This window comes from Aotus nancymaae, unplaced genomic scaffold (genome assembly GCF_030222135.1).
Source record: "Aotus nancymaae isolate 86718 unplaced genomic scaffold, 86718_ANA_hifiasm-v0.15.2.pri h1tg000036l, whole genome shotgun sequence".
Lineage (NCBI taxonomy): Eukaryota > Metazoa > Chordata > Mammalia > Primates > Aotidae > Aotus > Aotus nancymaae.
Genome location: NW_026988450.1, coordinates 38,369,343 through 38,491,238, shown reverse-complemented (window position 1 = coordinate 38,491,238; position 121,896 = coordinate 38,369,343). Strand labels below are relative to the sequence as shown.

At 37.4% G+C, this 121,896-nt stretch overlaps 1 protein-coding gene and 1 long non-coding RNA gene across 3 annotated transcripts; one reads left to right on the top strand and one right to left on the bottom strand.

Moving 5' to 3' along the window:
• Positions 1-4,233: 4,233 nt before the first annotated feature.
• On the bottom strand, positions 4,234-40,232 carry RIPK2 (receptor interacting serine/threonine kinase 2). Of its 2 annotated transcripts, XM_012465089.3 has the most exons (11): positions 39,817-40,232; positions 34,601-34,754; positions 32,080-32,235; positions 24,899-25,056; positions 23,026-23,075; positions 21,988-22,149; positions 14,723-14,808; positions 10,680-10,769; positions 8,198-8,291; positions 6,013-6,174; positions 4,234-5,449 (listed from the first exon to the last, which is right to left on the bottom strand). In XM_012465089.3, exons 1-11 carry the CDS (start codon positions 39,987-39,989, stop codon positions 5,112-5,114), a joined length of 1,623 nt encoding a protein of 540 aa, XP_012320512.1. In that variant the 5' UTR covers positions 39,990-40,232; the 3' UTR covers positions 4,234-5,111. The 2 variants fall into 2 exon arrangements, with proteins under 2 accessions (XP_012320512.1, XP_064240419.1); XM_064384349.1 differs by lacking the exons at positions 34,601-34,754; positions 39,817-40,232 and adding an exon at positions 33,499-33,736.
• A 244-nt stretch (positions 40,233-40,476) lies between these two features.
• On the top strand, positions 40,477-69,850 carry LOC135278025 (uncharacterized). The gene is made up of 2 exons (XR_010345574.1): positions 40,477-41,010; positions 69,286-69,850. It is a non-coding gene; the product is annotated as an uncharacterized LOC135278025 (long non-coding RNA).
• The last annotated feature ends 52,046 nt before the right edge of the window (positions 69,851-121,896 follow it).

Sequence of the window (121,896 nt, the reverse complement as noted above, 5' to 3'; positions counted from 1 at the left end):
TAATGAAACTGATGTTTGTGAGAATGGCTAATCAGGAACGTGTACTGATTTTCTTTCTCTCCCATTTGGCCATATTTTTTTCTTCATAAACTGAGTATTTGAAGGGGCTGAGGGTAGGCAGATTAATGGTAGAGAGAAATAAAAAACAGCCCCCACTGCTTGACACAACTGTGGTGACATCCCAATCTTTCATAGTTATGCAAATTTCTTTAGTATAACTTTCAGCACAATTTAGTCTTGCTTCTTGTATTGATCCTCTTATATCAATTGGCTCAGCTCTACTGCTGACATAATTCAAGCTTTGTTTCCTTCTGAAGTTCTTCCCTAAAGAACTGAGTTGTAGATTCTTTTTTTTTTTGAGACGGAGTCTCGCTCTTGTTACCCAGGCTGGAGTGCAATGGCGCGATCTCGGCTCACCGCAACCTCCGCCTCCTGGGTTCAGGCAATTCTCCTGCCTCAGCCTCCTGAGTAGCTGGGATTACAGGCACGCGCCACCATGCCCAGCTAATTTTTTTTTGTATTAGTAGAGACGGGGTTTCACAATGTTGACCAGGATGGTCTCGATCTCTCGACCTCGTGATCCACCCGCCTCGGCCTCCCAAAGTGCTGGGATTACAGGCTTGAGCCACCGCGCCCGGCGAGTTGTAGATTCTAATCTAATGATCTGATTTTCATGTTTAAGTGAAGCTATCTTTCCAAAATTCAAAGCATGATTAAAATTGTTTTGAGAATTGAAATTGGTTGCAAAACAAAAGTAAAATTTTGTAATCAAACATCAGCTCAGAAACAGTACATCCTGAAGGTGTGTGGCAATCAGACTTCAGGAAAACACATCTGTGAACCTAGAGAGAAATTATTTTATACACAAATATATAGTATTTCTTAAAAGGTCTTGAACTTTATCATGAGTAAAAATCACTTGGAGAATTTATTAAAACAGATTCCTAGACCTCAACCCCCAAGATTGATTCAGTGGGTCTGCATAGGAGCCATGGATTTCTAACATGCTACAGGTGATGCTAAATGTAGCTAGTCTGTGGACTATACTTCTGGGTAGCACGGCCTTAAAATGAACTGCAAGAAATGACATCTTTAGCATTATCTAATACTAGCTAGTTAAAAAATAAATTACTAGGCCCCTTCCTGGAGTGACTGCATTTTAATCTGTCATTTTCTCACTACTTCCATGATTGCTGGCACATTCATGTCCTACCTATATTATAATTTACTTAGTAGTACTTAAATTGTCTTTTTATTTAAATATTATGAAATAAAACTTTAGTATAAACAGAAAACTAGTACTTGTCCTATGTAGAAGTATAATTTTCAAACAGAATGCACTTTAAAAAACCATAAAATTCTTGCTATTGTTTCTGAAGTTCTGAGTCTAAAGCCTGTTCTCATTTTGTTAACAAGAGGGATAAGAAAATGTTAGCACACAAATTGAGATATTCTCCTTTATTTAGTTATAAGACTCAAAAAAGAACTCAGAAGAATGTCCTTTACTATGTGACACAAATGCCATTTAGTGCTGAGCCTACACATGACCTAAAATAATTCCTCTTACTACTAGCTGTGCTTGCACTACATTTTGGGAAATGTGATTTAAAGGAAACATCTCCCCTTTTCTATTTTTCATTACACTATTCATTCAAGAGTTATTCAGAAAGTGCCTACTCTATGCCAGACCCTATTGCATACTAACTAGTCATATTCAGCAAACTCTGTTTCATCTTCCCCTAAATAGCAGTTACTAAATACGGGTTATAATGAAAACCAACTGCTAAGATTTTAACAAATACATGAAGCGATGATGAGAGCTCATTGCAGATTCATCTTGATCCCTGACAACATCTTATCAATGTTATTATTTATGCAGAAAAAGTTTGCAGAGCTGTAATGATGGACGACTACACGTGTGTCTTCCATACAGTAAATTTTGGGAGAAAGTCGCTGTAAGCACATAGCCATAAAGCACATAGACTATGAGTTGTTTTTTTTTTTTTTAATTATACTTTAAGTTCTGGGGTACATGTGCAGATCTTGCAGGAGTGTTACATAGGTATACACATGCTATGGTGGTTTGCTGCCTCCATCCCTTTCACCTACATTAGGTATTCCTCCTGATGTTATCCCTCCCCAACCTCCCCATCGCCCACTATTGCTCCCCTAGCACCTTTGCCAACAGACCCCAGTGTGTGATGTTCCCCTCCCTCTGTCCATGTATTCTCATTGTTCAACACCCACTTATGAGTGAGAACATGCAGTGTTTGGTTTTCTGTTCTTGTGTCAGTTTGCTGAGAATGATGGTTTCCAGATTCATCCATGTCCCTGCAAAGGACATAAACTCATCCTTTTTTATGGCTGCATAGTATTCCATGGTGTATACTTTATCCAGTCTATCTTCGATGGGCATTTGGGTTGGTTCCAAGTCTTTGCTATTATAAACAGTGCCGCAATGAACATACATGTGCATGTGTCTTTATAACAGAACGATTTGTAATCCTTTGGATATATACCCAGTAATGGGATTGCTGGGTCAAATGGTATTTCTATTTCTAGATCCTTGAGGAATCACCACACTGTTTTCCACAATGGTTGAACTAATTTATACTCCCACCAACAGTGTAAATAGCATTCCTATTTCTCTACATTCTCCCCAGCATCCGTTGTCTCCAGATTTTTTAATGATTGCCATTCTAACTGGTGTGAGGTGGTATCTCAATGTGGTTTTGATTTGTGTTTCTCTAATAATCAGTGATGATGAGTATTTTTTCATGTTTGTTGGCTGCATAAATGTCTTCTTTTGAAAAGTGCCTGTTCATATCCTTTGCCCACTTCTTGATGGGGTTGTTTTTTTCTTGTAAATTTGTTTTAGTTCTTTGTAGATTCTGGATATTAGCCCTTTGTCAGATGGGTAGATTGAAAAAATTTTTTCCCATTCTGTTGGTTGCCGGTCCATTCTAATGATAATTTCTTTTGCTGTGCTGTAGCTCTTAAGTTTAATTAGATCCCATTAGTCTATTTTGGCTTTGTTGCCATTGCTTTTGGTGTTTTAGTCATAAAGTCCTTGCCTATGCCTATGTCCTGAATGGTATTGCCTAGGTTTTCTTCTAGAGTTTTTATGTTGTTAGGTTTTATGTTTAAATCTTTAATCTATCTGGAGATCATTTTTGTAGAAAGTGCAAGGGATAGGTCCAGTTTCAGCTTTCTGCACATGGTTAACCAGTTTTCCCAACACCAAGTATTAAACAGGAAATCCTTTCCCCATTGCTCTTGTCAGGTTTGTCAAAAATCAGATGGTTGTAGGTTTGTGGGGTTACTAGTGAGGCCTCTGTTCTGTTCCATTGGTCTATATCTCTGTTTTGGTACCAGTACCATGCTGTTTTGATTACCGTAGCCTTATAGTATAGTTTGAAGTCAGGTAGTGTGATGCTTCCAGCTTCGTTCTTGTTGCTTAGGACTGTCTTGGCTATGTGGGCTCTTTTGTGGTTCCATATGAAGTTTAAAGTGGTTTCTTTCCTGTTCTGTGATGACAATCAATGGTAGCCTGATGGAGATAGCATTGAATCTATAAATTACCTTGGACAGTATGGCCATTTTCATGATATTGAGTCCTCCTAACCTTGAGCATGGAATGTTTTTCCATCTGTTTGTGTCCTATCTTATTTCTTTGAGCAGTGGTTTATAGGACTGTGAGTTTTCAGTTCTTCCCAGTGAATAAAAAAGTAACAGGGCAAAGTTCATTTTATCAATCCAGATATACCTCATCACATCAATATAAAAGTCAACTTGAGGCCATTGATATTCAAAAGACCTTCTTTGTAGACTATGTAGAGAGAAAAGGGAAAGCTTCCAAAAGAAATTTTTTCTATATTATTTCACAAATAAAGTTTATCTTAATGTTTTTTAAAATTTAACAGGTAACTCTTGTGTTAAATTAGTTTTCATTTTTCCCTATTAATTTCCATATTTCTGAAAGGCACAGTAAGAGGTACTACAGGTTAATGTCAAGCTCTAAAATGGAGATTAAAATACTTACATTTCTATTAAATATTTAACTGACTCAATGCCATCTAATTTCTTTCATTCAAACTTGTTTCAGGTTGTGGGTCTGGTGCTTCCTGTTTTCAATGTATCTCACTTTTTGCTGACTTTGCTACACAATTCCAGAAAAGGGCTATTATTTCTTGTAAGTTCCCATATAGTAATATAACCCATTAACCAAAGAAGTGTTCACAGTGTATTTTTATTGTTTGGGCTAAATTTGATATGCGCAAGTTAAGAAAAAAAAGTGCAGGTATTAGGCAGCAAGTAAAATGAGTAGGTTACAGCCATATCTGATCTGGAAGGCTGTACTATTAAATGCAAAAAGCAGGTTGCAATATGATGTGTTATTCTGATAATATAGAGAAAAGATCCTTTCATACTCTAAATATAAGCAGGAAGAATGGAGAATACACATCAGGCTGTTAACTTTAGTTAGCTTCATTGTTGGTGACAGTAGGAAACGTTGAGGTTAAAAATGGGGACAGATAGCCACTATTAAAATATTTATTTATTTTTCTTTATATTGTATTACCTTTGAAATATCTTTATAAAAGGAATTCATAAATAAAACTTTAAAATGTAATCTGAATAATGGAGTTTTAAATTAATAACCCTTTGTAGAGCAATTAAGCCTGGGATTTTAGGGCAGGGATTTTGTACTGTCTCTGGTGGGTAAAGGCTATATACTTCATAAAATCAAATTGCATCTTAGACAAGTAACAAATCACAAAGAACCTGAATGTGAAAATGGCATCCATCAGCAATACATCATACCTTAAGGCACTGTTATGGACAAGAATAATAATTATTACCCTTTAAAAGTAGTTTCTATTAACAAAAGAGACATAAAAATTGAACAACTATGTAACAAAATTCAAACTTTTTACTTGTATTAATTTAAAAAAAAATACTGCATTGTCATGGAAGGAGACTAATATTTACCTGAAGAAGAATCTTTAATAAAGCTTTAATATTCATGGATTTTATATAAAAAAATTTCAAAGCAACAGAGATATAAATACCCTTTTATAAAATGACTTTTTTTCTTGAAAAACACTCATTTATATGCTTTTATTTTGAAGTAAATTTAAAGATGGTGACCTAGAAACCACTAGTATTTCCGGGTAAGGCTGAAGACCCATCTGTTTGTTATCTTTCAACTTTTGTACTATAACTTTGGCAAATTCTTCTCCTTGGATATCAGTAGTGTCTAGTAATTGTCTGACTTTTGAGGTCCTTGTAGGCTTGGTACTAACAAGTTCATAGTCCTCTTTCATGATCAAGTCCCTGGACAGAAGGGCATCTAGTGACTGGTTAAGACAGGCTTCTGTCATTTGGTTCACAATGTCTTCCCTTTTGCTCTGGATCCACTGCTGGGCTATACCAGGCTGCAAACGTTCTGAAAAAGAATAAGGAATGAATAATTAAAAAGGTGAGGACAGATACATAGCAGTGAGTAAAATTCCATGAAAAATTAATAATAAGGCATAAAACCTAATTTTCCAATATGGAACACCAGCATTTAGGGGAATGCTGTTATTTTTCAGGAAACATTAAAAGATTTGGGTTATCTCCCCCTCACTCCCCAGAAAAGGCATTGCTTTTTTATATGGTACAAATCATGGGGCAAAAGCCACTTTATTTTTCAGTTTTTGTTTAAAGTCCATTTTGTTTCGAATATAAAAGATACCTGAAAATTTGTTAAACAAACAAAAATAACTTTACTGTTAATAATATGTTAATACCTCCTCTTAGCACTGCCTCCCTATTTAGATGTTCACAGAATACCATTTGGGCTATGTCATCATTCCCATCTTCTGGGATTTGTTTCCCTACTTAAGAAGGTATGTATTTATCATATTGAAGAAATAAAGGCAAACCACACTGTATGGTAAATAAACTGTACACAGATATGTGAGGTAAATGGCATCGCTTACAAGGTGTTTCACAGTAAATATTTACCTGAGTTTCCTGCAGTTGAGAGTGGATTTATTATTGCTGAAGAGCATGGAATGGTCTTGTGATCACAGAATGTGGCCCTTTGAGATGCAGAAATGGTACTATCCCAACTGTGATTTACTGGACAGTCATGCAGCCTCATAAAAGAAGAGTCTTGAGTTTTTCCTACAAAACACAACATCTTCATTAGAGGCAGAATACTCCTTAGATATTCCTATTGGCTAAAATGTCAACATCTGAGCAGACAGAAGGTAGGCTACTACAACCAGCTAATTTTTGCATTTTTAGTAGAGACGAGATTTCACCATGTTGGCCAGTCTGGTCTCGAACTCCTGACCTCATGTGATCTGCCTGTCTCAGCCTCCCAAAGTTCTGGAATTACAGGCCACCATGCCCAGCCATGAACCTTAGTCTTATATTTTCAAAAGCCCTCTGGACAACACCCCTTTGTGTGCTGCTAGTACCTCAAATTAAAAAAAAAAAATTAGAAGTATAATTATTCATCTTAACTCTAAAACTTGTTTTAACTTATTTTAAATTGAGACAGACTGTTGCTCTGTTGCCCAGGCTGGAGTCAAGTAGCGCTATCTCAGCTCACTGCAACCCCTGCCTCCCGGGTTCAAGGGATTCTTGTGTTTCAGCCTCCTGAGGAGATGGAATTACAGGTGCGTGCCATCATGCCTGGCTAACTTTTTTGCATTTTTAGTAGAGACTGGGTTTTGCCATGTCAGCCAGGCTGGACTTGAATTCCTGACCTCAAGTGATTCACCCACCTGGGCTTCCCAAAGTGCTGGGATTACAGATGTTAGCCACTGAGTGCAGCCTGTCTTAATTAATTTTTATTTCTTTTAATGGCACCAATGTTCTTCCAGTGCCCTGGCTTAACAATTTATTTGGCTTTACCTTTTTCTCTCTTTGCTCCTCCAAGTGAAAACTTACAAAGTCCTATCATCTAGTTGTCTATAGCATCTCACATATCACCCCTCCTTTCTTTCACTCTGGATAAGTTCTTATAATCTCTCTCTGGTACTACAGTAATAGTCTCCTAACTAATCTTCCCATCACAAGTTTCCTTTTCCTTTTAAAATACCTTACATATTCCAGCCAGAATGAATTTTCCTAAAGTAAAAAGTTTTATATGACTCCCTTGCTGAAAAAATTGCAATAGCTGCTTCCTACTCAAGTAAAAAAGTCCAAATAGTTTAGCTGAATGTTAGAATTCCTGATGCTATGACTCCAACCTACTTAGCTCTTACCTTCTTTCATTCATCCTCTTTACTAGCTAAACCAAATTACTCACTGTTCTCTGTATTTTCTTGCTTTTGTGCCTGTATGCTGTTCCATTTGCCTGGAATGCCTACTCTTTGTAACTACAGATCCAGCCTTCAGCCAGAAATCGTTTCATGATGACAGTATGGTATAGTAGAGTGACATGATAGTATTTATCAAAAGTCTTAGATATGCTAGCTACGAGCTATATGATCTAGTGTCCTTAATCTGTAAAATGAGGACATTTCTACGTTGTCGTGAAAGTACTTTGTACAGTGTTCCTCTTCCACTGTGCTACCATAGCTCTAGATCCACATCTCTCTTATATCACTTTCTATCTCATAATAGTTATTTAGAAACATTTCTCCTTTCTTCTAAGAGATTTTTTTGTGGGCATTTTCTGGGAGTGTCTAACATAATACCTTTTAAAATTTATTTTTTGACATGGAGTCTCACTCTGTTGCCCAGGCTGGAGTGCAGTGGTGTGATCTCGGCTCACTGCAACCTCCCTCCTGGGTTTCAGCCATCTTCCCACCTCAGCCTTTGAAGTAGTTGGGACTACAGGCGCCCACAACCAAGCCTGGCTAATTTTCGTATTTTTAGTAGAGATGGGGTTTCACCATGTTGGCCAGTCTGGTCTTGAACTCCTGACTTCAGGTGATCCACCCACCTCGGCCACCCAACATGCTGGGATTATAGGTGTGAGCCACCACGCCTGGCCAAATACAATACCTTAAAACTTAAATGTATTTGTTGACTATCGCACTACTGTTTTCATATCTTTAAACTCTGTCACTTTGAAAAATGAGTTATAAATGCAAATTAAAGTTCCACAGAAATCATGACTGCTTGCTAAAAGTATGATCTTGAAAGAAAATGGAAAATTTGCAAGTTAATAATGATTGGAAAATTTACATACTAGATAAAAAATCATTGTCTTGAGGAGCTGATGGGGACCTTGAAGTTCCAGGGGAACCACTATTTTTATGGGGCTGAGAGGATCCACATGATTCCTAAAGGAAATAGAAAATAAAGGGTTTAGGTTAATTCAAATTATAGAGCTTTAATTTATAAATAGTTCTTGGTTGTGGCTTATCACAAATGAAGATCAAAACTAATTTTTTTTTTTTGAGATAGGATCTCACTCTGTTGCCCAGTCTGGAGTGCTCACTGCAGGCCTGTCCTCCTGAACTCAGGTGGTCCTCCCACCTCAGCCTCCTGAATAGCTGAGATTATAGGTGTACACCACCACACCATGCTAAATTTTGTATTTTTTGTAGAAATGGGGTGTTGCTGGTCTTGAACTCCTGTGTTCAAGTGATCCACACGCCTTGGCCACACAAAGTTCTGGGATTATAGGTGTGAGCCACTGTGCCCAGCTGACAAAACTACTAAAAATTAAACTACAAAATTCAAGAAATACATACATCTATAAAATAAGCAACAAAGATAAACTTATTTTCTTAACACAAATGGGGGGAACAGGGCAATAATGAAACATTTTTTTTTAGTATTTTCTACATGATCTTGGAGGCTCCAGCCAGCAGCTAGAATAGTGAATGAGAAATTTGATATCTGCAAGTCTGGTCTCCTACAGATTTAGAAATGCTTGTTCTCAGCACCTCAGGTTCCTTCTACATGGAAGCATGGGAAACCATAGAAAAAGTAATGGAGAACTTTACTCCTAACTCTGTCATGGAATTACCAGCTAACTTTCAATAAAACTTTCTGGCTCTCAGGTTTTTGGCTGTATTATCTGCAGTATCTATCAAAAACTATGCACAAATGGGCTCAAGGATCAAATGAAATAGTGTATGTCAAGTGATTAAAAAAGCAATGTACTAAGGTTCGTTTTAAAGGTATTACAGGTTGAGTATCCCTTATCTGAAATGCTTGGAACCAGATGTGTTTTGAATTTTGGATTTTTTTCAGATTTGGAATATTTGCATATATATAATGAGATATCTTGGGATGGGACCCAAGTCAAAATATAAAATTCATTTATATTTCATATATACCCTATACACACAGCCTGAAAGTAACTTAATTCAGTATTTTAAAATAATTTTGTGCCTGAAACAAAGTTGTTTTTTTTTTTTTTTTTTTGAGATGGAGTCTTACTCTGTCACCCAGGGTGGACTGCAGTGGCACGATCTTGGCTTGTTCAAGCAATTCTCCTGCCAGCCTCCCAAGTAGCAGGGATCACAGGCATGTGCCACATGCCCAGCTAATTTTTCTATGTTTAGTACAGATAGGGTTTTGTCATGTTGGCCAGGCTGGTGTTAACCTCCTAAGCTCAAGTGATCCACCCACCTTGGCCTCCCAAAGTTTTGGGACTACAGACTTGAGCTACTGCGCCCAGCCCTAAAACAATGTTTTGACTGCGACTCATCATATGAGGTCAGATGTTGCTATGATTTAATACAGTTTGTTTGTCCCTACTAAATCTCACGTTGAAATTTGATCCCCAGTGTGGTGGTGTTGGGAGTTGGGGCTTAATGGGAGGTGTTTGGGTCACGGGGGAAGATCCCTCATGAATACAGCTTGGTGCTATTCTAGAAGTGGTGAATGGATTCTTGAGAGAGCAGGCTGTAAAAAACCTGACCCTCATTTTCACTCTTCTGCATCCTGTCTCACCATATGATTTCTCTGCATAGCTTGCTCCCTTTCCACTTTCCACCATGAGTGCAAGCAGCCTAAAGCCCTCATCAGATGCAGATGCCCAGTCCTGGACTCTCTGGCTACCAGAATTATGAGCCAAATAATCCTCTTTTCTTTATAAATTACGTAGTCTCAGATATTCTGTTACAGCAACATTAAACAGACTAACACCAGTGTGGAATATTCCACTTGTGGCATCACGTTGGTGCTCAGAGTTTCGGATTTCAAATTAGGGATGCTCAATCTATTTACTTTTCTTATTCTGTAAAATGAACATACATATACATTCTTAAAAGAAATTACTAATATGAAATAAATCAGAATGAATGCTACTAAAGAAATCTTTCTTCTTGGGGAGCAATGTTTTCCTCTCATAATTATTATAAGAGGTAAGAACAAAGTAGTATAAATACAGTGTTAAAACTGTAATCATGATTTGCCTGTATACTGCCCTGGGACATCGTTTATTGTACAAAACAATGACAGGGACAGAACTCAATGCCAAACAAAAAAGCAATAATTATGATTAGATGGGATGAATAATGAACTGAGAATCAGTAGAACTGGGTTTCAAGTTGGAGATTGTCATGAGCTACCGAACAAATCCCAAAAGCTTCCTGGGCTTTAGTATTCCTTCTATAAAAGAAGGGCTTAGACCAAATAGTTTTTCATTAGACCAAATGGTTTTTCAAATTCTTCTCACATTTTGAGTTTAATATAAGATTTTTTTTTTTTTTTACCTCCTGTGGACCATGATTTACAGGTATGTTCAGAGATAATTCCATTTTCTTCTTGTCACATAGGTGAATGGCACTTGAAACACTCTGTAACTGGAATGAATACATAAATATATAAATATAAGTATAAATATAAGTATATAAATATAAATATAAGTATTAAATATAAGTATAAATATATACTTTAATTGGAGGTGATTAGGAAATTATAGAAGTAAAATACAATCTACTTAATACATTTTATTATAAAGAGTTGAGAATATAACATGTAACTGAAGGCAGAGTAGAACAAAGGAAATAACTTCAGAAACACAGACTTTGAATCCTGCCTCATATTAATTGGTTACGTTTAGGAAGTTATTGATCTCTCAATGTCTTGGGGCTTCATCCTTAAAATCTAGTAATACCTACATGCTGGATAGTTCTAGAGACTGAGCTAATAAATATGAAATGTCTGGCACAAATTAGGTACTTAATAAATTTTGGGGAGTGTGATTATATGTCTATCTAAAATTATTAAGTATTTGACATATTTTAGGCACTGGCCTGTAAGTACTATTATTTTCATTTTATAGTTAAGAAATTGAGGCTTGGCCTAAGTAAAGGAATGGTGGGGTCATGGAGCCAATCAGATGTGATTTAGATTCCCACATCTGTTTCATGTGGGGCATTAGATTTAATCTCAGTTTACTTATCTGTATACTGGAGATAAAAATGTCTATTTTGAAGGATTACTGTAAGGAAAATGAAAAGTAATGTATGCAAAAATGCCCTAACATTACTTGTAAGCATTCAATAAATGGTAGCTGCTGAGTAGATGATTTCCTTAAATACTATTCTTTTGTATTAATATGGTTAAGTGATTTATTCCTGTCTAAATAAGCCAGGCTTGGATTAGTTTCCATCACCACTCAGTGATTTAAAAACAAACCTATCAATCATTTTCTTCCCCAGACCATCATAATGCCAACTACTCTTCAGAATTTGGAAACTGGTGAATTCTCATTCAGCCATCCATTATTCACACTTACTATGGCCTGCTTCATTTACATGTCTAAGGAACTTCAGGAGGAAATTACTCCTATTCATCTGTGTATATCATGTACCTAGCACAGGGCTTTATACAGAGCAGTTCAATAAACATGTATTAATATATAGTTATATGACCCTTTAAAAATGAAATTTTAGTTTTTTCTGTTATGTAAGGTTTTTCTGTGTTTATAAAATTTTCCAAAGCATTTCTGATAATGCAATATCCTTGAATTAGTAACACTGTTTTTCATAACTTATCAGTTATGATAATTCAAATTACTTGTTCTAGTGAATCTGTCCCTAAGAAGGAATGAAAATTTAAAGAAAAACTAATTTTGTTCAGTGTTTATTAATTATTCAAGATATAGAAACTAATTATCTAGGAAAACAAATTATGGGAGCTGATTCCAAGAGTTGAAAAAATGTAGGAAACTCAAAACAAATTTTCCTAAGTAATCTTTATTTTCAGAATTTTTTTTTCTTAAGAGACAGGGTCTTGCTATGTTGCCCAGGCTGGACTGGAACCCCTGGGCTCAAACGATCCTCCTGCTTCAGCATCCAGAGTAACTGGGACTATCAGCATACACTATCACACCTAGCTCAGAAATTTCTTTATGAAAAATCTTATTTAATTTGCATTCTACTGTTATCCCTGACATTAGCTTATTGTGTGAAGTGTACATAGTGACTAACTTCCTTATACAGTAGTCCCCCTCTTATCCTGGTTTCACTTTCCACAGTTTCCGTTACCCTTGGTCAACTGTGGTTTGAAAATATTACATGTAAAATTCTAGAAATAAACAATTTCTAAGTTTTAAATCAGATGCAGTTCTAAGTGGTATGATGAAATCTTGCACCCTACAGCGCTGTTCCACCCAGGATGTGAATCATCCCTTTGACCAGCATATCCATGCTGTATAAGCTAACACCCAGTTAGTATCAGATCGACTGTCAGGATCACAGTGCTTGTACTCAAGTAACTTTTTTTCTGAGACAGGGTCTCACTCTGTCACCCTGGCTAGAGTGCCAGCTCATTGTAGCCTCTACCTCCTGGGCTCAAGTGATCCCCCTATCTTAGCTCTGAGTAACTAGGACTACAGGCACGTGCCATCCCACCCAGCTATTTTTTTTTTTTTTTTTGTATTTTTTTATAGAGAAGGGGTTTTGCCACATTGCCTAGGCTGGTCAAGTAAATCTTACTACTATTTAAGTCAACTCTTATTACTAATGGCCCAAAGTGCAAGAATAGTGATGCTAGAACATTGTTGAATTGTTCTACTTTATTATTGCTTATTGTTAATGTATTACTCTGCCTATATTATAAATTAAACCTTATCATAGGTATATGTGTATAGAAAAAGTATGTATATATGTATTATAGATATGTATACACAGTGTATACGTATATATGTGTGTGTATATATACATATGTGTATATATATGTATATATATATAGGGTTCTGTACTATCCATGGTTTCAGACATTTACTGGCGTCTTGGAATGTATCTCCCATGGATAACGGAAGACTACTGTACCTTTGTTATCTCATCTATAAAAATCAGATGATATTCTTGCCCTATAAGTATCACAGAATTAATACGAATGTTTTTTAAAAAGAGGAACCCTAAGTGGAAAGAATATGGCAACTTAAAAAAAGTAGCTGAGTGTGGTAGTGCATGCCTGTAGTCTCAAGCCCTATTGGAGACACTGAGGTGGGAGGACTGCTTGAGCCCAGCACTTCGAGGTTGCAATGAGCTATGATCCTGTCACGCACTCCAGCCTGGGCAACAGAGGGAGGCTCTGTTTTTAAAAATTAAAAAATAAGTTTGAATCTGTTAAGGAGTAGAGAAATTGGTATACTCTGGAAAATACTACCTACTCACAAGTGGGGGAGCCAGTGAAAAGTTATTAAAAGAACAAAAACACAGTTCCTCTTTAGTTCCTTCCTTTATGCATTTCCCTTTGAAACCAAGGGTGATGCCACTAGATCCAGCAAGGCACAAGGGGCAAGCAATGTCATTTAGTGATAAAAATTGTAGATTTTGCTTGTTCACACCCCAAGAGTTTGGCTGACTGCTGGTTTTTATATTGTATATTAAGTACAATTTAATGAAACCCACATCTCCTAACAAACCACAGTTTGTTAGGGCAAAGTAAGCATAGTTTAGGACTTGCCCTAACGAACTGTGGTTGCTTTTTAAACAATTTTGGATGGTATTAAAACAACAACAACCCTGCAGTAATACGTCCCTTCAATTGTTCTGACCTATAAGAGTCAGACTGAGTAAATAACACAACTGTCCTAGGTAATTCCTATCAACTGTTACTGCTCCTTTGGTCTAAAAAACATGAAGTGTTTGAGAGGAAAAATAAAAAAAATAAACAACAAACACACTTTGGTCTCAATTATAATAAAAATTCTACAGCTAAACTTGGCAAGGAATCTCAGAAAAAAAGTACATTACATAAAAAGAGAAGTACAAGAACCCAGACATCTATTATTCTGTAGGCATTAGAACTTTTGGAAAATGAACGTACATTAAAAAATAAACAAATGCCTCTAATGGCTCAGTGCATTCAATGTACACAACTGGCTTGGATTACACATTTTTAAATTTACGTCTGATATATACAGGTTCTGGAAATGTCTTTTTAAAAATATTTTAAATAAAGGTAGGGTCCTGCAATATGGCCCAGCTGGTCTCAAACTCCTGCGCTCAAGTGATTTGCCCGCCTTGGCCTTCCAAACTGCTGGGATTACAGGTGTGAGTCACCACGCCTAGTCCTGGAAATGTCTTTAAAATCTGAAGGTGGCCATTTGAATGAAATGGAAAAGCTTTTGGTGACAAAGGAAAAGTAGCATTCATAGTCTCTGGTAAATTTTCTCACTCCAAAACTGTAGCTTATGTCTGTGAAAAGTTTATAATTAAAAACTACACTTAACTAAAAATCTCCATGAGTAATATACAGTTGTTTAAATTTCTAATCTCCAGTATTTCATTTGGCCATTTACCTTTGTTTTCTTTAGCTGAATAACAGCTTCAAGAAAAGTTATCTCTTCAAATGTTCTCAAAACTGGTTCAAGTTCTATTAAACATTCTACATAAGAGAAAAAAAATACAGTTTGAGTTCAGATTGCTTCTAATTATTAAAGTGAAATCTAAAAAATAATCCCTTATAATTACAGTCACCTGTTTTTCGACAAACGTGCTAAGCCAATTCAATGGGGGAAAGAATACGATCCTTTTCAATAAATGATGCTAAAACAGTTGGATATCCACTTGGAAACAGATAAATTTAGATCCATACCTCACACTACACATAACAACTAACTTGAAATAGACCATACACCTAAATGTAAACATAGGAGAAAATCTTCATGACCTGAGGTTAGGCAGAGTTTAGATATGACATCAAAATGAAATCCATTAAAAAAACTGAAAATTAGACTTCAAAAAATTTGAACACTTTTGCACTTCAAGACAGTATTAAGAAAAAATAAAAAGATAAGCTTTAGACCTGCACAATATATTTCTATATCATGTATCTGCTAAAGGGTTTGTATCTACAATATATATAGACTCATGACACTCAATTATAGGAAAATTAGCAAAATTAAAAAAACAAGTAAAAGATTTGAATTTCACTAAAGGGGAGACAAAAATGGCTTCAAGAAGCATGTGAAAAGATGCTTAACATCATAAGAAAATGCACTTTAAAACTGAATGAGTTTAAAACTCCATACTTACTAAAATATAATTAAAAAGACAAAGTAAGAAGTGTTGACAGTGATGTGGAGAAAATGAAACCCTCATACACTGCTGGTGGGAATAAAATAATGCAGCTACTTTGGAAAACAGTTTGGCAGTTTCTTAAAAATGAAAGATAAATTTATCATATAACCCAGCAATTCTACTCATAGATAATTTACCAAGATAAATGAAAACATATGTTCACAGACTTCTATGTGAACTGTCATAGCAGCATTATTCATATAGGCAACAAGTAGAAATAATCAAAATGTTCATCAACTGGCCAGTGGATCAACAAAATGTGATCCATATGATGAAATATTATTCAACAATAAATTACTGGACTATGATTCATGCTGAAACCTGGATGAACCTGAAAAACATTTTGCTAAGTGAAAAAAACCAGATGCAAAAGGACCACACATTATTACCATTTCATTTATATGAAATATCCAGAAAAGGCAAATTTAGAAAGACAGAGAGTAGATTACTGGTTACTTAGGGTTAGTGGTGAGAACAGGCAGTGACTAAATAGATTTGAGGGATTGTGTGTGTGTGTGTGGGTGGTGGTGAGATGGAAATATTTATGGTAATGGTTGCAAACTATAAAATTATTAATACTAAAAAAGTCAATGAATGTACACTGAGAATGGATGAATTTTATGGTAAGTAAATTATACTTTAAGCTTTTGCAAAAAAGAATCTTTATTATATGATTCCTCTCCACTACTGTGTTACTTTGCCACTTAATATGTACATTAGTTGAACAGTTAAATCCATTTTCAGAATGTATATTCTCTAGTCATTTTTTCGACAAAAGTTTACTGATCTTCCTCTTTTCCTTAATTCAGTTAACCTATGTATTTTTTAAAAAATAGGAAAAATATTGCCTGCTTTTAGTTTTTCAAGCTTCTTTTATTTTTTATTACAATTTCTTTTGTTGTGAACTTTTCATTTCTTTTTAGTAGGTTTATCCAAAAATAGGCATCTTGTGCTTACTCTGATAGCTCGAGTTCCCTTTGTAATTTCATGTTCTTCCATTTGGTCATATTGACAGAATTTCTCTATTGAATACACTTAAGCTTTCTCTATTATTGGTTTTTTTGTTCTTCCTTTCTCTTTCAGGTTCGCAGAACCTGCTTTTCACCATTTCAATACACATTAGAGCCTTAATATAAAACTGAAAGACTGTATAGGCAGTAATGTGTTCATAAATCAATGATGGTACCTTCCCACTGAAACTAGGAAGCAGTCATCCTAGGAAAAAAAAGTTGTACTTCCATTTAAAAACAGAGTCCAAAACCTAACAATAACAACAAAAGCAGTAGTATCCCAAAGGCTATAAATGAAGAATGTCTAAGGTAGATAACAGTACTTTGTAAGAAATGTGATAAATTAAATACACACACACACACACACACACACACACACACACACTATTAGATACAAAGCTGAATATGTTTATAGGCAATTTCAGTTAAAGAGAGTTTAAAAATAAATTCTGAGTTCTTATTACTAAAAAAAGCAATGCAATGTATTTTTCATTCAATACTTATATCCATTGTTCATCAGCATTATATTTACAAATCAAAAGTTGCTAAGGTAATGGGTTCACATTTTATTTCTTTTTTTCCAGAGCCACAAGGAAGGGTACGAATCTCTTTTGTCTTCTTTGCCATTTCCAAATAGTAATTTGTTCTTTCTGTGAAAATTCTAGCTTCTCTAGAGTTCATGCCATTAGGCAATACTTACTTCTCTACAAACTTTTGCTTTTCTCCTATATTCATTGAAGATTTTGGCTTCTGGCTTACTGATTTCTCCACCCTGCACTGATCAGTGCTCCACTGAATACCTGAGAGGAACCCTCTGCAAATCTCTGGGGTTCTCCCTCTGTGTACCTTTCTCTTTCTGGTGCAATGTCTATGAAGTCTATCTGCCTTGGTCTACCCACGATGTCATCCCTGTCTCCTTAACCGTGAGTGTCCACTGAGCTCCATCTCATTTTCCTCTCCTTGTGCTGAATCTAGAACTGTCAAGGCAGGAAGTTGGGCAATTGGAAGGCTCACTCCATTTGTTTCCCATCCATCAGAGATTGCCGTTGTTTCCTGATATTTAGTGTCTTAAAAACCACTGTTGCACATATTTTGTCTAGGTTTTTCAGTTGTTTCAGGCAGAAGGGTAACCTGGCCCCTGTTACTCCATCTTGACCAGAAGTGGAGTCACTGGTTTCTCTAAATTAACGGCCCAAACTGGACGCTAAATACCACTTCTCAGCAATTTTATTTTGTTTCCCAAATATATCTACTATTCTATTCTCATAGATAAGTGGTTCTTAAAGTATGGTCCAGGGACCCTGGCGAGGGGTGGTTCCTGAGGGTTCGCGAAGTCAAAACTATATTCAAAATAACAAATACTAAGACATTATTTTCCCTGTTTACTGTCATCTCCACACAAGTATATAGTGTATTTATCCAGAGGCTAAATAAGGTGTGAAAAGATCACTGCTTAAACAGGTAATGGAATGTGTTCTTATATATTCCTACATTTTAAAATCCCTTGGTTTTAATTTGTAATATAATAAATACTAATAGATATGACCCACATATACAAAAGCTCTTTGAGGTCCTCAATAATTCTGAAGATTCTTGAGACCTAAAAGTTTGAGAACTGCTGTCTTACATGATCATCTTGTACTGTTAGAGGAGACACTTAAGTCCTTTTCTTCATGTTTCCAAAGGGAAGATGACATTTCCCATTCCATCCTCAAGAAGAAGTATAGAAGGAATTCTTCCAGCTTTTTTTCTGCCCCTCAGTTATTCCTTCTCACACTTAACTCACTTGTTAATCTTGGAGAAGAACTGAGCATGCTTAACTGGTCCCCTTGCAGTTCTCTCCTTCTTTTAGAAGTCAGCTTGCCTAAAGAATGCATACATTTTCTGCTCCCCTATGAAGAAGCAGGGTGGGGCCTGTGGTGGGCTGGTAAAGCTATCAACTGTAGAAGTAAAATACTAAGCCCATTTGGCTGCAGATCTAAAGGTACATTCTCCAATTAGCTTTATGAGTAATGAAACTGGTATTTTGACCACCATCTATCTTTCTTCCCTGGCTTTTTAAAAATATATTCTGAACTTAGGGAAGGCTGGGTTAAGAGGCATTGTATCTTATCTTCCCCTTTTCAACCTCTTACATCCCATCCTCCATTTTTCCTTTGAGCTGATCACCTGCTCTCACACTACACTAAGAAAACAGAAGCCACGAGAGGGAATTCCCTCAGGGTTCTACTACCAGATCTACAAACTTCTTGCACTTGTATCCATCTCTCCAACCTCATTTCTCTTACAGTAGAAAAAAGTGTCCATATACTCATACAAATGTAAACAGTATCACTTGCACTCTGAATATCATTTCCTCCACCTCTCCAGCATTCTGTTTTTGATACTCTCTCTCAGCTCTTGCACAGATAATCTCTGACTCTCTACTGGATCATTGACCATCATGCACATAAATTCTAATATTATCTCTTATCTCTAGGAATTTTTTTTTTTTTTTTTTTTAAGAAACAGCATCTTGCTTTGTCACCCAGGCTGGAGTGCAAGTGCAGTGGCACAATCATAGCTCACTGCAACCTCAACCTTTTGGGCTAAAGCAATCCTTCTGCCTCAGCCTCCCAAGCAGTTGGGATTATAGGCATTGCACTATGTCTGGCTAATATTTTAATTTTTTTTTTTTTTTTTGGTTGAGACAATGTCTTGCTGTGTTGCCTAGGCTGGTCTCAAACACCAGAACTCAAGTGATCCCTCTGCCTTGGTCTCTCAAAGTGCTGGGATTATAGGCATGGGCCACTGTGCCTGGCCATAGGAATAAATTTTGACCCTATATTATACTTTAGCTATCACTTTATTTTTTTCTGCTTCTATTCAGAGCCAAGCATCTTGCTGGAATTGCCCATACTTGCCTTCACTTCTGTCTATTGTTTTAAATGTACATCAGTCTTTTGTTTTCATATCTTTACTAAAACTCCATTTATTTGGGTTACCAGTGATGACAATGTTGGATAATCCTGCTTATCTCATTTGGCCTCCTGGCAGATTAAACATGTCTGACTATTCCTGTCTTGACTTCCAAGATACAAAGACTATACTCTCTACTGTCCTCTCTTCCTCAATCTTTTTTCCTCTTCCTTCTTCTCAATTTCTAAGTGCTAGAATGCCTCCGAGCTCTACTGTGGGTCCTCTCTTTGCTATCTACATTTCCTTCTTAGGTGAGCCAGTCCAGACTATCAATATGTTAGTGATGTTCAATTTTATATTAGGATCCTGGCCTCTTCCTTGAACAACAGATTCATGTATTGTTGTAGTAGCAGCAGCAGTTGTTATGACTATTTCCACTTGCTGGCTATTATAAATAATGCTGCTATCATTAATCACATACAAGTCTCTGGGTTAACATATGTTTTCATTTCTCTTGGGTTACCTGTTAACAGGATTGCTTGGTTGTATGGTAAATTTATCTTTCATTTTTAAGAAACTGCCAAACTGTTTTCCAAAGCGGCAGCGTAATTTTATATTCCCACCAACAATGTATAAGGATTTTGGTTTTTCTACATCACTGTCAACACTTGTTATTTTCTGTCTATTTATAGCTATTTTTGTGGGTATGAAGTAGTAACTCGTTGCAGTTTTAATTTGCATTTCCAAATGACTAATAATATTAAGCATCATTTTATGTGCTTTTTAGCTTTTGTATATCTCCCTTGGTGAAATTCAAATCTTTTACTCATTTTAAATTGTGCTTTATGTTCTATTATTGAGTTGTCAGCGTTTTTCATATATTCCAGAATCAAGTCCTTTAGTAAATACATATTATGCAAATATGTTCTCCCAGTCTGTGGCTCTGCTTTTCTTATCTTTTTGGAAATGAGGTCTTGCAGTGTTGCCCAGGTTGGAGTGCACTAGCTTTTCAAAGGCATGATCACAGCACACTATTATATATCTTCAAACTTCTGGGCTCAAGTGATCCTCCTGCCTCAGCCTCCTAAGTAACTGGGACTAAAGTTGTGGACACTAAATGCCTGGTTTTCTCTTCTTAATAATACCTTTTGAAGTGCAAAAGTTTCCAGTGTTTTCAAAGTCTAATCATAAATGTTTTAATGAATCCTGTTTGTTTTTGACATCATATTTAAGAATTCTGCCTAACCCTAGGTCATGAAGATTTTCTTCTACATTTACATTTGGATGTCTGAACCATTCTACCTCTGAAATATTATCTTAATTCTGTAACTCTTCTATCCCCAGAATTTCCACCTTAATTAGCAAATTCCTTCTGGGCGCAGTGGCTCATGCCTATAGTCCTAGCACTTTGGGAGGCTGAGGTGGGTGGATTACGAGGTCAGCAGTTCAAGACCAGCCTGACCAAGATGGTCAGGAGTTCAAGACCAAGCCTAATCAAGACGGTGAAACCCCATCTCTACTAAAAATACGAAAATTAGCTGGGGGTGGTGGCAGGCACCTGTAATCCCAACTACTCGGGGGGCTGAGGCAGGAGAATTGCTTGAACTCAGGAGGCAGAGGTTGCAGTGAGCAGAGATTGTGCCACTGCACTCCAACGTGGGTGACACAGTGAGACTCTGTCTCAAGAAAAAAAAAAAAAAAAGAAAAAAGAGAAAAAGAAAATGCCTGAAAGTTTCTTTTCTAGCCTTTTTGCTTCCACTTTGGCTTCCTCCAATCAACTTTCCACACAGCAGTAAACATTTCACCTAAACTTTTATCAGATCATGTCACTTCCCTGCAAAACATACTTTAATGGCTTTCCATTGTACTTGGAATAAAAATCTAACCTTTTTATGATGGCCAACAGCCTCTCTCTTCTCCAATATCATCTAATTCCTTTCCTTGCTCACTATATTCCAGCCACACAGGCTTTCTCACTCTTCCTTGAAAATATAAAATTTTTTCCTCTTCTAGGCTCAGAGCTCTTATGCTTGCTGTTTTGTTTGCCTGAATACTTTTTCTTCAGCATTTGAATGACTGGCTCTTTTTCAAGCTTCAAATCTCAGTTCAAATGTTTGCTCCTAAAAAAGGCCTTTCTTTGCCTCCCTAAATTAAGTCTATTACCTAGCTTATTTCCTTTTAAGACTGTCACAATCTGTATCTTGCTTATTTATGTGTTTTCACTCTGCCTTCTCAACTAGAATGTGAGCTAGCTGCAGGAAGTTTGTCTTGTTTACTACTCTATTCCCAGGGCTCACTCCAGTATGTACACAGCATACAATAGGGATTCAAGACATATTTGATAAATATATGAAGGAAAGTGTTACTCCTATCACATGAGTTCTTTTTGTTAGAAATTCTCAATTCTGCTCTAGAAGGAGTGACTCCAATATAAATACTATGATAGAAGAGGGAAAAGAATTTAAACAACTTCTAGCTAGTCATCTAATTTGCACAATTTTTTAAGGAATATATTATTCACAGTATATTAACTACTTCTGTAATTCAAAGAGTCCAGATTAAAACTATATACTCACTTAAGAAAGATGGTCTTTCATCTGGATTTTGTGCCCATCCACTTTTTATTAGAGAGATCATATGCGCCCGGTGAGGTATATCATATGGCAAACTTTCTTCATTAATAACAGGTCTATGTCCTTGTGACACACTATACATTATCTGCAAAGGATTGGTGACGTCTGTCAAAACAAATGGACTGCATCCATTAGAAATATATTATGATTCAGCATATTACTTACATTCTAAAACTAACTAAAAGAAAATAAGTGAATATTAAAATTTTAGGAATAATTCATTAACCCCTTTTCTGTAAAAGAAATATATATATCCCAAACCATTGCCAGACTTGTCTGATTCCTATAGAAGGAGTTTATATGCTCACCTCATTAATTCTGGGCTTGGCCATGTGACTGGATTTGCTCAACAGAATATTTGTAAAGCAGAGCTGAGCAAAACCTAGCAGAACCAAGAAGGGCTACAGCAACTAATATTTGATGTGAATGAGAAATAAATGCTTTTTTTCTAAGCTACGGAGATTCTGAGATTGTTTTTTGTTACACAACAAGCCGATCTATGCAAACCTCAAAATAAAGAAATAAACAATATTTTCAAGGAATAAAAAGGACAGATTAGTCTTCAGTGTTTGCTGGTCTTTATAGACAGAGTAGGAATTGAATTATCATATAAATAATTTTATAGCTAGAATGGAACTTGGAAATAGTAATTTAAAATTCTTATTATGCAGGTGACAAAAATGAGGACTCAAGAGATTGTGTGACTTGATCACAGAGATAATTACTATCACAATGTGAATTCAAGTCTGGGTTTTTCTGATCTTTAACCCAGTACATTTTCTAATACAGTAGACTCACAACTGGATCCTTAACCCAGTATGCTTTGTAGTATGTGAGGCATTCACAATTGATAAATTATTTTTTTAGTGTGTTTTCCACAAAATGAATAAGCAGATTTAAAATAACATGATTTTTAGATAGTTCTAAGAGTGACCTACTAACATGATGTTATTGAGCATAAAAAAGTCAAAACATACTTACCTTCAAAAGGCTGTTTTCTGGATAACACTTCCCATGTTATAACTGCATAGCTGTTTAACATAAGAACACACATGTTATGCATTTTAAATGACCTCTGCACAATAAACTAAAATAGAACTATTTTTAAAAGCTGACTGTGAAGATACCATTTTTGCAAGTGATAAGGCAGCAAAGAATTACTGTATACAATGAAGATGATGAATGCTCATCTAGTTTTGTTTTGAAAGAAAATCAATTTTAATTAAAAAATTAGGAAATTACTGCAATAAAGCTTAATGTTACATGCAAGATTAACTTTTTGTGGATGATTTAATACTGGGATTAATTCATGAACATCCACATAAGCTATGCCCTTTAATTAAATGATACTATTTTTCATACAGAACAAAGAGCAAGAAAAAAATTCTCATGTAGCTCTATTCTACTGACTTTTTTCTGCTCTCAGCACTCTCTTCTTTGGTAGTGGAAATAATCTACCTACAATTTAACTTCAGTTGTCAATTACAGGGTTAAGCTGCATAGAGTTTATAATTAGAATAAATGGTTAAATGGGATATAGGAATTTTGCCACACCCCAACATTAACCATGCATTCAAAATGGACACATGGAATTTATTGCTACCAACACCTTGTGTTACAGGAAGAGTGAGGAGTACAGAGGGAATTCTTACCCAAATAAAGGAATACTATTTCCTCATTTTTCCCTGACAGAGAGTACTGAAATTGTACATAAAGGCGAAATTCACAAAACGAATGACTAACAGATTTAAATTGGCCTATTTTTATAGAATCAAACCAGCTTTCAAGCATTGTTGGGTAGAACATGACTTTTGCCTTAGGAAGATATTAATACATTTTCTCTTCCCTCAGTACATCATTCAAAATGAATTTTAAAAATCAGAAAACAAAATATAAAAGGACAGTTTTTTACATTCATACAATGTGAATGTAAAAGACACTGTAAGAATTGTTTTATTGCAGCCACTCAAATGGATTGGTTAGCTTTGGATTTAATGAGAAATAACAAAAATTAAAATGCTTTTGAAGAAAAGGAATATGCAATTTAGTTAAATTTATAGTTTTCTGGTAGAGATAGAGCATTTGTTCCTAAAATGATTCATTTTTAACAGGTCATTTATTAAAGATGGCAAAAAACCATTTAAAGAACTATAAAATGTGTTAATAGGAAATTTAGAGTCTCCTTTGGCATTCATTAGTATATTAAAAGAGATAAGCATAACTTATAAATGAGGTGAATGTCCCTATCTCCTAAAACTATATAAATAATCATCTTCCTTTTTTCTGGTTAAATAACCAGTGTCAAAAACAATGTGTTATGCTTATTACTGCAGTATGAGATTGTAAGTAATATGCATGTGAAATATGAAAATATGATCTTCTCAAACCCATCAATTTGTTGAATTAAAAATTCATACACCTACAAATATTAGGGGTTCTTTAAATAGAAACATCCCCAGTATGATTAAGAGGTTGTCTATTTATCTAAAAAGATGTATAGATATGAAAGGCTAAAAGGCTGAACAGGTTGAGAAACTTAATGCTAAAATGTCAGAAACCACTATTTCCCTCTGCCTTTCCAAGTCACATATGACAAAAATCCTTAACTATATTATAAAGTGATAGGAATAAGAAGATACGCTTTAAAATTTCTTAAAGGATGTAAAAATTTCTTAAAGCAAGTCATTAAATTTCTTTAATTTGAAAATCATTAATCACTGTGGCCTCAAGTTTATTTTCACCACAATTATGAGAGAAGAATAAAAATCACCGTTTAAAATGTAGCTTCAAAATTCTGGTGGACTAATTTTGTGTCTGAGACAAGGTTAACTGAGGAAAAGCAACTTTACTTTACCTATATATATCATGCTTGATACTGGCCCTTGATTTTTGCCCAGGTTCATAGTTTTCAGGTGGCATATAGATAATTGTCCCTCCTTCTGGTGCAGATTTGCTACTTCGTGATTGTGAGAGGGACATCATGCGCCATTTTGATAAACCAAAATCTGCAATCTGTAAGGGAAAAAAGCAAATAATTGAATTAAAAATTTTTCTCTTTAAAAAGTCCAAAAGTCAACTATCTTTGTGTATATTCACTGCATTTAGTTATCAATCTGAGAAAATATTATATATTTTAATATTTTATTTCTATGTATTCCACCAACTTCTTACAAAATTAAATTCCATAGTGCTGAGCCAAATAACTCTAGAAGCAATACATACTGACTTCAAGTTTAATATAACATTACAAATTTCAAAAGAGACTAATTTTTGAAAATTAAAGAGAAGCATTTTTTATCTGATATTCTCAATGAGTGAGTACCTTGTACACCTTACTTTTCATGACATATATAGCTTGATACCATGTGCTTTCTATATCTCAAAGAGCTGCTAAGTCTACTCACATCTCATACAATTGTCACTGATCATTTTTTACAATTCTGGTTTATACAGTTGTATTCATAATGCCCTAAAGGTAGCATCCCTCAATTATGAAATAAGCAAAATCTCAATAATATTAAAGATAATTATTATACAATTCTATGCTGATCACTAAAAGAAGTATTTCGTGGAAACAGTATAATTGCACATAAAGCATATTTATGTCCAATACAATGGCTGCCTAAAGAATTATCAGTGACAATATTCTGTGCCTTTGAAATGTCCTTTAGTTATATTTCAATTGTAAATCTTGTGCAGATATTATACAGTATCTTATAACTCTAAATATTTAAAATCTTCCTTATTTATTTTTTTAAAATGTAAGACAAAATATTAAGAACTGAAATAATATTTAATACACAAGGGAGTATGGGAAATCCTTAAAGACATTTAAATTACTTAGAACGTTTTACTGTATACTTTAGAATTCAGCAGAGTGAAATGCACTCCATGCAGCACATCATTTGTTTCCATTGTTTACCACCTACATTTTTTACTGGTTTTAACAAAATACATAATTTTTATTAGCATTTAGATGAATTTGAGATAAAAAAAATGTGACCTCCACCCCAAAAAAGGAGGGGTAGAATAAATGAATCTTTCATTCGTTTGCTATAATAAAAGAGTAAATTTAAGGAAAAAAATAAAAAAAAAATTTAAAACTGAATTCACAGCAAAGGACCAAGTATATGCTATTGATGCATGAAAAAGAAACTAGAGGTCATTAACTATTATTCTGCTTTTGTTTTTTCTATCAAGAATAGTTTCTGGTCTGAGACGAAGAAAAGTCTAAGGAAGTTGGAAATATGCAAGTATCATATATTTCAAGTTATTGAGATAATTTGCAAATATCCCCTTTTGCAAATCAACATTTGCAATCTATAGAAATATATGGAGTATTCTAAAGTACACAACCTAGGAAACTAAGGATAGGTCTGACATAGTTGTAGGAGCCACCCTTAAACTCTGGTGTTTTAGTCCTCCCACACTGCATGAAGTCTCTCTTTTTAAAGGGCCTTAATTTCATTTATAAAGGAGAAGCCCTCATGGCTTAATCATCTCTTAAAGGTCCCATCTCTCTTAATAGTATAATATTGGTAACACCTGAAGTTTACAGGGGACACATTCGAATCATAGCATTCTGCCTGGGGCTCCCCTAAAATTCACATCCTTCTTATATACAAAATATATTCATTCCTGCCCAACAACCCCCAAAAGTCTCAACTTGTTCTAGTGTCAACTTTAAAGCCCAAGTTCAAAGTCTCATCTAAACATCATATAGGTAAGACTCAAGGTACAATTCATCCTGAGGCAAATTCCTTTCTAGTTGTGAGCCTGTGAAATCAAATAAGTGCTTACAAAATAACATGGCAAGACAAGCATAGGATAGGTGTTCCCATTCCAAAAGGAAGAAACAGGAAAGAAAAAAGGAGTAAGAGGTCCTAAGTCAGTCTAAAACCGAACAAACAACATTAAGTCTTAAGGCTTTAGGATAATCTTTGACTCCAGGTACCAGTGTCTGGACACACTGGGGTGGGGTTGAACCCCAAGGCCTTGGGCAGCCCTGCCCCTATGGCTTTGCTGGATGTAGCCCACACTTCATTTCTTATGTATTGAAGTCACATGCTTTGGTTTTCCCAGGCTGGTGCTGCATGCTGGTGGCTCTACAGGTCTGAGGTTCTAGGGACAGCCCTGCGCCCACAGCTCCACTAACCATTGCCTTAGTGGGGTCTCTGTAAAGGATCCACCCTGAAGCAGATCTCTGCCTCGGCCCTGAGCTTTTCCAAGGCACTTTTTAAAATCTAGGTGGAAAAAGCCATGTCTCCACAGCTTTTGCCCTTCGCATGCCTGCATAATTAGCACCACATGGTTGCCATCCAAAGCTTACTGCTCTCTGGAGCAGTGGCATGAGCCACATCTGGGCCAATTTGAATCACAATTGGAATTGCTAAGCAACACACACTCTGGGCCTGTGATAATAAGCACGGCAGCCTTGAATATTTTTGAAATGCCTTTGGGGGTCATTCTCCCACTGTCTTGATGAGTAGCACCTATCTTCCTTCTATCCATGCTAATTTCTTCATCAAACAGTTACTTTGCCATGCTCTTGTTTTCTCTCCTAAAAAGGATTTTTTATTCTTTACATGGTCAGTCTGAGAAATTTCCAAATCTTTACATTCTAATTCCCATTTGATTATAAATTTCACGGTTAAGTCATTTCTACTTCTTCCATTTTACTATAAGCAATTAACAGAAGCCACCCAGGAATCTGAACACTTCGCTGCTTGGAGATTTTTTCAATTCAATAGATGTCGTTCAGCCAAGTTCCTAGCCACTTCACAACAACATGACCTGTTTTCCAGTTTCTAATACCATGTTCTTCCTTTCCATCTGAGACTTTTCGTCAGAATAGTCTTTATCATCCATATGTCCAGGAAGATTCTCTTCATAACCACTCAAGTAATCTCTAAAAGAAGGAAGGTTTCTCTATAGACCCTCTCTTCACTTCTGAGCCTTCATAGAATTGCCCTTAATGCTCCCTTCATGGCAGTCTAGGCTTTCTCTGGCATTCACTTCAAAAACTATTTCAGCCTATAGGCCATTATGCAGTTCTAAAGCTACTTCCACATTTTTAGATGGTTGTTATAGAAACTCCTTACTTTTCTGGTACCAATTTCTGTCTTAGTCCATTTGTGCTGCTATAACAGAATACTGCAGACTGGGTAATTTTCAAAGAAGAGAAATTTGTTTCTCACAGCTCTGGAGGCTGGGAGATTCAAGATCAAGCCACTGACATTTGGTCTGGTAAGGGCCTGCTTGTGGCCTCCTCATGCAGTAGAAGGCAGAAGGGCAAGCTACCTGAAAACTGGATGAAGCTTTTTTTTAAGGGTCTTAATCTCATTCAGGAGGAAGGGAAAAGCCCTCGTGGCCTAATTACCCCTTAAAGGCCCCACCTCTTATACTATCACATTGACAACACCTGAATTTTGGAGGGGGCACGTTCAAACCATAGCAGCTGGCTTAAAAAATTTAAAAACGTTTACAAAAAGGGGTATAAGTATGTAGAAAACGAAAAAGCTGGCAAAAATTCTGAAAAAAGAAACTATCAGAACAGTAGTCAATTTCTGACCTTGTGTGATATATCCCAAGTGCTTGGCACAATGCCTAGCACATAGTAGTTGCTTCATAAACATTTATTAAGTAAAGGAATGACCAATTTCATTTCCTTTTTTGACACTAGTAATACTGTCAAAGAGTAAATGTATAAATGGTTTGTATATTATAAAATATTTTAATGTACTTTAATAAAAACATATTAGATTTCTAAGTTAGTAGGCCTATCTGGTGTATACAGAAGATCAGGAATTCACACATTTGTTCGTTCAGCAAATAATTATTGAATATTTCTATATGGCATGTGCTGGCTATGTGTCAGGTAATGAAGTAGACTAAATTTCTGTCTTCATGGACTTTCATTCTAATTATGGAAGATAGTCAATAAATACATTAATAAAATATATTATGTCACATGGTGAAAAATATGATGGAGAAAGCATAAATCAAGGTAAAAAGAATAGAGAGGAACTAGGTGGGTAGAAGAGAAAGCCACTCTGAAAATGAGGATGAAGAAGATGACTGAGAATAGCTAAGAGCAGTTAAGCAAGGACTTTCATAAAATTTTTAAGGGCAGAACAAAGAAATATGGGCTGTATAATAGCACTTTTAGGAGTATTCCAAACAAACAGAGTAAGTATTCTCCAAAAGCCTGGATTAACAAAAGAACTGATATTGATTCAAAGGAAGGTTCTTAGGGCCATGTGGTACAGCTCTGATTCGAGCTCTGTACTGGCTCATATTTAATCATCACTTAAAGATACAAAAAACTAGCTAATTAAATTTGAGGATCACACAAAACTTGAAGAGAAACTTAAAACCTTTCGATTACAAAAATAACATTCAAATGGTCTTAAGAGACTGAAGCAATTACTCCAATCTAAGAAGATAAAATTTGATCATATCTAGAAAATATTCTATAAGGTACATGATAAGGAGAGGTGGCTTAAGCAATAATATGTGGGAAAAAGAACCTCTGAGGGTTTTTTGTTGACACTAAGCCCAATTTGAACCATGTGATATGACTACCCCTGGAAAGCAGATGAATTATTAAGGAACTGTTAAGTATTTAGGGCCAAGGAAGTGACACTTTCACTAAATTCTGCATTCATCAGACCACACCAAAAATAGTACTGTGTTCCATTCTGAGGATCAAAATTTAAGAGAGATTTAAACAAACAGATGCATTTATATAGCACCAAGGATTAAAATTCATGTAATAAGAAACGACCTGAAGGAACTGAGGGTATTTATCAGAGAGATGGACAAAATGCACTTGTATGTGAGGGGTTGGGAGACAGCTCATTGCAATATTCAAGTATTGAAAGGGCTGTCCTATGGAAGTAACTAAATTGGATTTATTCTATTTATCACAAAAAGTTGAAGTAGGATCAATAGATGGAAGCAACCAGGAAGGAGTTTTGGTTGATCATTTAAGAAAATGTCACAATTATTCAATTAAGGATGTTAGGACTCCCTGTTACAGGATAACTACTTTGGGAGACAGGGATTTTTGTAGTGAGGGCTCCGAGTACTAGGTGACCAAGAAGGTACTTCTATTTGATGGTTCTATAATTGATGCATTAGATTAGTTTCATTTTTTCTTAGCAATACTGAGGCAGCAGCTTGCTTCTCTCTCCCTTCCCCTACCATTTTATTGCAGAGAGAGGAGTGTCTTCAATAAAAATTTTTTTCCTACTTACTTTTTTCTCACATTTTTTGGTTTTAATTTTCCTGTTGTTTCAACTTCTCTATTACTAATTTCTTTGAAAATTGTTTATATTGACCATAATTTTCTGATTACATGTTATTATAAGAAGTTTAGCAAAATGATATATAAAAATATGGTGTGTTACATTTAGTATTACTCAAAAACTTTTAATTTACTTTCAGTTAGATGTAGAATAGCTGTGAAATCACAATAGCCAGTGTCTTCAGCACTTAAGTCTTGCATCTTAAAACAAAAATGAATTGAAGATGGATCACAGATTACATGTATAACATAAAACTATAAAACTTTTAGAAGATAACAAAACAGATCTTCAGTAAGTAGAACTTGGTGAAAAGTGCTTAAAAATGACAGCAAAAGCATGATCCATAAAATAAAAAAAATTGACTTAATTATAACTAAAATTTTTGCTCTCTGAAAGTCCTTGTTAAATGGATGAAAAGATAAACTATAATGGGGAGGGAATATTTGCAAACTACGTATCTGATGAAGAAGTACTATAACAAATACAGAACTCTCAAAACTCAACAGTGAGAAAACCAAGGAATCCCTTTAGAAGATGGGCTTAAGACAGGAAGAGACATTTCACTGAAAACCATATATGGGTGGCAAATTAACATATAAAAAGGTGTTCAATATCATTAGCAGTTAGGAAAATGCAAATTAATACCAAGATGAAATATCACTACGCATCTATTAGAACAGCTAAGCAGAAAACAGTGACAATATCAAATACTGGTGAGGATGTGGAATAGCTGGATCTCTCACACATTGCTGGTGGAATGTAAAATGGTACAGCCACTCTGGAAAATAGTTGGATACTTTCTTTAAAAACTAAACACACCCTTATCATATGACCCAGCATTTGCATTCTTGGACATTTATCACAGAGTAATGAAGACTTATGTTTAATCATAAACCTGTACATCTTTATTCAAAGCAGCTTTATAATAATTAGTCCAATCTGGAAAGAACCAAAATGTTCCTCAAATGGTTAACTGTGATACTTTTATACTGTGGAATACTATTTATCAATAAAAAACAACCATGATACAAGAACAACTTAGATGGATCTCAAGAGCATCATGTGAAGTGAACAAAGCTAATCTCAAAATATCACATACTATGATTCCACTTATATAGCATTTTCAAAATGACAAAATGAAAGAGATAGAAAGCACATTAGCGGCCATGAGGGGTACAGATTATGGTAGGGAGGAAGTGGGTGTGGTAGCATGAGTGGTATCTTTGTGGTGATGTTATGAGTAGTGCTATACCTTGATTGTTGTGGTTACACAAATCTATCCATGTGATAAAGTAATAGTACTATGTACACACATTGTACTAATGCCAAATTCCTGGTCTTGAAATTATACCATTATTATGTGTGACATAACAATGTGGGAAACTAGGTGAAGGAGACATAAAACCTCTTTATTACCTTTGCAACTTCCTATAAATATATAATAATTTAAAAATAAAAAGTAAAAAAAGGTAATCTTGACAATTCAATTAAGAAACATAACAGCTTTGTATTTCGTATCATAATTCTATCTCTGTCTGGGAACAACTTCCTAATTGCAGTAGGAAGAAGAATAGAAGATAGAAATTAGGGGCTATGGAAATTATTATTTATCAGTCCCTATCTCTAAGGACAGATATGAAATTGGCTAGGCCAAAGAAATAATTAAAAAGTATTTTTAAAACTATTAAGGACAAGGAAACAGACAAACTTTTAAAAAAGTAATTACCTTAACATGAAATTCACTGTCCAATAAGATATTCTGAGTTTTCAAGTCATGATGAAGTAAAGGAGGAGTCATATTGTGCAGGTAATTTACACCAAGTGCAATTTCATGCAGGATGCGAAATCTCACCGGCCAAGCAACATCAGGATATTCAATTTTCTTCATATATATGTGAAAAGAAATAAAATGAAATTAGTCCAAATTTCACTAGGTTTCACACTTAGAAAGTTAAATATTCCATGAGGAAATACAGTATAAACTAAGGTAAAAACATATGCTTATTTTTATAAAAGAGCATCAATTTGATAGGGTTTAACATTTTCATGTCTTACTTTCCTCACTTTATAGAGAAAATCATGATAACTTTATAGCACCAATACTTGCTTTTAGTTTATATTGGTCATGCAACTACACGGTTTTGGGTCTTCTTTCTTCAACTAACACAGATCTCAATTATTTTGTGTCTGTACATAGCCAGAGTCATATACTTACACCCACCTCCACCACCCCATTCTATGTCTTAATCAGGTAATTTGAGTGCACACACATACAAAATTACACACAATTTGTTTTTAGGAAATACCAAGCCATTCATTAAAAAATTATATTTTAATTTGTCTATTAATATGAAATCATACATTATTATAACAATCACTGCATAAGTAATAAATTATAATACTGACTAAGCATTATCGTATATTTAATCATATAATTAATATATCTGCATTCCAGGTTATAAAATAAGCCTTTGTTTTGTTTTTATGGAAAGGACAGTCATTTTTGTTTCTAAACCTACACAGTACAGAAACACTTAAAAGGTTATGTTTTATTTTTCATGGTACTCAAATAATATCCATCTGAGCTTTCTTAAAATAAATGTTTTCTGAACATAAAAGTTAATGTAGCTTCCAAGGAGAATGAACGTACTCCGGAAGATCAGGCAATTTGGGAAGATTGACAATGAATCACCAGGCACCATGCCACATTTTTCTAAATGCTATGAAAAAGACTGTTTCTACTGAAAGTACAAAACTGTTCTTGACAAGTTTTTCTGTAAATGCATCAGCTTATAGTTCAGTGATCAATCTGGCAGGGTGGGGAGTAGCTCAAAATATTTTAGATAGTTTAAAATTCATTTTGAGTTTTTTCAATGAATTTTGTGACGTTGGGGAGGGTTCTTCAAGATAAACTCCACCCTAAATAATGCAATATAGGAAACCAAGAGAAACACAAAAGACTAATGCAGAATATTACTTTCTCTGGTATACACAGAGACCTGTCCCCTAGAGAAACTGAATCTTTTAATCTGTAAAAAAGGTAACTTTTTCTGAAAATTATGTATTAAACAGTAACCAGGCCTCTCTGCAGTACAGTGTAATATGGAGGCTTGTGATCACGGAGACAAGGGAGAAAAGTGCTCACCCTTTATTTTATAATTTTTTTCCAGGAGTTAACAATCCCCCTAGAGGAGGCTGTAGAATTTCCAATGAGCTGCAAATTTGGGTGCCAGAGTATCTACTGGAGTGTGAGAAGAAAATATTAGATTTCCACTTATACTCATTTCTCAACAAAAATAAAAGAGAAATTGTGATATATTAATATTTGTATATTGGTTGCTTTGGTAGTTACACAAATCTTACAGTCTGACACCAGTTACTTATTCCATCCTTGTTTCAAATGGTCACAAGTCATGAGTAGAATGTGATGTATTCTGAAACAAAGAGAAGGTACTCTATGACTGACTGACAATGGCACCACTTTCCCTTGGTCACTTACAGCACATTGTGTTACACCATAATTTAGGAGTATCCACTGATTGAATTTTGTAGATTATTACAATTTTAATTAAGCCAACCCTCACAAAATGGACCAAGTGGTTTAAAAAGATTTATTGAAACTACAGACTCATAATATTAATAATGTAAGCTCAAGCAAACACCCTTAATTGAATACATGTATTTTGAGAATGAGGATTCCTGGATTTGTTTACTCATGAAATTCACAGTCAAAGAAAGAGTGAATGGTACCTTGGGAAAAAAGATAAATGGCTCATACCACTGTCTATTATTAGAAAAGCTAATGTATCTGGCATTCAGAGATAATTTATTAACATTTGGCCTGCTAATTCAGAACTTTATGAACTGGCATTAGTAACATTAAATTTGAATTTGAAATTGCTATTAATATAAAATAAAATATCACTTAACAGTGGATTTTACAGTGTACAAAGTTTATCTTTTCCATATCTATCCATGTAATATGCATATAAATACTAGAATTTGTTATAAATGTCAGGAATGGTAACCCAGGCAAAATAATCTAGAGTACAGGGCCTGAATCCACAGTGTTTTAATCAACACAAAAATGTCACAAAAGGTAAACTTTTATCCCTGTAATAGTTTTTCATTTTTCTTCGATTCATCTATATATTCCTAAGTAATCTAATCAAATATAAAATCAAAGGAAAATATAGTTTGAATAATAGAAATTGCGATTATGGCCACTGAAAATGTGTAATACTTACCCTATGTAGGAGTTCATTTAATGATCCATTTGGCATGTATTCAGTAACTATTCCCAAAAATTCAGGCTCATTGCAAATTCCCAAAATTGGAAGAATGTAACTAAATCTAGCTTTGTGTAAAATTTCGGCTTCTCTTAAGACATCCTTTCTTTCACTAAGAAAAGAAAATGCATAATTACTTCAAGTAATACAAAATATACAATTATCATGCCTGTAAGATTAAGCCTGGATTTTTTGATTAATTAGCTATGTAACCTCATGTAAATTATGCAACTTCTCTGCACCTTAGTTTCATCATATTTAAAACAGAAATAATACCTACCCTATATATTCCACAGGTCTGTTTAGAGACCAAAATAACTTCTACAAGCCACTGATAGGTAAAAGTGCTATACACAGGTTATTATTATTGTACTTTTCCTAAGAAAGGGAAAGAACACAGTATTAACTTTATAAAGTTTATGTTAGAATAACTGGTGCTTGAATGAATTACAGGATTATGTTGTATTCAAATGAACATATTTTATTAGAATATTAAATTTTATGGTTGCATACCATGTAAACATCTTCCAAATATCCTGAATATTAAAATATTTAAATGTTATAGATTTAATAGCTGCATACAAGTCAATAATATTTATAAATTATATGCCAGAACTCAGAAAAAGAACACTGAGAACAGGTAAATGTTTAATAATATTAATAAATTGCTGGGGTAACTCTGGCTCCCAGGTTCATTTGCTTATTCATATGTAAAACAAATACATATTTAACTTTTTTTTCCCTATTTTTCTTTGCCACTTAGGCTAGAGTCCAGTGGTGTGATCACAGCTTATTATAGCCTGGAACTCCTGGGTTCAAGCTATCCTCCCACTTTGCGTTCCCAATAGCTAGCCCTACAGGCATGCTACCGTGCTTAGCTTTTTTTTGTAGAGACGAGTTCTCACTATGATGTTGCTCAGGCTGGTTTCAAACTTCTGGGCTCAAGTCATTCTCTAGTTCCAGCCTCCCAACGTGCTGGGATTACAAGTGTCAGCCACCTTGCCTGGCCACATTTAACTTTTATTATGAATAAAGAACTATGGTCAGCATTATGGAGAATATATAGATTAAAAAGATACAGTCTTTGCCTTCAAGTTGCTCAGAAATCTTTTAAGTAAAATAAAAATATAAGTCAGAATGTAAAACATGCTACTAAAAGAGAAAAGGAAACTATGAGGAGTTCAGAAAAAAAGACAGTACATTTGAGGTTAGGGGAGTCATTTACAGAAAAGTAGGATTTTGATCCCAGCTATACCTTAAGAATGCTGTACCTTAAGAATGGACAGAATTTAAACATTGGAGAGAAGGTACCTAAGACAAATGAGGCCTCCCTTGAGGAGGGGATGTGTCTTTCTTTTTAACCTATATATGCCTACCACTTGGAACAGTGTCCTGGACATAGTAATATAGGAGATGTCCAATAGGTAGGTATCAGATGAATTCAAGGATGTTAAAGGGAGGGCTACGTTTGGGAAATTGTGAATTGTTTAATGCAGACCAGGATAGGTAATATGAAAGGAGGGAGGGTGAATAAGACAGGTTAGGGCCATATCTTAGTCTTAAAGCCAGGCTGGGGGGTAAAACTTAATTTAGCAGTCATTAAATTGTGACTAATGGTGTTTTTTGTTTTTGTTTTTTTTTAACACACAAAACACACACTGGAAACTTATTTATTTTTGTGACACACCAGGTCTTGCTGTGTTGCCCAGACTGGCCCTCCCTACTTTGCCTCCTGAGTAGCTGGGACTACAGGGGTGTGCCAATGTTCCTGGTATGACTGAAAGCTTTTGAGTCAGGGAATGACAGTAGAATAAAATTTTAAGATGATTAACTTGGCAACAAGATGTAGGATCAGGAGAAAGTGGGAGAGTTTGAAATTCAGGTGTTAGGGGATTTTAATACCACTTAAGATGTAAACCTAAAACCTAAACATAAAACTACAAAGGTAGCAGTGAAAATGGAAAGACAAATGCTAGGTGAATAGAATGCCCGTGTTGTGGTGACTGACTATAGGGGATTAAAAAAAAAAAATGAAAGAGAATTAGAGATGCCATTATTTTTTTTACCCTGGATGGCTGGATGTGGGTTGCAGCAATGACAGAAATAGAAATGCTTCCAGGAGACGTCTATTAGGTAAGTAATGATGATAAGTTAATTCCTACACCTCCGAAGCTCTGAATGAATGGTTGTTGAAATATGAACAGCAATAGACATTCAGGACTAGACTAAGAGGACTACTTTAAAAACAAACAAAAAAAGCAAAAAAAAAAATCTTAGTCGTTTATTTTTTGAATAGGTCACAAATTTCTATTTCTTAAAATTCAAGAGTAACAAGAAGGCATAAAGTGAAAAGCGTCTCTCATTCTCTCTGTCCTTCAATCACTTAATACTCCAACTACAAGAAAACCAATTATATCAGTTTGTGAGGCCCGTTTTAATTAAATGTCTATTCCCTAAATGGAAATAGGTCTGTATTTGCCCCAAGAGATTTGGGCCAAGAAGACACAGAGGATGACCCTGAAGATTCCTGGATACTAAGAACAATGGAGAGTGGATGCTGCAGAAGTCTCAGTGATACTTTACACACTCTTTCCTCCTCCCATTAAGAGTATGAGGCATTCTTCTTTCCACTGTGATCCTTTTACATGTCAGTCACTTTATATGCACTAGCATTCTACAATCAACCTCTAAATATAGTTTCATTATCTCCACTTTATAAATGAGGGCACTGAGGCTCAGAAAAATTAATACTTTTCTGGTCACACTAATAAATGGCAGGGTTGGCATCAGATTTGAATTACAATCATGGGACCTTAAAGCCTGCATTTTTTCTACCCTGTTGCTTGATCAAAGAACATCATAGTATGAAAGTTCTTGAAGACAGATTTTTGGCAAGATTGAGTGAATGGGAAATTTTTTTAAAAGCCAAAATATTTTAAAAATTGATTTTTACATTTTGAAAATAAAGGTGTAAAGTACAGCTTGTATAGTCACATCACCAAAATTAACTCAAAAATTCAATTAAAAAGTTATGTCATGTACAGGGTATTTGAACAATCAACTGGACTCATTACTTATAAGGGTGGGAAGATTGTTGGGGAAGGTCCACTCATCGGATAGAAGTCAGGTTATAGAGACTGATTCACCAAACATTAAAATAAGAACATGTAACACTGCATAAACTTATTTTTCTTTCAGGTCATCCAAAAAAACAATGCAAACATTGTTCTCCATAGCCGGAGAAACACATGCATTTATTATTCCTATAAGTGAGGAAAGAGACACCAGTGAGTCAACTGCATAGTATCAACTAACACTCAGACTACATAAATACTGCAATGATAAGATCTGAGGTAACAAATTGGAGAAAAGAATGTGATACAGTAATGCCAGAGTGTTTCACTGATCTTATGGCTCCCTTGAAGACAGAATTAATTTCCTACCCAATTCAGTGAAGAATTTTAGACTATGAAAATTGTTCATGAGTATGGGAAGGAAACTCCCTCTTCACTTCTTGGTCTCCAAACCACACAAAGTTGAGATAAATTAAAATCTTGAGAAGCAGCACCCAAAATGGGAGGATCAATTGGCTTTTCAATACCTAATGGGTTCATCAGTGTTACATTTCCATATAGTATTTGCATAACTGGTTCTAACATATATCTGTCCTCTCTAACCACCACCTTTAAAAGTTGACTACAGACACACATACATACTTGCCCAGCACTCGCTCCACAGAATGGAAGGCCCAAAGTAAACAGACACCACACCTTGTATATCACTTAATCTGGATTATGACAGACAAGAAGTGGCCAAATCTGTGCCATTTAGGCCATCTAAGCCTGACAGTGAGAGACAATGAAAAAAAGCCACAGGTAGGTGAAAATCCAGTAACTGGCAAGGCGGAAGCTGAGGAATTTATCTGATACTGCATACTCACAGCTTCTGGCCCATTAGGCATCTGTGATGATGTATTTTCACATTAGATATAGGAGGAGAAGAGAATGTTGCAATCATGGATGTTAACTCACTAAGAGCTGAATGCTGGGCCTAGTAAAATCCCTGTAGGAAGTAAAATACACAAGACTAGTGACCAGACCATTGATTAATACACAGTCACAGGTCATGGCACGCGGTTGAAATGTTTCTCTGAAAACAGAAACTAATGTTAACTGTTCCTTAAAACCCGGACAAACTAATAAGTGAAAGCCATCTACAATTTTTGGCCATTTAACAGTCTTTTGGTTCAATTTATTGTGGCAAAAATAGCACACATTTCCTCTATTACAATCTTCCCTGTTAGAGAAACTGAGAGTGGGACAAACTGAACTGCTAGTATTGAGTATGACATAAAACGCTCCTGACTACACGTTCCTGAATACACATAATACACCACAAACAAAACAAAAACAATAAAAAGGAAAACATCCTAGATTCTAAAGCAGCGCTGTTCAATAAACATATAATGTGAACACCACATACAATTTAAAATTTTCTCATGGCCACATAAAGTAAAAAGAAACACATGAAATAAATTTCAACATCTTATATTTAACCCAAGATACCAAAAATACTATTTCACCATATAATCAATAAACAACTATTAATAAAAATATTATAAGTTTTTTTTATATAAATACTAAGCATTCACACTCTGGTATGTATTTTACACTTAGCTCACATTTCAATTCGGATGGGCACATTTCAAGTGTTCAACAGCTACCTGTGGCTAAGAGCTACCTCTTGGACAGTGCAGCCCTACAGCCCGATTTCAAAAATAAGGAAAAAACAAAGCAAACAAAACCCACACTCACTATATATAAACACACATCAATTTCAATAAACACGGTGTTTAGAGTTAGGCAGATTGCTGATTTTTGGAGTATGAAGAGAGGACGCCTAGGAGCAAGAGGGAAGGAGAGGAAGGGCAACAGAGAGATGCCTGGAGGAACGCAACTGCTGCATCTCCAGAGAAGCCGGTGCCCCCTGCCGTGCCAGAGCGGGAAGGGTTGGTGCTCCCTACCTCCCAAGCTTGAAGGGCTGCCTAGAGGTGACGAGGTGGGGCCGGCCCCAAGCGGTCACTGCCATTTGGGCTCTAGAGTCCGTTTGTTCGGGGGCTTGAGGGGGTGCAGGAGAGTTGGGGGCTGTTCCTGGAAACCCCAGTAGCTGCCTACCTGTCGAGCAGCGGGGTGTGGATGTGCAGGTGCTTCACGGCCACCTGGACGCGCCAGTCTGCGTGACGGGCGGACGACACAGTGCCCGAGGCGCCGCGGCTCAGGTAGCGCAGGTCGGCGAGCTTGTGGTAAGGAATGGTGGGCAGGGCACTGCAGATGGCCTCCCCGTTCATGGTCGCGAGCGCTCAGGCCGGTTCCGGGTGTGCCCCCTGCTCCGGCGGGCTTCCAGGGCTCTCCCGCCACTCTCGGGGGCCCAGATCCGCCCCTGCACAAGCGAAGCCGGCAAGATCTTTACTGCCCCGCGACACTAGGTCACGAGGCCTCCCATTCCCCGGGCGGCCCACGTCAGCCGCTGTTTCTCCGAACAAGAGCGGATTTCTTTTCTGAAGACTGGGGACAACGCCGTAGCGCCGCGGAGAAGCTTCCTCTCTCGCAGCCCCGGCCTTCCTGGGCGCGCGCCGCCGCTCGGTCCGGCCGTCCGAGCTCCTCCCTCCCCAAACTTCGCAGACGACGTCAGCGGCGGACAGCGAGGCGGGGAGAGGGGCCGCCCGCTCGCGGCCCTCCCTCCTGGCTCTCGCCTCGGCCTGCTGTCGGGATCCTCCGTCCGTTGGCGCGGCCGAGGCCGAGGGGCTGGGGCGGGCGGCCGGGAAGTGGGAAAGAGAGCCAGAGGCGCTCCTTTTGTCTTTTCTTCCCATCCCCCAGGTTTGGGAAAGTTTTCTTTTTGGGAAACCCCCTCTCTTCGGCCTGCTGGCGGTGTCGGATTGGTTAGCAGCCCCCATCCCCCATTCCCGAGAGGATTCTCCTACGGTCCACAAGTCTTCCGGAAGTTGCCAAACCCGGGTGGTAGCGGCGTCCGGGTGGGGGCTTTATTAGGCGGCGGGGGGTTCTGCTCTTCGAGCCGGTCCCAACTCTGCGCTTGCGCAGGAAGCGATTTGGGGCGTGTGGTAAATTCCGAGGGCTCCACACTTAAGAGGCTCTACACTCTCCTGTTTAACTGGACTCCAATCTTCGTTTATTTCCAGCCACTTCAGGACTGAGAGGTGGATGATAAACCCTGTCATAGTAGAGCAAGTTCAGGTGTTTAACACCTGTTACATGGAATCTGCCTTTCTCCCTCTTCTTTCTTACTCCCATAAGTTTATATGTACAGAGATTGAAAAATAACCTTGAGAGAGTCCATCCCTCTAACTCCAGGTAAGACTGCAAATAATTCTTTCTTATAAACCTGGGAGGAATGCAGTCGGTGTTTCATGCCAACCAAAAAAGACTGCAAACATTTTTCCATCTTTCTGCCTTAAACACCTTTCTACTTAGATGACTATTTTGTAAGGTATGAGTGCAAATATTATATACAATACCAAGTCTATGCTAGGTGTTTAATGAATTCTAGAGCTTCAGTAATAAGGAATGACTGGAATAGATTTCTGCCTACAGAGAGTTAATGCTTATTGTAGTTTTGCATTACCTGAAATGAGAGTATCAATGTTAGGTTTTACAATAGTGGGAGGTTGTAGACAATAGTGTGTTTCAAATTATCATTTATAATAAAATGTTCAGCACTAAATGTTGGTCTGATACTCTGTGCTTTACTGCTTAATAAGTTTTTTTTGTTTGTTTTGTTTTCCCCTGAGATGGAGTCTTGCTCTGTCACCCAGTCTGGAGTGCAGTGGCACTCTGCTCACTGCAACCTCCGCCTGCCGGGTTCAAGCAATTCTGCCTCAGCCTCCTGAGTAGCTGGGATTACAGGCGCCCACCACCATACCCGGCTAATTTTTGTATTTTTTAGTAGAGACCGGGTTTCACCATGTTGGCCAAGTTAGTCTAGAACTCCTGACCTTGCGATCCGCCCACCTTGGCCTCCCAAAGTGCTGGGGTTATGGGCGTGAGCCACCGCACCCAGCCAGTAAACTTTTTTCTTAAAAACTACTCAGAAGACTTTTCCATTCATTCATTCATTCATCCAGTCAGTTAATTAAAAACCTGAGTCCTAAAAAAAGAGAACAACAACAAAAAATAAACAGGGAAGAAATGATCCAAATAATAATTTTAAAAATTTTGCCAGGACCAAAGGGCAGGGGTCTTCATATTTAAAGGGCCCACTGAATAAAAAGACCTACATTAAAGCACATCATTAAAAAGGTGAGAACACTAAGACTAAAGGAAAGATTCTAAACGTTTTCAGAGGACAAAAATAAAAATTAAGAGTATGGGATTTAGAATGCCATTGGATTTCTTAACAATGTTATTAAGTCATTGTTATCCTAACATACAATGAAGTGAAATTTTTTCAATATTCCAAAGGACAGTAATTTCCAACTTAGAATTCTGTAGTCAAACTATCTGTTAAATATAAGGGCAGAATAAAAACATTTTCACGTATACAAGGATGAAATACTTTCCATTTACTTTTGTTTTTTTGGAAAAAAAAAAAAAAAAAAGCTCCTAGAGAATGTGTTCCAACAAAACATGAGAGTAGGCCAAGAAAAAGAAAGAGGTGGGATCCAGAAAACAAGACCAGGAAATTAAGAAGGGAAACTCCAGGGTGAGAGAAATGTGGGAGAATTGGAGAGCAACCCATTTTCACTGAACAGGGAGATGGCAGACTTCAAGAGAAAACAGTAGTTACAGTAATTGAAATGATAGATTATCTAATTTTGAGTATTTGAGAAATTATAGTGATAGATGTTTGATAGATCTAATGAAATACAGGATAAAGTTGGAGAATGAACTGTAAAAAAATCCCAGTAAAAAAAGGAAACAATTGTTAATTCTATGAAAATTATTTTAGAAGGGAAACAACATTTCTCTAAACTGTTTTGTGGTGGTGAAAAATGCAGAGCTTTTTAGAGCTTTTGAAATGCTAATATACATCTCTAAGAAGGAGAGAGCATGAAGCATAGAACTTCATGGAATTTATTTGTATTGTTAATTACATTACTTTTAAATTTATTTTAAAAAACCATATTCACATGGTTTAAAATTTAAAACAATAAGGACACATAATGCAGTAGAAAAATTAAGTAAAGGACTTAGATCCCTTGAAAAAGAGATGAAAAGGTACTCAACATCATTAATTATCAGGGAACCATGAATTTTAGCTACAGTGCAACACTACTATCCAAATAGTAGAATGAATAAAATTAAAAAGACAGAATATACCAAGTGTGAGTGAGGATTTGGAGCAACAGGAACTCTGCTCATGGGAGTGTTGATTGGTACAAATGTGAGTGAGGATTTGGAGCAACAGGAATACTGCTCATGGTAGTGTTGATTGGTACAATTTTGTAAATTGTATGTCAGTATCTATTACAATTGCAGATATGCAGACCCTGTGATGCAGTAATTCCTTGCTTAGGTATGTGGACATGTGTATGCATCTACTAGAATGTTCATAGCAGTGTTATTTATAATAGTCTCAAACTGGAAATTACCCAAACATTGATAAATAGTAGAATAGATAAATGAATTTTGGCACATTTATGCAATGTAATGTGAAATGGCAATGAAATTAAACAGTGTACAAATATAATGTTGGATGAAAAAAGCCAGATACAGAAGAGTACATATTGCATGGGCCCATTTGTATAAAGTACAAAAATAAAACTAACTTATGCTTATAGAAATCTTCTCTCTAGTAGGGGAGAGGCATTGATTAGAAGGGAATGATGAGGCATTTGGGATAATGGTAATGTTCTATTTTTTTATTCAGGACCTAGGATCTAGGTGCAAGTTGCATAAGTGTATTCAGTTTATGAAAATTCTTGGAGATTACACTCACAAACATTTTTCTGAATACATATTATACTTCAATAAAAAGTTAACTGGCTTAAATATAAAAAACATGCACATGTGTAAACATGCATATATTATATATGCATATATAAATATAGATTTATATAGTCCCTATATTTATTGTCTTTTCATATTTATATATTGTCATATTTCTATATATTTATATATAAATATTTATATATATAATATAATATATATTATAAATATGTATTTATAGATTACATATGCATATTTATACTTAATTATATATATAAAAATATATATCAAATATCTGTCAGTTTTATGTAATTATTATAACGCTGTATACCTGTTCACTTTGCTTGTTTTTTACTTAGTATATTTTGGATATGTTTCCATATAAATGCATAAAAACCTCCCTCATCCTTTTTTATTTTCTAAAGGCTGATGGATATACCACAATTTATCCCCCATTGACAGGCATTTACTTTGTTTCCACACATATGGTGTTATAGATAATGCTGCAATAGTTAATTTTTGCTTATGTCATTTCATACATGTATATCTACATATTCCAGAAGCCAAATTGCTGGATAAAAGAGTATGTTCATTTGTAACTTTGGTTGATGTCATTGAATTGTTCTTCATTGAAGTTATACTAGTTTTCTTTTCCTGTAGATGATGAGAATAGCTATTTCTCCACACACTTACTTTCTTTCCTTTTTTAAAAAAATATTTATATTGGCTTATCTTTTTAGTTTGTATTTGGATTTTAGCAACAGTTCATTTAGAGGAGACACAAAATCTTTTAGTAACAATTTATGATGACAATGTTGACATGTGTATTAATTGTTCTTCCCAATAGTTCTTTTTAGAGCTCTAAAGAGAATTCTAAAAATAATTACTTTGCCTCTCCCAATCTAATGTTTTATTTATTTTTTCACAAAGGTTATTGACTTTATTGAGCACTGTTTTCTTCTTTTTTTAAAACAATTATTTATTATACTTTAAGTTCTGGGGTGCATGTGCAGATCATGCAGATTTGTTACATAGGTATACACGTGCCATGGTGGTGGTTTGCTGTATCCATCACTCCGTCATCTACATTAGGTATTTCTTCTAATGTTATTTCTCCCCAATCTCCCCACCCCCTGCTATTCCTCCCATATCCCCCTACCCCCCAGGTCCCAATGTGTGATATTCCCCTCCCTGTATCCATGTGTTTTCATTGTTCAACACCCACTTATGAGTGAGAACATGCAGTGTTTCTTTTTCTATTCTTGTGTCAATTTGCTGAGAATGATAGTTTTGCAGCTACATCCATGTCCCTGCAAAGGACATGAACTCATCCCTTTTCATGGCTGCATAGTATTCCATGGTGTATATGTGTCACATTTTCTTTATCCAGTCTATAAAGTCTTTGGTTGATTCCAACTCTTTGCTATTGTGAACAGTGCTGCAATAAACATGTGCATGTGTCTTTATAATAGAATGATTTATAATCCTTTGGGTATAGACCCAGTAATGGGATTGCTGGGTCAAATGTTATTTCTATTTCCAGATCCTTGAGGAATCGCCACACTGTCTTCCACAATGGTTGAATTAATTTACACTCCCACCAACAGTGTAAAAGTGTTCCTACTTCTCCACATCCTCTTCAGCATCTATCCTCTCCTGAATTTTAAATGATGACCATTCTAACTGGCGTGAGGTGATATTTCAGTGTGGTTTTGATGTGCACTTCTCTAATAACCAGTGATGATAGCTTTTTTTCATATATTTGTTGGCTGCATAAATGTCTTCTTTTGAAAAGTGTCTGTTCATATCCTTTGCCCACTTTTTGATGGGGTTGTTTGTTTTTATCTTGTAAATTTAAGTTCTCTGTAGATTCTGGATATTAGCCCTTTGTCAGATGGGTAGGTTGCAAAAATTTTTTTCCCATTCTGTTGATTGCCGGTTGACTCTATTGATAGCTTCTTTTGCCGTACAGAAGCTCATAAGTTTAATTAGAACCCATTTGTCTATTTTGGCTTTTGTTGCCATTGCTTTTGGTGTTTTAGTCATGAAGTCGTTGCCCATGCCTATGTCCTGAATGATATTGCCTAGGTTTTCTTCTAGAGTTTTTTATAGTGTTAGGCCTCATGTTTAAATCTTTGATCCATCTATGTTAATTTTTGTATAAGGTATAAGGAAGGGATCCAGTTTCAGCTTTCTACATATGGCTAGCCAGTTTTCCCAACATCATTTATTACATAGGAAATCCTTTCCCCATTGCTTGTTTCTGCCAGGTTTGTCAAAGATCAGATGGTTGTAGTTGTGTGGCATTGCCTCTGAGGCCTCTGTTCTGTTCCATTGGTCTGTATCTCTGTTTGGTATCAGTACCATGCTGTTTTGGTTACTGTAGCCTTGTAATATAGTTTGAAGTCAGGTAGTGTGATACTTCCAGCTTTGTTTTTTTTTTTTTTGCTTAAGATTGTCTTGGCTATGCAGGCTCTTTTTTGGTTCCATATGAAGTTTAAGGTGGTTTTTTTCAATTCTGTGAAGAAAGTCAATGGTAGCTTGATGGGGATAGCATTTAATCTATAAATTACTTTGGGCAGTATGGCCATTTTCATAATATTGATACTTCGTAACCATGAGCATGGAACGTTTTTCCATCTGTTTGTGTCTTCTCTTATTTCCTTGAGCAGTGGTTTGTAGTTCTCCTTAAAGAGGTCCTTCACATACCTTGTTAGTTGTAGTCCTAGGCATTTTATTCTTTTTGTAGCAATTGTTAGTGGGAGTTCACTCATGATTTGGGTCTCTGTCTATTATTGGTATATAGGAATGCTCGTGATTTTTGCACATTGATTCTGTATCCTGAGACTTTGCTGAAGTTGCTTATTAGCTTAAGGAGATTTTGGGCTGAGATGATGGGGTTTTCTAAATATACAATCATGTCATCTGCAAACAGGGACAATTTGACGTCCTCTCTTCCTAGTCTAATACCCTTTATTTCTTTCTCTTGCCTGATGGCCCTAGCCAGAACTTCAATACTGTGTTGAATAGGAGTGGTGAGAGAGGGCGTCCTTGCATCGTGCCAGTTTTCAAAGGGAATGCTTCCAGGTTTTGGCTATTCAGTATGATATTGGCTGTGGGTTTGTCATAAATAGCTCTTGTTATGTTTAGGTACAATCCGTTGATACCTAGTTTATTGAGAGTTTCTAGCATAAAGTGCTGTTGAATTTTTTTGAAGGCCTTCTCTGTATCTATTGAGATAATCATGTGGTTTTTGTCTTTGGTTCTGCTTATGTGATGAATTATGTTTATAGATTTGCGGATGTTGAACCAGCCTTGCATACCTGGGATGAAGCTGACTTGATTGTGATGGATAAGCTTTTTGATGTGCTGTTGGATTCAGTTTGCCAGTATTTTATTGAAGATTTTTGCATCAATGTTGATCATGGATATTGGCCTGAAATTTTCTTTTTTAGTTGCATCTCTGCCAGGTTTTGGTATCAGGATGATGACGGTCTATAAAATGAGTTAGGGAGGTTTTCTTCTTTCTGTATTGTTTGAAACAGTTTCAGAAGGAATGGTAGCAGTTTCTCTTTGTCCCTCTGGTAGAATTTAGCAGTGAACCTGTCTGGTCCTGGACTTTTTTGGTTGGCAGGCTATTAATTGCTGCCTCAACTTCAGACCTTGTTATTGATTTATTCAGGAATTCAACTTCTTCCTGGTTTAGTCTTGGGAGGGCTTAAGTGTCCAGGAATTTATCCATTTCTTCTAGATTTACTGGTTTATTTGTATCGAGGTGTTTGTAGTAATCTCTGATGGAAGTTTGTATTTCTGTGAGATTGGTGGGGATATCTCCTTTATCATTTTTTATTTCATCTATTTGAATCTTCTGTCTTTTCTTTTTTGTTTGACTGGCTAGTGGTCTATCTATTTTGTTCATCTTTTCAAAAAACCAGCTCCTGGATTTATTGATTTTTTGAAGGATTTTTTGTGTCTCTATCTCCTTCAGTTCTGCTTTGATCTTAGTTATTTCTTGCCTTCTGCTAGCTTTTGAATTTGTTTGATGTTGCTTCTCCAGTTCTTTTAATCTTAACATTAGGGTATTGATTTTATATCTTTTCTCACTTCTCTGGTAGGCATTTAGTGCTATAAATTTTCCTCTAGACACTGCTTTAAATGTGTCTCAAAGATTCTGGTACGTTGTGTCTTCGTTTTCATTGGTTTTGAAGAACATCTTTATTTCTTCCTTCATTTCATCATTTGTCCAGTAGTCATTCAGGAGCAGGTTTTTTAGTTTCCATGTAGTTGTGCGGTTTTGAGTAACAGCAGTGCAGTAATAGTGGGAGATTTTACTCACAGCATTAGACAAATCATCTGGACAGAAAATCAACAAAGAAACATTAGACATAAACTATACTCTAGAAAAAAATGAACCCACGAAACATACAGAACATTCTACTCAACAACTGCAGTATATATATTCTTCTTATCAGCACAGGGAGGAACCAAATAAACAAAAGGAAAAATGAAGAAAGAGACATTATAAATGATACCACAGGAATACAAAACGTCATCAGAGACTACTATGAACAACTATATGTTCACAAACTGGAAAACTTAGAGAAAATAGAAATATTCCTGGAAACATACAAGCTTCCACATTTGAACCAGGAAGAAATATAAATCCTGAACAGATGAATAATGTGTTGTGAGACTGGATAAGTAATACAAAATTTCTCAACAAAAAAGAGTACAGTACCAGATGAATTCACAGCCATATTCTGCCAAATATACAAAGAGAAACTGATACCAGTCTTCTGAAACTGTTTCAAAAAAATCGAGGAGGTGAGAATTCTTCCTAATTTATTCTATGAACCCGGTATCATACTGATATCAAAAACATATAAGGACACAACAACAAAAAAGAAAATTACAGATAAATATCCCCGATTAACATAGATGCAAAAATCCTAAGCAAAATACCACCAAGCCAAATCAAACAGCACATCAAAAAGTTAGTACAGCATCATCAAGTGGGTTTTATACCAGGTATGCAAGGATGGTTTACTGTATGTGAACCAATTAATGTGCTTCACCACAAAAACATAATTAAGGAAAAAAACCATATGATCACCTCAATAGATGCAAAAGGCATTTGATAAAATTTATCCACCCTTCGTGATAAAAAGCCTCAACCAATTAGGCACAGAAGGAACAAACCTTAATATAATAAAAGCCATGTATGCCAAACCAATAGCCAATATCATACTGAATGAGGAAAATGAAAGCATTCCCTTTAAGAACTAGAAATAAGACAAGGATTCCCACTTTCACCACTCCTATTCAGCATAATACTGTAAGTAAGCCAGGTAAAGAAATAAAAGCATCCAAATTGGAAAAGAGGAATTCAGTATATCTCTGTTGATGATATGACTTCATATCTAGAAAACCTTCAAGATTCTATTAAAAAAAAAAACAACTTAGATTTGATAAATGAATTCAGTAAAGTTCAGGATACAAAAGAAATGTACAAAAGTCAGTATCATTTCCATATCCTTATAATGATCAAGGTGATAACCAAATAAAAAAGGCAATTTCATTACAATAACTATGAAAAATACAAAATACCTAGGAATATATTTAACCAAAGAAGTGAAAGGTCTCTATAAGGAAAACTACAATATGCTGCTGAAAAAAATTTTTGATGACACAAACAAATGAAAAAACATCCCATGCTTATAGATCAGATAATTACTGTAATTAAAATGACCTTATTGCCTGATATGATTTGGCTGTGTCCCCACCCAAATCTTATCTTGAATTGTAGTTCCCATAATTCCCACCAGTCATGGGAGGGACCCAGTGGGAGTTAATTCAATCATGGGGCAGTTGTCTTCATGCTATTCTCCTGATACTGAGTTCTCACAAGATCTGATGGTTTTATAAGGGGCTTTCCCCTCTTTGCTCTGTACTTCTTGCTGCTGTCATGTGAAGAAGCATGTGTTTGCTTCCCCTTTTGCCATGATTTTAAGTTTCCTGAGGCCTCCCCAGCCCTGTGGAACTGTGAGTCAGTTAAACCTCTTTCCTTTATAAATTAACCAGTCTCAGATACATCTTTATAGCAGCATGAGAATGGACAAATACAGTAAATTGGTCCTGGCAGAGTGGAGTGTTGCTGTAAAAATGTGGATGTGACGTTGCAACTGGGTATCAGGCAGAGGTTGGAACAGTTTGAAGGGCTCAGAAGATGGGAAAATTTGGTACTTCCTAGAGACCTGTTGAATGACTTTGACCAAAATGCTGATAGTGATATGAATAATAAAGTCCAAGCTGAGGTGGTCTCAGATGGAGCTGAGGAATTTGTTGGGAACTGCAATAAAGGTCACCTTTGCTATGCAAAGAGACTGTCATTTAGCCCCTGCCCTAGAGATCTGTGGAACTTTGAACTTGAGAGAGATGATTTAGGATATCTGATGGAAGAAATTTCTAAGCAGTGAAGTGTTCAAGAGGAAGCAGAGAATAAAATTTTGAAATATTTGCAGCCTGATGATGTCGTAGAAAAGAAAAAAATGATTTTCTGAGGAGAAATTCAAACCAGCAGCCGAAATTGGCATAAGTAACTAGGAGTCAAATGCTAATCAGCAAGAAATGGGGAAAATCTCTTTAGGGCATGTCTGAGACCTTCATGGGAGCCCCTCCCATCACAGGCCCAGAAGCCTAGGAAGGAAAATGGTTTCCTGGGTTGGGTCCAGCACCTCCCTTCTGTGTGCAGTCTCAGTATTTGATGCCCTGTATCCCAGCTGCTCCAGCCATGGCTAAAAGGGGACAAGGTACAGCTCGGGCCATAGCTGCAGAGTGGGGAATCTCCAACCCTTGTCAGCTTCACATGGTGTTGAGCTTGTGGGTGCACAGGAGTGAAGACTTGAGGTTTGTGAACCTCACCTAGATTTCAGAAGATGTATAGAAATGCCTAAATGTCCAGGCAGAAGTTTGGGATTATTTGTTTTCTTGTTATTGAGTAGTCAAGTACTCCGTATGTTTTGGATATTGGTCCCTTATCTAACATATGATTTGCAAATATTATCTGCGAATCTGTGTTAGTTGTTTCCTCTGCTGGGCATAAGCTTTTCAATTTGATGTAATCTCATTTGTCTATTTTTGCTTTCATTGCCTGTGCTTTTGGGGTCATATGCAAGAAATGTCTGTCCATTCCAATGTCATGGAGCTTTTCCCATATGTTTTTTACTAGTAGTTTTACAGTTTCAAGTCTTGAATTTAAAAATTTAATTAATTTTGAGTTGATTTTTCTATAAGTGGTGGAAAAGAGTCTATTTTTATTTTTCTGTATATTGATATTCAGTTCTCCTAATACCACTTAAAGAAGACTGTCTTTTCTCCATTGTGCATTCTTAGCATCTTTTTTGGAACTTAATTGATCATAGATATGTGGGTTTACTTTTGGGCTCTCTGTCTTATTCCATTGCTTGATGTGTCTGTTTTAATTTGAGTATCATGCTGTTTTAATTATTATAGTTTGTAATATATTTTAAAATTCAGTAATGTAATCCCTCCAGCTTTGTTTCTTTCCCTCAAGATTACTTTGGCTATTCAGGGTCTTTTGTGGCTCCACATGAATTTTCTGCTTGTTTTTTCTATCTCTGTGAAAAATAGTATTGGAATTTTGATAGGGGTTGCATTGAGTCTGTAAATTGCTTTGTATAGTATGGATATTTTGACAATATTAATTCTTCCAATCTGTGAACACAGGATATTGTTACATTTATTTGTGACATCTTCAGTTTCTTTTCTTTTCTTTTTTAATTGCTTTTTAGGTTTGGGGGTACATGTGAGGAACACGCAAGATTGTTGCATAGGTGCATACGTGGCAGTGTGATTTGCTGCCTTTCTCCCCTTCACCTATATCTGGCATTTCTCCCCATGCTATCTCTCCCCAACTCCCCACCCCCCGCTGTCCCTCCCCTATTTCCCCCCAACAGACCCCAGTGTGTAGTGCTCCCCTCCCTGTGTCCATGTGTTCTCATTGTTCAACACCCGCCTATGAGTGAGAACATGCGGTGTTTGATTTTGTGTTCTTGTGTCAGTTTGCTGAGAATGATGGTTTCCAGGTTCATCCATGTCCCTACAAAGGACGCAAACTCATCGTTTTTGATGGCTGCATAATATTCCATGGTGTATATGTGCCACATTTTCCCCATCCAGTCTATCATCGATGGGCATTTGGGTTGGTTCCAGGTCTTTGCTATTGTAAACTGTGCTGCAGTGAACATTCGTGTGCATGTGTCCTTATAGTAGAACGATTTATAATCCTTTGGATATATACCCAGTAATGGAATTGCTGGGTCAAATGGAATTTCTATTTCTAGGTCCTTGAGGAATCGCCACACTGTCTTCCACAATGGTTGAACTAATTTACACTCCCACCAACAGTGTAAAAGTGTTCCTATTTCTCCACATCCTCTCCAGCATCTGTTGTCTCCAGATTTTTTTAATGATCGCCATTCTAACTGGTGTGAGATGGTATCTCAATGTAGTTTTGATTTGCATTTCTCTAATGACCAGTGATTATGAGCATTTTTTCATATGTTTGTTGACTTCATGTATGTCTTCTTTTGTGAAGTGTCTGTTCATATCCTTCGCCCACTTTTGAATGGGCTTGTTTGTTTTTTTCTTGTAAATCTGTTTTAGTTCTTGGTAAATTCTGGATATCAGCCCTTTGTCAGATGGGTAAGCTGCAAAAATTTTTTCCCATTCTGTTGGTTGCCGATTCACTCTAATGACTGTTTCTTTTGCCGTGCAGAACCTGTGAAGTTTGATTAGGTCCCATTTGTCTATTTTGGCTTTTGTTGCCAATGCTTTTGGTGTCTTGGTCATGAAGTCCTTGCCTACGCCTATGTCCTGAATGGTTTTGCCTAGATTTTCTTCTATGGTTTTTATGGTATTAGGTCTTATGTTTAAATCTTTAATCCATCTGGAGTTAATTTTAGTGTAAGGTGTCAGGAAGGGGTCCAGTTTCTGCTTTCTGCACATGGCTAGCCAGTTTTCCCAACACCGCTTATTAAACAGGGAATCCTTTCCCCATTGCTTGTTTTTGTCAGGTTTGTCAAAGATCGGATGGTTGTAGATATGTTGTGTTGGCTTCGAAGCCTCTGTTCTGTTCCATTGGTCTATATCTCTGTTTTGGTACCAGTACCATGCTGTTTTGATTACTGTAGCCTTGTAGTATAGTTTGATGTCTGGTAGTGTGATGCCTCCCGCTTTGTTCTTTTTGCTTAGAATTCAGTTGGCTATATGGGCTCTCTTTTGGTTCCATATGAAGTTTAAGGTGGTTGTTTCCAGTTCTGTGAAGAAGGTCATTGGTAGCTTGATGGGGATAGCGTTGAATCTGTAAATTACTTTGAGCAGTATGGCCATTTTCACGATATTGGTTCTTCCTAACCATGAACATGGAATGTTTCTCCATCTGTTTGTGTCCTCTCTTATTTTGTTGAGCAGTGGTTTGTAGTTCTCCTTGAAGAGGTCCTTTACGTTCCTTGTTAGTTGTATTCCTAGGTATTTTATTCTCTTTGTAGCAATTGTGAATGGCAGTTCGTTCTTGATTTGGCTCTCTTTAAGTCTGTTATTGGTGTATAGGAATGCTTGTGATTTTTGCACATTGATTTTGTATGCTGAGACTTTGCTGAAGTTGCTTCTCAGTTTCAGGAGATTTTGGGCTGAGACGATGGGGTCTTCTAGATATACAATCATGTCGTCTGCAAATAGAGACAATTTGACTTCCTCCTTTCCTATATGAATAACCTTTATTTCTTTTTCTTGCCTGATTGCTCTGGCTAGAACTTCCAGTACTATATTGAATAGGAGTGGTGAGAGAGGGCATCCTTGTCTAGTGCCAGATTTCAAAGAGAATGCTTCCAGTTTTTGCCCATTCAATATGATATTGGCTGTTGGTTTGTCATAAATAGCTTTTATTATTTTGAGATATGTTCCATCAATACCTAGTTCATTGAGGGTTTTTAGCATAAAGGGCTGTTGAATTTTGTTGAAGGCCTTCTCTGCATCAATTGAGATAATCATGTGGTTTTTGTTTTTGGTTCTGTTTATGTGGTGAATTACGTTTATAGACTTGTGTATGTTGAACCAGCCTTGCATCCCCGGGATGAATCCTACTTGATCAGGGTGGATAAGCTTTTTGATGTGCTGTTGTAATCGGCTTGCCAGTATTTTATTGAAGATTTTTGCATGTATGTTCATCATGGATATTGGCCTGTAGTTTTCTTTTCTTATTGAGTCTCTGCTGGGTTTTGGTATTAGGATGATGTTGGTCTCATAAAATGATTTGGGAAGGATTCCCTCTTTTTGGATTATTTGGAATAGTTTCAGTAGGAATGGTACCAGTTCCTCTTTGTATGTCTGGTAGAATTCGGCTGTGAAACCATCTGGGCCTGGGCTTTTTTTGGGTGGTAGGCTCTTAATTGCTGCCTCGACTTCAGACCTTGTTATTGGTCTATTCAGGGTTTCGACTTCTTCCTGGTTTAGGCATGGGAGGAGGCTACTGTCCAGGAATTTATCCATTTCTTCCAGGTTTTCTAATTTATGTGCATAGAGTTGTTTGTAATAATCTCTGATGATGGTTTGAATTTCTGTGGAATCTGTGGTGATATCCCCTTTATCATTTTTTATTGCATCTATTTGGTTATTCTCTCTTTTCTTTTTTATTAGTCTGGCTAGTGGTCTGTCTATTTTGTTGATCTTTTCAAAAAACCAGCTCCTGGATTTATTGATTTTTTGAAGGGTTTTTCGTGTCTCTATCTCCTTCAGTTCTGCTTTGATCTTAGTTATTTCTTGTCTTCTGCTAGGTTTTGAGTTTTTTTGATCTTGCTCCTCTAGCTCTTTCAATTTTGACGATAGGGTGTCAATTTTAGTTCTCTCCTTTCTTCTCATGTGGGCACTTATTGCTATATATTTTCCTCTAGAGACTGCTTTAAATGTGTCCCAGAGATTCTGGTATGTGGTGTATTCGTTCTCGTTGGTTTCAAAGAACATCTTTATTTCTGCCTTCATTTCATTGTTTATCCAGTCAACATTCAAGAGAAAGTTGTTCAGTTTCCATGAAGCTGTGCAGTTCTGGGTTTGTTTCTGAATTCTGAATTCTAACTTGATTGCACTGTGGTCTGAGAGACTGTTTGTTATGGTTTCCATTCTTTTGTATTTGCTGAGGAGTGATTTACTTCCAATTATGTGGTCAATTTTAAAGTAGGTGTGATGTGGTGCTGATAAGAATGTATATTCTGTGGATTTAGGGTGGAGAGTTCTGTAAATATCTATTAGGTTTGCTTGGTCCAGGTCTGAGTTCATGTCCTGGATATTCTTGTTAATTTTCTGTCTCATCGATCTGTCCAATATTGACAATGGGGTGATAAAGTCTCTCACTATTATTGTGTGGGAGTCTAAGTCTCTTTGTAAGTCATTAAGAACTTGCCTTATGTATCTGGGTGCTCCTGTATTGGGTGCATATATATTTAGGATCGTTAGCTCTTCTTGTTGCATTGATCCTTTTACCATTATGTAATGTCCTTTGTCTCTTTTGATCTTTGTTGCTTTAAAGTCTATTTTATCAGAGATGAGAATTGCAACTCCTGCTTTTTTTTTGCTCTCCATTTGCTTGGTAAATCTTCCTCCATCCCTTTATTTTGAGCCTTTGTGTATCCTTGCATGTGAGATTGGTTTCCTGGATACAGCACACTGATGGGTTTTGGCTTTTTATCCAATTTGCCAGTCTGTGTCTTTTGATTGGGGCATTTAGTCCATTTACGTTTAGGGTTAATATGGTTATGTGTGAATTTGATCCTGCCATTTCGATCCTAGCTGAATTTTTTGCCTGTTAGTTGATGCATATTGTTCGTTGTATTGATGCCCTTTATCATTTGGTATGTTTTTTGAGTGGCTGGTACTGGTTTTTCTTTTCTATGTGTAGTGCCTCTTTCAGGAGCTCTTGTAAAGCAGGCCTGGTGGTGATGAATTCTCTGAGTACTTGCTTGTTCACAAAGGGTTTTATTTTCCCTTCACTTATGAAGCTTAGTTTGGCTGGATATGAAATTCTGGGTTGAATGTTGTTTTCTTTAAGGATGTTGAATATTGGCCCCCATTCTCTTCTGGCTTGTAGGGTTTCTGCTGAGAGATCTGCTGTGAGTCTGGGCTTCCCTTTGTGGGTAACCCGACCTTTCTCTCTGGCTGCCCTTAGCATTTTCTCCTTCATTTCAACCCTGGTGAATCTGACGATTATGTGCCTTGGGGTTGCTCTTCTTGAGGAATATCTTTTTGGTATTCTCTGTATTTCCTGGATTTGAATATTGGCCTGCCTTGCTATGTTGGGGAGGTTTTCCTGGATAATATCCTGAAGAGTATTTTCCAGCTTGGATTCATTCTCTTTGTCACATTCAGGTACAGCTATCAAACGTAGATTAGGTCTTTTCACATAGTCCCATATTTCTTGTTGACTTTGTTCATTCCTTTTTACCCTGTTTTCTCTAATCTTGCCTTCTTATTTTATTTCATTGAGTTGATCTTTGACCTCTGATATCCTTTCTTCTGCTTGGTCAATTCGGCTGTTGAAACTTGTGCATGCTTCGTGAAGTTCTTTTGTTGTGTTTTGCAGCTCCATCAATTCACTTATATTCCTCTCTAAGTTGTCTATTCTTATTAGCATTTCGTCAAGTGTTTTTTCAAGGTTCTTAGTTTCTTTGCATTGGGTTAGAACATGTTCTTTTAGCTCACGGAAGTTTATTACCTACCTTCTGAAGCCTGATTCTGTCATTTCATCACACTCATTCTCCATCCAGTCTTGTTCCCTTGCTGGTGAGGAGTTGTGATCCCTTGTAGGAGGAGAGGTGTTCTGGTTTCGGGTGTTTTCATCCTTTTTGCACTGGTTTCTTCCCATCTTTGTGGATTTATCCACCTGTCATCTTTGTAGTTGCTGACTTTCTGATTGGGTCTCTGAGTGGATATCCTGTTTGTTGATGATGAAGTTATTTCTGTTTCTTAGTTTTCCTTCCAACAATCTGGCGCCTCTGCTGTAGGACTGCTGAGGTCCACTCAAGGCCCCACTTGCCTGGGGTCACCTGCAGCAGCTGCAGAACAGTAAAGGTTGCTACCAGTTTCTTCTTCTGCTTTGTCCCAGAAGGATACCCGCCAAATGTCAGTCTGAGCTCTCCTTTATGAGGTGACTCTTTGGATAAACAGGGGTCAGTGAGCTGCTTGAGGAGACTGTCTGTCCTTTATAGTAGTTCAAGTGCTGAGCTGTGAGCTCTGTTGTTCATTCAGAGATGCTGGGCAGGTACGTTTAAGTCTGCAGCCGCAGAACTCATAAACCCCCTTTCTTTCCCAGGTGTTCTGTCCCAGGAGTTAAGGCTTTATTTATGAGTTTCCGCTGTGCTGCTGCCTTTTTTTTTTTCAGGGCTGCCCTGCTCGGCAAGGAGGCAGCCTAGTCACTGTCTGCCTGCAGAGGCTTCGCTGAGCTGCTGTGGGCTCCGCCCAGCTGCCGTGTGAAGCTCCCTGCAGTCCTGTTTATATGGGTGTAGTTAGAACTGCCTCGGCAATGGTGGCCCGCCTCTGTAATGATGAAGTCTGTGTGTAATGGCGGGTTGCCTTGGCAATGGCAGGCCGCCTCAGCAATGGTGGACTGCCTCTGTAGTGGTGGAGTGCCTCGGTAATGGCGGACACCCCTCCCCCACAGAGCTGGACTGTCCCGGGTTTAGCTGTGCTTGTTGTGAAACTCTCGACCCAGAGCGTTTCCAATTGCTGTTTTTTTGTTTTTGTTTTTGTTTTTGTTTTGTAGGGGTGGGACCAGCCGGGCCTGATCACCTGGCTCCCTGCCTCAGAGCCTTTTGTTTTTTAGTTGAGCGGTTGGCTCTCTCCCAGGTGTTCTGGTCACCTGTTGAAAAAGTGCCAGGATCTTTGTGATTTTCCCCGTGTGGTGACCCACTGCTCCAGCTGACACAGCGGCTCTGAGTTTCATGGTGCTTTTTTGCCTGGGAATCTCCTGGCCTGGCTCCCTGTTTCAGTACCCCCCACTTTTTGTTTTTAATCAGATGAATGAGTGACTGCCTTCCCGGAGCTTCCCGGAGCTCCCCTTGGTGGCTAAGAGGGACCCAGTCCCATTTGCTCTGCACCGGGAACCGCCATGCCGGGGCGCCGGCAAAACAGCTGCGCCAGCCAAAACAGCCGCGCTGGCGACCCGTGGGGCTCCTCCACCTGGGAATCTCCTGGTCTGTGGGCAATAAAAATCTGTCTGGAAATGCGGCGTCCACTCACCCTCTGCCCTTTCACTGGGAGCTGTAATCCTGAGCTGCTCCTAACCAGCCATCTTGGATCTTCCTCCCAGTTTGTTTTCTTGATGCTTTATAGTTCTCAGTGTACAGATTTTTTTAAACTTTTTTTCCCCATAAGTCATTGGGGTACAGGTGGTATTTGGTTACATGAGTACGTTCTTTAGTGGTGATTTGTGGGATTTTGGTGTACCTATCAGCAGGACAGCATACATGGCACCACATTTGCAGTCTTTCATCCCTTGCTCCCCTCTTTCTGTTCCCCCGTCCCCAAATTACATCATTTCATACTTATGCCTTTGTATCCTCATAGCTTAGCTCCCATGTATCAGTGAGAATATATGATGTTTGATTTTTTATTTCTGAGTTGCTTCACTTAGAATAATAGTTTCCACTCTCATTCAGGTCACTGCAAATGCTTTTAACTCATTCCTTTTTTATGGCTGAGTAGTATATCATTGTGTGTGTGTGTATGTGTGTATCACATTTGTATATATCTCATATTTTCTTTATCCACTCGTTGATTGATGGACATTTGGGTTGGTTCCACAATTTTACAACTGTAAATTGTGCTGCTATAAACATGTATGTGCAAGTAGCTTTTTTGAATAATTACTTCTTCCCTCTGGGTAGCTACCCAGTAGTGGGATTACTGGATCAAATGGTAGTTCTACTTTTAGTTCTTTAAGGAGTCTCCAGACTCTTTTCCATAGTGGCTGTATTAGTTTACATTCCTGCCAGCAGTATAGAAGTGTTCCTGGATCACCACATCGACGCCAACATCTACTGTCTTTTGATTATGGCTATTCTTGCAGAAGTAAGGTGGTATTGCATCGTGGTTTTGATTTGCATTTCCCTGATTGTTTAGTGACGTTGAGCATTATTTCATATGTTTGTTGGCCATTTGTATATCTTCTTTTGGGAATTGTCTGTTTACATCCTTAGCCCTCTTTTTGATGGGATTTTTTTTTTCCTTACTGATTTGTTTGAGTTCTTTGTAGATTCTAGGTTTTCTAGTTTATGTGCGTAAAAATGTTCATGGTAGCCTTGAATGATATTTTGTATTTCAGTGGTGTCAGTTGTAATATTTCCTGTTTCATTTCTTAATGAAGTTATTTGGATTTTCTCTCTTCTTTTCTTGGTTAATCTTGCTAATGGTCTATCAATTTTATTTACCTTTTCAAAGAACCAGCTTTTTGTTTCATTTATCTTTTGTATTTTTTATTTGTTTGTTTGTTTCAATTTCCTTTAGTTCTGCTCTGATCTTGGTTATTTCCTTTCTTCTGCTGGGTTCAGATTTGGTTTGTTCTTGTTTCTCTAGTTCCTTGTGGTGTGACCTTAGAATGTCAGTTTATGTTCTTTCTGTCTTTTTAATGTAGGTGTTTATGGGTTTTGAAATTTTCTCCTAGTGCTGCCTTTGCTGTATCCCAGAGGTTTTGGTAGGTTGTGTCATTATTGTCATTAAGTTTGAAGATTTTTTTAATTTCCATCTTGATTTCATTTGTAACCCAGTGCTCATTCAGGAGCAAGTTATTTAACTTCTATGTATTTGCATGGATTTTAAATGTTCCTTTCAGAGTTGATTTCCAGTTTTATTCCACTGTGGTCTTAGTGCTTGATATAATTTTAATTTTCATAAATTTATTGCGGCTAGTTTTATGGTCTACCACATGGTCTCTCTTGGAGAAATTTCCATGTGTTGTTGAATAAAATGTATATTCTGTGGTTGTTGGATGAAATTTTATGTATACATCTGTTATGTTCATTTATTCCAAGGCATAGTTAAATCCTTTGTTTCTTTGTTGACCTTCTGTCTTGATGACCTGTCTAGTGCTGTCAGTGGAGTATTAAAGTTCCCCCCATTATTGTGTTGCTGTCTATCTCATTTGTTAGGTCTTTTGGTAATTGTTTTACAAATTTGGGAGCTCCGGTGTTAAGTGCGTATATGTTTAGGATTGTGGTATTTTCCTATTGGACAAAGCGTTTTACCATTATATAATATCCCTCTTTGTCTCTTTTAACTGCTGTTGTTTTAAAGTTTTTTTTTTTTTTTGTCTGATATAGCAGTAGCTACCCGTGTTCACTTTTGATGTCCATGCATGAAATACCTTTTTCCACCCCTTTACTTTATGTCAGTCCTTATGCGTTAGGTGAGTCTTCTGAAAGCAGCAGATGGTTGGTGAGTTCTTATCCATTCTGTGGTCTGTATCTTTTAAGTGGAGCATTTAGGCTATTTACATTCAATGTTAGTATTCAATTGTGAGGTAGCATTGCATTCATTGTGCTCTTTGTTGCCTGTGTCCTTTTTTTAAAAACTGTTTTTACTTTTTAACTCGTATTTTTGTTTGATTGGTCCTGTGTGATTTATGCTTTAAAGAGGTTCTGTTTCGATGTGTTTCCAGGATATGTTTCAAGATTTACAACTCCTTTTAGTAGTTCTTGTTGTGGTGCCTTGTTAATGGCAAATTCTCTCAGCATTTGTTTATCTGAAAATGACTATATCTTTTGTTATGCTTAATTTCGCTGGGTAAAAACTTCTTGGCTGATAATTGTTTTGTTTGAAGTGGCTGAAGATAGGGCCCCAATCCCTTCTAGCTTATAGGGTTTCTGCTGACAAATATGATGTTAATCTGATAGGTTTTCCTTTATTGGTTACCTGGTGCTTCTGTCTCATGGCTCTTAAGATTTTTTCCTTTGTCTTAACTTTGGATACCCTGATGACAATGTGTTTAGGCAATGATCTTTTTGCAATGAATTTTCCAAGTGTTCTTTGCGCTTCTTGTATTTGGATGTCTAGGACTCTAGCAAGGCTTGGGTAAGTTTTCCTCGATTAGTCCCTCAAATATATTTTCCAAGCTTTTAGAAATTATCTTCTTCCTCAGGAGCACCAATCATTCTTAGGTTTGATTGTTTAACATAATCCCAGACTCCTCAGATGCTTTGCTCATATTTTCTTTTTTTTTTCTTTGTCTTTGTTAGATTGGGTTAATTTGAAGACCTTGTCTTTGAGCTCTGAATTTCTTTCTTCTCTTTGTTCAATTGTATTGCTGAGACTTTCCAGCCTATTTTGCATTTCTAAAAGTGTTTCCAAAGTTTCCTGAATTTTTGATTTTTTTTTTCTTTAAGCTGTCTTTTTTGTTGAATATTTCTCCCTTCACCTCTTGTGTCATTTTTTATATTTCCCTACATTGGGCTTCACCTTTCTGTGGTGCCTTCCTGATTAGCTTAATAATTAACCTCCTGAATTCTTTTTCAGGTAATCAGGGATTTCTTCTTGGTTTGAATCCATTGTTGGTGAGCTAGTGTGATTTTTGGGGGGTGATAAAGAGCCTTGTTTTGTCATATTACCAGGGTTGGTTTTCTGGTTCCTTCTCATTTAGGTAGGCTCTGTCAGAGGGAAGGTTTAGGGCTGAAGGCTATTGTTCCGATTCTTTTGTTCCACGGTGTGGTCCTTTGATGTAGTACTCTCCCTTTGTTTTCCTATGAATGTGGCTTCCTGTGAGCCAAACTGCTGTGATTGTTGTCTGTTTTCTGGGTCTGGCCACCCAGTAAGTTTGCTCAGCTCTGGGCTGGTCCTGGGAGCTGTCTGCACAGAGTCCTGTGGTGTGAATCGACTATGGGTCTCTCAGCTGTGGATACCAGCTCCTCTTCTGGTGGAGGCAGTGTTTTGTGGGGTGCAGTGGACTCCATGTGTGTTCTCAGCTTTGGTGGTTTAATGCTCTATTTTTGTGCTGGTTGGCCTCCTGCTGGGAGGTGGCACTTTCCAGAGAACATCAGCTGTGGTAGTATGGAGAGGAGCTGGTAGTGGGCAGGGCCCTAGAACTCCCAAGACATATCCCTTTGTCTTAGCTACCATGGTGGGTAGGGAAGGACCATCAGGTGGGGGCAGAGCTAGGTGTGTCTGAGCTCAGACTCTTCTTGGGTGGGTCTTGCTGTGGCTGCTGTGGCTGTTCTGGCTGCTGTGGGGGATGGGGGTGGGATTCCCAGGACACTGGAGTTTTGTACCTAGGAAGATTATGGTTGCCTCTGCTGAGTCATGCATGTTGTCAGAGAAGTGGGGGAAAGCTGGCAGTCACAGGTGTCACTCAGCTGCCACGCAAACCAAAGGGCTGGTCTCACTCCTACCATGCCTCCTCACTACAGTCCTGAGTCTGTTTCCAAGCTGTGAGCAAGACAGCCTTGAAAACTTGCCCGAGGCTACCTTCCTCTGAGCTGCAAAAGAAAATAGCTTAGTTCTTACCCTGCCTGTGGAGTCTGCACACTATTGTTACAAAGTTCAGCTACAGATTTCCTTCTCCCTGTGTAGTTTTCTTACCCCCTGCTCCTCTGGCTGCTCTCCTGATGGATCCCTGTGGTGCCAGGCAGGAATGGGCTGCTTAGGGACCCAGTGAGCTCCCAGAGCCTTTCTGCTGCTTCCTCTACCCCTATGTTTTGCTTGGCCCTTTAAATTGACTCAGCTCCAGGTAAAGTTGGAAACTTCTCCTGCAAACACATCTGCAGTTTCTCCAGTGGGGGTGTGTGTTTGGGAGAGGAGGGTCTCCCTTTCCCGCTTCTGCAGTTGGGGCACTCACAGTATTTGTTGTGTCTACTGGGTTCTACAGAAGCAGTCTGCTTCCTTTAGAGGGTCTTTGGGTCCTCTTGGGATTGGTGGTTTGTTCTTGCAGTTGATCTGGAGCTTAAATTAACAATGTGAGCCTTCGCATGCTGTTCTGTCCAGAGCTACAATCTAGTCCTGCTTCCTGTCCACCATGATGATCCTTCAGTTTACAGGTTTTTGATCCCACCTGATTAAATTTACTCATCTGTACTTTTTGAATACAGTTGTAAGTGGGATTGCTATGTTAATTTCTTTTTCAAATAGTACATTATTAATGTACAGACATACTACTGATTTCTGTAAGTTGGGTTTGTATCCTGCAACTTTACTGAATTTATTCACTTCTAACAGTTCTTTGGTGGAGTCTACATTTCCTTTTATATACAAGATCATGTGTCAGCAAGCAGAGACAATTTCACTTTTTCCTTTCCTAATTGAATGCCTTTTATTTATTTTTCTTGCCTAATTGCTCTGGCTAGGACTTCTAATATTATGTTGCACAGAGATGGTGAGAGTGTGCATTCTTGTATTGTTCTTTATCCTAGAAGAAAATTCATCATGTTTTTACCATTGCATATGTTGTTAGGTGTGGGCTTATCATATATGGACTTTATTGTGTTGAGGGACATTCCTTCTATACATAATTTGTTGAGAGTTTTTATTGTGAAGGGAGGTTGAATTTTGTCAAATGCTTTTTGTGCACCTATTGAGATGATCATATGTTTTTGGTCCTTTATTCTGTTAATATAGTGAACCAAATGTATTGATTTGGGAATGTTGAATCATTTTCACATCCCAGAGAGAAGTCCCACTTGATCATAGTGAATGATCCTTTATCGTACAGTTGAATATAGTTTGATAGTATTTTGTTGATAATTTTTGCATCTGTGTTCATCAGTGATACTGGCCTGTACTTTTCTGATAGTGACTTTGTCTGGCTTTGGTATCAGCGTAATTCTGGCCTTGTAAAATGAGTTTGGAAGTATTCTCTTTTCTTCATTTTTTTGTTAGAGTTTGAGAAGTATTGATATTAGTTCTTTAAATGTTTGATAGCATTCAGCCATGAAGCCATTCGGGTCTGAGCTTTTCCTTGATGGGAGATATTTACTAATTCAATCTCTTTGCTAATTATTGGTCTGTTCAGATTTCTAATTCTGTCTTGGTAGATGATATGGTTTGGTTGTGTCCCCACCCAAATCTCATCTTGAATTGTAACTCCCACAATTCTCATATGTTGTGGGAGGAACCTGGTGGGAGGAGATTGAATTATGGGGGCGGGTCTTTCCTGTACTGTTCTTATGATAGTGAATAAGTCTCATGAGATCTGATGGCTTTAAAAAGAGGAGCTCTCCTGTCCAAGCTCTCTCTCTTTGCCTGCTGACATTCATGTAAGACGTGACTTACTCCTCCTTGCCTTCTGTCATGATTGTGAGGCCTCCTCAGCCACGTGGAACTGTAAGTCCATTAAACTTCTCTTCCTTTTGTAAATTGCCCAATCTCAGGTGTGTCTTTATCAGCAGCATGAAAACAGGTTAATACAATAGGCTATTTGTTTGAAGGAATTTCTTAACTTTTGTATGTTCAGTTTGTTTGTATATGATTGTTTATAGTAGTCACTTAAGATGCTTTGTGTTTTTGTGTAATAAGTTGTAATGTTTCCTCTTTCATTTTTTAAATAAGTTTTGGTTGAGTCTTCTCCCTTTTTTTCTTAGTCTAGCTAGTGGTTTGTCAATTTTGTTTATCTTTAAAAAAAAACCTCTTAGTTTTATTGATCTTTTGTATAACATTTCTAGCCTTTATTTTATTTACTTTTGCTCTGATCTTTCTTATTTTTTGCTTCTCCTAACTTTGGACTTAGTTTGTTATTCTTTTACACATTTCTTGAAGTATAATGTGAGTATGTTTATTTGCAACTTTCCTTTTTTTTTTTTTTTGAGGTAGGTATTTACTGCCATGAAATTCTCTCTTAAACTGCTTTTACTGCTCCCATAAATTTTGGCATGTTGTGTTTCCATTTGTGACTTAGTATTTCCATATTTAAATTTCCCTTTTAACTTCTTTGACCAAATAGTTCTTCAGAATCATATTGTTTACTTTCCATATGGCTGGCAATTTTCCTGACTTCTGTTATTTACTTCTAGTTTTATACCATTTTGGTTGGAAAAGATACTTGATATGATTTTCATACTTTAAAATTTGTTAAGTTGTTTTTGTGGCTTACTACATGATATATCTGGGAGAATATTCTGCATCTGCTTAGGAAGAATGTGCATTCCATCGTTGTTGGGTAGCATGTCATGTACATGTCTGTTATGTCCATTTGATCTAAAGTGTAGTTCAAATCTGATGTTTTCTTATTGATTTTATTTCTGGGTTATCTGTCTCTTGTTGTAAGTAGGGTACTGAAATATCCTGCTATTATTGTGTTGCAGTCTATGTCCTTTCAGATTTCTTAATGTTTGCTTTATTTCCTCTCCTTATTTTTTTGGATGGGGGCAGGATTTTGCTCTGTTTCCTAGGCTAGAGTGCAGTGGCACAATCACAGGTCACTGCAGCCTTGACTTCCCAGGCCCAAGCAAGCAGCTGGGCCACATGTGTGCACCACTATACCTGGCTAATTAAAAAAAATTTTTTTTTGTAGAGATGGTCTTGCCCTATATTGTTCATGCTGGTCTTGAACTCCTCCTGCCTTGGTCTTCCAAAGTGCTGGGATTATAGTCATGAGCCACCATGCCCACCCTGCCTTACATATTTAGATGCTTTGCACACACACACACACACGCACACACACACACAAATTGTTTGACCCTTTTAATGAGTTAAACCCTTTATCACAATATAATGACCTTCTTTGTCTCTTTTTACAGTTTGAATTTAAAGTCTATTTTTTCTGAAATAAGTATAGCTACCCCTGCTGTCTTTTGGCTTCTATTTGCATGAAATATATTTTTTCTGCTCTTCATTTTCATCTATGAGTGTTGTTTAAGATGATGTGATCTGTAGACAGCATACAGTTTGGTCTTTTTTTTTAGTACATATATTTGCTCTGTGCATTTTGACTGAAAAATTTAGTCCATTTACGTTCAAAGTAATTATTGGTAGGTGAAGACTTACTAGTGCCATTTTGTTGGTTGTTTTGTAAATCTTTTGTTCTTTTTTTCTGTTGCTTTCTTCCTTGTGATGTGATGGCTTTCTGCTGTAGTATGCTTTGGATCTTTTCTTTTTATCTTTTGTATATTGAATATAGGCTTTTGCTTTGTGATTACCCTGAAGCTTACATAAATTATCTCGTAATATGGTATTTTAACTTAAAAACAACTAAATTTTGATTACATACAGAATTTTAAACTTTTACTCCCCATCCTCTCACATTTTATGTTTTTGATATCTCTTTTATCTTTTTATGATTTGTATCTCTCAACAAATCATTGTAGCTTTAATTGTTTTAAATAGCTTTGTGTTTTAACCTTTATACTAGAGATATAATGCATTTACCCACTGCCATAACAGTAGCATTGTTTTGGATTTGACAGTGCAGTTGCTTTTGTCACTGACTAAGTGATGGAAATACAAGAGTAACAAAATATATGTGGGTCCCTGCCCTGAAATGCTTTTAGTATTCTAAGGAAGATAGACACCAGAATATGCAGTTACAGAGTGCTTAATTTTAGAATAGGGAAGTCCAAGTTCTGACAGGGAATTCCACGGTACTCTCCCAATAATAGACCAGAGAAGGGTGCATGGTAATTTAATGAAAGTGAGGTTCATAGAGGTTAGGTAAATTGCCAGAAGTCATAGTTTCTGAATTATAGAGATAGAATTTCTGAACACAGAATTAAAGTTCATATTATTTGAACCAAAAGTTCACATTATTGTATTATATCAAAGTTTATATTATTTCTGGGAAGTGCTTAATTTATCAGTAGGGTGCTTCAATTTCAGTTTTACTTTCTGTAGTGTCTGAGGAGAGAAACTTAGTGACAAGAGGGAATTTCCCAGCTACAAAAATACAGTATTGGAAAAATATTTATTATTAATAGACATTGCACAGGAAATTCCATTTGCCTTTTATATTTTACTTGGCAGGTTTCCAAGAATGTGGAAGGACATGTAACTAGTAGCTTTGTTTGCATTTAAAAATTTCAGCCTTTGAATTTAGTGGGATATTTTGCTTTTTTTTTTCAGAATTCAAAATTATATTTTTCAACTATCACTCCTGGGTCGTAAACAAAATATACTAAGGTATATTAACTTTTTAGACAACACACACACACATTTACACACTCACACTTTTTTTCCTTAAGAAGTGACTGTAAAAGAGGTTATAAGTTCATTACCCTTTTTAGTATCCTGTTTTGGGCAGATATAGTTGTGGAAGAAGGCGGAGCTTTTCTTAATGTAGTAGCCTGTGTAATCTAGGTCATCACAGGGCAGGCTGGTGCAACTGTCTGGAAGGGGAAACTATGACTGCATCAGGGATACAACGTCAGCAGTTGAACTGGACAGAAATCTGGGGTTCATTGGGAAATAAAGAGCACTCAGGAACCTTCTTTGTCTCCATTTTAATCGTTGTCAAACAATATAGAAATGTCTGCCCAGCCTTTTTTGCACAACTCCAGTGGGGATGTTAGAGGTGTCATTCAAATGGAATACATGATCAGTGGAGCCCCTGGAGTTGTGTAATGTGGAGGTACTATGGTCTACTCCAAGATTGTTCTGAGAGGCTCAAGTTACACACTGAATACATAGGGACTTTATAAACTATAAGCTTGTTAATATGTGTAAATAATGACAATAATAGTTGTTTTCTGACCAGTTCTGCCCTTTGAGCAAAGCTTTCTTATCTAGTTTGCACTACTGTCCAAGACTTGGCTTAGTACTCACAATGAAGCTGTGGAGGTCTCTTGTTGAATGTAAACACTTTGACAGAACACAGACCTCACACATATCTCTTTGTGACTGTAACAGAGCAAGATAAAAATTAGACTACTTTATGATTATTTTAGAACAGAGAAAAATAAGAACACCACCCAATCCATGAAAATCAGCGAACATTCCCCTTTCCTGGCTAATAATGAATAACTGCTGATTTTTTTCAATTATAGCATTAGCCTACTTCATTACTTTCAATGTTTACATAAGAATAATTAAGATACCTAATGAGAGAATTCCCCATTTCTGTACAACAATCCAGTCCAGGGAAGATCTCCATTTTCTTGAAAGCTTTCCCAACTCACCTACCACAGCTCAAATCCTGTAAGTTTTTTCTAACACCTTCTTACTGAGATGCTTCATGGTCCACCATGCTATTTGTTTCTCCTCCTTGCAATGAATTAATAAACCCAGATGTGTTGCTGGTGGTCTTTGGCTAGAGGACGTTGACAGATTCATACGGTAGTTATTACTCAGCTAGGAGCCTTCTCTCTATCTCAGTCAGAGAGCTGGCTCCTCTGACTTTTCTAAGGATTTTGTCTGTGGAATTGGTGCTGTTTCAGAGCCCAAAGCTAGACATGTAAACGTCAGAACTAAATAACATAAATTTGCAGTTTTCTTTATTTTAATATGTTTCAGAGATGGTGTCTCACACTGTCACTTAGGTTGGAGTGCAGTGGTGGGAACACAGGTCACTGAAGCCCTGACCACCCAAGGATCAGGTAATCTTTCCACCTCAGAGCCCCAAGTAGCTAGTACTATAGGCATGTGCCACTATACCTGGCTAATTTTTCTATTTTTTGCAGAGACAAGTTTTCACCATATCACCCAGGGTGGTCTCAAACTCCTGAGCTCAGGCAGTCCGCCCACCTCAGCCTCCTAAATCGCTGGGTTTTATAGATGTGAGCCACCTTGCCAGGCTTGCAGTTTCCTTTATATTTGCTTTGTAATAAGGTGGTAAACTCCTGAGAATAAAGGCATTATGTAAATTTCTATTTAGTGAGTACTCAAATGGTACACACATCTGAATTAAATGTCTGAGATAGCTCAATTAAGCAGCTTACATAGAAAACAGCAGAGTATACATACGTATATCCACCCAAATATTTAACAGAAACACTGTAAAGAGATTCAGTAATATTCATGCTAAAATGAGAAGAATACTAGGGAGGTAGTGAATGAGGAATCAAATCAGTAATATTTTGTAGGGTATAAATCACTGAGGAAAATTTATGGAAAGAGAAGATCTGAAGGTGCAATTTAAATGAGAGGACTATTTTTGGTATCACAGACAGGAAGAAAGTTTTTCCAGAGTCTGGGTGGTACATTTTTAATGTATGGTCATGGTCAATCATGTCCATATCCTATTATACTCCGGGGCAATAAAATTTTTTTTTTTTTTGAGACAGAGTTTCGCTCTTGTTACCCAGGCTGGAGTGCAATGGCGCGATCTCGGCTTACCGCAACCTCCGCCTCCTGGGTTCAGGCAATTTTCCTGCCTCAGCCTCTGAGTAGCTGGGATTACAGGCACGCACCACCGTGCCCAGCTAATTTTTTGTATTTTTAGTAGAGACAGGGTTTCACCATGTTGACCAGGATGGTCTCGATCTCTTGACCTCGTGATCCACCTGCCTCGGCCTCCCAAAGTGTTGGGATTACAGGCCTGAGCCACTGCGCCCGGGCCAATAAAATGTTTTAAGAAGTGAGTACCATAATATGAATTTGTAATTTTGTATTCATAATTTGTGGGTAGATGTGCAAAGGCTCTAAAAATCTGCATACTGTGTGCTTGACCTAAATCTCACATATGAAAACATGTTAAAGGATTGTGCTTGGTTTTATGTCTGCAAGGTTCTTTGAACTGACTGCACCATGGACTACACCATAGTTAAGGCATGGTGACCCCTGTGACCCACACATACACCTCCAGATGGCCTCCTGGAGTCAGAAAGTCTAAGGTAACAGAAAAACCATAAAAGGAGAAGAATAGCTAGCTCCTGCAGTGCCTAACTGACCTTGTGACATTCCACCACTGTTCCTGCCTCAACTGATACGTCAACCTTGTGACACTGGACCCTGTGGCCTGATTAACCAACCTTGTGACATTCTACCATTGTTCCTGCCTCAACTGATAAGTCAACCTTGTGACACTGGACCCTGTGGCCTGATTAACCGACTTGGTGACATTCTAACATTGTTCCTGCCTCAACTGATAAGTCAGCCTTGTGACATTGGACCCTGTGGCCTGATTAACCCACTTTGCAACATTCTACCACTGTTCCTACCTCAACTGATAGGTCAACCTTGTGACATTGGACCCTGTGACACACCCCCTCCCCAGCTTGCAAAAAACCACCCTAAACTGTAACTTTCCATTACTTACCCCCAACCTATAAAACCAGCTCCAATCCTACTACCCTCTGCTGACTCTTTTTTTGGACTCAGTCTACTCACACCCAAGTGAATAAACAGACTTGTTGCTCACACAGAGCCTATGTTTAAGTGGTCTCCTTATTCAGCATGCGCTTAACAAAGTCCAGTTTTTTTAATTAGTACTCACATTGCCCATCCTTGCTGAAACTCACTTTTCTCATTTATAAGAGTTACAAGAGGAGTGAATATGATAATGCATGTGGAAGTGCTTCATGAACTGTGATACATTAATTAATTTTGGTTTTGGATCCTGGCTTTTCTCTAAGGTTTTCTGTAATGTAGCTTAGTGTTGTTTTGAGGGTGAACACTGTGCTAGTTACATATAGAAAAAGAAGCAATTATTCTACCCTTAGATGTTTCCCTATTAAAATAGTTTCTAAAATTACTCATCTGTGGGGTGCTCAATAAATATTTCTCTACTGACTAACATATGACATGTAGATCAGTGGTAATTGAATGTAATACTTTCATTCATGCAGTGTAGCATGTGATCTTATATATGGAAATTGGCAAAATGTGCCAAAGAGTTACCAAACTGGCTTTCTGGAACTAGCTGTGCCAGTCAGTTTTGGTTTATTATCTCTCCTATATCTGCTGTGACTTGTACCTGTTTATATAATCTCATGTATAACATTGAATCTCTTAGCAGGAATTTAACACTCTGACTTTGAATACAATTAAATCTCAACCTGATTAAGGATTGTTTTCTAATACAACTCTTTCCCTGAACATCAAAACATTTAGAGAATTCTAAGGCTCTTCATTGCCTCAGTTACCACTCATAGCATTAATGCAGCAGGTTTGCTGCTTCCGCATTATGGGATGCTTGTTTTGACTGTTGAGATTTTGAATATTATAAATACAGTGAAATAATAGTGAAACAGATTGCTCAGAAAGTGCAAAGGTTCAACGTCTTCCCACAAAACAATGATTGAGTCTTTTTGTTAGCTCGTAAAAAAGAATAGCATAAAATTAGGTGATAAACTAGTCTTTTCGTTAGTTAGCTTGTAAAAAAGAAGCAGCATAAAACTAGATGATAGTTGCCTATTGCTCCAACCGCAGCAAATATTCCAGCACCTCTGATACAGGATAGGATACCTGTTGATCTGTGAGATAAAAACATTCTTTTGAATTGCATGCTAATTTGAAAAGATATATATTGATGCCAATGTACTGGTGATGAAGTGGGAGCCGGGGGTGTGGGGAGAGACCAGCTGGCAGGCATTGCCTAAGCCAGGACCCTGGGCTGAGTTGGATTGTGTAGGACTTGTGTCTCTATTATTGAACATAGATGCTGAGGGTAAGTGACAGCATCTGTGAGATTTATGAGTCAGTTCTGATGTAGGTTCTCATCCAAGTTAGGCAGACATATAAAAGTAATATAAAATGCCTAGGCTCCAGCCCCAGCTGGAGTTGATGCTTAGGATGAGGTAGATAGTAGCAGAGGAGCAGTTTTTTAAGCCAGTGAGAAAAAAGCCAAAGTAGGCTTTACGGTAGGGGAAGGGACAGAATGGGGAAGTCATTTGTCCTGAGCTCTTAAGCATGCCGGGAGCAGAGATGCCTGATTTTACTATATGGCACTTTTGCGGCCCAGAAACTTAACAGATTCTGTATTTTCCTGTCTGGTTAGATTTAACTGTATTTACCTGTGTTGCAAAGCCTGAATGCTTTATTTATTCTCTCTTTTCTATTCCAGTTCTTCCTAACAAGCTTCCCTAGATTTACTTGTTCTCACTTCTTAGACACTATTTGTGTTCTTCCTTCTTCACTAGTTCATCTGAAATTTCTGCTTCTTTGAGACTGATGTTAGATTCCACTTCTGAATACACCACCATCATCAATCTCCTTCTCTGAACTCCTATATCATTACTTCAATCTGGAACAATTCATCAGATATCTGTAAATGTGGTTATTTGAGTTTTTAGGATTCCAAAATAATGCCAAATATGTAAAATAAAATATTAATTGCATTGGTTTCTCATCTAGAGAGTGAATCAAAGCAAATAAAGTACTCAGCACAATGCCTGCTATATAGTAAATGTTTAGTAAATATTATGTGTTATCATTATTGTTGTTGCGTCTTACTTGCTCTTTTTTGTGGTTTATGTCTTGTGTTAGGCAGGATAGTTGCCTGTTGCTCCAACTGCACCAAATATTCCAGCACTTCTGATACTACCTCACATGGCAAGAGGGGCTTTGAAGATATGATTAAGTTGAGGATCTTAAAATGGGGAGATTATCCTGAATTACTCAGGTGGAGCCAGTGTAATCACAAAGGTTTTTCAAAGATCAAAGAGAAGCAGAAAAGCTAGAAAAGGATATGTGATAATGGAGTCAGTGTCAGTTAGTGACGTGATGTGAGAAAGATTCAACCTACTGTTTCTGGCTTTGAAGATGAAGGAAGGGGCCATGAGCCAAGGAATACAAGTGGCTTCTTTCAAGAAGCTGGAAAAGGTAAGGGAATAGTTTCTCCCCTAGAACTGCTAGAAAGCAACCCAGCCCTTCTGACATCTTGGTTTTAGCCCAATGAGACTCAGTCAGATTTCTGACTTCTAGAACTATAAGATAATAAATTTGCGTTGTTTTAAGCCAAAAAGTTTGTGGTAATTTGATAAAGCATCAATGAAAAATGAACACTTCACCCCAGCAGGACTCCTTTTTAAGACCAATTCTGTATACATCATTGTATCCAGTGTAAGTATTAGATGTAAATATGGATTAATAATTTGGAATTCACTGAGGTTTCCAGTGGAGAGGCACAATAACTTGTAGTTTGGTATTTTTCTTAGTGGAGAAAAGATAACCATGAGTCAGCTCTCTTTCTGCATACACATTTCCATTGCAGCACAAGTGAAAGATACTGGGGAAATTCCCCATCTCACTACCAAGAACAGAGCTAATGGCCAATAAATTCATCTATAGTCCAGTCAGGGTTTTCCCCTCATTGTCTCTGCTTTCAACAATTGTAGCTAGTTTTCAAAAAGATACATAATAATAGCTGCCATGAATTTAGCACATGGTATGTGCCAGGAGTTGTGCTAAATGCTCCGCATATGTTATCTTATTTAATCCTCCAAAATTTTCTATTGTGGTAAAAAGAAATGTTTCTTGTTTTTCAAACTTCAGGTCATGACTGTCAGTGGATTTTGAAATCAGTTTTGTAGGGAGTGAACAGTAGTTGTTAAACAATAAAATAGAATATAAAATATCATTGCATTTCAGGAAGAGTAGGAGTAGGCATAATTTCATCAAGTTTTGATTTCAATTATATATATCATTTAGTATCTATAAAATAAGCACATACATATTTGTGTGCACTGGGTTGTGTTACAGAACATATTCCTTACAATGAGTCCTAGGAAAAATTATTTCTTCTTCTTCTTCTTTTTTTTTTTTTGAGACAAAGTTTCACTCTTGTTGCCCAGGCCGGAGTGCAATGGTGCAATCTTGGCTCACTGCAACCTCCTCCTCCTGGGTTCAAGCGATTCTCCTGCCTCAGCCTCCTGAGTAGCTGGGATTACAGGCATGCACCACCATGCTTGGCTAATTTTGTATTTTTAGTAGAAATGGGGTTTCTCCATATTGGTCAGGCTGGTATTGAACTCCCAATCTCAGGTGATCTGTCTGCCTCAGCCTCCCAAAGTGCTGGGATTACAGGCATGAGCCACTGTGCCCAGCCCTTAAAAATTATTTCTTAGAGTGGTTTTATTTAAAATTTTTAAAAACCACCCATGAAGTGGTTTAGAATATAGACTCTACTAACAAGGCTACCTGAGTTTAATCTCAATTCTTTATTTTACCAACTCTGTGACCTTCAGCATATTACTTACTGTTTTTGCTTCAGTTACCTCATTTATAGGATCCTATCTTATAGGGGCTTTTTGAGGAGTATATAAGTTCATCCAAGTTAAGCGCTTGGATCAGTGCCATAGTAATTAATATTCAGCTAATGTTACTTTCCCAGGGTCATGTGGGTTAGTAATTGGTAAAACCTACCAGATTACTGTTCTGTCTGACAAAGTCTAGTCTCTTAGCTACTGTACTCACTGCCTGAGTTTGAAATCTAAAGCAATTTTACAGTAATTTATACGTTCCCTCAAAACAAACAAAATTAAAAAGTATCCCTGTACAATAAATGTTACCAGTACATGAAAATACTGGGAATGCTTTTCTTCTCAGGGAGTTGGCTTATGTTGGCATAACCTTATCTCTGAGAGAAAACAGTTTTTGTGACTTGTTCCACTCTGAATTTCAAGAGAGGACTATGTGGAAGGTACTGAGTGGTTTGATATATAGAGAACAAAGCGATGACTCACTTAAACCCTGACAGTAGGGGCACCATATAAATTATTATATCTAAAGGGAATTAAGTCAAAGAAGAAATCTTTCAAGAATCTGGAGGGAGATCTGTTGTCTAAAAGCGTATTTGTCTAAAAGTTTAAGAATTTAGGAAGCTAATGATTGTCTTAAATTACAGTTAAATCTAATTGATGAAATTATCCAGGGACATTGAACGATTGATTTTAGTATTCAGCTAATAACTCATTTAAAATGAATTCCATACTTCTTTCAACTTGCTTGACTGTAGAGTAATTTTGTTGCTAGTTATTGTATTACTGGAAGATGTATTTCTAGGCTTTAAGATTTTGGAAGGGTGTGAGTCTAACTTCTCAAACAGAATTTGACAAGGAGATAGCAGTGTTTTAAAAAGTCAGGGAAAGGAAGGAGGTGTGTACAGCATTCCTGCTCCATCTCAACACATTCATTTTCTCATCTTAACAGTGGTAATATTTTATGTTGTTTTGGTTTGATTTTTGTTTGTGGCATATGGCTCTGCTGTCCTATGACCCTAAGTAGAAGAGAAAATAGTACCAATGAAATCCTCATGGAGATACACCTTTCCCTCTTAAGTCATGAACAATGTTTGAGGTCAGTGGTGGCCTAAATGAATAAGCATGTTGTGTGTGGTTACTTAGGGGGTGTAGTTTTGCAAGGTGCACCAAGGAACTTGTTATTAATTGCCAGGCATGAGATTCTAGGAGGTGACCCAAGATTCCACAGACCCATTTAAGCAGTATTGTATTTGTGAAAAGACTAGAGGAGCTGAACTGTGTATCTTTTTGGTCTTCAGTGGGCAGATACATGGGGATTGCAGCAAAGATTGGGGAAGTGGCCTCCAAGGATGCATGTGGATGTCTCTGATCCTCTGAGACATGTTGGATGGCCATTGTCTTTGTTAAAACAAAGAAAAAGCAAAAGTGTATTTGCTTCTTAGAGAGAGCTCAGTATTCCTTTTTGCCTAACACAGTACCCTCTCACACCTGCCTTCTGGGGCAGGGAAATTTTATTGGACCACAGATAGCCTGAGGGGAAAGGAGTTAAAAGTCAGATCTTGACAAATGCTGGCTCCGGTGCTAATCTGCATTTGTCAAATGCTCTGATTTTAGGCTTTGAAAAGTCTTGAGTTATTAATTAAGTACCCACTATTTGCTATACACTATGTAAAGTCCCCAAAATAGAAAGAATAATAGTTGCTAGTGTCTTTTTAAAGTTCATGTTTATATTGTCTGTTTCCAGGAAAAATGCTTTCAGCTGGGCTGATGAGAACACCTTGACACTTTTTTCTGCAATGGGTACTGATGGAGGATCTTCCTGGTGTGGCATCATCAAATCCCTGTTGTTCAAACCCACTAATTAGCTGGTTCTTGTCTTCAAGTAGCTCAAACCTCTCTGAGAAGATCTTACGCTGTGTCTTCTATATTTCATCTTCTATTATCTCTTCTCTTAGAGACAGAAAGATGGTGAAAGACATCACTTCATTTCTTTCTCTGGAGATGCATTGTTTAAATTAGATGAAAGGTTATTTTGTACAGAACAAATAAAAATTACTCTTTAACTAGCTTTCAGAATATCCCAACTTTTGACATAAGCTGTTTTGTAAAGGCTAATTGTAGTGACTGGCTTCATAATAGACAGTTAAAATAAGATGCATTCAAATCTTGTTCTTTTCTTTACAATACCATGTATCAGCTTTATTTTGAGAGGCAAACTCAGTTTTCCCCTCAAATTAGGAAATTACTATAAGGAACTGGAATGACACACCAGAAAGGGTTACATCATAGTGGGGAGGACTAGCCAGTAGAATGGGGGTTTCTTTACAAACACTAGACTGGAGTATGGATCATGACTTAATAGTTAATCATTGCAGTCATCCATCAAGCACAAAATAGTTGCTCTTCAGTTTTTTTGTCACTGAGCAGAGGTAGAAACAGGGAAACAACAAAGGCCAAATAATTCCCAGCATTGTTGGTTTGTTTGCATGGAGCCCTTTGAAATGTGAACTAAGAATATTTCTCAGAAGATATTTTAGGTGATTCATATACACAGTAAAGTTTGAGAAGTGCTATATTCGAAGGAATATGGAAACCCATGGCTTTTCTGCTAGAGGATTGTCAAAAGTCTAGAATTTCGTGACTAAATACCACAAATTTTGTATAGCAGAGCACAGAACTAAAGGCTGTCTTGTGGCTGCAAAGAGTGGACTTCACATAGCATAAATTAGAATCTAAGACAGTGACTTAGACATAAAAGAGAATAGAACTTGCTAAGTGTTTGTGACTGTTTTAGAGGGAGATCATGAATATTTCTATATTCTCAAAAATATTTGTTATATTTATATAAAAGTTGTTACAACCCTGTACAAGCGTGCATAAATAAGTAATGTATTTCTGCAGTCTTTATTTGAATGTCAGGCCAGTTAGAGAAGCTAGACGTGTATAACCAGTTTAGTCTTAACAATCAAGTTCAGAAAATAATATGTGGACTTCCACCTATTTCCTTTTCTGAATAATATTACAGATTTAAGAAAGCTAATAAGAGTCCAAAATTCTGAGTGCCTTTGTGAATTTCTTCATCTGATTCATGTATGTACCTTCATATAATAGCTTATAATATTGAGGAATATTTGGAGATTAAAAGAGTAGAGTAATTCTGAGCTCATTAAATTGTAGGTTGTCATCTTTTATGAGGATTTACTTTCCTGGTACAACATGTTTTCATTACTAGTTTTAATATGTTTTTTTACTTTTGGCTTAGATTTTGAGCCCTCTATTCAAGAAAGAGCAAATGTAGTTTGTTAGATATGCTGCTTTCTAATTAGGAAGCAGAATGTGAATGCCTACTATTCTCTAGCCACATACCTACTAGTGAATAAAGGATGGAATTCAGGTAATGGTTCATGAAATTCGGCTGTGTTTTTTAGTACTTCCAAGTATTTTTCAACTAACTTGGTTATGGTTTTGAATGACTAGGAAAATGCTTTGCCTTTTTTTTTTTTGAGACTTCCTCTGTTGCCAGGCTGGAGTGCAGTGGTGCAATCTTGGCTCACTGAAACCTCCACCTCCCGGCTTCAAGCGATTCCTCTGCCTCAGCCTCCTGAGTAGCTGGGACTACAGGCATATGCCACCATGCCCAGCTAATTTTTGTATTTTTAGTAGAGATGGGGTTTCACTATGTTGTCCTTTTTTTTTTTTGAAAGAGTAATTGTTCAAAAATGTGATTCCATGAAAAACACAGAGGGTGCTAAAAATGCAGAGACATTGTATATATAAATCTATGAGAAATTTTGCATGGAATCAGAACTTTGATGCTCCTTGAGAGGAAACTGATGAGCTTCCTTATTCATGAGTACTTTGAAAGTTGGCAGTGGGTAAGGATCTCTTCAGGAAGGGACAACTGGATCTTGCACTCAGCACTTCTGTCCTTTGCTCTTTGAGGAACTCAGTAGTCACTGTTTCCACTCCCACCCTGGCACCTGGGAAAATGTTGATATTTCCACCTTTCCCATCCAGGCCTATTTAGGGCATACATCCCTTCCTGAATTTCCTGCAGTACAGCTGAGATCACACTATAGCCTCTAACAAATATTTACCAGAGATTCAGAGATGACAACAGAGAACTACAATATAATGAGTAACAGATAACCACTCCATAGACGTGGCTTGCACTTCAGAGTGTATGCAGCCTATTCCCACCTCACAGGAGAACCAGGAAAAAAGAATGATTTGGGAAGCTCTCTTTATTTCATTTTTTCCCACACTGCTGCCTCTTCTGTCTGTCTTTGTTTGGCTTGTTTCTTCTTTTCACTTAGGAGGAAGTGGTTCTCAGATAATTGACTAATCACTTCTTCATGATCTTGAACTCAGAGACTTATCCGATATGAAGGGAGAAGCATAATAGAGATTACAACATGTGAACTCTTGAAATAAAATGCTTCAAGACATAAGAGAGGCCCTTACCACTGTCATTCTCAAAAGGAAAACTTAGTAGGCTACAGAGATTTAAAAAGCAAGCAAACAAGCAACCAAGTAAACCACAATAATGGAAGAATTATTGTGAACCACAATAATGGAAGAAAATTCCATAATAATCCTCAACCTGTGCTTTCACATGCCAAAATTTTGTAACAAAAAGGATTTCTTAAACTATGTATCTTGTGTCAGCGTAGTGATAGTAGTTGTGGTTTGGGCTGTTTTTTTTCTTTTTCTTTTCTTTTTTTTTTTGTAAATTTTATTTGGGAAAATTTGCATTGTTTCCATTGTGAACTAAAGTTACATATACTGGATGATATAACTTTAACTCCTATGAGTGTGTTTGGCGATGTTTTTGAAGCTAGGTATTATGCATGCCACCTTGTGGCCATTATTAAGAAAACACTTAGCACGAAGCTGGGAAACAGGAGCGACCATTAGTGAGAGCGGTTTGAGCTTGCAGCAGTACTTTTCCAAGCCTGATTCTCCAACGGCACCCTTAGAACTTGGAGATTACATTTTAGTGGGAGGAGACAGACAATAAATAAAGTATAATAAGTGCTCTGGAGAAAAGTAATGCAAAGAAGAGGGCTAGAAAGTATCAAAGGGTTTGAAATTACAAATAAGTTACTCTTGGAAGACTTCACTAAGGTCACATTTGAGCAGAGATCTGATATTATTCTGCAGGGGGCAGAATAATATTTCAGATATGGACATCGTAACTACAAAGGCCTGAAAGGAATTTGCCTGGCCTTTTCTAGCTTAGCAAAGAAAGAGACCTGTGTTGCTGGGAGTCAGAGAGTAAGGAGGCAATAGTAGAAAATGAAGCCAGAAAAGTGACCAGGTACAGGAGGACTAAGGCTTCGTGGCCTGCTGTATGGACTCTGAGTGAAATGAGTGGTCATTGATGGGTTTTTAGCACAGAACAATCCTGGTGTGTTTTAAAAGGAACATTCTGGATTCTATGTTGAAAACAGACTGAAAAGTGCAAGGTAAAGAACAGGAAGAGCAATTAGAAGGCTGTGGTAGATTATTATTCAGCAAATATTTACCCTACCTACATAAAATTTCCCCAGGCCACCATCACTGGATTTGTCCATTTGACTTGCTTTAGTCAATGGAATGTGAGTGAAAAGTGACTATGTGCCAGTGGGAAGTCAAAGCCTTAAAAGACACAACAATTTTCTTCCAGCCCTCTTGTGCTTCTGCCAAAATAATACCGTGAGTAGTCAGTGCTCCTTAAACCTAGGCCTCAGAACGAGAGATATGGAGCAAACCTGAACCTGACCAGCAGTCTAGAGCCAAACTAGGATGATCCTGCAAAGCCCAGCCAAGCATAGCAAAGCCTCAGCAGACTTGTAAACCAATGAGCATTAAATAAATTGCATTAAAAGCCACTGAGATTAGAGGAATAATTTTTATGCAGGATTTCTGCAGTGAACCTGATTAATATAGGAGCTACTGAAATAATCCAGGGAAGAGTGGATGATGAGCTGGAGTTAGCTAGGATGGTTGTGATTCAATTAGATTCTGTATATATTTTTGAAGACCAAATTTGAAAGAATTTGCCTATGGTTTAGCTATTGAGTGTGAAAGAGAAGTTTTGAAATTTTGGTCCAAACAATGGGAAGGATTGAGTTGCCATTTACTGACGCAGGAAACATGAAAGAGGAGGCAGGTTTACTTGATTCAGGGCATGGAGAGGAGATCAGAGTTAAACTTTGTATATGTTAAGTTTCACATGCCTCATATTTGCAAGTAGAGATATCTTCTTATATTTGCAAGAAAGGGTGTCCAAAAAGTAGTTTGATATTTAAAAAAGATTTCTGGAGATCACTTCTGCTCTGGCCATAACGGGATGACAAAACTACATTTATAGTATACCTCAAATAGAAAATTGAACAAAACAATGTTTTTAGGCATAAACAAATTGAACCTTTTTATTGTCCTAGCTTGGCTTGCCACCTAGGGGCAGTTTTCAAGCTTTAATAGATGGAGGGTTTATTAGTCTGTTTTCACACTGCTATAAAGAATGACCTGAAACTGGGTGCATGTGTGTCTTAATGTATCCCAATGTTTAGAAAACAGGGAAATGAGAAGGAAGTAGCAAATGTGAATCAGAAAGAGTAGACAGTGAAGAAAACCAATTATGTGTGGTGTCCTGGAGGCCAACTGATAAAAGTATTTCAAGGAGTGAATGTGTCAAATGCTGTCGATGCATTAAATATGAGGATTTTTTTCCCCAAGATGTCAGATTGGAGGCAGTGTTTGAATGCCTTTCCCACTTGGAGACAAAATAGTATGTACATATTTCACACTGTGAGCTTTTTTTCCAAGAAGCAATGCAGGAATTTAACAGGAAAACTGAATCTACAGATTATTTGAAAGAAGTGGCAGTGTGCAGCCTACACCCTGAGTTAGGCAAGAAAATGTAAGTCCCTAGGGTGTGTGAGGAAGAGAGACTGCCTTTAAATAAAACACACTAAGGAAAAGAACCTGGAAATCCAGGCCACAGGAAAGGCCTTAACCCTACCCAGTACTAGAACTGATTTAGGAGGGTGAGAAATATAAAAGGAGTGACAGCAGGAAGAGCCTTGTGTGCATTCGCCGTCTCCAGTGTGGACCAAGGGAAGCTATTACCTATTCTGACTTACATGGGACCTTGCAGAAGTCTGCCAACTAACTCAGGTAGTGGTCTTAGGTTGGAAAAAGCTCCCAGTTGAGCTCTGTGATATAACTTTGAGTGGGGAAGAACTCCTTTTGTCAGAACTGGTGGGTAAGTGGGAAGTGTGCTGCAATCATGAGCATAGGAGCTGGGCACCCCAGCTGTGCAAGTGAATTTTTCATGCGTTGAAAGTCATGGTTGTTATCTCTGCAGAGAAGGTATATGGCCTGGGGCAGTTTTGAGTTCTGTGCTCAGATGGCCTGGAACTTAGGGTCAGTGCTGCTAGTAGAAAGCTGTGGGTGTGAGATATGCCTTGCCAAGTGTGTGGGAGCTGGGTAGGACTTACCACTGCCTGCTACTCCCCATTTTCTGCAGTACTCTTCTGTTCAACAGAGGCAGCTATGCTCCTGTTTGGAACATTACCCCAGTGGCCAGAGAACTGTCTCCTGACTCCACAGGGGCTGCTGCTTGCTCTGCACATGGAGAGTTAGAGCACTGACATGCCTGACTCAGCCCCTTCCTGGCTTTGCCCCTCCACCTGCCTGGTAGCTTAACACAAAGGACAGAAACTTTTGACAGCTTTATGCCCATCACCTGAGAAACTAGAGTACCTCTCCTGGGTAACATAAAGCAAGCACAAATCCCACTGCTACTACCATAGGTGGTGCTCTTTCGCAAGTGCCACATTTTGGCTGGAGGCCAACTGACACAGTCCATTATAGCATTTCCAAGCTGAATAACACTGCACCCAGGAAGGAGAAAACTTGTGTGTGACCTCATCTATCACCATTACTTGCACAACCGTGGCTAACCTGGAGGTCCTAAATCTGTACATGTGATCAGTTCATTACTACTACAACCAGCATTTGAGGAAGCCAACACACTAAGGCTACCTATAACCAAGGAATTTCACAGAATCCACATCACTCCCTTGCCACCCCCATCACAGTTGGTGCTAGTACCCACTGCTGAGAAACTTAAGGACAGGTCACATCTCTGGATCCCTTGAAGACATTCCCCAGAACCAGCCTGGAGTGTAGCAGCCCCACTGGACAACTTGACTCAGAGGAGCAACAGCATTCATAATAGTCTGCCTCGGAGACTTCTACTCCTAGTGGAAGGGAGAGTGAAGCACATCAAGGAAATGCCCTGTAGGATAAAGGAACCTGGATGGCAGGCCTTGAGTCCCAGATCTTTCTGCTGGTGGGAAGTTTCTTTCAGCAGATGCAGAGTTGCAATGCTGGGTTCAATAGGGAAAGTCTGCAGGTTTGCTCCAACAATCAGGCGGCCCTGGTGCCCGTGAAGGATCTTGGAGAGGGGGACCTCTTTTCTTCCTCGTCCACCACTGCAGACACAGTTGGTGTTTTCTCCCCAGGAGCTTAGCATGAGTGCACCTAGACATACCCTTTCTGTAGCACTTCAGGGTGACTGCATCCCCACAGGAGGCACACCTTCTAGGTGCAGGCCTGCATGAGAGGTAGGGTCATATTTCCTCTCTACTTGGAACATTGACATTTCTGCAGATGAAAAGAGGTACCTGTCCGATCTGAACAGCTGGAACACCGGGCCAGGAGTGTGTTCGGGAGGTGGATAGCTTTCCTGCTGGCCTAGCAGGGAAGCTGAGATGACTGCAGCCCTTCCTTCTGATAAGACCTCAGTGTGTTTCACTGAGGGTGTCCCCAGCCACTTCTGTCAAGGCTGGGACCTCTGCCCACCATTGACTGTTGCATTTACCCACCTGCTTTAGCTACAGCTGGTTTTAATCTGTGGACAACTCTCCTATTGGCCTCGGTCCTGAACTGTTCAATCCAGTAAATAAAATACTGGGAAATAAATAAATAAATAAATAAATAAGTACACACCAAGGGGAAATGAAATATACTTCAAGAGACCTCTGTCATTCCAACTCTATAGGAGACAGTGAACTTGCTCACTCACTGAGCACATTGTTACTGCAACCAGCATCTGAAAAAGACTCTCTACATACAAGACTCTACATACAAGTCATACAAAGACTGTAACCAAGGAACTCATACACAGTGTTCATCCCTGAAAACACCAAGAGCCAAATTAGGCTATAAACTACAAACATTAAAAGTCACATCCTTAAAAGGGAAAAATAAATTTAACAAAATACAAATAAAAAATAAGTTCAAGAATAATGAGAAGAAACTATCTACCCAAACTAAACCCAAAGCTAACAGAAGAAATGAAATAACAAAGATCAGAGTAGAACTTAATAAAATTGAAACAAAAGACAATACAAAAGATTAATTAAACAAAATTAATTCTTTGAAAATATAAACAAAATTGATAGACCATTGGCTAGATTAACCAACAAAAGAGAGAAGATTCCAATAAGCTCAGTTAGAAATAAAATTGGAGAAATTACAACCAACATCACTGAAATACAAAAGATACAAAAGATCATTTGAGACTGTTATCAACACCTCTATGCACACAAACTAAAAAACCTAGAGAAAATGGATAAGTTCCTAGAAACATACAATTCTAGATTAAATCAGGAAGAAATAGAAACCCTCACTAGATGAATAATAAGCAGCAATATTGAATCAGTAATATGAAAAATTGCCAATAAAAAAAGCCCAGGGCCAGAAGTATTCACAGCTGAATTCTACCAGACATTCAAAGAGGAATTTGTACCAATCCTACTGAAATTATTCCAAATGACTGAGAAACAGAGAGCATCCTTCCTAATTATTCTATGAAGCTGGTATCAACCCTGATGCAAAAACCAGGAAAGGACATAACAACAAAAAATGGAAAGCTACAGACCAGTATCCCTCATGAACATAGATGAAAAATCCTCAACAAAGTATGACCTAACCAAATCCAATAGCACAACAAAAACATAATACACCATGATCACGTGGGCTTCATCCCAAGGATGTAGGGATGGTTTAAAATACTCAAGTAAATAAATATGATATATCTTATAAACAGAATTAAAAACACAAACCGTATACTCAACTCAATAGATGCAAAAAACCATTTGATAAAATCCAGCATCACTTTGTGATGAAAATGCCCAACAAACAAGGCATAGAAGGGACTCACCTCAAGCTAATACAAGCCATAATATGAGAAACCCATAGCCAACATCATACTGAATGGGGAAAAGTTGAAAGCATTCCTCCTCCTGAAAACTAGAACAAGACAAAGATGCCCACTTTCACCACTTCTATTCAACCTAGTATTGGAAGTCCTAAACAGAGCAGCCAGGCAAGAGAAAGAAATAAAGAGCATCCATATTAGAAGAGAGGGAGTCAAACTATCACTGTTCACCTATGATATGATTGCATACCTGGAAAACCCAAAAGACTTTTGCCAAAGACTCCTAGAATTGATAAACAAATTCAGTAAAGCCCTTGGTTATAAAATCAATGTACACAAATCAGTAGCACTGCTAAACATGAACAACAACCAAGCTGAGAATCAAATCAAGAACTCAATCCCTTTTACAATAGGTGCAAAAAAAAACCAAACAAAAAACCCAAAACCAATCCCAAGAATATACTTAACCAGAAAGATGAAAGATCTTTACAAGGAGAAGTACAAAACACTGCTGAAAGAAATAATAGATGACACAAAGAAATGTAAATACACCCCATGCTTATGAATTGGCAGACTCAATATCATGAAAATGACCATACTGCTCTTAGCAATCTACAGATTCAATACAATTCCCATCAAAATGCCAACAATATTTTTTCACAGAGTTAGAAAAAAAAATCCAAAAATTCATATGGAATCAAAAAAGAGCCTGAATAGTACTTATATAAAAGTAGGCACATAGACCAATGGATGAGAATAGAGAACCCAGAAATAAAGCCAAAACTTACAGCCAACTGATCTTCAACAAAGCATACAAAAATATAAACTGGGAAAGGACACGCTATTTAATAAATGGTGCTGGGAAAACTGGCTAGCCACATGGAGAAGAATAAAATTCGATCCCTATCTCTCACTTTTTACAAAAACCAATTAAAGATGGACAAAAGACTTAAATTTAATACCTGATAACATAAAAATTCTAGAAGATAACATCAGAAAAACTATTCTGGACATTGGTTTAGGCAAAGAATTTATGACTAATGCTCCAAAGTGAATGCAACAAAAACAGAAATAAATAAATGAAACTTGATTAAATTAAAAAGCTTCTGCACAGCAAAAGAATAATCATCAGAGTAAACAGAAAACTCACAGAAGGGGAGAAAACATTTGCAAACTATCCGTCTGACAAAGAACTAGTATCCAGAATCTACAAGGAACTCAAACTAATCAGCAAGAAAAAAACAAATAATTCCACCAAAAAGTGATCAAAAGACATGAGTAGGCATTTCTCAAAAGATACGCAAATGGCCAACAAACATGAAAAAATGCTCAACTTCACTTATCATCAGGGAAATGAAAATTAAAACCACAATGAGATACCACATTGCTCCTACAAAAATGGCCATTATTAAAAAGTCAAAAAATAGTAGATCTTGGCATGGTTGTGGTGAAAAGGGAATGCTTATATACTGCTGGTGGGAATGTAATTAGTACAACTTCTATGGAAAACAGTATGGAGATTTCTTAAAGAACTGAAAGTAGATCTATCATTCAATGTAGCAATCCCACTACTGGGTATCTACCCAGTGAAAAATAAGTCATGTGAAAAAGACACATGCACCTGTATGTTTATTGCAGCCCAGTTCACAATTGCAAAGATATGGAACAAACCTAAGTGCCCATTGACCAAAGAGTGGATAAAGAAAGTACACACACACACACACACACACACACAGACACACAGACACACACACACCACAGAATGCTCCTCAGCCATGAAAAGGAATGAAATAATGTCTTTGCAGTAACTTGCATGGAATTGAAGGCCATTATTCTAAATGAAGTAACTCAGGAATGGAAAACCAAATATCATGTGTTCTCGCTTAACAAGTGAGAGGTAAGATATGAGTATGCAAGGCATACAGAGTGAAATAATTGACTTTGGAGACTCACAAGGGGGAGGTTGGAAGGGATATGTGTGATAGTAGACTGCATATTGGGTACAATGTACACTACTTATGTGACAGGTGCAACAGAATCTCAGAATTCACCACTATATATTTTATCATGTAACAGAAAACCACTTGTATCTGAAAGGTATTGAAATAAAATACGTTAAAAAATAAAAATAAGAGGACTTTCTTGTAGAATTTAACAATCAAATATGAAAGGGATTAGTATTTGCTCTTGATGAGAGCAGTTTGGCTGGGGCTGCCTGGAGTTGATTCAAAAGAGAATGAGTGTAAGTAAATTAGATACATTGAATATAGACAACTCTGAATTAGGAGTTTTGTTTAAAGGGAAGTAGTGTAATGGAGTGTAAGCTGGAGGGGTAATAAGACAATGAGAGAGTTTAATATTATTATTTAAGATGGTAGCAATGTTAGCATGCTTTTATGCATATGGGAAAGATTTCAGAAGGGGGAGAAACAATTATGATATAGGAAAAAAAAAGGCAATTGGGAATATTTGCAGGTGTGATGTCCTTGAGCAGGAGTAGACAAGATGAAGCATTAAGCTTGCATAGAAGTGTGGACAACTAATCTATATTAACAGTAAAAAATAATATAAGGAGGTACATATACAATGAGGTGGGTAGACGTGATGGGAGCTTATGGGGATTCTCTTCCACTTTTATTTTCTCAGAGATATAGGAAGCATGATTGTCAACTGAAAATTAGGATGAACAGGAGTTGACAGAGGTTTAAGGTGAGACTAGAAGATATGAAACAATTATACAGGGTAGGAGTGTGAATGACTAGAGAAATATGGCTTGATTGTTGGGCAGTATTAAGAGCCCACTTGTACAGATTGGCCAGGCTTAAAAGTGAGACCAGTCAGCATGGTAGTATGTTTTTCTCCGGATTCATTCAACTGCAAGGATACAGGCACAGAATAGATGGAGTGATGGCTTTCTCAGTATTAGGATTTTGCCAGGAGAGAGACACTGAGAGAGAGGCAAGGGAGTTGAGAATATGTGCAAGAAAATAATTATGAAGTTGAACTGTAGATTTAGGCTGTGAAAGGAAGTGAGTATGTGAAGAAAATTATGGACAGTGGAAAGGTGGTAGGATAAATGGATGGTAGGATCCAATAATGGTTAAGAATGATTGAAATAAAAGCTAAGATGGCTGACTAGACACAGCCAGGAAGAGCATCTGCCACTGAGAGACCAGACCATCAAGAAGACTGGCACATTCTGACCAGATCTTTGGAAGGAAGGAATTGAGAGTGGATGGCGGGAGTATGTAAACCTTGGGCTGAAGGAAGAAGAAGCTGGGATTTTTGCATGAGGCTGAAAAGAACCAGAACTTGTTTCTACCCCCTACACCTGCCAGTGGCTACTGGGGAGGAAGTGAGTTACATAGGAAAGGAGTGGCCCAGTCTCACCATGGATCTCTGGAATCCTAGCTGCGGGAGACCCCATGACTCACATGGACATTTGAAATGGCAGAGAGAGCTACTTGGAGAGGTGGAGGAGACAGGACTCCAGCCAGTGCAGAACTCAAGAGTGTTTAGCATGGGAATGGTGGCAGTGGAGCATGGCCAAGGAAGCCCATCTTCTGAAGTTCACCAGCTTCTCTAGGTGAGTTTGGCCTCTGTTGACTGCTGGACATGGACAGAAAAGAAATGTCTTGCCCATGGGACAGGGTCAGTCACATCAGAGCACCCCTGCCTGCTGACTTACCTCCCAAGGTCCATTCCTGGCTATACCCACTTGGAGTGTAGCCTTGGATACCCAGCTGGGGCTTCTCCTCCTAGTGGCTGCCATCATAGCTCCTTTCACCAAAATGCCATGCCTAACCATTGAAGAGCTTCAGCATATGTACCCCCATGGAAGTGCTTCTCCTGGTATCCCCATTTGAGTGTTGTTGCCAGTAGATTGGGAACCTCTCAGCTCTGCCAGTGCAGCAGGTATTTAACTTCAGGGGGTCAGAGAACAAAGGTATGGGCCTGGTCTCAGTCAGCCTCCTGGGGTTACAGCATATACCCCAAGTGTGCTGAGCTGAATCCGGGCACCCAAAAATTATCCAGAAAGGACGTCAGTTGTCTGAACTCAACTTACTCCACAGTCAAACCCTCAAGGGCAGCAAAGAATATAAAAGCAAAAAGCTGTGGAACATCAGCTCATACAGATGAGAACCAGCACAAGAACTCTGGCAACTCAAAAAGCCAGAGTGTCTTCCTACCTCTAAACAATCGCACTGGCTCCCCAGCAATGGTTCTTAACGAAGCTGAAATGGCTTAAAGGACAGACTTAGAATTCAGAATCTTGAAGGCAACAAAGAACATCAAGATTCAGGAAAAACTAAAACCCAATTCAAGGAATCTGAAGAATCCAGTAAAATGATAGAAGAGGTGAAAGATTAAATTGTCATTACTTTAGGCACTCTGGAAAGCAGAGAACTTAAAATGGAACTACCATTTGACACAGCAATCCTGTTACTGGTCATATATCCAAAGGAATAAAAATTATTCTATCAGAAAGACACATGCACTTGTATATTCTTTGCAGCACTATTCACAATAGCCAAGACATCAAAACAATCTAGATGCCCATCAATGATGGACTGGATGAAGAAAATGTGGCATATATACTCTATGAAATAATATGCAACCATTAAAATAATGAAATCATTAATGTTGCAGCAACATGGAAAAAGCTGGAGGCCATGTTCCTAAGTGGATTACACAGGAACAGAAAACCATATACCACATATTCTAACTTGTAAGTGGGAGCTAAATATGGAGCACACATGAACACAAAGAAGGAAACAGTAGCTGCTAGGGCCTGTTTGGAGATGGAGGTTGGGAGGAGGGTGAGGTTTTTAAAACCACCTATCACCTACTGGTGCTCATTACTTGGTGACAAAATAAATCTGTATGGCAGTCCCGCGTGATATGCAATTTACAAGAAACCTGCATATGTACCCCTGAGGCTAAAATAAAAATTAGAAAGAAATAAAGAAAATAAAGAAAAAAATAACGATTAAAATCAGGTATTAGAGAGAGGATGTTTGAAAGGTGGTAGGCAACAGTTGGAGAAGGGATTTTTCAAAATTGTGAATTGGGAAGGGGTAACAACAGGGTTAGAATTTGAATATGAGAGTGAATATCCGGGATAGGGAGAGAACAAAATCACTATAAGACAAGAAATTGCAGTTTTCATGCCCTGGGTTGCATTCCTAGACTCACCTCTGATATCAGCAGTAGCTACCAGGAACAGTTTCTGTGCTTGCTGATGCTATCCCATTTTCAGTACATGCTATCTCCCTGATTTTCTGTCTGAGATCTTTCTCTGAAGGCTTAAGGTCTCCCTCAGTCCAGGGAAGGCAGTTTTGAAACATGTTGGGGTTTATGTTTCTGGTGACAAATCCAGACCAACTGAGAAAAGGAGTTGGATAAATGCCCCAGTTGCCCTTCTTTGGAAGGGTAGTTCAGTTCAACATGATTCTCCAGAAGGTCCTCAGAAAGACTGAGCTGCTACAGTGAATTCTGGTAACTAATACAATAGCATACACCTCAGTCTCACTCTTCTTGCTCCCTTGCTGTTACTTCTGGGAATTGTCTCTCAAATAAACTGACTGCATTCAAGTACTTATCTTGGGATCCATTTTGGGAAATCAAATTAGAGTATTAAGAAGTTAGATTGTCCAAAGGATAATCCAAGTGATATTTAAAAGACAACAGTAATATTGGAGCAAATGAAGTAATCTAGGAGTTACAATCTGCAAGTATTAGGGAGTGCGTTACTTAGCACATAGCTTAGTGCCTGACAGTAATGATTGGTAAATCTTTTTTGAATAAACAATGCATAGAGCACACTGATCTTTCCCCATCCCATTCTTGTGAATTTCAGTTTCCTACCATAGGAACTTCTTGAAGAATCATTCTTATGTCCATTGTGTGACATCTGCACCACACCAATCTGAAAAATGAAAGTGGTAAGATGCATCTACTGGCTGGCTGAGACCCAAAAATACCAGTAAGTAGGAAAATCAACCAAGCTGCTTTGAATTTTTCTGTGGGAAGACAGATCTGGATATTTACTGAAAACTATCAAATTGGAATCATCTTGTATAGCTTGGAGAACTGTAGCAATATATCCCAAGGCCACTCAAGTCTTCCTTACTATCCTCTTTAAATTGTGCCAGGAAACCTCTTTCTGAGTGCAATTACTTTCACAGGATGAATAGAATGTAGGGGTTTTTCTATTGCTGCCCTTGTTTCATATCAAAGGACTCTAAATTTAATGAAATATAACTGTAAATTCATTAAGAAATACATTTACAGCTTTAATATTTGTGCTCCCTAATATATACCTAAATGGTTCCTGAAAGCTAAACAATGATGTAGGTAGTTGATTAACTTAAAACATTATCTCTAAATGGAACATAGTGTATTTATAGGGAAAGAGTTGATTAATGTTGAACAGGAAAATGAGAGGAACTGATGGAAATATTCACCAAGGAGTTACACCTGAGATGCCAAGTTTCTAAATGTAATGCCTTTTCTTATCTCTATAATGAAAATTGTCATTAGGAAGATAGCAGAAGTAGGTTGTTACTGCTGGTAATGAAATAAGACATGAAACACTTGAGAGTCTGTTCATAAAATTGTATTTATCAGTAGAAGGGAAAATTACCTCATTTAGGTTTTACAGAAAGACGCTAACGTACATGTTAAAAACAACAGATTCTGTTATATTATTCTGATAATTTAAAGCATACATGAAGCATAGGCTGTTTGTTTTAAATGGATAAATACCATGAAAGGATACTTTACAGTTCAAAATTAAATTTTATAGTTTTATAACTAACAAAATGGTGTAGATCCATAAATACATAATTTGGTATATACAGCTATTTATCTGTTAATCAAGAGAGAGAGAAAGAGAGAATGGCTTTTGAAATATTCTGAGAATCTCTATTTGACTCATTGTAGAAAAATTGGAAAAAATGATCAATAATGAAAAGGAAATTTAAGTAACCCATAATCCCACTTCAGAGTTCACTACTGTGACCACATTATTATATTTTGGGGGGACAATTTGACAGTTTGTATCAAAATATGTACCTAGTTCTTGATTCAAAAAGTACTTACCTCAAAAAAATAGTAACTGGATGGGTGTTGACCCAGCTGGTTTCACAAATACCATAAACTGGGTGGCTTATAAACAAAAGACCATAAACTGGGTGGCTATAAACACTAGAAATTTATTTCCCACAATTTTGGAGGTTTGAAAGTCCACGGTCAACGTGCCAAACGACTCTGTATCTGGTGAGGGCCCACTTTCTGGTTCATAACCATCCTCTTGCTGTGGCCTCACATGGTTGAACAGGCTAGTGATCTCTCTGGGGTCTCTTTTATAAGGGCCCTATCCTATTCTTGAGGTCTCTGTTCTTGTTATCTAATCACCTTCCCAAAGACCTCACCTCCTAATACCATTGCCTTGGGGTTATGATTTCGACATGTAAATTTGAGAGAGACACAAACATTCAGTCCATAGAAGGTGCCTAGGGTATTTATTGCAGTGTTGTGACTAATAAGTAGTTTTAAACCTGAAATATCACATATAAAGCTATTTGTTAAATTCATTGTGCTCTAGCTATATAAGCAAACACTAAATAGCAATTAAGAATGATATTGTGGAAGAACATTTAATGACATTGAAAGATGTTCACTATATATGATTAAGTGAAAATAGTAGTGTCTAAAATAATAAAACACATTATAACTACACACAAAGTGACACACACACTCACATACATGTATACAAACAGGCATACCTTGTAGATATTGCAAGTTTGATTCCAGACCACTGCGATAAAGCCAATATTGCAATAAAGCAAGTTACACAAATATTTTAGTTTCCTAGTGAATATAAAAATTATGCTTATCCTATACTATAGTCTATTAAGATGCAATAGCATTATGTCTAAAAATAAAATGTACAAACTCGAATTAAAAATATTTAATTGCTAAAAGATGCTACTGATTATTGGAGCCTTGATTGAGTTATAATATTTTTGCTGATGAAGAGTGTTGCCTCAGTGTTGATAGCTGCTGATTGATCAGGTTGGTGGCTGCTGAAAGGTGGGGTGGATTTGGCATTTCTTAAAATAAGATAACAGTAAAGTTTGCTGCATTTATTGACTCTTCTTTTCACAAAAGATTTCTGTGTAGCACACAATGCTGTTTCATAGCATTTTACTCACAGTAGAACTTCTTTCAAAATTGAAGTCCTCTTAAACCCTGGTGCTGCTTTATCAATGAGTTTATGTAATATTCTAAATCTTTTCTTGTCATTTTCACAACGCTCATGGCATCTTCACCAGGAGTATATTCTATTCAAGAAATCATTTTCTTTGCTCATCTATAAAAAGCAACTCATTGATTCAAGTTTTATCATGCGATTGCAGTAATTCAGTCATATCTTCAGACTCTGCTTCTAATTCTAGTTCTCTGGCTGTTTCTACCACTACTGCAATTACTGCCTCCACTGAAGTTTTGAACTTCTCAAATTCATCCATAATGGTTGAAATCAACCCCATCCAAACTCCTGTTAATTTTGATATTAATATTTTGACCTCCTCCCATGAATCACAAATGTTGTTAATGGCCTCTAGAATGGTGAATCACTTCCAGAAGATTACTTTCAATTTACTATGTCCAGATCCACAAGAATGATCATTATTTATGACAGCTATAGCCTTACAACATTTATTTCTTAAATAATAAGATTTGAAGGTCAAAATTACTTCTTGATTCATGGATTGCCAAATGGATAATGTGGTAGCAGGCATGAAAACAGCATTAATGTCTTGTACAGCTCCGTTAGAGCTCTTGGGTGACTAGGTGCATTGTCAGAGAGCAACAATATTTTGAAACAAATTTTTCATTTTTTTCTGAGCAGTAGGTCTCAACAGTGGGCTTAGAATATTCAGTAAACCATGATCTCAACAGATGTGCTGGGTTTTGTTTTGACATTTCTAGCACACACATGGAGTAGATTTAGCATAGTGCTTAAGGGTCCTTAGAATTTTTGGAATGGTCAATGAATATTGATTCTAATTTAGTCACCAGATGCATTAGTTTCTAACAAGAGAGTCAGACTATTCTTTGAAGGTTTGAAGTCAGACATTGACTTCTCTCCAGCTATGAAAGTCCTAGATGATATCTTCTTCCAAAATAAGGCTATTTCATCTACATTGAAAATGTGTTGTTTAATGTAACCACCTTCATCAATGATCAATCACAGCTATATCTTCTAGATAATTTGCTGCAGCTTCTACATCAGCATTCACTGCTTCACCTTATACTTTTATGTTATGGAGATGGCTTCTTAAATCTCATGAACCAGCCTCTGCTAGCTTCCAACTTTTCTTCTGTAGCTTCCTCACCTCTCTCTGCCTTCATAGAGAAAGAGAGTGAGGGTTGCTCTGAATCAGGCTTTGGCTTAAGGGAATGTGGCTGATTTGATCTTCTATCCAGACTTCTCAAACTTTCTCCATATTAGCAATAAAGTTGTTTTGCTTTCTTATCATTCATGTGTTCACTGGGAGTAGTACAGCTTTCAGCTTGTCTTGGTTTTTGACATACCTTCTTCACAAAGCTTAGTCATTTCTAGCTTTTGATTTAAAATGAGAGAAATGCAATTCTTCCTTTCAGTTGAACATGTATAGGCCATTATAGGGTTATTAATTGGCCTAATTTCAATATTGTTGTATTTCAGGGAATAGGGAGGCCCAAGGACAGGGGGAGAGATGGGGAAACAACTGGTTGGTCCATGGAGCAATTAGAACACACACAACATTTATTACGTTTGTTGTCTTATATGGGAATGGTTCATGGTGCCCCCAAAACAATTACAATAGTAGTATCAAAGGTTACTGATGACAGATCACCATGACAGTTATGATAATAATGAAAATGTTTGAAATATTGAATGAATTACTAAAATGTGTCACAAAGCGAGCATATGCTATTGGAAAATGGCACCAAGAGACTTGCTCAATGCAGAGTTGCTACAAACCTTGAATTTTAGAAAAGCACAATATCTGCAAAATGCAGTAAAGCAAAGCACAATGAAACACATTATACCTTTATATGTATATACTCTATATACAATTTTGTGCATGTGTCTGTGTGCAGAAAATATTATGGATGTGCCCATATTTTCATGGTGATTATGTCTGGGGGCGGGAGTTTAAATTTTCTTATCTGTATTTAAATTTTTTTTTAACATTTACAATAAACAAGGTTATTTTAAAAATAATGTCAACAATTATGAATAAATAAAAGCACACACATAACTTAAATCTTTAAATGGCACTATTACATTATGGAACGTTGAGAGAAAAACACATTCATCAAAGATTTGTTAACTTCATTTTACAAAAAGCATTAAGTATAAAAAGCACAATATCTGAATATCCCTATATTATTTTTACCCAGAAATCATAGGTTTATTCAAACCTGGAGCTAGGCTAAGACCTCAGAAAAGGAGGAATGGAGATAAACACACACAATTTAATTAATAGTGATTAAAGTCAGAACCCATCTCTTATCCTTTTCATAGAGAATTGATAGAAAGTGACTCATTTTCTAAATGGATTCCGAGTTGTCGATGCCTCTGGCTCTCTGTCCATTCCATTATTCTTCCCTAGAAAGTCTGTGATAGAAGCCGAGAAGATTGGAATATGGCTGGTGGAGCTGCAAACATGTTAATGTTCTGCAGATGTTATTCTAGCAAGATTTGCTTTTCTTTAATAAGTTATAAGCTCCTCTTTTAAAAGTAGGAGGATTGAATCTAATAGTCTAAACTTACCATAAAATAATTATATAATCCCATTTCTCACCTTTTAATTAAAATACATGTAAATGAATATTTTATGGGAGAAAAGGAGGTCAGGGAAGTAATGGAGGGAGTTATCATAGGTGGTGAAAACAGCAGGGGCTTTGACCCACCAGAAGGGCATGTTGATCCCTGAAGTCAGGAAGATAGGGTGCCTGAAAGTGAGAGCGAGTACAGAATATGTTGGTCAGGGAGACAGTAGCAAGCCAGACAGTAACCATTTTGAGATTCGAAGACCATGCCGTCTCTGTCACAACTGCCTGACTCTGCTGTGGCGCTTGAGCAGCCATCAACAATGCTTAAACAAACAGTGTGACTGTGTTCCAGTAAAACTTACAAAAATATGTGGCAGGCTGGATTTCACCTGCTGGTGTTATTTGCTGAGTCCTGGTCTATGCTTAAGAAAGTCAGGGAGAAAATGTTAATAATGCAGAATAAACTGAAAAATACATTGTGTCTATAGTATTTGCAGTATGAATAGCACACAACATTGAGAAAATATTCTCTTAGTGTTGGAAAATATTCTCTTATTTAGCAAAACAGTTGCTCATGTCATTGACGAATGAGTGAATTGCCACAGTCCGTCTATACTGAAGCCTTTTCTCTCTCACATACTTTCTGCTTCAACATCATTGAGGTCTCTGATTACTAGGCAGATATTGGTGAGATGGGCTGTTTTCTAAAACTGAATTTTCAAGATCTGCTCCAGGGTAACTCTTTTTCTTACTGTACAGACCATGTTTCAGGTACTGTTGTTGAAGAGGTAAGATTACATTTCTGGTGAGCCAGCTCACTATATCTAGGTTCGTTTTGTTTTTTATTTGGCAAATAAAAATTAAATATATTTATTGTATACAAAATGTTTTGAAATATACTCTAAGTGTTTCTCAAATATATTGTATCAGAAGTGGTGAAAGTATTATGGGGACAGAATTTCTCATAGGAAGAGTCATCTTTTATTTCAATAAATCACTTTAAGAAGCTACTTGGGTGTGAAAAGATGGAGCTCATGGCCTGGTCTGGAAGGGAGAATAGATAAAAGAATGACAGAATTGCTTTGGATGAGAAAATGAGAGGATGTGACTACTATATAGCAACTGCTGTTCTAGGCACTGGATGTAAAGTGGGGAGCTTAGAAGGGGCTCCTGCTTTTAAGAAGCTTCTTTTTAGTTTAGCTGGAATGAGAGTGAAGAACAGCTGCAGGTACAGAGACCAAGAGAGAATTCAGCAGAGGCAGGATGTGATAGCAAGAGATGAATTAGATAAACTTAAATCCGACAAGGGTCATCTGGGGTAGAGGTAGGGCAAAGAGGCATGAAGGATAGCACATTTCCTCATCTATGTGGCGTAGGTGCTTGGGCCAATTTTTAAACAAAAAAGGGTGATTTCAGAACATTAGAGAACTTAGAGACAGCTGGCCTTGGGATATATACATTCACTCCAGACAGCCATTATTGCCTCTTCTCCCCCACCAAATGGCATAATATCAGATACTCTGTAAGATCTTGATTTAATTAATGGTAGTAAGATGCCACTAGTGATGATTACATTACATGTGCATATGACTGAAATGAGACACTCCTGCCTGGCACCACACTTCTCTGATTTAGTGCTACTTTTACACTAGTGCTTTAGAAATGGGATAGGACAGTGGTTCAGCCTTCTTCAATATCACCCTCCTCCTCCCATTTTGCAGTTGGGCCAACATATAAGCTTGCTTCCTGAAAGCTCAAGCTTTAGTTCTTCACATTGTAAGCAACATTGTGCAGTGAAATTTCTTCCTGAAATGAATGTTTACACCTGCCTACTTAAAATCTACACAATGTATGAAACAATGGAGCGGTGTGTCAGCTGTGTTTTGGGATTATCTATAGCTAACTCCCAGAAAACTGCATTAATTCTTTATTGCCTAAAGTGCCCCACTGAATGGTTTTGTTTCTTCATCTTAAAGAAAAATATAACTTTACTGTGTGGAATCTAAAGTTCCGAACCACATATGCATATAGTAGAAACTGTAGGCTGAAAAAGAAAACAAAAAAGAAATAACTGGTCAAAGTTTTTCCTTGGACTCAATGGATTAAACAATAGTATAAAGTGAATTATTAGGAAGTCTAATTTCAACTTAAATGGTGACTTTAGTCTAAACTGTCTACCAGATATGGCTTTGTTTCCAGGTTGAATTTATGTTTTGGATTTCTCTAGCTTCACATAAGTACTAATCATAAACAAATAAAATGCAATTTGAATTATTTAAATAGCACAGATCTTTTTTAACTCTTTTTGTACTGTTAGGAAGGTGCATACCAGAGGTGACTTCTGGAAATACTAGGGGCAGAAATATTCATTATTTTTATGATGTACATTTTTTTTTCTCCAAGAATGCACTTCAAAAAGATAGTCACTAGATGTCACCTTTACAACACACAGACGGAAGCAAATACATTTGTGTCAGAGAGAGGTGCTGAGTGGATGTTGAATATGACAGCTTCAGCAACACATCTGTTCAAAAAGTAAATTCAAATAAAAGTGACTTCTTAATGCAATCCAATTAAAGTTTTTCTTCTATAACTTAAAGAATTTAGAATTGGGCAGGTGTGTTCTGGGGGTTCTTATTTGGATAATTATTAGTATATTTTTACTCATCTATATTCCTAAGAATTTAGGTTACAAAACCCAAATACTGTCTTTTTGGTTTCTATTATATCTATTGAAAAACTTTTTTTTTGACATGGGGTCTCACTATGTTGCCCAGGCTGGACTTGTACTCCTGGACTCGAGCAATTCTCCTGCTTCAGCTTTCTGAGTAGCTGGACAATAGGCCCACATCACTGCACCTGTCTCATATCTATTTTTAAGGCCTAAGAAAAGGTATATTTTGCCATGCTTTTCTGTCTCTGTGTCTTTATGGCTTTGCTAAAACTGCTAAAGGTCACTCAGGAATTGCCCACCCCACCATTCCCCCATGTTTGTGTATTTTGTAAGTCTTGGATTTTTCAGAATTTAACCTCACAGTAAGTTGTTCTAGCCTAAAGAGTGGCAGGGTCCCTTGGGAGCAAGAACAATCATTTATCTTTTTTCAGCCATCTGTAGGCTAGAGTCTGGGCAGCAATAAAACATTAACGGGAGATTTCTGTGAAGGTTTATGTGGTCAAGGAAGAAATGTGGCACTTTTATTCTTATTCACAACCTCCCTGCCCACTCTCAGTTGTTCTTTAAGCAGCATTGATTCCCTTATTCCCTTGCTTGATAGGAATATCTTGCACTCTCCTGAGGGCATTATGTCGTCATTGACTCTTCGTTCCTCTAAGCTGCATATGCAAAGCGATGTTTCAGGCTGTATTCTACAGTCTTTTGCACCTTGACACTGGAGTAGGACAGGCCTGGGCTCTATCCAGAATATGCCGTGTGGTGTTAACTTAGTATCTCTGGCCATTGCTTTTCCCATTTATAAAATGTGTATTATCTTTCCCATCTGGCAGGGCTCTTTTTAGGAGGTGAAGATTAAAAGAGGTAAGATATACAAAGTGCTCAGTACAGTATCTTTTAACTTAAAAAGAATATAAAAAGAATATTGTTAATATCATGTAAAACATGCAAAGACTGATACTTGTTTTTACAGTTTTGAGGCAGAATTTAAGAGTGATCATGAGACAGTTTCTTTCCCTCTCTGTGCTTAGATAATATACATAGCAAGTGTATCTGGAGTAATTGTAAAGATCTTTTGTGGTAAATATTTAAAATAATCCCTTGCAATTATTAAGAAGCCTGTTTTATAACAAATTTGCAAAATTTCACATTGGTGTTTCTCAAACTTTAGTGTGTATCAAAATCACCTGATGTTGGGGTGCTTGTTAAAAATACAAATTATTGAGTGCTATCCCCAGAGTTTTTTATTCAGTCTGTGGAAAGACCTGAGAATATGTTTCTAATAAGTTCCTAGGTGATGCTGTTTCTGCTTTCTTGGAACCAACATTTAAAGAGCACTGCTGCAACCAAAAAAGAGCTCATGTAGCCAAGATGATCCTAAGCAAAAAGAACAAAGCTGGAGACATCATGCTACCCAACTTCAAGCTATACTACAATGCTACAGTAACCAAAACAGCATGGTACTGGTACAAAAATGGACACATGGACACATGGAACAGAATAGAGAACTCAGAAATAAGACTGCACAACTACAAATCTGACAAAAATAAACAATAGGAAAAGGATTCCCTATTTAATAAATGGTGCTGGGAGAACGGGCAACTGGCTAGCTATATGCAGAAAATTTAAAGTGAACCCCTTCCTTACACCTTATACAAAAATTAGCTCAAGTTGGATTAAATACTTAAATGTAAAACCCAAAACTGTAAAAACCCTGGAAGAAAACCTAGGCAATACAATTCAGAATATAGGCACAAGCAAAGGTTTCATGATGCAATCACCAAAAGCAATTGCAACAAAAGTAAAAATTGACAAATGGGATCTAATTAAACTAAAGAGCTTCTGCACAGCAAAAGAAACTATTATTACAATGAACAGGCAACCTACAGAATAGGAGAAAATTTTTGCCATCTATCCACCTGACAAGGGCCTATTATCCAGACTCTACAAGGAAGTTAAAGAAATTTACAAGAAAAAACAAACAACTGCATTAAAAAGTGGCCAAAGGACATGAACAGACACTTCTCAAAAGAATACATGCATGCAGCCAACAAACATATGAAAAAAAGTTCAACATCACTGATCATTAGAGCAATGCAAATCAAAACCACAATCAGATACCATCTCACGTCAATCAGAATGATGATTATCAAAAATTCAAGAAACAACAGATGCTGGTGAGGTTGCAGAGAAATAGGAATGCTTTTACTTTGTTGATGGGAATGTAAATTAGTTCAACCATTGTGGAAGATGGTGTGGCGATTCCTCAAAGATCTAGGACCAGAAATACCATTTGACCCAGCAATCCCACTACTGGGTATATAACCAAAGGAATATAAATCATTCTATTATAAAGATACATGCACATGTATGTTCATTGCAGCACTATTCACAATAGCAAAGATACAGAATCTACCCAAATGCTCATCAATGATAGACTGGATAAAGAAAATGTGTACATATATATCATGAAATACTATGCAGCCATAAAAAGGAACAAGATCATGTCCTTTGCAGGAACATAGATGGAGCCGGAAGCCATTATGCTCAGCAAACTAATGCAGGAACAGAAAACCAAATACCGCATGTTCTCACTTATAATTGGGAGCTGAACAATGAGAATACAGGGAGGGCAACAACACACACTGGGGCCTCTTGGGGGTGGGGCGGGAGGACAGCATTAGGAATAATAGCTAATGCATGTTGAGTTAGCTTAATGTATAGGTGATGGGTTGATGTGCCAAACCACCTTGGCACACCTTTATAACCTGCACATTCTGCACATGTACCCTGGAACTGAAAATAAAAATAAAAATTAAAAAAATTAAGCAACAAAAAAAGGAGCACTGCTGCATACATTCCATCTTGCCTTTTCTAGGCTCTAGTGCTCTAGCACTCAGTTGTGTTAGAGTGGAGAGGAAGGAGAGGGAAAGGGAAATGTCTCTACTTTGCTGGCTATTGCTGTGGTCCTCTCTTGGTTGGTTGCTTCTCTCTGGCATAGTAACTGCCAACTGTTGATGTCTTCTGACTCTACAGTATCCAAATGCTGACTCTCCTGGGAGGTCCCACATGTGTATTCTTTGAAGGGCTCTGAGGAGTGCGTGTCTCCCAGTATAATATTCTCTCGTAGGTTAGATTCTGCTCTGGTTGGGTCCCTTCCATGTTTACCTTTGTTCCCACCACTGATGGTCCACCTCATTCTCTTGTTGGTGTGGGCTCCTCTAAGCCAGTCTCCACATGGCTGCTGCAGTGGTTTTTCAGACACTAAATTGTATCATATTCTACTTAGCCTCTCTCACTCATATTTTTCCTCATTAGTTCCTGCTTAACACCTTTCAATAACTTCATAAAATCTTACCTTCTTAACATGGCCACGAGGGCCCTGGATGATCTAACCTTTGTCATTGTTAACATTTATTGTACTGCCTTCTGGACTTTTTCATATTATTCATTTATATTCAATACTAACAATATTATATTATTGTTATATGTATACATTTACTTACACAAAAATTTTGTGTATATTTTTATACACAAACATAAATGATTATACACACATATACACACAAGCATACATACATTTACAGAGTTTTGATTTATAAACATAGGCTTGCTCTATACATATTTTTCTGAATCTTTCTTTTTCTTCTAAAAATTTTATTTAGGAGAGCTTTCCCTGTTGTAACACATAATAGTGATTTTCAAACTTTTATGGATAGGAATCAGCTGAGGCTCTAATGAAAAATGTATGTTCAATGAATTCGGTAGGTCTGGGATGAGGCTCAGGGTATCTGCTTGTTTAACAAAATGCCAGTCAGCCTTAAAAAAGGAGCATCTGCAATTTGCCACAACATGGATGGACCTGGGACATTATGCTAAGTGAAGTAAGCCAGACACAAAAAGACAAATATTCCATGATCTTACATATATGTGGAATATAAAAATAAAAGATCAAATATATAGGGGAGAATAAAACAGTAGTTTACCAGGGTTAGGGTAGATTAGGGGGAGAAAATGGGGAAATGTAGGTCAAAGGATATACAGTAGCAAATAGGCGGGATAAACAATGTACAACATGAGGACTATAGTTAATTAAAGTATATTATTTTCAGGATTTTTATAATCTACTAAATGAGTAGATTATAGATGCTCTTTTGATAAGGGGATGAGTAACTATGTCAGAAGATGGTTGTTAACATTTGTTCCACTATAGTAAACATTTTACTATTGTAAACAAAAAGATATCTGAGACAGCGCTCAATCAAAAGTTTATTTTTCCAGGGTTAATGATACGCCCACAACACAGTCTCAGGAGGTCTTAAGGACATATGTCCAAGGTGGTTGGGGCACTGCTTGGTTTTATACATTTTAAGGAGACATGAGACATCAATCAATATATGCAACATGTATGTTGGTTCAGCAGCAGGGAGGGGGCTTCCCGGTCATAGGTAGATAAGAGACAAATCGTTGCATTCTTTTGAGTAATTTCTGAATAGCTCTTTGCTGAATGCATAATTTATAGGAATAGCCACTTAGGCCTTAGCCTGACTTAGTGACACAATAGGGCAAAGGAAGCAATCAGATTTGCATTTGTCTCACGTGATCAGAGGGATGACTTTGAGTTTGTCCTTAACCTTGGCAAAATAAACATTCTAAATTGGTTGGGACCTGTCTCGGATGCCTTTTAGCTTACACTGTATATATAGTTTTTAACATGTTATATACCTTAAATATACACAATAAAACTTATTGTTAAAACTCCAGTGATTTTGGTGCAGGTGATCACTGGATCATAGAGAAATACTAAAAGAAATTTATCTTATTCTTTCTATGACTGAGTTTCAGTAGCATAAATGTTACATGATTTATCCATTTATTTTTTTTCTTCAACTTTTATTTTATGTTCAGGGGTATATGTGCAGGATGTGAAGGTTTGTTACATAAGTAAATCTGTGCCATGCACATATACACCCATCATCCCATCACCTACATATTAAGCACAACATCCATTAGCTATTCTTTCTGATGCTCTCCTTTCCCCAATCCCCCAACAGGCCCCAGTGTGTGTTGTACCCCACTGTGTGTCGTACCCCACTGTGTGTCCATGTGTTCTTATCATTCAGCTCCCAATTATAAGTGAGAACGTGGTGTTTGGTGTTTTGTTCCTGCATTAGTTTGCTAAGGATAATGACTTCTAGCTCCATCCATGTCCCTGCAAAGGACATGATCTCATTCCTTTTTATGGCTGCACAGTACTCCATGGTGTATATGTACCATATTTTCTTTGTCTAGTCTATCATTGATGGACATTTAGGTTGATTCCATGCCTTTGCTATTAGGAATAGTTCTGCAATGAACATACGTGTACATGTATCTTTATAATAGAATATTATATAGCCAGTAATGGAATTGCTGAGTCAAATAGTATTTCTGATTCTAGATCTTTGAGGAATTTCCACACTATCTTGAACTAATGATTGAACTAATGATTGAACTAATTTACATTCCCACCAACAGTGTAAAAGCATTCCCATTTCTCTGCAACCTTGCCAGCATCTGTTGTTTCTTTACTTTTTGATAATCACCATTCTGACTGGCATGAGATGTTATCTGACTGAGGTTTTGCTTTGCATTTCTCTAGTGATCAGTGATTTTGCACTTTTTTTCATATGTTTGTTGGCTGCATATATGTCTTCTTTTGAGAAGTGTCTGTTCATGTCCTTTGCCCATTTTTTAATGTTTTTTTTCCTTGTAAATCTGTTTAAGTTTCTTGTGGACTTTAAATATTAGAACATTTTCAGATGATAGATTGCAAAAATTTTCTCCCATTCTATAAGTTGTCTGTTTACTCTGACAACCGTTTCTTTTGCTGTGCAGAAACTCTTTAGTTTAATTTGATCCCATCAGTCAATTTTTGCTTTTGTTGCAATTTCTTTTAGTGATTTCATCATGAAATATTTGCCTGTGTCTATGTTCTGAAGGGTATTGCCTAGATTTTCTTCTAGGGTTTTTATCGTTTCCGGTTTTACATTTAAGTCTTTAATTCATCTTGAGTTAATTTTTGTATAAGGTGTAAGGAAGGGGTTCAGTTTCAATTTTCTGCATATGGATAGCCAGCACCCCCAGCACCATTTATTATATAGGGAATCCTTTCCCCATTCCTTGCTCTTGTCAATTTTGTTGAAGATCAGATGGTTGTAGGTGTGGGGACTTATTTCTGAGTTCTCTGTTTCATTCCGTTGACTTATTTGTCTGTTCTTGTGCCAGTACCATGAGGCTTTGGTTATTATAGGCCTGTAGTTTAGTTTGAAGTTGGTTAGCATGTTGCCTCCAGCTTTGTTCCTTTTGCTTAGGATTGTCTTGGCTAATTGGGCTAATTTTTGGTTTCATACAAATTTTAATTTTTTTTGTTATTCTGTAAGAATGTCGATGGTAGTTTAATGGGAATAGCATTGAATTTTTAAATTACTTTGGACAGTATGGCCATTTTCACAATATTGATTCTTTCTATGTACAAGCATGGAATGTTTCTCCATTTGTTTGTGTCCTGTCATTTCTTTGAGCAGTGGGTTGTAGTTCTCCTTGAAGAGGTCCTTCACTTCCCTTCTAGATGTATTTCTAGGTGTTTTATTCTTTTTGTAGCCATTATGAATAGAAGTTTATTCACTATTTGGCTTTCTGCTTGCCTGTTGTTGGTATACAGAAATGCTGGTGATTTTTGCACATTGATTTTATAACCTTTGTCTTTGTTGAAGTTGCCTATCAGCTTAAGGAGCTTTTGGGCTGATACAGTGGGGTTTTCTAGATATAAGATTATGTCATCTGTAAAAAGAGATATTTTGACTTCTTCTCTTCATATTTGAATAGACTTAAGTTTTTTCTCATGCTTGATTGCCCTGACTGGAACTTCCAATACTATGATGAATAGGAGTGCTGAGAGAGGGCATCCTTGTTTTGTGCCAGTTTTCAAAGGGGATGCTTCCAGCTCTTGCCCATTCAATATGATGTTGCCTGTGGGTTTATCATATATGGCTCTTACTATTTTGAGGTATGTTCCCTCAGTACCTAGTTTATTGAGAGTTTTTAACATGAAGGGATGGTGAATTTTATTGAAGGCCTTTTCTGCATCATTGAGATAATCATGTGGTTCCTGTCTTTAGTTCTGTTTATAACATGAATTACATTTGTTGATTTGCACATGTTTAACCAACCTTGAATCCTGGGGATGAAGCCACCTTGATCATGGTGGATAACGCTTTTTGATTTGCTGCTGGATTCAGTTTGCCAGTATTTTATTGAGGATTTTTGTATCCATGTTCATCAGGGATATTGGCCCAGTTTTCTTTTTTCTTTTTGTTATATATCTGCAAGATTTTGGCATCAGGATCATGATGGTCTCATAGAAAAAGTTAGGAAGGAGTCCCTTGTTTTCCATGTTTTGGATTAGTTTCAGTAGGAATGGTGCCAGCTCTTCTTTGTACCTCTGGTAGAATTCAGCTGTGAATCTCTTTTTCCTGGGGTTTTGCTTTTTTGGTTGTAGGCTATTTAATACTGCCTCAATTTCAGAAGTCATTATTGGTTTATTCAGGGATTCAGTTTTTTCCTGGTTCAGTCTTGGGAGAGTATATGTGTCCAGGAATTTGTGTATTTCTTCTAGATTTTCTAGTTTATGTGCAGAGAGGTGTTTATAGTATTCTCTGATGGTTGTTTGTATTTCTGTAGGGTCAGTGGTGATATCTCCCTCATCATTTCTGATTGTGTTTATTTGATTCTTCTTTCTGTTCTTCATTATTAGTCTAGCTAATAGTTTATCTATATTATGAATTTTTTTAAAAAAACCATATCCTTGATTTTTTGAGTTTTTGAAGGTTTTTTTTTTTTGTGTCTGTATCTTCTTCAGTTCCTCTCTGATCTTGGTTATTTCTTGTCTTCTACTAGCTTTCGGGTTTGTTTGCTCTTGGTTCTCCAGTTCTTTTAGTTGAGATGTTAGATTGTTAACTTGAGATATTTCTAGCTTTCTGATGTGGGTATTAAGTGCTATAAATTTCCCTCTTAACACTGCTTTAGTTGCATCCCAGAGATTCTGGTACATTGTCTCCTTCTCATTAATTTTAAAGAACTTCTTGATTTCTGCCTTAATTTAATCATTTACCTAAGAATTATTCAGGAGGCGGTTGTTTAATTTCCATATAGTTGTGTGGTTTTGAGTTAATTTCTTAATCTTGAGTACTAATTTGATTGTGCTGTGGTCTGAGAGACTGTTATGAGTTCTTTTGCATTTGCTGAGGAGCATTTTACTTCTGATTATGTGATCGATTTTAGAGTAAGTGCCATGTAGGATTGAGAAGAATGTATATTCTCTTGAATTAGGGTAGAGAGTCCTGTATATATCTATCAGATCTATTTTATCCAGAGCTGAGTTCGGGTCCTCAATATCTTTGTTAATTTTTTGTCTTGATGATTTGTCTAATATTGTCAGTGGGGTATTAAAGTCTCCTACTATTATTGTTTGGGAGTCAAAGTCCTCAGCCCAGTTCTGTGCCCTTGCTGGACAGGTGCTGTGGTCATCTGGAGGAGAAAAGGCAATCTAGCTTTTTGAGTTTTCAACGTTTTTGCATTAATGCTTTCTCAAATTTGTGGGCTTATCTACCTTCAGTCTTTGGGGTTGCTGACCTTTGTTGAGGTTTGCTGTCCTTTGATGCGGTTTGTGTGTGTGTTTTTTTAATTGTTGATGTTGTTGTTTTCTGTTTGTTTTTCTTTTAACAGTCAGGCCACTCTACCCTAGGGCTACTGTGGTTTGCTGGGGGTCTTCTCCAGACCCTAGTTCCCCTGTTTTCTCTTGTACCTGGAGATATCACCAGTGAATCCTGCAGAGGTGGCAGCCAGCTTCTTCCTCTGGAAGTTCCATCCCAGGGAGGAATTGGCCTATTGCTGGCCTGCTCACACCTGTAGGAGGTAGCTGGAACCCTCCTCCCGCACCTGGGAGGTCTCACCAAATCACAAATAATGGAATGAGGGGCTCACACAAAGGAGCAGTCTAGCTGCTTTTTGGTAGAGCAGGTGTGCTGCATTGGGGAGAATCCTTCCCCATATGGACTGCCTGTATTCTCCAAAACCAGCAAGCAGGAGCAGCTGAATCAACTGAACTACAGAGATGGTGACCACCCTTCTGTCTGTGAACTCAAACCCATCTCAGATGGACTCCAACCTGCTGCCGTTGGCTGGCTGGGATTCCAAGCCAGTGGGTTTTAACTTGTGAGGTACCATGGAAGTGGGGACCGTGGAACAACACTGTTTGGCTCCCCGGATTCAGCCCCCTTTCTGGGGATATGTATGGGCAGATTTCCCATCTTGCTGGGGATCCTCAGGTCAGAGTATTTAAAACTCCTGGATCTCTGTATGTGCCTAAGCAGATGCTCTGCCAAGCCTCCACACAGCTCTGCATATCAGACCGAAGGCCATAATGGTGTGGGCTCATGAGGGGATCTCCTGATCCATTGGGTTGCAAAGATCCATGGGAGAACTGTGGTTTCTCATGCGCAGTGGCACAATCACTCATCAATTTCCTTGGGGCTGGAGTTGGGGCTCCTTTGGCTCTATGCTGCTCCTGGTTGGCCCCACTCTCCCCACTCTCAAACTTTTCATTGTTCTCCATGGGTCACATTGTTTGCCTGGTTCGTCCCAGTGTGAGAATGTGGATATTTCAGTTGGAGGTGCTGAATTCACTCGCCCCTTTTCATTCCTCTCTGTAAGTGCTGCAGACTGCAGCTGCTTCTAATTGGCCACCTTGGATAGATCTATTCAACAGATTTTATTTGATGTATCCATTTCTCTTTTTATGAACAATTAGGTTGTTTTTATTTTTACAAATGAGGACTACACTGAACATTAACTTTTCTTGTGGTATGAAGTAAACAGTAAATGTTTATACATAAAAAAATTTTATATAAAAGTGTATACATTTGCTTTTCCTGCAAATGACACTAAAGATTGGTTAGGTCAATTGCTTAATGTTCTACTTAGTACAAATTAATGACATGATTGTCATGATGTTAATTTGGAGTCGTATTATGAATGCATAAGCTGGCATTTTGAAGCTTGATTACTTATAGGATATATGTCAAATTACATCTGTTTTTATACCCTTGCCCAATATCTTTGAGGACTCTTTCACTTTGCTATAGTTATTCTAATAATTAATGAAAAAAATTTCCCTAGAACTGGGCCTCAGGGGAAAGGAAACCTTTAAGGAAATACTTATTACAATCCAATTTGGGTTGAGTGCAATCTGCTTCCTGGAAATGACTGCTGACAAATATCAAAACCAGAAGTAGAGGTTAAATTAGATTTATAGATCAGTGGTCACAGGCTTCATGAATGTGTAGAAATCATATTTTTTCTGTTGGTTATTTGCATTTCTCCTTTAATCCAAAAATTGTAAGTTTTGTAGCAGTAGGTATAATAGTATTTTTTTTTGCATTTCCCTTATCAAAAGGAAATCCTCATATTCTGGAGTCTAATTCAAAGGGAGTATTATGTCATAGAAATATGGCTCTTACCTGAGCTCTCTGGCATGCCTACAACCTCCTTAATGCAGCTGTCTTCTATCCCATCTCACCTCTTATCACTGGACCTGGAGGTGGGATGGTGATTTTCTTGATCACCATTTTTTCTTCTGTGCCACTCTCCCATTCACTCTTACTCCTCCTTAAACTCTTCCAGCTTGGAATTTCACATACCGGACTGTAATGCCCATTATCTCTCTCTTTTGCAGTTATCTACAGACTCCTTATTCTTTTTTTTTTTTTTTTTCTTTTGAGACGGAGTTTCGCTCTTGTTACTCAGGCTGGAGTGCAATGGCGCGATCTCAGCTCACCGCAACCTCCGCCTCCTGGGTTCAGGCAATTCTCCTGCCTCAGCCTCCTGAGTAGCTGGGATTACAGGCATGCGCCACCATGCCCAGCTAATTTTTTGTATTTTTAGTAGAGACGGGGTTTCACCATGTTGACCAGGATGATCTCGATCTCTTGACCTCATGATCCACCTGCCTCGGCCTCCCAAAGTGTTGGGATTACAGGTGTAAGCCACCATGCCCGGCTGAGACTCCTCATTCTTTAAAGATGCTCACTTCTTGCCCACTCTCATTCTCCCTAAACTACTATGGTCATAATTCTTGGTTGTTTCAATGTCTTCAGAAATGAACCTTCAAATACCCTGTATACTCCAATGTCTGCTCTCATTCTGCCTTAGCCATTCACTCCTGGTTATATCCCAGGCGTTGTCAGTAACATTTAAAAAAAAAAAAATCACCACTGTCTTAATGTAGATCTCCCATCCTTATTGCTAATTCTCATTTTTCTAGTTTACACCCTTTAGTAAGACGAGTCTAACATTCTTAGCCCCATCCAGGTCAGGGTGTAGGCATGGCTTAGCTGGGTCCTCTGCAAGGCTATAATAAAGGTGCCAGTTGGGGATGTGGTCTCACCTGAGGCTTGAATGGGGAATGATCCACTTCCTTGCTCATGTGGTTGTTGAAAGAACTCTATTTCTTATGGGATGTTGGAGTGAGTGCCTCAGTTTCTTGCTGGTTGTCATCTGAAGGCTGCTTTCAGCTCCTTGCCACATGGCCATCTCCATAGGCAGTTCATAATGGAAAGTTGCTTCTTTGCAGGAGAGAATCTCCTTGCAAGACAGATGTTATCATCTCATGTAATGTAATCAGGTACATACCATTTGCCTATTTTATTGGCCAGGAAGAAGTCACAGGTGCTGTCCGCATTTAAGACAGGGATACTACACAAGAGTATGAATATCAGGAGGTGGGACCATAATGGCCACCTGATATGGTATAGATCTTTGTCTATATCCAAATCTCATGTTGAATTGTAATCCCCAGTGTTGGAGATGGGGCCTGGTGGAAGGTGATTGAATCATATGGACAGTTTCCAGTGGTTTAGCACCATCCCCCTAGTTTTGTCTTGTGATAGAGTTCTCATGAGATGTGGTTGTTTAAAAGTGTGTAGCACCTCACCGCTTCCTCCTCCTTTGGCCATGTGAAGTGTTGGCTACCCCTTTGCTTTTCACCATGATATTATATATTTCCAGAGGCTTCCCCAGAAGCCAAGCATATGCCAGTATCATGCTTCTTGCACAGCCTGTGGAACTATGAGCCAATTAAACCTCTTTTTTCCATAAATTACCCAGTCTTAGGTATCTCTTCATAGCAATGCAAGAAGACTAATATGGCACCATATGATATGTCCATCTCAGACTGACTGTTCATCTGTTTTTGACATTCTCATTCCTGTTAACATGGAGTGACACTGGTCAGTATATTTTCATCAAACTAAAATAACAGCATTCTCGAGTTATAGACTGTATGGTTACAGGCATCAGGATAAATAACATTATTTTTTAAGAATTATTATTAAATACAATTTAGTTATTTATTATTACTTTACTAAATTAATTTTAAAAATGAAGTCTTGTTCTAGGGTTAAGTCATTGATTTTTTTTCATTAAAATTTATTCTGGAATATGCATGCAAAGATATGTGAACAGGTTAATAATAGTAATCAAGTAAATATTAACATATCCAACACCAGGTTGAGAAATTACTTGGCTAATGCCTTAGAAGTCCCCCAAGTGTTTTGATAATTTTCCTTTCTGTCCTCTCTCAGTGCTTATTACTCTTCTGAAGTATTTTTTAATCACTGCCTTGTGGTTCTTTACTGTTTTAACAGGTATATTTCTATCTCTAAACAAAATAGTGTTTATTTTGCCTCTTTTTGAATTTTATACATAGTGTGATTCTCCTCTTTTGCTCAAAAATATGATCTTAATTTATCTTTAGAGGTCTTATTCTTACATATTGATGTATGGCTGCTGATATTTCACCATATATTATTGTATTATATGCCATTTAAGTATATTGTAATCTATATATCCATTGTACAATTTTTTTGCCATTTTTTTGTTACGAGCAATAATAAAGTGAGATTTCTTGTTGATGTCTTCACTCATACATGCTCAAGAATTTCTCTTTGCCACTTGAGTGGAATTACTGAATTATAGGTAATGTACATGTTCCACTTACCCAAGAATGCCTAACTACTGTACAAACTGTTGCATCAGTTGACACTTACACCTGCAGTAGAAAAGTCTGTTTATTTTTATAGGAGAAAGTTCCCAAGAGTCAACTTTAAAATACTTCACCTCATCAGAGGCATGATGATTGTAATCAGTCACTTCAGAATTAAATGCTAAAGTGTAAAAAACTGACAGCTTGAGTAAATCTTTCTGGCATGTGGGTAAATTTAAAATAAATGTATCTTAAGATTATAACTTTTAGAGAGTTTAATTAAAGTTTAGAGGAAATTACAGCACAAATGTTTAGGAACTAAAAATCCCTTTTCATGTCCAATACTGATTAATTCTCTTCTTCCATTTCTAATTTATCAGCTTACTTCTGTTGCACTGATAGTGCTGCTACAATTTTCTACTTAGTGGTTTTTTTAAACCCAAGAGGCTAAATTTACCAAGCTGTTAACTTACCAAAGTGAAGCCAGGTTTACTCTTTGCATTAATCAATGAGATTTTTAAGCCCATGTGAGTACTGAATTGAGAGATAAAGGCGAGTCGGAATCTCTGGGTAAAGAATCAAAATATAAATGTACATTTATCAGGAAGGTCGTGGTCTGTTTCCTTATCTTCTTCACAAGAACACATTGTGCTTTAAAATTAAGTGTCAAAATCAGGGTAGATGTCATGCATAATTAGAAAAATTTGAGAACAATTTTTTCAAAGTTGTGCTCTCCACACTTTTGAGACTAGTGGGTATATTAACATGAATTGCGTTGAAAATCACCTGGAATTTAACATTTTAATATTCTTTATTAGAAAATTTATTTTGAAATATATGATTACTCTGTGAAATATTAGGTGTTTCTATTAAGTGTATGTGAAATTGTTTTTATTGCATTTTATTATCTATTTAGCTCTTCTCTCTAATCACTCACATACATTGGCTAAATTAAAAAAAAGTTTTCTCTTACTACCTCTTATCTGACTGTAGGAAATCTTTTCTTGGGTTGCTGAGAGAGAGGCAGGAAGAGAAGAGCAGATAGGGGAGAGGGAGAGAGGGAAAATGGGAAGGAAGAAAGAGGGGAGAGAGGGAGAAGCAGATGAGGAAGGGGCATGAGTGGTCAGTGATAATAATAAACTGACATTCCTACCGGATAGATTTCTAATTACAAGCTAAAAAGAATAAAATCTCTCCAGCCTATGTATGTCTCTTCTTCCCTGGAGGAGAGGCAGCAGTCATATTACTCATTAATCTATGTCTTAGGCCAAGTTTCCTACAAAAAAAGGAAAAGAATCTAAGGCAAAGTTTACATGCTAATGCTTTATTGGGGACATCATTCCTAGGCCAGCAAGAATAAAGTAAATTGGCAGTGGAGGAAGAAGAGCAAATACCAGGTAGTGTGCTGCTCAACTGGTTACATCCTTATAGGTGACATAGCCAATTGCTTGGTCACAAAGGATATTTCTGGAGTCATCACCTGAAATCATTGTCTTAGAAAAACCTATTTTGATTAGAGGGGAGGCAGGCAAAAGACTTTATCTGACATATTCTTATAATCTCCTGTTTTTCCTTGGTTAATATTTTTCATTAATCAAAATCAATTTTCTCAAACTTGTGCTCTCCACATTTTTGAGACCAGTGGGCATATTAACATGAATTGCATTGAAAATTACCTGGAATTTAACATTTTAATTTTCTTTAATAGAATAGTTATTTATTTTGGAATATATTATTACTCTGTGAAATATTAGGTATCTCTATTAAGTGTCTGTGAAATTGTTTTTATTGCATTTTATTATCTATTTAGCTCTTCCCTCTGAACCCCTGTTGGAGGAGTCAGATTGCATGCCTTGTGGGAAGTTGCTTCACTGGAACCTGAAAGTAGTGGGAAAAGCCAGAGTTTCTGGGTGTCAGGTTAGTTTATGCTTGGACATGGCATCAATATTCACTCCAGAAAGTGGTTGGAAACAACAGGCAGTTTTAAGAGAGAGGCTCACTGTGCAGCCTAAGCCCAGCTGCATGAGCAGATTGTCAGTAGGCTGACCTGGCCCAGCTGTTACATCTATGGACCATGTAGGCGGGGGGATTGTGGAGTGTCCTCACGTAGTCAGTTAACTCACTGTCTCAATTATCTCAAGAGAATTTGAATCTGGATTTAGAATGCTTCCCTTCTTCTACAGAATCATAACTGCAAATGTGTTTATGCAAGTTTTTTGAGGTTCTTGTTCAGGGAGGAGAATTAGGGTAATGGAACAGAAGAAAGATAATTAGCAGATGGGCCACTAAGAGCATACATTTAATTTTTAATTAAAATGCATGTTTCTCATATTGAAGTTATTGTTGGATAGGAGGAAACATTTCAGGGCCCAGTGGGTGGAAACTGACCTAAGACTGGATAAGTCTCAGAAAGTGACTTGACAATAAATGTATAAACAAATAAGTTAGAAGCCAGTGTGGCTCAAACTGCCAGTGTAACCAGGGAGCTCATGGCTGGGAGACCTTGCATGGTATGGTTGGCAAAGTAAGATTTTGGAGCCTGGTGCTAGTGTGAAGTGTGGCAGGACCATTTGTGATTGCTTCATGACTATGGGAGCAGGTTCCCACTCTCAGGACTGTAGGGAAGCAGAATAGAGCTCCAGGTAACATTCCAATCTTTAGTTGAACACTAGGGTATGCCAGCAGAGAAATAATAGAATGAAGCTTCCATGAGCTGAGCCAAAAATTAGGCTGAAGTTTGAAGGAAAGAAGAAAAGCAGGATTGTCTCTTAGGGGCCCTGTGGACACTCTGGCTCACTCATGCATACTTTATAGTAGGTTTGCCTAGAAAATAAAGTTTCCTTACCATGTGAAGTTAGAAAAGACCAGGGGGAAATGAATTGAAAATATGCGTATTATCCTCTGTTGCCTGAAACATTTTTCAATTGCATTCAGAAAGGTGGTCTCTGAAGACCTTAAAAGAATCGTGTTGCATATCTCAAAACTATCTGGAATTCCTGTTTGGAGTCTGTGTTACTAAGATTTGTTGTAGAAAACCTATCCTATTTGTTTTCAATTTTACTTGTAATATCAAAAGATTGTTTTCTCACCTGCTCTGAAAATATTTGATGTGAATAACTTCCTTATAACTGCAATTAGCTATTTTCATTTTACTCTATATTATTATGCTTTTCAAAGTTAGGAATTTCTCTTGCATATTAATTCCATAGACTCAGAGGTGGCCAAATACGTTTTAAAGCTCTTTTAGCCAATTATGATGCACATTATTTACAAACTATTTTTGTTTCTGATTTAATTTAATGTAATTTATTTATTTTCTTGAAGACATTAACATTTTTTGTTAAAAGACAGAACACCCTTTTGGAAAAGCATCATTGTCACTCTTGATGCTTTTAAGTAATCATTTCTCTCTGATTAAATTGGAATGGAGTTGCCTTGTTAAAAGGTTGATCAGAACACAAAATTTGTGACAATGGTTTTACAGATTTGGTGCTAATTCCTGTTTTCCACCTTCGACAATCTTTGTTCCAGTAGACGTTCCTTTGAAAAGTTTTCTGTCTCTAGTGTCCGCTTTTACACACTTTGCAGCGACGCATCTTCCTTTGGCAGCTGTTTTGCTTTGCTCTAGTGCTCCCTTTATCTTCCATCTATTCTTCGTCTTCTCAGATCACAGCCAGTCACAGGCAGAGCAGTTTAGAAACCAACAGAGTGGCAAAACAAAGCAGCTGTTATGGGAACAGAGCATGATATTTGAGAGACGAAGTGGGGAAACTCAAGTGAACAAGCTGATGCACCTCTGCAGGTCAGCACATTTGACCCAGAAATATTTAGATGTGCAATGAATTCTTGAGACTGGCAAATCTATCTAGCTTAATGGGATGAACCTTTCTTCTGATATTCTTCTTTTCCCCATTCCCCTTCATATATATTAGTGAAGACAAACAAAACAGGCTTTGGAAAAACAAAACAAAGCAAACAAACATCAGAATATTATTTTAAGCAAGTCTTGGAAACTATATGCAACCAGGATATAAGTATCCCATTTATCAATTCAGAAGGGGATGGAGAAAGGTTATGATATAGGCAAGTGCTTTTAAACCCTTGTTTCTAAGTCATTAAATACTTTGCCTCTCGGTGTCATTTGATTGAGTCCTGTGAGATTAGCTTCAGCAATCTCATTCTGTGTCTTTCTCCTGTGCACACTTAGAACAGTTGCATTTATTTGTTTGAATATCAGCCAGAATCCCTTGGCATAATTTAAATTACCTTACTCCAGTCTTCTTGCTATGTATAGTCATGTTTGCTTTAGTCTAGGATGCCCCTTGGTAGGTTTCTCCTGTCTGTAGCTTTGTATTCATTTTTTTGCATTGGTGGCATTTCTGGTGATTTTTTGAGGTATTATAGTGTCATTGATTATTAGAGTGGAAGGGGCCAGGGTCCATCCTGCTCAGTTTACAGATGATGTATTTGAGTCTCAGAGAGGAAAAATGTCATGTCCAGTGCTTGCAGCTTGCTTAAGCAGAGTAGGATTAAGAAAGGCCAACAGATATTTCACTACACCAGGGGCATTTATCATTTTGAAAGACATTTTTAGTTTTCCATCTGCAATTTATTGTTTTATGGTATATTATGCAAAGAAATGGACACATTTATTATTGCAATGGATAAAATAGCCTTTATTAAAACATTTAACACATCCTTAAAATTCAGTTGTGCCATTAACTTTATCTTAAAAAATGACACAAATTATAAGCTGAAGAATGAAAAGACCCAATGTTTAAACCTTTTGATTTTTACTTCTGAATCAGGAATAAGAAAGACAGAATGAGTATTTGCTTTTGCTCTTCTGTTTATTCATTCATTACTATTTATAGTTATTGACTATCTACTATGTAACAAACAGTGTGCTAGATTCTGCACAGATTTAAGGATAATTGAGTCTCCTCTGGAAGAGCTCAGTGTGAAAAGGACTAAAACAGACTTGCATATATTCATAATTACAGCACGGTGTAACCAAACTGTAATAGAAGCAGGTCCAGAATTCTATGAAAACATGGAAAAAGAAAGATTAACTTCAAAAAGAGCTTCACTGGGAGATGACATTTAAATTGTGTCATGAAGAATGTGTAGACGTTGATCAAGTATAAGTGAGAATTCAAGGTAGAGGGATTTTGAGACACAAAGTTTTGTAAAGAAATAAAATGCTTCAGTGAGTCTGTGAGCAGAAATATGTTAGCAGAATGGAGGGAGATAGATTAGAAGAATGATTAGCATTGACCATGTGGGACCTTGTGCATGACTCTAAAGAGTTTAGTCCTCATTTTAGCTATATGGAAGCAAGGGCTTTGTCTATGTTACCATTGTATTCACAGTGGCAGCATGATACTCAAATAGGAAGGTATTACTATGATGAAAAGGAACTATAAAGTTGTTTGATTAGCATTAAAGAAAATATCTAAGAAGCTTTCAGAATAGACCATGCAATAGATTGAGCATCAGAAATGAAAACCTAATGATTGATTTCTTAGTCTGTTTGGGCTGTTATAAAAAATATCATTGTCTAGGTAGCTTATGATCAAGACACATTTATTTCTCATAGCTCAGGAAGGTGGAAAGTCTAAGATCTAGGCACTGGAAGATTTGATGTCTAGTGAAGGTCTGTTCCTCATAGATGGCACCTTCTAGCTGTGTTCTCACATGGTGGAAAGGGCAAACAAGCTCTTCTAGGCCTATTTTATAAAGGCACTAATATAATTCACAGGGCTCTTACCTCATGAATTAATTGTCTCTCAAAGGCCCCATCTCCTAATACCAGCACCTTGGGGTTTAGGATTTCAACATATGAATTTTGGGAGACACGAACATTCAGACCACAGCTGCTGATATGAAGAAAATTAGAAAGATATAAAAGGAAAAACCGACAGGTTTAGGTGTCTGGGTAAGGGTGGTGCTGGAGTAGGAGGCATCAAGGAAGATTTCAAAGTATCTAATATGAAAGCACAAATGATGATGTTGTCAACTAGAGCGGGAGAAAGAGAAGATATGAGGGGAAGGAAATGAGTGGTTTTAGAATAAGAATCCAAGTGACAATATTCAGTTGCAGTTGGAAATGCACATCTGGAGTTTGGATGAAAGGTAGTCATATAGATTTGGAAGTCATCCACAGTCAGAGTCATACATGTGACTACTGAAGCCAGGGGCATGGTGGATTACGTTACTCACAGAGTGAATGAAAACAGAAGAGACTCTGGGAGGAAAATCTGGGAAGTCACCATGATGATATAGAGTATGAAAAATATCAGGATAAAAAGTGTTTTAAATTACACTTGACTTAACAGTTATTATTCATTCATTCAACAAATATTTAGGAACCTTCTAAATTCCAGACACTGCATTAGGCACTAGAGATACAAACATGAGAAAAAATATGGCCTCTGTTCTCAAAAAGAGATTATAGTTTAAAGGAAAGACCAGTAAGATAAATGGACAGAATTTAGTGTGGTAGGGGCTGCTGAGTGCTATAATAGAGATGTAATGGGGAAGAACTGTAAAAGGGTATCTAAAAGAGAGTTTAGGAATGGAGTTATTAGGGGGATAGGAGGCAGGTGGGGAGTGGAATTGAAATTTGGAAAAGGTAATTTCCTAGAGAATGATGAGAGAACCGAGCTGAGTCATGAGAGATGATCAGGTGATACCCAGGTGATAAGCATTGGCTGTGTCCTCACCCAGATCTCATCTTGAATTGTAGTTTCCATAATCCTCACATCTTGTGGGAGGGACCTGGTGGGAGGTAATTGAATCACAGGGGTGGTTACCTCCATGCTGTTCTCATGATAGTGAGTTCTTATGAGATCTGATGGTTTTTATAAAACCATCAGGGGCCCTCCTGTCTTTGCTTGGCACATCTCTCTCCTGACACCCTGTGAAGAGGTGCCTTATGCTATGATTCTAAGTTTTCTGAGGCCATCCTAGCCATGTGGAACTGTGATTCAGTTAAACCTCTTTTCTTTGTAAATTACCCAGTCTTGAAAATTTTTTCATAGCATTGTGAGAATGGAATAATACAGTAAATTGGTACCAGGAGTGAGATGCGCAATAAGGATACCCAAAAATGTGAAAGCAACTTTGGAACTGGGTAACAGGCAGAGGTTGGAACAGTTTGGAGGGCTCAGAAAAAGACATGAAAATGTAGGAAAGTTTGGAACTTCTAGAGACTTGGAGAGTTCAAAAGACAGGAAGATGTGGGAAAGTTTGGAACTTCCTAGAGACATGTTGAATGGCTTTGACTAAAATGCTGATAGTGATACGGACAATGAAGTCCAGGCTGAGATGGTCTCAGATGGAGATAAGGAACTTATTGGGAACTGGAGCAAAGATGACTCTTGCTATGCTTTAATGGAGAGACTGGTGACATTTTGCCCCTGCCCTAGAGATCTGTGAAACTTTGAACTTGAGAGAGATGATTTAGGGTATCTAGTAGGAGAAATTTCTAAATGGTGAGGTTTTCAAGAAGAAGCAGAACAAAGAAGTCTGGAAAATTTGCAGCCTAATTATGTGATAGAAAAGAAAAACAAATTTTCTGGGGAGAAATTCAAGCTGGCTGCAAAAATTTTCGTAAGTAACAAGGAGCTGAATGTGAATCACCAAGACAGTAGGGAAAATGTCTTCAGGGCATGTTGGAGACCTTCATGGCAGCCTCTCTTATCACAGGCCTGGAGGTCTAGGAGGAAAAAGTGGTTTTCTGGGCTGGGCCCAGGTTCCCCCTGCTCTGTGCTGCCTCAGGACATGGTACCCTGTGTCCCAGCTGCTTCAGCTTCAGCTGTGGTTAAAATGAGCCAAGATACAGTTTCGGCCATTGCTTCAGAGGTTGTAAGCCCCAAACCTTGGTGGCTTCCATGTGGTGTTGAGCCTGTGGGTACTCAGAAATCAACAACTGAGGTTTGGGAACCTCCCCCTAGATTTCACGGAATGTATGAAAATGTCTGGATGTCCAGGCAGAAGTTTGCTGCAGGGGTGGAGGCCTAATGGAGAATGTCTGCTATGGCAGTGCAGATGGGAAATGTGGGGTCAAAGCCCCCACACAGAGTCTCCACTAAGGCACTGCCTAGTGGAGCTGTGAGAAGAGGGCCACTGTCCTCCAGACTCCAGATGATAGATCCACTAATAGCTTGCAAAGTCCACCTGGAAAAGCTGCAGACATTCAGTGCCAGCCCATGAAAGCAGCCAGAAGAGGGACTATATCCTGCAAAGCCACAGGGATGAAGCTGTCCAAGTCTGTGGGAGCCCACTTCTTGCATTAGCATGACCTGGATTTGAGACTTGGACTCAAAGGAAATCATTTTGAAACTCTAAGGCTTAATGACTGCCCAGTTGGATTTTGTGCTTGCATGAGGCCTGTAGCCCCTATGTTTTGGCCAATTTCTCCAATTTGTAGTGGGTGCATTTACCTAATGCCTTTACCCTCATTGTATCTAGGAAGTAACTAACTTTCTTTCAATTTTATAGGCTCATAGGCAGAAGGGACTTGTGTTGTCTCACATTAGACTTTGGACTTGGACTTTTGGGTTAATGCTTGAATGAGCTAAGACTCTGGGGGACTGTTGGAAAGGCACAACTGTGTTTTGAAATGTGAGGACATGAGACATGGGAGGGGCCAGAGGTGGAATGCTATGGTTCGGCTGTGCCCCACCAAATCTCATCTTGATTGTAGCTCCCATAACCCCCATGTGTGTGGGAGGAACCTGGTGGGAAATAATTGAATGGGGCCATCCTCTGTGCTGTTCTCATGATAGTGAGTGAGTTCTCATAAGATCTGATGGTTTTATAAGGCGCTTTTCCCCCTTTAATTAGCACTTCTGTCTCCTGCTGCCCTGTGAAGAGGCACTTTCTGCCATGATTGTAAGTTTCCTGAGGCCTCCTGAGCCCTGTGGAACTGTAAGCCAATTAAACATTTTCTCTTTATAAGTTACCCAGTCTTGGGTATATCTTCATAGCAGTGTGAAAATGGACTAATACACTAGGTAAAAAGGGTGTGTGTGTGTGTGTGTGTGTGTGTGTGTGTGTGTGTGTGTTTGTGTGGTGTAGGGGGTGAAGAGTATGATTCTGGGATACTTCTTCCTCTTCTCTTTTTAAGACCTAAATTGTCTGATGTCGAAGATAAGAAGGGAAGAAGGACAAATGCCCCTTTCCTAATTGCTTATGATCTTTGTCCCTCTCTATGTTTGATTTCCTGTAGGGAAGGCTTTGCTTCTCTAACTTACCTGTTGGCCATGGAAGGCTTCTGTGTGGCAGGCTTCTGAATGCTGGCTTTCTCACAGAGCATGTGGTTGGAGGTTTCTGAAGAGTCCCACTGGATGTCTTCTCTATATAACACCCCTCTTCCTGGGGGTCACCTCACCTGACTGCTAAGGGCATTCATGGCACTTTGTGAGACAAGCAAAATGGTCATCAGACATGAATTGTGCCTGAATAATTAAGATTAATCCATTATTCATGTGACTCATAGTTTAACATTAGTATGCAAAGCTGTTAATTCTACTCTATAATGCAAAAAATATTTGGCATGATGTGCAGGTTAAATTTACTATTCACTACATCTGTTAAAAAATATGGAAAATCTTCAGTTGGTTAAAATTACTCACAAAACATTTTCAGATGTTCACAGTCCAGTGAATGTTGCTGCAGTACTCTCTTTATTTAAGTGTACTCTCTTAAATAAAAACCATCTGTAAAACTTTTGAAAAAAACAAGGAATGAAGTAATGATTCCATTTAAGTGCCTGCAGCATCATGTTTATATTAATAAATTCAAACAGAAGAGAAAGTTGCAGCTGTAGACAAAGTGCCACCAACTCATGTCATGAAAGTTTGTGGTTGAAACATTTTCTTATAGAAAAATATTTGGTGAAAATCCAAAATTTGTATTTTTATAAGACATCCAACTACCAGAGGTAAAATTCATTGCAAAATTGATAAAACTTATTTGGTTAGGTGGTAGTTGTAAAAGTTTGACTTTCTTATTATTGAGAAGCACTAGGTAACAGATGAGCTATGGGGTCAGACTGCCTTGGTTTGAGTCCCAGATCTTCATTCTACTAATAGGGTGATCTTAGCCAAGTTTCTTACTCCTTCTGGAGCTCAATTTTCTAATCTTTAAAATGAGGAGAGAAAGAATACCTACCTCATAGAGTTGATGTAGGGGATTAAATGATATAACCCATGTGTGGTGTTTAACAGAGATAATCCACATATGGCCTGTTAAAAACCATACATGTAAACACCATGTTTGTACTTCCACGCAAGTACAAAATCCAACAAGGCAGTCATTAAGCCTTAGAGTTCTGAATTGATTTTCTTTAACTCCACGTCTCACATCCAGGTCATGCTGATGCAAGAAGTGGACTCCCACGGCCTTGGGAAGCTCCACCCCTGTGGCTTTTCAGGATACGGTCCCTCTTCTGGCTGCTCTCATGGGCTGGCACTGAATGTCTGCAGCTTTTCCAGGTGCACTCTACAAGCTGTCAGTGGATCTATCATCTGGAGTCTGGAGGACAGTGGCCCTCTTTTTACAGCTCCACAAGCACTTAATCAAAGTACACTAGTACATATAGAGCCTAAAGTAGTTGTCATCACAAAGTTTTATCATCATGAGCCAGATATTGATCTTATATAGCTTTATGACAGAGTCAATTTTCTTAAGAAATTATTTTTTAAATCTATATGTTGAAAATCTGGTTATATTGGTTCAAATATAGGTGACCAAATGATCTAGTACTATATGAACACTATTTCATTTTTTTTAAAGCATGGAAATGGTGGTACTAGAGCTGTCTCAGATTTTTTGAGGGATAGACATTGAACAAAAGGGAAATGGTTAGTTGAAGACTAAGATGAGAATGTGAGTCACCACTGGTTTGGGGATAATGAATGATAAAAGGAGGGACTGGGGAGTGGGAATGGGTTGTTTAGATGTTACAGTTTTGTCAGGGGTCACCCCATATCACCTATCAAAGAAAAGAACTATTCAGGTTGCCTTTCTTGTAGCACTTATGCATATAAATATATGTATATGCTATTGTATGCAGCTTCTTGTTTCTCATAGCACTGTTACTAAAATAATCTTATACTGAATGGTGTGTATTATCTCCAGTGAACAAATGAGAACAAACAGAGTTTATGAGTCAATACTTTAAAGTCACATGTCCAGAAATATCCCAGCTGCTAAATGTCAATAGTGCATTTGATGGGGTTTTCAATGTAAAGGGTAAAGTCAGAGGATTAAACAGCTAATTACAAGAGAAGTAATATTATGAAAGGGGAAGTAGAGGAATCTATTGGAACATATGGGACAGAGGCCTTTAATTTTGTCCAAGAATTCAGAAAGGCCTTCTGGAGGA

Coding starts and splice junctions, on each gene's coding strand:
- RIPK2 (XM_012465089.3), bottom strand. CDS start 39,989: ATGAACGGGGAGGCCATCTGCAGTGCCCTGCCCACCATTCCTTACCAC. Junction 22,150..23,025: donor CAGAAAACAGCCTTTTGAAG/GTAAGTATGTTT, acceptor TTGTTTTGACAG/ACGTCACCAATCCTTTGCAG. Junction 8,292..10,679: donor TAAATCATGGTCCACAGGAG/GTAAAAAAAAAA, acceptor TATTTCCTTTAG/GAATCATGTGGATCCTCTCA.